The 144179-nt window shown below is 41.2% G+C and overlaps 2 protein-coding genes across 5 annotated transcripts in view; one reads left to right on the top strand and one right to left on the bottom strand.

Moving 5' to 3' along the window:
* The first annotated feature begins 1291 nt into the window (after positions 1–1291).
* On the top strand, positions 1292–63575 carry cnga3a (cyclic nucleotide gated channel subunit alpha 3a). 3 transcript variants are annotated; one of them, XM_073044098.1, is made up of 11 exons: positions 1292–1752; positions 2075–2471; positions 19054–19190; positions 24768–24884; positions 26427–26606; positions 32591–32635; positions 39635–39700; positions 44021–44083; positions 45335–45439; positions 50043–50149; positions 60549–63575. In XM_073044098.1, the coding sequence occupies exons 3-11, from the start codon at positions 19090–19092 to the stop codon at positions 61949–61951; spliced, it is 2187 nt and encodes a 728-aa protein (XP_072900199.1). In that variant the 5' UTR covers positions 1292–1752; positions 2075–2471; positions 19054–19089; the 3' UTR covers positions 61952–63575. The 3 variants fall into 3 exon arrangements, with proteins under 3 accessions (XP_072900199.1, XP_072900200.1, XP_072900201.1); XM_073044099.1 differs by lacking the exon at positions 1292–1752 and having other exon boundaries at positions 1797–2471; positions 60654–63575; XM_073044100.1 differs by lacking the exons at positions 1292–1752; positions 32591–32635; positions 39635–39700; positions 44021–44083 and having other exon boundaries at positions 1805–2471.
* Positions 63576–91800: 28225 nt separating this feature from the next.
* The window catches only part of ube3a (ubiquitin protein ligase E3A), a 56478-nt gene continuing 4099 nt past the window's right edge, over positions 91801–144179 (bottom strand). For both annotated transcript variants that reach the window (XM_073044101.1, XM_073044102.1), the window contains exons 2-11: positions 129200–129244; positions 113511–113824; positions 109290–110530; positions 104354–104498; positions 103020–103225; positions 102390–102554; positions 100811–100966; positions 100639–100712; positions 94598–94741; positions 91801–93109 (exon numbers count right to left, since the gene is read on the bottom strand). In XM_073044101.1, the coding sequence (XP_072900202.1) occupies positions 92989–93109; positions 94598–94741; positions 100639–100712; positions 100811–100966; positions 102390–102554; positions 103020–103225; positions 104354–104498; positions 109290–110530; positions 113511–113824; positions 129200–129244 (2611 nt within the window). In that variant the 3' untranslated portion in view covers positions 91801–92988. The remainder of the gene's footprint in view (positions 93110–94597; positions 94742–100638; positions 100713–100810; positions 100967–102389; positions 102555–103019; positions 103226–104353; positions 104499–109289; positions 110531–113510; positions 113825–129199; positions 129245–144179) is intronic.

Consider the following 144179-nt stretch of genomic DNA (forward strand, 5'->3'; position numbering starts at 1 on the left):
TACGCAAGAGGAAACTGAAGCATCCAGGGGAAACACAGACGGTCACAGGAAGAATGTACAAACTCCCTACAGACACTGATGGGGACTGAACCCCAATCTTACAGTTTGCATTGCAAAGCTGTTGTGCTGACTGCTGCCTGAGTGTAGAATTTGGCTCCATGCCATGAAACTCTTCAACCGTAGCTGCTGCAAAGGAAGTGAATGATACGGCAATGATCTGATGTTCAAAAATTAATCTTCGGGCTCGGGGAAACCCATGTTACAGGGAAAATGTGTAAGCTCCTTACAGATGGCACTGGAATCGAACTCCAAACTCCAGAATGCCCTGAGCTGTAATTGCATTGCGGTAACGACTATACTACTGCGGCATTCGCATAACAAAGTTCGTAGCCTGGGAATATCTGCCTATTTGTGGGTGATGTCAAGAATGAGATTTGAATTCAGGTCCCATAGTTTGAAGCTCAATATTAATTCACAACACACAATATGATCATTTGTATTAAGGTCACGGAAAGTAAACAATGGAAAGAGACTAAATTTGCAAGCATAATTCCATGAACATAAAAAATATATAATCTTGCCAAGATATGACTTCACCATGGAAATGAATTCCAAGGAAATGCACAGAAGCAAAGTGGGTGCTCAGCCTACGAGGAGAGGTCGTAGAAAACGATGACACAGGCTGACTTGCAAAGGAGGAGAGAAGATTTAGAGGCGCAAGCCTTTAGTCCATGGGGCTAATGGTAACCATAGGAACTGGGGTTGTAGATGATTTCAGGATGGGGAAGACTACAAAAATTGGGAGCCACCTAAGAATGAGAATTTGAAATCTGAAGGAGAACTGGCAGCAAGAAGTGCAAACAGAGTCGATGAGGGGGATAATGGGTCTCAGCCCGAAATGTCGGACCGTTCATTCACCTCCATTGATGCTGCCTCCTAACCTGCTGAGTTGCTCCAGCACTTTGTATGTGTTGATCCGGATTTCCAGCATCTGCAGAATCTCTTGTGTTTATCAGTTAAGCGGAGGCCAGTTTTCTTTATAGAATGGGCTGTAATTCTTTTTGCAGAACAGTTGTAGTACCAAGCTGCGGTGCATCCGCATGGAACGCTTTTGTTGTTTCGTGGATTGTAGTGTCCTGTGTTGATCTGCCGAGCGTGCTGTGTTGGCGCCAGAATGTGTCGTGACACTTGCACCCTCGGCTGTCTTGGCTGTTAACGCATTAAACTCTGTGCTTCAAAGAACACATTCAGCTTGATTTTTGAATGTTCTCTGCTGCGCGTCAATGGGGACTTGCTGCGTTACCTTCGGGACCGTGGAGAATGTTGTGAAAGGCAGTTTCCAAGTTCTGTCCTCCGGGGAAGATGTCAGTGCACATTAAAAACCCAAAGGATGAAGGAGCTGTTCGCAAGACCCAAGCAGAAACGCAACAAAGGGATACCCTTACAGACCGCAGCCTCCACAAAAACGTCATTCCATTCAGTCAGTCATTCCGTTCCAATTAGTGACTTTTAAGTTATAGAACCAAATTTTGCAACATTTTAAATGATAAACTCGTGCACTCGATCTTGATTTCACGAGCAATTCCACATTTTATCCAGTTTAAAGGGCCGATTATATTCCCCAATTGGAAATTCAGAAGGGCTAGAGGTAATCAGGGCTTGAGTTCCACAAAGCGTTTGAAACAAGACTCTGCAAGATTTGCGAGGAGTAACGTGAGCGTCGTTATTCTTAATTCTAAACGCTCCGGAAAGGTAACGTAAGGATTTCTGAAAATGTTGAAACATAAAGTTGATCATTAAACTAATTCGGTTTACCAATTCACCCGCAGAACTGGCGGAATCTGGGGGAAAATAAGTTTAGTACAAACTAATGGAGTGGGGGGTAGCGTGGATTTCACAGCATAAAGAAGGTCGGAATCTACCCCAGAATAAGCATCCAGTTGCGTTGTACGTCCCAGCCCAGGTTGAGTGCCCTCCTCTGATCTCATAGTACGATCGCTAATGCATACTAAACAGATCATCTACGTGACGCTCCAAAGTGCGGTGGTAATGATCAGCGTGTTGTGGTTTGCAGATGGGGAGGCGGATTATTCCTTCCCTCCCGCTACCTCTCTGACACCTGAACATGCCCTCGACTCGTCCAGCCGCTTCCCGACCCGGTGCCACTCTAAAAGCGACGACTGAGCAAAGCCTCACGCTGCCGGGCTACTGGTCGCTCCCGCGGAAGGTGTGATTTGAACTGAACCCCATCCCGGGGCGGAATGATGTGCCCTTCACCACAAACGGGGGAAATGGACCGCCACTGGGATAGAAAACGGTCGGAGAGAGGCAGGATTCGCCAGATCCTCACAGGATCCGTGTGAGACCCGACTCATAAACGGGACAGTTGGCGCCAGCAGACGGACTAAAGGAAGAGGAGAGCCGGGGTGTTATTAATTGGACCAGAGATCGCTGGAGCTGCCCAAGACAAGGTAAGGGTTGTAAATGTGAATGTTTGAGGCAATATAAAACAAAAGTTTCCAACTTTGATTATTTCCATCAAACGTCTATATTGCTACAATTGTATAGGAGAATCCTCGGGATCGAAGAAGCATCTTTAGAAAGACTTCGCATGGCTAGTAACCCAGTTCACTTCACCCTTACAGGTAGTCCCCAAACTCTTTATACCAACGAAGTTCAGCATTCAGGAGGGACCGCGGCATAACAAGATCCCATTAGTGATTAGCTATTGATCTAGGGAACAACAGTCTTGACTCTTTTGTATGGGAAGAGGGCTCCGACGCTTACCGTAAGGAGCAGCGAACCCTCCGACGGTGCCACTCCACAAAGCACGCACTGGGAAGCGAGACCCAAGAGACGGCAGATGCTGGCCACTGGAACAACACACAAAAATGCCGGAGGAATTCGGCGGGTCAGGCAGCATCTGTGAAAGGAAATGGACAACAGATCGAGACCCACAGCCTGGTTTGTACATTTCGTGCTGCCCGAGTCGCTCAGTTCCTCCAACCTCCCGTGTGTTTCTGCACGATGGCCGCTCTTATTCTGTGCGCAAGCCCCTGGAAGGAGCATTCAATAGACAATAGACAGTAGGTGCAGGAGTAGGCCATTTGGCCCTTCTAGCCAGCACCGCCATTCACTGTGATCATGGCTGATCATACACAATCAGTACCCCGTTCCTGCCCTCTCCCCATATCCCTTGACCCCGCTATCTATAAGAGCTCTATCTAACTCTCTCTTGAATGCATCCAGAGACTTGGCCTCCACTGCCTTCTGGGGCAGAGCATTCCACATATCCACCACCCTCTGGGTGAAAAAGTTTTTCTGCATCTCTGTTCTAAATGGCCTACCCCTTATTCTTAAACTGTGGCCTCTAGTTCTGGACTCATTAGCAGGAACATGCTTCCTGCCTCCAGTGTGTCCAATCCCTTAATAATCTTATATGTTTCAATCAGATCCCCTCTCATCCTTCTAAATTCCAGTGTATACAAGCCCAGTTGCTCCAATCTTTCAACATATGACAGTCCCGCCATTCCAGGAATTAACCTTGTGAACCTACGCTGCACTCCCTCAATAGCAAGAATGTCCTTCCTCAAATTTGGAGACCAAAACTGCATCCAATACTCCAGGTGGGGTCTCACCAGGGCCCTGTACAACTGCAGAAGGACCTCTTTACTCCTATACTCAATTCCTCTTGTTTTAAAAGCCAGCATGCCATTAGCTTTCTTCACTGCCTGCTGTACCTGCATGCTTGCTTTCATTGACTGATGTACAAGAACACCTAGATCTTGCTGTACTTCCCCTTTTCCTAACTTGACTCCATTTAGATAGTAATCTGCCTTCCTGTTCTTGCCACCAAAGTGGATAACCTCACATTTATCCACATTAAACTGCATCTGCCATACATTTGCCCACTCACCCTACCTGTCCAAGTCACCCTGCATTCTCATAACATCCTCCTGACATTTCACACTGCCACCCAGCTTTGTGTCATCAGCAAATTTGCTAATGTTACTTTTAATCCCTTCATCTAAATCATTAATGTATATTGTAAACAGCTGCGGTCCCAGCACCGAACCTTGCGGTACCCCACTGGTCACAGCCTGCCATTCCGAAAGGGACCCGTTAATCGCTACTCTTTGTTTCCTGTCAGCCAGCCAATTTTCAATCCATGTCAGTACTCTGCCCCCAATACCATGTGCCCTAATTTTGCCCACTAATCTCCTATGTGGGACTTTAACAAAAGCTTTCTGGAAGTCCAGGTACACTACATCCACTGGCTCTCCCTTGTCCATTTTCATAGTTACATCCTCAAAAAACTCCAGAAGATTAGTCAAGCATGATTTTCCCTTCATAAATCCATGCTGACTCGGACTGATCCTTCTACTGCTATCCAAATGTGTTGGAATTTCCTCTTTTATAATTGACTCCAGCATCTTTCCCACCACTGACATCAGGCTAACCGGTCTATAATTCCCTGTTTTCTCTCTCCCTCCTTTCTTGAAAAGTGGGACAACATTAGCCACCCTTCAATCAGCAGGAACTGTTCTTGAATCTATAGAACATTGGAAAATGATTACCAATGCGTCCACGATTTCTAGAGCCACCTCTTTAAGTACCCTGGGATGCAGACCATCAGGTCCCGGGGACTTGTCAGCCTTCAGACTCAACAGTCTATCCAACACTGTTTCTTGCCTAATATAAATTTCCTTTATTTCATCCTTTACCCTAGTTCCTTTGGCCACTATTACATCTGGGAGATTGTTTGTGTCTTCCCTAGTGAAGACAGATCCAAAGTACCTGTTCGTACTCTGCAAGCTGACTTGAAGGCGATGTCGCCATCAACCAGTCGAGCATGAAATGGTATGGGAACACCAATGCCCAGGAGCGGAAAAGCCTACAAAAAAGTGGTGGATACAGCCCAGTCTTTCACAGGGAAAGCCCTCCGCACCATGAGGCACATCTACAAGGAGCACTGCTAAAAGAAAGCAACATCCATCATCAAGGACCCCCACCATCCAGGCCAGGCTCTCTTCTCGCTGCTGCCATCGGGAAGGTGGTATAGGAACCTCAGGACCCTCGCAACAGGTTCAGGAACATCTATTACCCTTCAACGATCACACTTCAATAACCAGCGGGGACAACTTCACTCAACTCCGACACTGAACTGATTCCGCTACCCATGGACTCAGTTTCATTAACTCTACAACTCAGTGTTTATTTATTTATTATTATTATTTTCTGTATTTGCACAGATTGTCTTTTGCACATTGGTCAGTCTTTGTGTGTAGTTTTTTTTAATCGATTCTATTATATTACTTTATTCTACTGGAAATGCCTGCAAGAAAATGAATCTTTGTGCAGAATATGGCAACATGTACGTATAAGTGATAGTTAACTTTGAATCTTGAACCGTGCCACGGTTAGCAACAAAGAGCAAAAGATGTCAGAAATATATTAAAATACATCCGGGCATCAAATCAAGAGATAAAGTCGGATCACCCATCCCCCCACTGGCTGATACTAGGATCAAACCTCCATTTATAATGTGGCTTCAGAGATTCAATGTCATCCTCCCTTCTGATGGGATTACCGGATGGCAGTGGATTTAAAACGGCTTTCCCCGGGAGGGTTTTACACTAATCCCCAATACACGTGTAACTGCACAAACTTAATCCAGGGAGATGTTCCTAATCGGGTTTGTGATAAGGTATCCGGTGCTTTCTCTGTAACTATGGGTCAAGTTGGCCTTTTTTGCTTTGCTAAGAAGTTACAGGCTTTCAGAAGTGAAGAATTCCCTGGAGTTGAAGAGCAATACTGCACAGAAACACGCCCTTTCGGCCCGACTGTTCCGTGCTGACCAAGTTGTTTACCTGAGCTAGTCCCATTTGTCTGCTTTTGGCCATTGCCGCTTTAAACCCTTTTCCTATCCACCTTCGAGGGCCGGTGAGGCGATCAACAGTTGCGACACGTCAGCCAAATAATTTTTTTGTCTGATTTCTGTGTGATTTTAATCGTGGTCAATAGATTTCGTTGTAATGTATTCACAGGGAAGAAGACTAGAAATTGTAGCTTTCGTTTGTCTATTTGTATCGCCATGGTTACCCGTCCAGTAACCATGGCGAGGGAGCTCTGCTCTATGATATCTAGGCATTAGTAGAGGGCAGGTTTTACCTCAAACCTCGCATTTCCTGTCTGAGGCAGGTGTACCCCGGTCTTTTTACCTGTTTCAGCCCGCCACTTTACGAGGAGGGGAATTATAGTTAAATGTTTCTTTGAACCATATAGCCATCATGTTGCATCCCTTGAAACATTACTCTTCAGCTCCTGGCAAGTTCCTGGGGAATTTCGAAGAGTTTTTTCCAATGCTTCTGGAAGGATTTGATGCTGTTTTGGCGAACACCTTGTCTTTTATTGTATGCAGTTACAAAAAAAGCTAACGTTCCTGGGCGATCTTAGATTGATAGTATTAACTCTAAAACGATCAAAGATGTGTGCTACCGACCTTTCGCCAGTTTATTAGAACTCCACACTAGTGTAGTAGAGGAAACTACTTACAACACGTCGCACCTCACAATTTTTTAGAAAAACGCAAAGTCGACGCCTCCTTGAGCTGGGAGACGGGGAGGGGTGGTGGCGGTAGGCGGGGAAGAAAAAGAACTGTAATTCTAATCTCGCTTCTGCCACAAATGCACCCCTTCCCACCACCCCCCCCCCCCCCAGGAAATCGCAGGCCCTTCCCTCCATCACCCTCTCAGGCAGCGAGTTCCAGATCCCCAGGACACTTTGGGTGAAACAAAATCCGTCTAGAGTTCCTCTACTTCTTATTGTCTTAAATTTATTAGTGCCTTCTCTATGGGAATAAAAAATCCTATTTAGCCTATTGGTAAATGTTATTTTAATTTTCAAAATCCAATAATATACACTTCTACACAGTCATTTGCTACTAACGTGTTAAATAATTTTAAAAAATTGGTTCTTCACTTATAACCATATAACAATTACAGCACGGAAATAGGCCATCTCGGCCCTTCTAGTCCGTGCTGAACGCTTACTCTCACCTAGTCCCACCGACCTGTACTCAGCCCATAACCCTCCATTCCTTTCCTGTCCATATACCTATCCAATTTTACTTTAAATGACAATATCCAGCCTACCTCTACTACTTCTACTGGAAGCTCGTTCCACACAGCTAACACTCTCTGAGTAAAGAAGTTCCCCCTCGTGTTACCCTTAAACTTTTGCCCCCTAACTCTCAACTCATGTCCTCTTGTTTGAATCTCCCCTACTCTCATGTTTTCAATATGTTCTCTTATTTTTATAAGGTGCAAAATTTTAAATAATTTAGAGGAAAAAAAATCACACTGATTTTCAATTTCACACAAAGGTAAGGAGGCATGGGATGCAGAAAAACTTGGCTGTATAGATTCAGAATGAGCTTGCCCACAGAAGGTAGAGGGTGGTAGTGGATGGAGCATATTCTGCTTGGTGAGACTGGTGACCACTGGTGTTTCTCCAGGATCTGTTCTGGGACCCTGATTTTCATAAATGACTTAGATGAGGAAATGGAAAGGTGGATTAGAAAGTTTGCAGATGACGCAAAGGTTGCTGGTGTTGTGGATTGTGTCGAAGCTTGTCATAGTTACACTGGAACATTGGATAGGACGCAGAGCTGGACTGAGAGGTGGCAGATGGAGTTCAGTCTGGAAAAGTGTCAGGTATTACAGTTTAGAAGGTTGAACTTGAAGGCGGGATAACGGCAGGATTCTTAGCAATGTGAAGGAACAGGGGGATCTTGGGGTTCATGTCCATAGATCCCTTAAAGTCACAATGCAAGTTGATAGTGGTTAAGAAGGTGTATGGTGAGCTGGCTTTCATTAGTGACAGGATTGAGTTCAAGAGCCCTGAGATATACCTCAGCTCTATCAATAGCTGGTTAGACCACAGGTTGAATATTGTGTTCAATTCTGATCACCTCCTTATAGAAAGTATGTGGAAGCTTTAGAGTCGGTGCAGAGGAGCTATTCCAGGTGGTGACTGGATCAGAGAGCATGTTGAGCAAGCTAGCGTTTTTTCCATTGGAATGAAAGAGGTTGAGAGGTGACCTGAAAGAGATGTCTGAGATGTTAAGGAGCATAGAGTTGATTGCCAGAGACTTTTTCCCAGGACAGAAATGGCTAAAATGAGGGGGCATTATTTTAAGGAGATTGGCGGAAAGGGTGGGAATTAGAGGTAGGTTTTTTACAGAGTGTGGTAGTGTGTGGAACACATTGCCAAGGGTAGTGGTAGAGGCAAGTAAATTGGGGACATTTAAGAGCACATGGATGAAAGAAGAAGGGAGGGCTTTGTGTGAATGAAGTGCTAGATTAATCCTGGAGTAGTCTGAAACGTCGGCACAACATAGTGAGCTGAAGGGCCTGTAATATTCTAGGTTCCACATTTGCTTGCTACTTTTTCGAACATCATTGAACATTGTCTCCTAAATCAGTCATGAGCACTGCTGTGTGTACTTGTAGGATAAGTCATTCAATACTGGCCGTCCACCTTGTATCTCACATCAAAGTTCCATACCTTTTTTATGCCATAGATTTCTACCATGAACCTCTGACTCCCACCCTTTCCTCCAATCTCCTTAAAATGATGACCCCTCATTTTAGCCATTTCAGTCCTGGGAAAAAGTCTCTGGCAATCAACTCTAGATTGGGACCCCCTGCCTTACGTTAAACATGAGCTCACTGACAACAGTTATTGGGATTCTTTTTCTCTCGTTACAAAGTCTGCCCATCCCGGTCAAGAAGAGTGTTTTTCACCCATCCTTAAATATCTTTGTGGTAGTAAATTGTCTTCCAGAGCCAACACAATCCTTCTGGGAAAGGAACTCTCACTTCTGTGGCTATTTTACAGGGAACATTCTTTAAATCCAGTGTTTATGAAGGTGTATTTCCAAGATAGGATGGAGTGTGAGATAGAGAGGAAGTAATGTTTCCATGTACTTGCTGCCTATGTCATGGTTTGTAAGGTGCTGTTGGAGAAGTCTAGATGAGTAACTCTAAAAATGCTGATGGAACTCAGCAGGTCTGGCAGCATCTGTGGAGGAGAATACATCATTGACATTTCAGGCTGAGATCCTTCATTAGGACTAAATGGAAGTGGGAAGAAGCCAGAATAAGAAGGTGGGGGGGAGGAGAAATGAGTACAAACTGGCAGGTGATAGGTGAAGCCAGGTGAGGGGGAAAGGGGGATGAACTAAGAAACTGCAAGGGGATAGGTGGAAGAGTTAAAGGGCTGTAGAGAAAGGAATCTGATAGGTGAGGAGAGAGGACCATGGGAGAAAGGGAAAGAGGAGGGGCACCATGCGAAGGTGCTGGGCAGGTGAGGAGAAGGGGAGGGGTAAGAAAGGAGCCAGAATGGGGAATACAAAAAGAAAGAAGGAAGGTGTAGTAGGAAAGATGAGCGACTGCACTGTACTTAGCAAGATAAACATGTGGAGAAAGTGAATATTTGTTTTCTCTTGGGTGACATTGAGCTGCTTAGCTCTTGTTGTATTTGTCTAGGCATGTGTAGAGTGTTCCCTCATGTTCATGTCACGTGGCAGAAAGTGTTTGGGGTTGGGGTGTGGCGTGGGTCATTCTGCACAGGATAACCAGCCTCCCATTGGTTCTTGTAGTCACGTTATTTATATAGCTGGCCCAATTTAGTTTTAATCAGCGGTGACTCGGGACGTTGGTGGGGTCTCAGTGATGTTAATGCAACATCTATCACCCTCTGTGGTGGGGGGGTCTGACAGTTTCAAGTTGGAGGTGGTCAATGCCTGGTGCTTGTGCGGGTGCGGCATGAATGTTACTCGCTGTATTCAATCATGGTAGGTTCAGAATGTTGTCTGGGTCTTGCTGTATTGGGGTATAGGTCGCCTCATTTGCTGAGGAGTTCCAAATAGAATTGAACATGGTAAAGTCATCAGATCAGCGAATGTGCCCACTTCTGATCTTCTGCTGAAAGGTCATTGATTAAGTGACTAAAAGTGATTTTCCTTTTTGATCCACATTGATCAGTTGGCTAAAATGTGTCTTGATGTTAAATAGAACATAAGACCATAAAGGCAAAGGAACAGGATTAGGCAATTCAGCCCATTGAATATGCTGTGCCACTTCATCATAACTGATCTATTATCTCCCTCAACTCCATTCTCCTACCTTCCCCCATAACTTTTGATGCCTTGCTAATACTAATCAAGAATCTATCACCCTCTACTTTAAATTTACCCAGTGACTCGGAGATCACAGTCATATGTGGCAATTAAGTAGACAAATTCACTACCTTCTAGGTAAAGAAATGCCTCCTTGTCTCTATTCTAAAAGAACACCCTTGTATTCTGAGCTGTGGCCCCTGGTCCTAGACTCCCCCACCATGAGAAGTATCCTCTCCTTGTCCACCCTATCTAGGCTTTTCAATATTTGATAGTTTTCATTGAGATCCCCCCTCATTCTTCTAAAATACTGTTTGTCTAGCTTCATTTTTAGAATTGGGCTGTTTGGGCCAAGGCTGTGATAAGGTCTGGAGTGGAGTGGTCCTGATGCGGACCAATCTAGACTGTGAGCAGATTCTGCTTGAGTAAGTGCTGATGACATTACCGTCAAAGACTTCTTCCATTGATTTGCTGATGATCGAAAATGGTCTCATATGGCTGGATTGGATTTGTTCATGTTTGTTAGACAGGATGTACCTTAGCAATATTTAATTCAGGATGATTTTGTAACTGTATCCGTGCACCTTGTCTGGAGGAACATTTAGCCCTGGAATAAAAAATATTTAATACCATAGCCTAGATATTACCAGTGGTCTCAGACATGTCCTGATATTGTGGACTGGATTGGCTGAAGATTGACTTCTGTGATCATCAAAATCTCAGGAGGAAACTAAGTATGACTTTGACCTTCTGCAAGAACGCGGTTGTAAATTCTTCAGATTTTTAATCTGCATGCTGCCACTGTTAAGGATGAGTTTACTCTTGGTGCTTTATCCTCTTCCTATTGGATGTCTGATTGTTCCCACTGTCTGTGGGTAGATGTGGCATGGCTGCAGAGGTTCCGGTCTGATCTGTTGACTGAGGAAGAAGATGACCATGTTTCGTATGACTAATTAAAAAAAAATTGAAGCATACACATTAAAAGATGAAAATGAACAGGGGAACAAACACAAAATTCCAGAAGGACTCAATAGGTCAGGGAGCATCTATGGAGAAGATTGAACAGTCAATAGGCTGAGACACTTAAAAGGCCGGACAATATCTTTTGAGAAAATATTAACCTAACAGACCTTTAACATTATGAAAAGAATTTTATGGAATCAATGCAGGGAGAGGAGCTTAAATGGAAGTTATCAGTACCAGTGAGTCACCAATAAAGCTTCTTTACCCAGTGAGCCATGAGCATAGTGAGCACAGGGAGTGGTTGAAGTGAACAGTGTTGATGTATTTAAGAGGAGGCTTGGTGCTAATTTTAAGGAAAAGAGAATAAAGAATGTAGATGAGAAACAGGCTCTGGTGGAGCTTAAACATTGGCATGGACCAGTTGGTATAAATGGCTTGCTTTGCCATTATATACACAACTTAAATCAATCAATCAATCAGACTTGGCTACAACAAGTACCAATTCACAATCATCCATAATTTGCCCACAAGAGAGCTGTTTATCCTGTGGTCTTGGCTCAGTTAACTGGGAGCTTAGATGAAGTGTTATAGTGTTTAATCAGTGTCCATTAGTAAAATGGCACGAACAAAGCCTATATTCATATTGTCATTGGATTGTTGATTTCTTTTGACTGTTTAGTCAGATTTTTTTCTTGTGTTCTTGACTTTATAGAAAGCATTGCTGCAGCAAGGGAAACGATGTCATAGCAAGTATTAACTGCTTCACTTCCTGTGATAATAGCAAAACTTTTGTTTCACCTCAGTATCAAAACACTAGTTAATTGAAATTGGACTCGTACAAATATTCTTTTATCTATTCAAATGTGCAAAGTCAAACAAAAAATGAGTTATTCTGAACTACTTACAACTGTGGAATTTACAGAACCTTATTTTACTTTAGCTAATTTTAATTATTCCTCAATGCTTTGATGTATATAATCTAAATGTTTTGTCATTTTGGTTTGAATTGCAGCAACTTCAGTGCTTAAATACTCTGAATATTGAACACATTTAAAATGGGTACAAATCCCAGAAAAATTAAAGGACAGCATTTCTGTTTGAGGAAAAGATTGCACTATTTGTGGTGTGGTCACATTCTGGCTTTGTTACTGCAGTGGTAATACAAAAGATTCTAGTAAAGATCTCAAGACATGAGTTGAATTGCCATCTGAGGAATTTAAATTCAGATAAACACTAATGACAAAACTGCTATGAGTGATGGTGCACTGAATGTAATAAACATCCCTAATACTTAAAAATGCTAATATTTTCTTAAGGGGTAACACTCTCATTTGGTCTGGTCCTGCTGAAGCGTCTCAGCCTGAAATGTCAACTGTACTCTCTTCCGTACATGCTGCCTGGCCTGCTGAGTTCCTTCAGCTGTTTGTGTGTGTTGCTCGGATTTCCAGCATCTGCAGAATTTATCTTGTTTTTATCTTTTTTTTCCTTTTTTTTTAAAAAAATGTTTGGTGTTTTGTTTGGTTCTAGCAATTCCAATCTAAACTTCTCAAGACATTGAACACGTTTAAAATGGATACACAATCTAGGTGACTTAAGGGGGAACACCCTCATTTGGTCTGGTCTTCTTACTCATAGTAATGTGATAGATTCCTCTGTTTTCTTAAATTTAGAGATACACATGGTATAGGCCTTCTGGTCCAGCAATACAACTATTTAACCCCAGCCTAATCACAGGACAATTTACAATGACCAATTAAGCTACTAACTGTTATGTCTATGGACTGTGGGAGGAAACCGGAGCACCTGGAGGAAACTTACACGTTCGGGGAGAACGTACAAACTCTTAATTCCAAAATAACCATGAAAGTCACTTAAACTGAAGGTAGTTAGATAAAGTTGATACGAGCTGGTATTCTGAGTGAAAAAATATAGATGAAACTTCCAAACTCACCAGAGAGAATGGTATACATTAATTCCTCAGTTGTACATCTTATTAAAAAATGGGATTGTGCAAATGCTTCCATTGTGACATCCTGACTGTCTTCTGAACTCAGTCTTTACAAGATCAGTGAATTTATAAAAGTAACAAAAATTAATATGAACTAATATTCCTTATTTCCTAAAGCACTGTTAACAATGATGATCTAACTTTCGATGAATTTTTCGGAGTAAAAGAAATAAGGTGGGTGATTTTGTTGCACTATTACAGATTGCCAGGTATGATGTTGTGGCCATCACTGAATTATGGCTGAAGGATGGTTGTAGTTGGGAGCTGAATGTCCAAGGTTACACGTTGATTCAGAGGGATAGGAAGGTAGGCAGAGGGAGAGGTGTGGTTTTACTGGTAAAAAATGGCATCAAATCAGTAGAAAGATTTGGAAGATGTTGAATCCTTGTGGGTTGATTTAAGAAACTCTATGGGTAAAAAGACCTTGATGGCAGTTATATACAACAGTGGCTGGGAGGTGGACCACAGATTATAACAGGAAATAGAAAAGGTGTGTCAAAAGGGCAATGTTATGATAGTCATGGGAGATTTTGACATGCAGCTTGATTGGGCTAATCAGGTTGGTAATGAATCTCAAGAGAGTGAGTTTGCTGAATGCCTAAGAGATGGCTTTTTAGAGCAGTTTGTTGTTGAGCCTACAACAAATGAACAACTGAACCGGAGGCAATTAGGGAGCTTAAGGTAAAAGAACCCTTAGGAACCAGTGATCACAATATGATTGCGTTCAACTTGAAATTTGATAGGAAGAAAGTAAAGCCTGACGTAACAGTATTTCATTGGATTAAGGGAAATTACAGTGGTATGAGAGAGGAGTTGGCCAAAGTAAATTAGAAGGAGCTGCTGACAGGGATGTCAGCAGAGCAGCAATGGCATGCATTTCTGGGAAAAATGAGGAAGGTGCAGGATGGGGGGGGGGGGGGGGGCATCTCATTGAAACCATTCAAATCTGGAAAGGCCTGGACAGAGTAGATGGGGATAGGATGTTTTCCATGGCGGGAGAGTTTTTGACAAAAGGGCACAGCCTCAGGATAGTGGGGCGTCCATTCAAAACAGAGACATAGAGAAATTTCTTTAGCCAGAGGGTGGTGAATTTGTGGAATTTGTTGCTATGTGCAGCTGTGGAGGCCAGGTTGTTGGGTGTATTTAAGGCAGAGATTGATAGGTTCTTGAATGGACATGGCACCAAGGGTTAGACAATAGACAAGACAATAGGTGTAGGAGCAGGCCATTCGGCCCCTTGAGCCAGCACCACCATTCACTGTGGTCATGGCTGATCATCCACAGTCAGTACCCCGTTCCTGCCTTCCCCCCCATTTCCCTTGACTCCGCTATCTTTAAGAGCTGTATTTAACTCTTTCTTGAAAGCATCCAGAGAATTGGCCTCCACTGCCTTCTGAGGCAGAGCATTCCACAGATCCACAACTCTCTTGGTGAAAAAGCTTTTCCTCAACTCTAGCTGACACATGTGCAAACAAAGACCGCGAATATTCTGTAGTGAGGATATCCTGAGCAGCCAGATGTATTGTTCCTGTCATTCCCTGCATATTTCTTACTCTAAACAAGGGAATCACACTCTCAGTTTACAAGATATCATCACAGTATAACAATGGGAATAGGAGATACCAGGTTAGAGTAGGTTACGGGGAGAAGGCAGGGTAATGGGGATGAGGAGGAGATAGGAAAAAAGGATCAGCCATGATCGAATGGTGAAGCAGACTGGATGGGCCAAATGGCCTAATTCTGCTCCTGTGTCTTATAGTCTTATGATCTAACAACACATACCAAACTGAGGTTTTAAATTACAAGTGCAAGTGTGGAAGTTATATCTAATCATCAACAAGAAATAGTTGACAATTTTTAAGCCCTGGGTAAACATACCAGCTAGTATTCCAGTTCTTTATCAGAGAGTTTCACTTCAATCACAATTCATAGCAGTTCCAATATACTGCAAGTGCTCGGCAACTTACCAAGAGACCCTAGCGGATTTCTACAGATGTACCATAGAGAGCATTCTAACTGGTTGCATCCGTCTGGTATGGAGGGGCCACTGCATAAGGCCAGAAAAATAAGTTGCGGCGGGTTGTGAACTTAGCCAGCTCCAATACAGGTGCTAGCCTCCCCACCAAAGGTGGCATTCGTCAAGAAGGACCCCCACCAACCAGCTACCATCAAGGAGGAGATACAGGAGCCTGACAACACACACTCAAAGTTTCAGGTATAGCTTATTCCCCTCCGTCATCAGATTTCTGGATGGACAATGGATCCATGAACAATACCTCACTCTTTTGCTCTCTTGTTGCACTATATTTATTTTTACAGGTATAAAAAATGTAATAAGACATTTATATTTATGTATTGTGCTGTACTGTTGCTGCAAAACTATGGCATATGTCAGTGATAATAGACCTGACTCCAAAAATATATTCATTTCTGATGACGGACAATAAGGATTTCTGCAACTCTACCTTTTCTGATAACTGGTCAGCCTAGTTGACTGACACCCATCAAGCACCCTAAGCATTAATCCTATCCCCATAATATCTGTAGATTATACCATCTACAAAGCACACTGCAGTCACTTACCCTAGGTTACTCCAACACTGCTTCCCAAACTTACATCTTCTACCATCACAGAAAGGACAAGGGCATCAGATTCCTCTTTAAGTGTCATGCCATCGTGGCCTGGAAGTATGTTGCTGGTCCTTCTCTGTTGTCAGGTCTAACACCTGGAACTCCTTCCTTCATGATACTGGGAGTACCTTCGCTAGAGAGACCGGAGCAGTTTATGAAGGCAGCTCAGTGTCATCTTTCTAAAGGATAGTTGGGAAATGGGCATTTATTTATTTTGAGATACAGAGCAGAATAGAACTTTCTGGCCCAATGAGCCATATAGTGCAGCGACCCACCTACTTAAAACACTAGCCTTAACACAGGATAATTTACAATGAACAACTAACCTATGAACCAGTACATCTTTGGACTGTGGGAGGAAGCCAGAGCACCCAAAAGAAACCCACGCAGTCACACGGGGAGAACATACAAGCTCCTTACAGATGGCACCAGAATTGAATTCCAAACTCCCAAATGCTCTGAGCTGTAATAACGTCGCACTAACAGCTGCTCTACATTGACACCCATTCTGATCTGGTCAGCAGTTCTGTAAATGAATAAAAGAAAAGGTATATGAACAGGAACAGCCCTTTGTGGCATCTCTGACATTGATAAGAATAAGGCCAATCTGCCCATTGGCCTCAGATCTACATTTCTGCTTGATCGCTATGATCTTTGGTTCCTCTATAATCCAAAAAATCCAGCTCAACATTGGTTATATTTAAACACTCAGTGACATAGCTCTCTTTCTAAGATCATTTCAGAGATTTGCAACCCTGTTTGAGGAGAAAGCCCTTACAATCTCAATGTTAAATGAGTAATCACTTATCGTGACACCTGTGCTCACCAGTTTTAGATTCCCCATCATAGGAATTCTCCCAACATCTACCCCGCTTCATCCCATCAGGATCTTGCATGTTTTGGTAAGATCATCTCTCATTCTTCTAAACTGCTAATAGTATGGGTCATCATCTGGAAGTGTATTGTTTGGTATTTCTCCAGGCATGTGGCTGTTCCAAAGATTAACAAGCAATACCTCAACACACACAAAATGCTGGAGTATTTTCAGCAGGTCAGGCAGCATCTGTGGCGGGAGATAAGCAGTCGATGTTTCAGGGTGAGAGCCTTCATCAGGAATGGACCAGGGCAGAAGGGAGAAGGAGGAGCACAAGCTGATAGGTGAAACTAGGTGATCTGTAAGGTGGGTGGGTGATGAAAGGGAATGATATGAAAGTCTGGGAGGTGATAGGTGGAAGATGTAAATGGATAAGGAAGAAGGAATCTGATAGGAGAGGATAGTAGACCATGGAGTAGAGGGAAGGAGGTAGAGAACCAGGGTGTATGTAATGGGCAGGTTTTGAAGATGGGGAAGGGAGTGAAGGACTGCAGGAACAAGGGAAATGGGGGGAGGGGGTGATTAAAAATACTAAAACCGAGAGGAGTGGATACCTGAAGTTGGAGAAATGGATGTTGATGACTGGATGAACGGTGCAGAACTCTGGTCCTGTAACTTCACAGCTACATTGCATCGTTACCAGCTCCTATATTGCATGGTCCTAAGAGTAGGCTGTGTTGCACTTACGCAGATCGGCTCCCTGCTGCTCTGAAACTGAGACTGGTGCCATCCCCTGATTGTGGCCCCAGGGAAGCTCCAGGCTGAAATTGGCTACATATATTTATTAAATAGTTAATAATAGTAGTGCAAAAACAGAAATAATAAAAAAAGTGAGGTAGTGTTCATGGGTTCAATAGCCATTTAGAAATTGGATGGATAAAGCTCGTTGATGTTTAGAGGAATGAGTGGGGGGGGATTCTCATTGAAACCCTTCGAATATTGAAAGGCGAATGTGGAGAGGATGTTTCTTATGGTGGGGATGGGGGGGGAGGTCTAGGACCAGAGGGCACAGCCTCAGAATAGAGAGCCATCCATTTAGAACAGAGATGAGGAAAAATTTCTTTCGCCAGAGGAAGGTGAATCTGTGGGATTCATTGCAGCAGGTGGCTGTGTGGGCCAAGTCATTGGGTATATTTAAGGCAGAGGTTGAAAAGTTCGTGATTAATCAGAGTATCAAAGGTTATGGGGTGAAGGCAGAAGAGTGGGGTTGAGAGGGATAATAAATCAGCCATGATGAAAGGGCAGAGCAGGCTTGATGGGCAAAATGATCTAAATCTGCTCCCATGTCTAATGGCTTAGGCCAAGATATTCCATTATTGAGCTTTGGAAATCAGACAGCAAGGAGCTGTAATAAATTGGTAAATTGGTTGATTATTGTCACATGTACTGAGGTACAGTGAAAACCTTTGTTTTGCTGCCCATCCGTGTTTAATCATTTTATTACATCAGTACATCGAGGTAGTACTAGGGATGAGCACTAACCGAGTGCAGAAAATTGTGCTACAGTTACAGAAAATGTGTAGTGCAGGCAGACAAAAGAACATTGTGAGTCTTAGAATTTAGATTTAAAGGAGTAGAACGTTTATAATAAAAGTAGTGAATAGATCTGCAGAACATTGCTTGCAGTGAGTCATCGCGCAGTATCCGGCACCATCGGATCTCAGCCTGCAATAGTAGATAAGACGGGCAGGATTTCAAATGCGCCTGCAGCTATACCCAATCTGCAGTTGTGCTGAGTGCCTGGATCATTGTCAGAGGAGGCTGCCTCCACGTAAGAACAGCAGGGTTGCACTGGGGCATTGCATTGGAAACCCTTGTAGATTAACACGTGGCTAGTCGAAAGATAAGACAAATGGAACCGTGTCAGATTGTTTATCTTCAAATAGGAAAAGCTCACTGGAGTAGCTGCTGGTAGACAATTGGAAGATCTGCTCCCACATCATTTTAACCTTTTTGTTGGACTATTGCTAATGAGTTACATAAATAAGTCTGTCATTTGGAACCTGCATTGGTTAAAGGTCAGATTTTGTGTCTTCAAGCTCTGGATATCCTGTTGCGAGTGTTCACCAATAGGGCCATTTTATTGAAATGTTACTTTATTAAGCTTTTATGTTCTTTAATTATTATTTTGCCAGATTTATGAAGTCATTAGGACACTGAAGGAGGCCATTAGGTTTATTGAAAACATTTGCATTCCTGCTGGGAATACAGTTGGTCCCATACTCCTGCTTTTGACCACAACCCCTCGAAGGCCTACCCCATTACTTCCTGAAATCATTGCTGGTCTCTGGTTCCACAGCTGCCTTAGGCAGAGGATCCACTTAATATTTTTTAAAAAAACCTGAAATTGTCTTCTTTGCTTTGTTTTTTTAAAAACATTAATCTCTTTACCAGGTACTGATTAAACTTGTGCAACAGGATCTGTCAGACATGGCTACAGTCAGCACACAGCGGTCGTATCCAGCCCTTCACAGACTCTCGGTCAGAAACAACGATGAAGATCTGGAAAGGATAGAAAATGGCAGCAGCAGGTATAGAAATCCTTTTGGATCACTGTCGTTCAGTTTATTCATGCTACACATGGAAGGGAAATTTCCTGCTAACAGCTTATACAGCCTGTACTCAGTGTATCCCACCGATATGATCTCCTTCTTTAGACAGTCAGAAATGTAACTTCTCAGCGCCGTGCTCAGGGTTAATTATGCAATAATATTTCTGCGAAATTCCTTTGGCCAAAGCAGTATGAATTCCTACCGCATTACTAAATGAATGAACACTTGGAAACTATGAGACTGCAGCAAGATGTTTGTAATTGCTTTAGGAGAAATATGGTAGCTATTTTCAGCTCTTCTAGGAAAGACACGCAATGATTTCTTCAATCATATGACTGTAAGTGCAACTCTGTGCTTTAGTAATGTGACTGTTACTAAATTAACCAGCCATTATTGTGTTGGTTTCAGATTGCATTTCAACCAGGGAGGTTGGAAGTAGGAAGCCTTTTAGAAACATGCAGGCAACCACAAGCCTTAGTCTCCTATTCTGTGCAGTTGTGATTGGTGTTCAGTGGTTGAATTTAATGTCAGAGAATGTATACAGTATACAACCAGAAATCCTTGCTCTTCCCAGACATCCACAAAACAGAGAAAAAGAAACCCAAAGAATGAATGACAAAAAAAGCCTCCCCTCCACCCTCCCATGCACAAGCAGCAAAAAATCATCCCTCCCCCTCCCCCTCTCTTGTTCAAACAAGCCTCCCCCCACCACCCTCCATGCAAGCAAAAGCAAGCCCCCAAAGATCATGATCTATAGACCATCAAAATCTACTGCCCATCCTTACACTTCAAGATCTCAACAGCCCTCTCTGTCACTAACGAGGGGGAGAGAGATATCGCTTCTGCCACAGCCGGAGGAGAGGCCAACAGCTCACCATTTCAATGTTACAGCCTGCAGCGTCGCTTATTTCAAGTTCCCCTGACTCGAGAGTCAAACCCTCTCTCACCATTGAGAGAGAGGGAGCGAGAAAGAGCAATCGCTCGAGTGCAGAGGCCTCTTACAGCCACACCCGCTGTCTCGATGTTTTGATCTCCCATGATGCTTCAGTCAGCGACATTGGCAAGAAATCATTTTGTTCACAGGGCCACACAAGGCCGCACCCCGAAGGTGCACATCTTCTAAGCCACTCTAGAGATCCCAAAACACCAGTTGCTTGGTGAGTTCTGAAGAGCAAAACCCACCGTTCGTGAAGAACCTAGTTTGAGCGCAGCTGTTGATCATGGACTCCAACTGGACCCCAGCCACCTTGACAATGTAAAAACAGATTTACACTTACAGGAGATTTAAGCTGTTTCACGGAGGAACTTGAAAAAGTCACCCAGATCTGCAAAAACCTCTGGCACCATCTTTAGCTTCTCCTATTCCACTTTGATGCAAGTCTTGTTGAACATCTGTGGAGGAAGAGTTTCTGGTACCTGGATTTATTGCCACCAAACATGGTGATCATTCCTACAGTTCTGATTAAAAAGATCCAGAACGTAGGCCTATGTACCTCCCTCTGCAACTAGATCCTCAATTTCCTAACCATCAGAGCTAAATCTGTGCAGATTTGAAATAACTATCAGACCACAAGACCATAAGATATAGGAGCAGAATTAGGCCATTTGGCCCATTGAGTTTGCTCAGCCATTTCATCATGGCTGATCCAATTTTCCTTTATGCCCCAATCTCCTGCCTTCTCCCCGTATCGCTCCTGCCCTGACCAATCAAGAATCTATCAACCTCTGCCTTAAATATACATAAAGACGGCCTTCACAGCTGCCTGTGGCAAAGAATTCCACAGATTCACCACTCTCTGGCTAAGGAAATACCTCCTCATCTCCATTCTAAAAGGATGCCCTCAACTCTAAGGCTGTGTCCTCTGGTCTTAGACTGTCCCACCATAGGGGGCATCCTCTCCACATCAACCCTATCAAGGCCTTTCACCACTCAATAGTTTTCAATAAGGTCACCCCTCATAACATCTCTACCTCACTGATAATCAACACTGGCGCACCTCAGGGATATTCGCTTAGCCCACTGTTCTACTCTGTACACCCATGACTGTGTGGCTAAGCACAGCTCAAATGTAATTTATAAATTTTCTGATGACACAACTATTGTTGGCAAAATTTCAGATGGTGATGAGAAGGCATACAGGTGTGAGATAAACCAACTAGCTGAGTGGCGTCGTAGTAACAACCTTGCACCCAATGTCAGTAAAGGACTGATTGTGGTCTTCAGAAAGGGTAAGATAAGGGAGTATACACCAGTCCTCAAAAGGAACAGAAGTGGAAAATATGAGCAATTTCAAGTTCCTGGGTGTCAACATCTCTGAAGATCTGTTCTGGACCCAACATGCAGCTACATGCATGTAGCCATGCATACATGGATGCAGCTACAAAGAAGGCACAACAGTTGCTATATTTCATTTGGCGTTTGAGGAGATTTGGTATCTCACCAAAGACACTCACAAGTTTCTACAGATGTACCGTGGAGAGCATTCTAACTGGCTGCCACAACATCTGGTGTGGGGGCAGGGGGGTGCTGCTGCACGGGATTGAAATAAACTGCAGAGAGTTGTAAACTTAGTCAGCTCCATCACGGGCATTAGCCTCCGTAGTATCCAGGACATCTTCAAGGAGCGATGCCTCACAAAGACAGCAGCCAGCACCCAGGTCGTGGCCTGTTCTCATTGCTACCATCAGGAAGAAGGTACAGAAGCCTGAAGACACACACTTAATGATTCAAGAACAGCTTCTTCCCCTCTACGTCCCTCAATGTCCATCCAATTTCTGAATGGACAGTGAACCCATGAACACTACCTCACTACTTTTTATTTCTATGTTTGCACTACTTATTTAACTATGTAATATATATACTTACTGCAACTCACATTTTTTAATTATAATGTATTGCATTGCACTGTTGCCGTAAAGACAACAAATTTCACGATATATGCTGGTGATATCAAACCTGATTCTGATCAAAATAACTAACACCACTTTTTGGAATCTCTACGATTACTCGATTTTTCTCCTCCTCCAAATGAACTCTTAACATGTTTTCACAACCCTTAATCAAGGTTACTTGATTTTACAAGACTGATCCCCACAGGCTTGTCCATCAACCTATTTAATCCAGAAGTTCAAATGACTATCAGACCCATACTCTTAAATGAGAGTGCTTTACTCCTACTAGTAGGATTGACAGTTGTAGCATTGCTGTTATTCAATTAACCCAAAGAAAATTGTTCAAGTCAAAGTGCAGTCCAAATTCTAATTTGTTTATTGGTTGCCAAAAGCAACAGAAGTATTTGGAATATTTTATTCGATTTTTTTTTTGTCTTTTAGTTTTCATATAATTAAGAGTTTTTCATTCTAATAAAGGGGTAGCAAACCCAATGTCTGGTGTCACCCACTAGTTAGTGTAGCTCTCCTCTCCCCACAAATGCACCTTCCTGTGATCACTTGACTCCATTTGTGCCATCTTTTTCAATTGCTTACTTAAGCTCACTGCCCCTGCTGTGGGATAGGCCGCTGACGGCAGCTTGCCAGGATTCTCTGTCTTGGGCCAGTCCTTCAAGTTATCCACAGGTGCAGCCCGTCTTCAAAGATCATTCCTCTCCCAGGAATATGGTGTTTGGAGCTTTGTGTTTCTGTAGATCAGGCTTTTTATGTGATGGGGTTGCTAGCCCCATGCCCAACCCTCCTCCTTTCACAGCCAGGCTTGAGACTGCTTGTGGTAGAGTTATCATTTCCAACGTATAACTATTATTCCGTTCACTTATTAATATGTGGGTGTTAAAGACCTGCTTGGCTTCCTGTGGTTTTAATTGATGTTCTTTACTTTCTGAGCTCTGACACAATGAACAGTTTAACTAGATCTATGTCTTCTTCAGTTTACAAGGGCTGTAATGATGGTGCCAAGAGCAGTCTCTTCACCTATCTAGTTCCTCCTTTCATGGAACTGAACATGGCCATTATGCATTCTGCCATTAAGACTTTCCTTTGTAAGTCTTTTCCAAACCCTTGCACATTCCGTGTAAATTAAATTGCTGGATGTTAAATACATTATTTCAATGCTTGTATAAGCAACGCTTCCTTTTCAGTGTGTATGGCCCAAATTCCCATGATCAATTGCTTCGCGCTGTTTCTTTGAGTGTCTAAAGTGTGTGAGATTACATTGAGCTATTTTCACTTCATTGACTATTTTCATCTCAGTCCAGTGTCTGTTGCTACACTTTGCATTTTTTTTAAAGAAACTTACCTGAACTGTGGTGATGTGGCCTTTAGTAAAATCCAACAATTATACAAAGCCACACACACAGAGCACAGGAGGAACTCAGCAAGTCAGGCAGCAACTAAGGAAAAGAGTAAACAGTTGACGTTTTGGGTCAAGACCCTTTTTCAGGGCTGAGAAGGAAAGGGTAAGATGCCAGAATAAAAAGGTAGGGGGAGGGAAAAGAGGCCAGCCGGAAGGTGATGGGTGAAGCCAGATGAGTGGGAAAGGTCAAGGGCTGGAGATGTTGGAATCTGATAGGAGAGGAGAGCAGACAATAGGAGAAAGGGAAGGAGGAGGGGACCCAGGCAGAAGTAAAAGGCAGCTGAGAAGAAGTGAAAGGTCAGAGTGAGGAATAAAGGAAGGTGGGGGGGGGGGGGTGGGATTTGTTCTCCGGAAGAGGAAATCAGTGTTCAAGCCATCAGGTTAGAGGGTACCCAGGTAGAATATAAGGTGTTGCTCCTCCACCCTCAGAGTGGGCTCACCTTGGCACAAGAGGAGGCCATGGATTGACACATCGCCATCAGAATGGGAATCAGAACTAAAATATTTGGCCACTGAGAAGTCCTGCTTGTGGCAGATGGTGTGGAGGTGCTCAACAAAGCGGTCCCTGGATTTACAACAGGTCTCACCAACGGCCGTGTTGGGAGCACCAGACACAATAAATTCAGCAGATTTGCTGGTGAAGTGTTGCCTCACCTGGAAGGACTATTTGGGGCCCTGAATGGAGGTGAGGGACAAGGAGTATGGGCAGGTGTAGCACTTGGGCCACTTGCAGGGATAAGGGCCAAGAGGGAGATTAGTGGGACGAGAGGAATGGAAAAGGGAATCAGGAGGGATCAGGAGAGGGAGTTACATATTTGTTTAGTGGTAGGGACCCTTTGGAGATGTGGAAGTTGTGAAGGATAATATAGGGGATGTGGAGGCTGATGGGGTGGTAGGTAAGGACAAGAGGGACTCTATCACTATTGCACCAGTGAGACGATGGGAAATGTAGGAGATGCGGGTGAGGGCAGCGTCAATGGTACATGGACCAATGGTCAATCTCATGTCCTGGAATGGAACGCTGTGACAGAGGTGAAGAAACTGAGAAAAGGGAGTAGCGTTTTTACAGGAGGTAAGGTGGGAAGAGTTATAGTCAAGATAACCACAGGAATCAGTAGGTTTATAAAAGAAGTTGGTTGACAGTTTGACTCCAGGGAGACAAAGAAATCGAGAAAGGGGAGGGAGGTATCATCAGTTTTGTGGGTGAGTTCCTAAACCATGATCTTTACTTTTCATTGTATTTTGCTAAGGACCCACTCGTTGTGTGAAGACTCGTCTTCTGAGCTTCAGGCGGTGACGTCTGCAGAACCTAAAGACCAGCATGAATCCCGGCGGAGTTCTTTCACAGGCAATGGTGCTTTTGCCAGGTATCATTGACATTTCCACAAATTGCTCTTCCCAGCTAAATTTCTCAGCCTGGAATTGTTTGGTACTTTGAGTGCAGTAGAAAGATTTTGCTGTGGATAATTGGACAAAGCATCAGAATATCTACCTAATATCTAACATTCTCTATGATTGGCATTTGATCTCCTGTAATCCTTAAAGTAATCAGTGAATGCGAAGGGTCTTGATTGAACTGTGAGATTCTGAAGGGGTTTTGATGAGGGAGAAGTGGAGAAGATGTTTGCTTTTGTGGGAGAGTTGAGAATTAGGGTCACTGCTTTTAAAAAAGAGAGAATTCCAAAGCAATGGATGATCTCCAGTACATTTTATGTCTCTCAGAGAATTCAAAGTACAAAGTAAATGTTACTGTCAAAGTACATGTATGTCACCATATATAACCCTACGATTTATTTCCCTGTGGGCATACTCAGGGAATCTATAGCATAGATTTATCTATAGTACTATAGTAATATAGTACTCTAGTTGAAAGATGAACTAGAGTGCAGAAGACAACAAACTGTGCAAATACAAATATAAATAGATAGCAATAAATAATGAGAACATGAAATAACAAAATAAAGAGTCCTTAAAGTGAGATCATTGATTGTGAGGACATCTCAATGGATAGACAAGTTAGTGTAGCTAACCCCTTTGGTCAAGAGCCTGATGGTTGTGGGGTAATAACTTTTCTTGAACCTGATGGTGAGAGTCTTGAGGCTCTTGTGCCTTTTAACTGATGGTAGCAGCAGGAAAAGAGCAAGACCTGGACGGTGAGGATCTCTGATGATGAATGCTGCTTTCCTACACCAGCGTTTCATGTAGATGTGCTCAGTGGTTGGGAAATGATAATGCAGAACTGAGTGGCCACTGGGAATACATTTGTAACTTTGCAAGTTCTTAAAAAGTCACAGAGTACTATAGCACAGAAGCAGGCCCTTTATCCCATCTATTCATGCCGAATTGTTACTCTGCCTAGTCCCATCGGCTGGCAGCTGGACCATCGCTCTCTATGCCACTCCCATTCGTCTACCTATCTAAATTTCTCTAAGTGTTGAAATTGAACCTGCATTCACCACTTCTGCTGGCAGCTCGTTCCACACTCTCACCACCCTCTGAGTGACGAAGTTCTCCCTCAGGTGCTCCTTAAATATTTCAGCTTTCAAATTTAAAAGCATATTTATTATCTAAGTGTGTACACACTGTACAACTTTGAGATTCATCTCCTAAAAGGCAGCCATAAAACAAAGAAACCCAAAAGAACCCATTAAAAAAAGACCATCAAACACCCAATATACAAAGCATGCAAACAATAAGCACAAGCAAATAGCATTTTGAACTGAAGTCCACAAAGACCGTCCGTTCACAGACCAAGTAAACGTCTCGGAGCAGTGAGCTGAACTGGCCCTAACCTTTCACCCTTAACCTATGGCCTCTAGTTCAAGTCTCACCCAACCTCAGTGGAAAAAGCCTGCTTGCGTTTACCCTATCTACACACCTCATGATTTTGTATCATTCTCTTATTCCAGGCTAACTAATTTCATCATTGTGCTGAGGAACTGGGCCACCCAGCAAATCCACGATGAAGACCAGAGACCAGATTCATTCTTGGAGCGCTTCCGGGGACCAGAGATAAAGGAGGTATCAAGCCGGGAGAGTAACACGCAGTCAGCTGCAGGTGATCCTGAGCACCAAGGCAGGAGTAAGAAGTAAGTTCTACTGTTCTGCACAAGAGCTGGCTAAGATGACTCCAGTGTCTCTCCAGAACATAGTCTGGCTTTCAAACCAAGACTCAAACTAAATAAAGCAATTGAAAGTCCACATATTTCCTAGCCCTGACCTTAATGGCACACTAGCTCAAACAGAAATCAGTCTCCAGAGAGAGACAATTGATGTAATTTAGATTGGTATTAGTATCCCAGTTTCATGCCTTCTTGTTGTAGCAGTGTGGAATGCACTTAACAGTGTGGATGTAACCCACTTCATATTCTTGTTTATAGATGGTTCCTATTCCACCTCTAGAGTCATTGGAACATTTTCTGCTTGTATCTTATTCTGGTAGAGTTTTGCATTTCTCGTTTGATGATGTTTATTACATCAATGTATCACTTGCTGCCAGACCTTATTAATAATAAATAAAAAATAAATTTAAATTTATCGACATGAATGCAGGAACAGAAGATTTTTATAGTCGGGTTAGTTGACTGAAAGCAAAAAGTTCAAATGGGAAATGAGGTCTCCTCTGCCACTTATAGCTCCAGGCAGAAAGATCAAATCTGGTATTAAAAGGGCAAAGGTATGATGCATTTATATGCTGCTGACTGTAATCTCTATGTTTTGCTCACATTGCAATACAAAGCAAGGCAACACAAATACTAAAAGCCCGAGGTGCTATTGTAACAGTTCATCTCCTTCATCAAACTCTGATGGAAGTAAAGTCTTTGCCAAATGAAGGCGAGCTGGCTGCCAACAACATGATTGGCACTTGAGTTTTATAGTTAAACATTTGGGCAAGCGATTATAAAGTATAAGACCATTAGTCATAGGAGCATAATTAGGCCATTCAGTCCATTGAGTCTGCTCCACCATTCCATCATGGTTCATTTAATATCCCTCGCAACTCCATTTTCCTGCCTTCTCCCCATAACAATTGGCACCCTTACTAATTAAGAACATATCAACTTCCACTTTAAATATGCCCATTGACTTAGCCTCCACAGCAGTCTGTGGCAGTGAATTAGACCCCCTCTGGCTAGAGAAATTCCTCATCTCTGTTCTAAAGGGATGTCTTTGTATTCTGAGCTGTCCCTCCTAGTCTTAGATTCCAGCACTATTGGAAACATCCTCTACACATTTACCCTTTCTGCACCTTGAAATATTAGATAGGTTTCAATAAGATCCCCCCTCATTCTTCTAAATTCCAGTGAGTACCGGCTCAGAGCCATCAAAAGCTCCTTATGTGTTAACCCTTTCATTTCTAGAATCATTCTTGTGAACCTCCTCTGGACCCTCTCCAAAGCCAGCACATCCTTTCTCAGATAAGAGACCCAGAGCTGTTCACAAAACTCCAAATGCAGCCTGACCATTGCCTTAGAAGGCCTCAACATTGTAAACACATAGTACACTGCAGATGCCGTGGTCAAATCAACACGTACAAACAGGCTGGAGGAATTTGACTGCTCGTTCCCTCAACATTGCATGCTTGCATATATATTCTAGCCCTCTCTAAATGAATGCTAACATTGTATTTGTCCCCCTTAATACTGACTTAACCTGAAAGTTAAGATTTATGGAATCCTGCACAAGGATTCCCAAGTCCCTTTGCATCTCTGATTTCTGAATTCACTCCCCATTTAGAAAATAATCTACCCCTTTATTCCTTTTGCAAGGGACACTCAAAGAATATATAGTCTGAGAGCTGTAACTTAATAACTGAACATGTGTCTATTTTAATGCGAGGAGTATTATGAACAAAGCAGATGAGCTTAAAGCATGGATCAGCACTCAGAGCTATGTTGTTGTGGCCATTACAGAGACTTGGATGACTCAGGGGCAGGAATGGCTACTAAGTGCCAGGCTTTAGATGTTTCAGAAAGGATAGGGAGAAAGGCAAAAGAGGTGGGGGTGTGGCACTGTTGATCAGAGATAGTGTCATGGCTGCAGAAAAGGAGGAAGTCATGGAGGGATTGTCTACGGAGTCTCTGTGGTGGAAGTTAGGAATAGAAAGGGGTCAATAACCCTACTGGGTATTTTTTATAGACGACCCAATAACAACAGGGACATTGAGGAATAGATAGAGAGACACATTCTGCAAAGGTGTAATAATAACAGGGTTGTTGTGGTGGGTGATTTTAATTTCCCAAATATCATTTGGCATCTCCCTAAAGTGAGAGGTTTAGATGGGGTGAAGTTTGTTAGGTGTGTTCAGGAAGGTTTCTTGACACAGTATGTAGATAAGCCTACAAGAGGAGAGGCTGTACTTGATCTGGTATTGGGAAATGAACCTGGTCAGGTGTCAGATCTCTCAGTGAGAAAGCATTTTGGAGATAGTGATCACAATTCAGATTCAGATTCAGTTTATTGTCATTTAGAAACCACAAATGCAATGCAGTTAAAAAATGAGACAACGTTCCTCCAGAATGATATCACAAAAGCATATGACAAAACAGACTACACCAGAAAATCCACATAACGTTTGGCAATCCCCAATCCAGAGTCTGGAGAGGCTGCTGTGTATTAATATCGCGCTACCATCTTAGCGCGTTCCCCGGAAAGACAAACAACTTCCCCACCAGACAAACAAGACCAAAAACTAAAGCTACAAGACCTGCACAAAACCACATAGTTACAACAGTGCAAACAATAGCATAATTGATTTTTAAAAAAACAGACCATGGGCACAGTAAAAATAGTCCAAAGATGTTAAAAGACTAAGTTCGAAAGAAACCACCACACAGTTTCCACAAGTCCTCAGGGTCCCAATTGACTCGTAATCCCACGCCGGCGGCAGAAGGGAATACCCCTGCTATGGACTTCCACGGTGCAGCCCGACTCAGCCTCGCAGACACAGCACACACTGAAAGTGACCTGACCGCAGCGGACTCCGAGTCCGTCGAACCTCTGAGCCTCCGACCATCCCCTCCGGCACAGCTTCTCTGAGCACCATCCTCTGCCGAGCGTATTAAGACGCTCCAACTAACGGCCATCGGCAATGAGACCTCGAGGACTGGGGGTCTTCCCAGCAGAGACCCGGACCTTACAGCAGCAGCAGCAACGAAGAAGGTCTTCCTGGAAATTTCCAGATGTTCCTCCATGCTCCCACGTCCATTTTTCATCTAATTATGATTGCGCATGACACCCGCTTCACAAATAACAGATAATCAGCTCCGGAGTGGCTGCTGCAAGCTGCATCGTGTCGCCAGCTTCTGGATGATTCTATCCCCTTTACCATAGCATTGGAGAGGGATAGGAACAGACAAATTAAGGAAATGTTTAATTGGGGTAAGGGGAAATATGAGGCTATCAGGCAGGAATTTGGAAGCATAAACTGGAAACAGATGTTCTCAGGGAAATGTACGGAAGAAATGTGGCAAACGTTCAGGGGTTATTTGCGGGGGGGTGGGTTCTGCAAAATTATGTTCCAATGAGACAGGGAAAGGATGGTAGGGTACAGGAACTGTGGTGTACAAAGGCTGTTGTAAATCTAGTCAAGAAGAAAAGAAGAGCTTACGAAAAGTTCAAAACACTAGGTAATGATAGAGATCTAGATGATTATAAGGCTAGCAGGAAGGAGCTTATGAATCAGGAGAGCCAGAAGGGACCATGAGAAGGCCTTGACAAGCAGGAATAAGGAAAACCCCAAGGCACCCTATAAGAATGTGAAGAGCAAGAGGATAAGACGTGAGAGAATAGGACCAATCAAGTATGACAGTGGAAAAGTGTGTATGGAACTGGAGGAGATAGCAGAGGTGCTTAATGAATACTTTGCTTCAGTATTCACTACGGAAAAGGATCTTGGCGATTGTAGGGATGACTTGCAGTGGACTGAAAAGCTTGAGAATGTAGGTATTAAGGAAGAGGATGTGCTGGAGCTTTTGTAAAGCATCAAGTTGGATAAATCACTGGGACCTGACAGGATGTACCCCAGGCTACTGTGAGAAGCAAGGGAGGAGATTGCTGAGCCTCTGGCAATGACCTTTGCATCATCAATGAGGAAGGGAGAGGTTCTGAAGGATTGGAGGGTTGCGGATGTTGTTTCCTTATTCAAGATAGGGAGTATAGATAGCCCAGGAAATTATAGACCAGTGAGTCTTCAGTGGTTGGTAAATTGATGGAGAAGATCCTGAGAGGCAGGATTTATAAACATTTGGAGAGGCATAATATGATTAGGAATAGTCAGCATGGCTCTGTCAAAGGCAGGTTGTGCCTTACAAGCCTGATTGAATTTTTTGAGGATGTGCCTAAACACATTGATGAAGGTAGAGCCGTAGATGTAGTGTATATGGATTTTAGGAAGGCCTTTGATAAGGTACCCCATGCAAGGCTTATTGAGAAAGTAAGGAGGCATGGGGTCCAAGGGCACATTGCTTTGTGGATCCAGAACTGACTTGCCCACAGAAGGCAAAGAATCTTTATAGATGGGTCATATCCTGCATGGAAGTCGGTGACCAGTGGTGTGCCTCAGGGATCTGTTAGTAAATTTGCTGATGACGCAAAGGTTGGGGGTGTTGTGGATAGGATGATAGGATGCAAAACTGGGCTGAGAAGTGGCAGATGGAGTTCAACCCAGATAAGTGTGAGATGGTTCATTTTGGTAGGTCAAATATGATGGCAGAATATAGCATTAATGGTAAGACTCTTGGCAGTATGGAGGATCAGAGGGATCTTGGGGTCCGAGTCCATAGGATACTCAAAGCTGCTATGCAGGTTGACTCTGCGGTTAAGAAGGCATACGGTGCATTGGCCTTCAGCAACTCTCGGATTGAGTTTAAGAGCCGAGAGGTAATGTTGCAGCTATATAGGACCCTGGTGAGACCCCACTTGGGAGTACTGTGCTCATTTCTGGTCACCTCACTACAGGAAGGACGTGGAAATCATAGAAAGGGTACAGAGGAGATTTACAAGGATGTGGCCTGGATTAGGGAGCATGCCTTATGAGAATAGATTGAGTAACTTGGCCTTTTCTCCTTGGAGTGACAGAGGATGAGAAGTGACCTGACAGAGGTGTACAAAGTAATGAGAGGCATTGATTGTGTGGATAGTCACAGGCTGTTTCTCAGGGATGAAATGGCTGGCACAAGAGGGCATATTTTTAAGGTGCTCAGAAGTAGATACAGAGGAGATGTCAGGGGTAAATTTTTTGACACAGAGAGTGGTGAGTGTGTGGAATGGGCTGCCGGCGGCGATGGTGGAGGTGGAAACAATAGGGTCTTTTAAGAGATTCCTAGATAGGTACATGGAGATTAGAAAAATAGAGGGCTATGGGTAAGCCTAGGTAGTTCTAAGATAAGGACATGTTTGGCACAGCTTTGTGGGCTGAAGTGCCTGTATTGTGCTGTAAGTTTTCTATGTTTCTATGTTTCTATATTTATTAATTGGTCCAACCACAAATCAATAAAACAAATACACCACTCTAGCTTCAAGACAAATTAATGGTATTTTTTTCCAAAATTATGCTGCTATTAAGAAGATGGGTCTACCAAGAAACCATAAGTATGCTCTCCACAATTTTACAACCTTTAATGAACTGGCAAAGGGTTAAAAGCTGGAAAACATAAAGTTTGAATTTTATCGGGGATTAAGTTAGAATTATTGTACACTAAAGAAAGCAGAGTCAACAGGGAAGACGAATGAAGTCGATGGTGTACAGTACATCAGGATCAAAAGTAAACTAGTTATGTCTCTGGAGAGAAAGAATTGTTAGATATCTGCAGGTAGATTTGAAAAGGGTGTATAATTGTCGATTCCAAAGATTTCCTAAGTTTTACCATGTTCCTCAATGAACATTGACAATTCTGTTTATATCCATAATTTATATTAAAGCAGAGATTATCTTTTCCTTATTGTCTGCCTCTGTACAGTAAGTACTAAGCCTACAGCTCCCTATCCTAAACTCCTGACAGTCTCTGTGTAACCTGCAGTTTTCACTGTTTGCATTTTACTTATCCTAATATTCTAAATGCTGCGGTTCTAGGATTCTGGCAAAGTTCAATGTCAACAAATGCAACAACGAAGAAAAGTGAGTAACATCTTGATTTGCCACATCAGCCCTCCTCATTCCCAAAATCCCTTGCAGTCCCAGTAGAGTAGTTAATCTCGTTCTTTATTAGTGTGGTTCAATCCTTATCCCTAAAAATACATTTGCTAAATCGGCAATTTACACTGCTTTTGGGATTACTTCTGCATCAGGGGCTCTATTTATCAGATGTGAATGAAAAGTATTTAAGTTGCGTTCTTGTGCTCTGATTAGAATTACACTCAGTGGCCACTTTATTAGGTACACTTGTAGACTTGCTCGTATCTCATTGGCCAATTATCTGGCAGCAACCCAACGCATAAAACCATGCAGGCATGGTCAAGAGGGTCTGTTGCTGTTCAGACCAAGCACCAGTGTGGGGAAGATGTGTGATCTAAGTGACTCTGACTGTGGAGTGATTGTTGGTGCCAGATGGGATGGTTTGAATATCTCAGAAACTGCTGATCTCCTGGGACTGTCACACACAAGTCTCCAGAGTTTACAGAGAATGGTGATTAAAAACAAAACACTTCCTTTGAGTGGCAGTTCTGTGAGCAAAAATGCCTTATTAATGAAAGAAGTCAGAGCAGAATGACCAGACTGGTTCAAGCTGACAGGAAGGTGAAGTAACTCACATAAGCACGATTTAAAACAGTGATGTGCAGGAGAGCATCTCTGAATGCACAACATGTCAAACCTTGAAGTGAATGGGCTACAGCAGCAGCAGACAAAGAACATACACTCAGTGGCCGCCTCGTTGGGTACAGGTGGAAATAATAAAGTGGCCACTGAGTGTATATTTGGATCAGGTGTGCATATATTGAGGCTCATACGTGAGGCGCTGGATGTCAAACTCTACGTGCTTTCTTGGTGTCTGACTTTATAAAAAGATGAATAGGCTGCTTTATGCTAAGTGGAAACTGGGATTCTCTCCAACATAAAGAAAGAGAAATAAATAGTAAGAGATTGAGGGAAAGTGGCTGAGATCCTTTTCAGGAAAGAACACTACTAATGTTGCCTTCATCTCAAAGGCCTTGAGCATCCCCTGCTGATGAGCCTGCGATGTGCTGGAGCAGAACACGTTTCAGATAAAGACTGCCTGAGAAACGGAGTGAAGCCGCTGTTAATGTGTATAACGAGTGGGGGAGATTACATAATGAAGGCAGCAGTGCCAAGTTTAGAGAGAAAAATAAGTTGTTCAATGCCCAAATAAAACCAGATCATTTCAGCAGATTAAAAACACTGCTTATTTTACAGTGGGATATAAAATGGATAAATATTTTATTCCTAAGAATTAATATTGTGTAAAAAAAAGTGAAGTGCGCAGAAATATGGAACCCGATAGGGTTAGCCTCTTACTTTGAACAAATTTTCTTCTCCCTCCCTACTAAAAAGGGAAAGGGATTTGGTGACTAGGACATGTGGTCTACTAGGGTGAAATCATGCCCCATCTTAGCCCCATGATGGGGCTAAACAACAGTATTTTGGAAGAGGCGATGAAGATGATTGATGGGTGTAGGCCAGTAGATGTTGCATACATGGTCTTTAGTAAAGATTTTGACAGGGCCACCCATGATAGGCTGATCCAGCAGGTTAAGGGTCATGTTAATAATCCATGGAATAATGCACGTCATGGGGTCAAAATTAAGAGGAAGGTATACAGTAAATGGCAGGACCTTTAGGAGAATTGATCTATAGATGGATCTTGGGATGCAAGTCCATTGCTCCATGGATAGGGTGGTAAAGAAGTGTGGATAACTTCACTCTCCTCAGCACTAAACTTATTCCACAACCTATAGATTCACTTTCAAGGACTCTACAAATCACGTTCTCAATATTACTTATTTATTCATTATTATTATATTTTTAATTGCACAGTCTGTCTTTTACATATTGGTTGGTTGTGTGTGTAGTTTTTCATTGATTCTATTGTGTTTCTTTGTATTTACTGTGAGAATGATTTATTCATAACGAATTCATAGTAAATTATTCACGGTAGTATATGGTGACATATACGTACTTTGATAAATTTACTTTGAACTTTAAGAGGGCATGCTTCCTGCCCTTCTTAAACAGAGGAACAACACTGGTTATTCTCCAATCATCCCTCTGACACTGTGCGTTTAATGGCCTAGTCAATTTTGAATCCAGAAATAATACTAGATCCTCTAAACCTGCTGAGAGCTAATTAAAGATCAGCTATTCTGTTGAAGTACCCACAAGGAGGGTATTTTGACATTAAATCTTACACCAAAAGGAATATTACATCAGAAACTCTAAGGTGCAATGTATGTTAATTGACTGTTGTTGCCTAATGAATTGCTTTCCTTCCCTACAGTGGAAGTAGAATCATGAATATGGTTTAAATAGGATGCTAAATTCAATTAAATTGTTAATTACATAAACCCATTTACATTTTCTGCACTTTATTTCAATGTATTTACAATTAAATATGTCTGTCTAGAAACTGGACCTGTTTGAGTATATTTTATGAACCATGGGTACAGCACTACTTCCACAACAATTAGTGGCTATTGAGAATTTGACCTGGGCACTCTCACAACTTTTAGGTATTTAAATAAGCATGAATCAAGCCTTAGTAATTTCTCATGCAGATACTAATCAATACAATTAATACAGATGGTTTCTTAAAATCAGTTTGAGCATATTGGTCTGAGGAGACTGTTTCTGTGCTGTACGACTTGGCCTTTATGACACCTGCCCAAATTAGCACCATATTTTTCCTACATCATATTTAAATGGCAGTCCAAATACCTCTTACACATAGTGATTGTATCTAATTCTACAACCTCCTCTGTCACTGGCTCCCAGATGTCAGCCACTTTTTTTAAAGAACTAACCCCTCAAAACCCTCAGCCTTGGTCGGACTAATTTTCCTTTGACCACCGTGGCCTCGAGCCTCACAACAATACAAAATCCTGTGTTCACTGGCCCTTCGAGTCCATCACTCCTGGTGGTTTTAGCACAGGAATGGATCAAGATATTCCATCATGAGGGGATTTCCCCAGTCACAAAACAGTGCCATACAATGCTCTCCCCAACCATCTTCCTCACCTCCATGATAACCTTTCATGCAACTGTCCTGTGACTGCCCTGGAGAGGATTCTTCTGGAGTTGGCTCATTTCCTCAGAGATGTCATGGCAATGATGGTGCATCTGTGAACTCTGAGGGGAGGTGACTTGAGAAGCTGTGTGGAGCTTTTTTTCTTGTGATTCAAGGTGCAAACTACCTTAGCAATTTGATTTGTGGGTGACTGTGTTGGGTTTTAGCACACTTTTTTAGCACACCGAGCATTAATAAGCAAACTTCGTCCTCCATTTTCCTCTGCTTCTTGGATCTCATTGTTCATTCTGGAACTGGTTCCCATTTCGGAGAACGATTGTTCACGAGGTTGCAAATAGGTTCCACATGATGTCGTTTCATTCCTAGTTGCTAGTCACTCATTCTATTTTTATTCATTTATGAGAAACAGCAGGGAAGCATTTTATGGGCATATTTTGAGGTATTAATGTCCTGGCTAATAGCTTGCCTGATTCAGAAGGTGGCGGGTGAGTTGCTGCTTTGAGTTACTGGTGGAAGTACTCCCATTGTGGGGTTGGTCAGGGGCTGCAGGAATTATAGTCAGAGTCATCGAATGAATCCTGAAGCACTTCCAGTGTGACATAGTCTGCAGACTGGGGGAGAGCTTGTACGTCATGGGGGTAAGTTACACTGTGCAATAATAGGCCAATCAAAAGATGTTTAATTTTAATCGTGGACTTGTGGCATTAGGAATCCATCGAAGAGCGACTTGCTGGGAATGTCGGTCTCGAAGAAGATGGATAGATGGTGTAGTGGAAAAGACAATTAGCACACCACACTAGTGTTCATCGGTCAGGGCATTGAGTGCACTGCTGAAGGGTCTCAGCTTGAAACGTTGACAGTACTCTTTTTCATAGCCTGGGAAGTTCCTCCAGCACTCTGTGTATGTTGCATTGAGTGGAGGAGTTGGGATATTATATATCAGTTCTGCAAGCCATTGGTGAGGCTGCACTTGGAGAACTGTGTACAACTGCAGCTGTGTGCATACATCTACTGATGCTTCTGGACACATCATCAGTGATGTTCCTAGAATCATCGGGTGTTTTGGGTCTTACAACATCATACACCCTTCTCCAGGTGACCCAGCCGGGGCTGATCAGACCACAGCTTGTGTCCAGATGGCTAGCTACACATGACTCCATGGCTCCCCTCTCTTGAGCCACAGCCATCTTGAGGCCCTCTCTGCCACATCCGTGAAACTGCAGATGGCTCTCCTCTTCCTTTCTCCCTCGATGCCCAAATTGCTGTAGGCCCTGGTTAAGGAACGGGCTGCGAATCCCCTACAACCAACTTCCACTGGGAGACACCTCGCTCTCCATCCAGCCTGCTGGCAGTTGCTGACCAGTCCTGCATACTTAGATAGCTTCCTTTCAAAAGCCTCTTCCAAGTGATCTTCCCATGGGACTGTCAGCTCCAGCATCACCACCTGCTTCGTAGACTCAGACACAAGGACAATGTCTGGTCGCAGGGTGGTGGCTGCGATATGGTCGGGGAACCTCAGTTGCCTTTCGAGGTCCACCAACAGCCATCCTGTCATTGGAAAGAATGTCGAAAATATTGTTGCCAGGACTAGATGCCCTGAGTTATAGGGAGAGGATGGCCAGGCTAGGTCTTTATTCAAAGTTTCAAAGTACATTTATTATCAAAGAATGTATAAATTATTCAACCTTGAGATTTGTTTGCTTGCAGGCACCCACAAAGCTAGAAACCCAAAAGAACCCAATTTTAAAAAAAATAAAGACCAACACCCAATGCACAGAGAAAGGGGGAAAAATATCACAAATCATGCAAATGATAGAAACGAGTAACAACATTCCGAACCAAAATGAGTTCTTGGAATGAAGGAGAAGGAGGGGCAACCTTACCATCAAACCTGTAGGCAAAGGGGGTGTAGTTCTAGTGTGGCAGACTGATCTCCACCTTGCTGAGGTCAGGCAGCAACTCATAGACAACTTCTCATACCTACCCTTTGAAAAGGACCCCACTCCGGACCATCAGAAAACTGTCTCCAACACCATCACTGACCTCACCAATTCTGGAGAACTCCCTCCACTGCCACCAAAGTCAGAGATCCCTTACCCTGCTCTGCTCTGATTTCGTTAAATGCAAACAATATCTCGCTTCTACCTCCTACCCAAGATCCACAAACCTGACTGTCCGAGTAGGCCCATTGTCTCTGCCTGCTCCTACCCCACTGAACTCATGTCCTTGTATCTTAACTGCATTCTCTCCCCCTTGGTTCAGTCCCTCCCCACCTACATCCATGCCATTTCTCATGCCCTTGAACTCCTCACCAACTTTCAATTCCCTGGCCCTGAGCACCTTATTTTCACCTCATTTTCCCTATACGCTTCTATCCCCCATCAAGAAGACCTTACAGCTCTCTGCTTCTTTCTCAGTAGAAGAATCTGCTGGGATTGTCCATTAAGTCTGGTGCTCCTGATGTAGCCTCCTCTACATTCGTGAGATCAGTCATAAATTGGGGAACTGCTTCGTCAAGCACCTCCACTCCAACCGCCAGATGTGGAACTTCCTGGTGGCCAACCATTTTAATTCCTGTTCCGACATGTTGGTCTATGGCCTATTCTTGTGCTATGCTGAGGCTCCTTCTGCTATCCTCCTTCCCCTTCCTCCACCTTTTTATTCAGGCATCTTCCCCCTTCCTTCTCAATCCTGAAGAAGTGTCTCAGCCTGAAATTTTGACTGTTTATTCATTTCCATAGATGCTGCCTGACCTACTGAGTTACTCCAGCATTTTGTGTGTGTGTGTTGCTTAGGACTTCCAGCATCTGCAGAATTTCTTGTGTGTATGATTTATGAAAGGTTGGAGATTACATACTGTATGTATCTTAATAGGTACATAATGTACTCTTTCATGCTAAACCAGTGTAGAAAACATAGGTTTATGCTCACATAGCTAATATTTTCAGTCTGGCTTTTGTGTGTTACAAAAGTGAGATATATAAGTGAGGTATATCCTGCCGAAGAATCTCGGCCTGAAAAGTTGACTGTTTACCCTTTTCCATAGATGCTGCCTGCCCTGCTGAGTTCCTCCAGCATTTTGTGTGTGTTGCTTGGATTTCAGGAAGTGTGTACTGTTACCATATAGAGGTTATTATAGGAAAAAATACTGCTTATGCTAACCTACTCAAAGGACAGCTGCTATCACTTTTAATATTCATTCTTTGGCTTTTGTGAAGGTTTTTGGATTAAATATCACTGTTGATGTAAGAGACTTTCTGTTCCTATGCACTTGCTTGTTTTCATTTCTGCTGATGCCTCCCCTGTTCACAACTCTATGAATATAATACAGAACTGTAGTTCTGCATTTGTCAATGTGGAGCAGAGAGTGAGCTTGTGCCTCTGGCAGGCGCAAATGATATTGGAATGGTGAGGGTAGAGTGCTGCGGGAGGGGTATGGGACAGGGGGCAGAGAAGGAGTGCTGGGGTAGGGGGCTGGCACGACTGCAGACACACCCAGCCCTGACACACCAGGCAAGGTCATTTGATTCGAAGCAATTGGTTTATTGATCATCGCAGAGTGTCTCTCTAGTGCTTCCTGCACCCTCCCCTCTCCCTTCCCCTTTTCCCAACTATGATTCCCCTCTCCCTGCCCCTTTCCCACTCACAGTCTACAACAGAGACCCATGTCATTGTCAGGTTTATCATTACTCACATATGTCAGGAAATTTGTTGTTTTTTTTTTTGCAGCATCAGTACAGGCCAAAGCAGAAATTTTCTACAGTACTCTGCAAAAGTCTCACACACCCCAGCTATATATAGTATGTATGTGTCTAAGACTTTTGCACAGTACTGTATCAGTTACAGTGTCAGTGGCATTTTATAGGTTCCAAGGTAATTCATGCTTTGTAACACAACTGTATTTTGCCATGTAACAGCTTTTGCCCCTTGGCACAGTTCAATGTAAACAACAACAACAACAACAACAACAACAAGGATGGAGGGTAAGCAGCCAAGCTCCCATTCATTCTCCTCCCACTAGGGGTTCTGAGCTCTCCCTGTAATATGCAGTAGTCTGTAGTAGTGTACTGACCTTGGCAAATGCACAGTTAGTATGCCAAAGGTCCTGCGTGTCTGAGCAATGCAGAGGAGGAATGAATTAAAAAGCTCTTGTGAAATGATTCATTTGGATTCCAAATGTACATTGGCAAAGCTGAATCTTGTCCTCCAGCATTTCAATTGCAAGCTATTAGAAGAATGGATTGTTTCATAACCTAGTTCATATTTAAGTGTTAGCCAAATATATTATTATTCTTTTCAGTGCGAATAGATTCAGATTTATTTATTACGTGTACATTGAAATATACGTTAGCAACCAACACACGTAAGGATGTGCTGGGGGCAGCCCGCAAGGGTGTCACCATGCATTCTGGCCCCAACACAGCATGGTCACAATGATCGGCAGAACAACACAGAATACAGCAAGCAACGAAACAACTCCAGCATTCTATGCTTGGTACCACAACTGCTCTGCAAAAGGAACTGTGGAGCTGTGAACACAGCCCAGTCCATCAGGAAAAATGGCCTCCCCTTTATTGACTCTGCACTTCTTACTCATTGGCTACCAGTCCTCCAAAGCTTCAACCTTTAAACTTTCATTCTCATGTGGCTATCTTCTTCTGAAGCCCTACTGGCAAATAGAAAGGCTATAAGAACACAATTCATAGGCCAGTCTTTCAAGTTATCCCAGCTGTAGCCCATCTTTGAAGATCCTCCCTTTGGCAAGAATGAGAACTTTGGCTCCAAAGTTCCACTGGCATTACTGTAGCTCTGTTTTCTTGCGGGATGGACTTGCTTGCCCCATGCCCCACTCTCCTCTCTCCGCAGCTAGGCTTGGGATTGTCCACGGTGGAGCTTTATGTTGTTATTTTTCTCCCAATTTTTGCAGCCTTCCCAAGCCTGTAAAGTCTGTGTGTTTCTCTGACTCTGCACTGGGGTCCAGTTCCCATGGTTACCATTAGCCCCATGAACTAACTCCATGACTAGAGGCTTGTGCCTCTAAATCTCTTTCTCCTCCTTTGTTGATCTTAAAATTAGCCTGTTTCATCAGGTTTTGTAGGACCTCTCCTCTTACACAACAAGCAACAAAACCACAATTATGAAACTCAAACACTAATATAAATCTCAGTACTATATCCTTTCAGGATGAAAACTAACACAGTGATTAAGTTTAGACATAAATGAACTATAAGTGAAGAAACAGAGATATTGACCAATTGGACAATGTAGGAAGTAAAAAGTAAGGCTGAGGTTCCTTTCAAACTCTACAGACTTGATTCTAATGCAAGGTCCTCTGATATTTCATGGTGTAGTGAACATATTTTGCCATTAGCTTTCGCTATACTATCATGTACTGAGAAAATGTCCTCCTGGTGGCATGAAAGCGGTTAAAGTAGCATGAAAATCTTGCAAGAGCAGCTTGCAAGATGCAAAGAGATTTACAAGAAAACACAAGGAAGTCCATAAAGCAAAACCATTCAGAATTAAACTAAACATTTGCATCTGATTTCTTGTTAGAAATTAAAAAGTTAAAGTGCATTATAAAGGAGAGTAAAGAGGAAGGCAGCCCTGCAAATATTTATGTGTTGTGTATTATCGTGTTGTTATAGACATAGTTCAGTGTGGCATTTTAAGCTTTACTGTTCACATGACTTTCAGAATGGTGTTTGTGGCAAATGTGCTGTAGAAATCAAGAGATAATCTTACAAGTGCAGTGTAATAAATTAAATCTGCATTTTGTAGTACAATATGATATATCCCAGAATCCCTGTTTCCGTTTATCTCCTTTCAGTCCTATCATTGATAAGGTCTGTGGTACTTAAACATGATTTGCCAGTTTCACAAATGCCCATACAAATAATTGCAATTTCAGTATTTCTTATTATCTCTAACATCAGCTGACTATAAAATATTCCACAATTTATAATAGACCATTGTAGGCCGTCTGACAGAAAGTATTATCTGAAAACTTTTTTTTTCTTAATGTGTCCTGATGCCAGTAGATAATATAAATTTAAAATGATTGCTGGGGTCAATTAGAAATATTTGAAGATAACTTTAACATTTTACTTACATTAGCTTGTTTTCCTATAACACATGGAGGAAGTTGGTTCATGCAATCACTATTCACCATGACTGACCAGGCTAAAATACCTTGTTTCTGTACAATGCTCCATTTAGCCACCCTAACATGCTTTGAGGAAGTGAAATGTCCTTGCAAGTGTAATGTGACTCTAATCAATGGTTGACTCTGGACATCACGTTGGGAGCCATTTTGTTTCTGGGACGCTTCCTAAACATCCTTTCGTGAGAATATTTCATTTCAGATATTAGACCCCTCTGCTGTGCATTCTTTGTCTTTCAAGTGTTCTAATTTAATAAAGTGGGTTGCTTCACAATTACAAGTGGAAGCATCACCTCATATCCAACCTTAGCAGGAACAGTGGACAAGATCGATGATAGCAGAATGATGAAATCCAGAGAATGTGAGTTTAGCTGGTACGCTGAATTCAATCTTGAAAGGCTAATATCAATGAGAGTGAAGATTCTTGTAAAGCAAATAGAAGGCTGTAAGAACCCAATTCATTCCATTAGTTCAGAGCAGACTCAATGGGCCGAAGGGCATGTTTCTGTGATGTAGTGCTCTGCTTTAGTGAAAGAAACCTATTGTCCCTCCGCCCAATCTCATGCTGTGGCTCCAGTGCTTCACTGCTATGATATACAGTGACACTGCTAGGCAGTTCAAAGGAGATTCACCAGGCTACATCTTGGGCTGAGAGAGTTCTCCAACCAAGACAGACTAAATAGTTTTGTTCCATATTCTGTGTATGCATGTATTTATTTATTTATTTAGAGATACAGCACAGTAATAGGCCTGCACTGCCCAATTACAACCATACGACCAATCAATCTACTAACCCATATGCCTTTGGCATGTAGTTGGAAACCAGGGCATTTGGAGGAAATCCCTGTGGTAAAAGGGGAAGCAAATAAACTCCTGACAGACAGTGGCAGGAATTGAACCTGAGTTGCTGGCACCATAATAGCATTCTGGCAGCTTGATTGTGTAGATATTGGGCTGTTTTCAATAGTGGGAGAATCACAAATAAGTGGGTACAACTACAAGAAAAGGGTGTTGCCTTCTCTTGAGTGTCTTGTACTTCTGTGAGACACTTATTCTGCTTTTGCAATAGCCCAGAGCTGAGCACATTCACTCCATTACTTCCATATTAGATCAGGACAGTTGACTTTTATTGGGTCAAGCTCATATGAAATTGAAATCCATATGACTTCAATGGAGCTGAATTTTGGAAATGGATTAGAATGAACATCTCCTACTATAAAGCACAGTTAGTGCAAGCAACTAAGGACACATTTCTTTGCCGTTAACTCATTGTCATAATGCATTATTATTGAAATGTAGTAAGGGAATTTAGACCATAAGAAAAAGAGCAGATATATTCAGCTAATTCAAGTCAGCTCCATCATTCAGTCATGGATGATCTATTATCCCACTCAACTCCATTCTCCTGCCTTCTCCCATTAACCTTTGACGCCCTGACTATCAAGAACCTATCAACATCTGCTATAAATATATCCAATCACTTGGCCTCCCCAGTCATCTGTGGCAATGAATTCCTCAGATTCGCCACACTCTGGCTAAAGAAATCCTCCTCATCTTTGTTCTATAGGGGCGTCCTTCTAGTCTGAGACTGTGCCCTCTGGTCCCAGACTCCCCGACCATAGGAATCACTATCTCCATGTTCACTTTGTCTAGGCTTTTCAGTATTCAATAGGTTTTAATGAGATCCGCCTCATTCTTCTGAACCCCAGCAAGTACAGGCCCAGAGCCATCAAATGTACCGCACATATTGACCCTTTCATTCGCGGGATCATTCTCGTGAACCTCCTCTGGATTCTGTTGAATGCCAGCACATCCTTTCTTAGATAAGAGGCCAAAAACTGCCTGGAATACGCTGACTGTCATCACAGTAATCACAAAATAATCATGAGCAAGCCATGTAAATTGACTAATTCTGCATTTTTATGGATACAAATAAGATGACTTTAACTTTAGTTGATCAATTAACTTCCATGTAAGAGAAAAGTGTAAACAGTAAGAAGGCATTCAATTTGCAACTGGTCTCCAACAATGGACCTTATCTGTGATGGACTATTTCAACAGTGTTGCCCTTTCTATCCTTTGTCCTCTGAGGCCTCTTTAATGAGAGGTAAGCTCTTAAATACTGCTGTTCATCATGCAGCGAGGTGGAAGAAAAGAAAGATGTGAAAAAGGAGGAAAAGAAAGATGAGAAAAAGAAGGAAGAGTAAGTAAACAATTTGAAAGTGAAGAACTCCTAATGAAAATCAGATCTATTGGATGCAGGTTCTCCTGTACTCCAATAGATCCAGGTTAGTGATTGTTGACACCAGTTGGTCATTTTACAGTTTTCAAAGATCCATATATTATAGTCTTTAAACCACAGTCAGTGTAATTAAACAAGATAAATATTACCCTTCTGTAACTGAGCATTAACCACCTCTTTTGTCTTTGATTTTGCCGCAGCTGTTCCTTTCTTTGCCTCGTGCCCCCGTCAGTCCAATTCCTTTCACCTTCACCCCAATGATTTTTTTTTAAATCCTGACTTGTTACCCTCCCTGAAACAAAAGATCTTAAACTCCACAACATTTTTGTTTGGGGGGAAAACTAGCATTGCAGGTCACCCTAAAAATTGATGTCAGACTTCAAATGCGAGATTCACACCATAGTGTTCATAATGAATAAATTGTTGGGAGGAACTGGGCTGGGAGTGGGTGAGCCAGATTCAATGGCAATCTCTGTAAGGGCACGAATGGTTAAACATAATATTTTGAAAAATATCAAATTTACTTAGTATTGATTAAAATTGTGAAAGTAATTTATATCTAATTTTCAAGTGGGTCTGGGCTGATTTGGTATATATATTTTCAGAAATGGTATCATACTTAAATATTTCCAATTTAGTCTAAGATTTGTTATTGTTGATTTATTATTTGTTTAGTACGATGATGTTTGTAGTAGATATGTTTAAATTTGCAGATGGTAAGTACAGATTGCCATACACCTGTTGGATTCAGTGATGTCCTTTGGCGCAAAACTAGTTCTTCCAGTTTTGAATGGGATATTGTACCTAAAGCTTATATTTGATGGATTATGATGAAAGAGCCGTACAACTGGCTGAAACTGTGAGAAATGGTAATGACTAATAATTTATATTCTCATAGACTACAGCCTGCTGAGTTTACATGAGGTAAACAGAGTATTGTTATTAACGGCAACTAGTTTATTATTAGTTTTTGCTTTAATTTCCATGCTAGAAATATTTTACTTACACTGAATATTTAGGTGAAGTATCTCAGTAGTGGTAGTCAAATCTCATAAGTATTTCTTGAAATTTTGGGAACTTAAAATATATACAGAGGAATTTGTGTAATTTGACTGAAATAATAGCTTATTTAATGTACAAAATTCTTATCAAGTGAACATAAATGAATCAGTGTAAATACGTTCTACTGACAAACTCTGTTTGCCTTCCCAGAAAGAAAGATATACACATTATTGATCCTGCAGACAATCTTTACTATCGATGGCTGTCCATTATCGCAATGCCTGTGATGTACAACTGGTGTATGCTTGTGTGCAGGTAAGGTTAAAAATTAACCCAGTAAGTGACAACAGTAGTTTTCTCTAATTAGTCAAAACCTAACACATAGTTTTCGGTAATGAGATTGACAAGGCTAACTGTATGAAACACCCTGGTACCCTCAGCTGCGTTAAGTCTAGGGAAATCAACTGCCGGCCCGACAAACTTGTGAGATTGAGGCGCGCACCGACCCCAAACACCCCGTTTGTGTGGATGCTGTGTAATTCACTACCCTGTTACAAATTAGTGCCACGAAATAACAGTCAGTACACAGCATACGATTAAAAGATTATCTTTATGATTCTTAATTTGACTAAAGGGTTGGTAAAGAAAAGAACAAAAAAAGAAAAAGGCCCATTTTAATGAAACAGGCTAATGTGCACAAGTTGGAGCTCACAGTTTCTCCAAGTCACTTATCCTCAATCGATCTCACCTTGGGCTTCGTCGAATCATGGTTCCACTTCGGGTCGAATCCTATGACCTCTTCTCTCTAGCGTCTTCCCTCTTCATCACCTCTCGAACCAAAAAATAAAAAAACCCTAAGCCCAACCTTAGTGTCCCTCACCAGAGAAACCTCCGCTAAATTCAACCATCCTAAATGGATGGCATACATTTCTCCTCATTTCTTATCCTCGGCAACAACCCAAACATAAGCTGAAAACTGAACAAGCTGAAAACAAGCAGCTCTCACAGAACTGCCAAAATGACATAGATACAGCATAACAGTAAAAATAAGAACCAGGGCATTACATATACATAGTGCATTAACAGAGGAAATATGACACAAATGTGTGGAATATGCAGGGGTCCAGTAAACACAAAAATCCATCACTGCTGTAAATGATCCTTCGGTTTACCACAAGGTTCTTTTCACTAACCTGTGCAACTGGAATTCAGTTTCAGATTTATATATCACATGCACCCACAGTGAAATGTGTCATTTGCGTTAACAACCAACACAACCTAAGGATGTGCTGGGCAATCTGCGGGTGCCACCACACATTCTGGTGCCACACAGTATGCCCACAATATTTGGCAGAACAACAAAAGTGAACAAACCAAGCAACAAAGGAACAACAGTGAAACAAGCCTCGTTCCTCCCTCCCATCCACCGCCTCCCCCCCACCCCCCCGCACATACACAGTCCTCTAACCCCAGGATAGGCCATCTTCTTTGGTCTCCAAACTCTAGTGGACTCGTCAATTAACAAACACTGAGCCCCGATTTCTCCAAAGGTCCTATGGAGATTCACAGACTATCAGACCTCGACTTCTGGGCTTCCTTTTGACCTTCTGGCTTCGATCTGGATGTCCAATTGACCTGCAACTTTGATCCAGACTTCTGATCAATCTTCAGTTACTGATTATCTGAATCTGTCGCTGATTATTGATAAATGTAATTATTGCATTTTATTTTTGAAACTCCCATTATAACTGTCGGCGAAGAAGAAGCTACTTGAGTTCTTAATGGCAGATCAAGTGATAATTACAACTGTCCCTGAAAAATCTCACTTGATGTGTGGAATTTATTTTCTTTAGGCCTAATTACCGGTACATCAAACTTCATATTATGCTTGCTTGCACAGTGTTATCCTTCACAGTATTCGTACATGTTAATTTCAATCTTTATCTCACCTTTTATAAAGATGGTGAAAAATTTGGTTAAAAATTAGAGCAGGACACACACAAAATGCTGGAGGAACTCAGTAAGTCAGGCAGTGTCTACAGTATAGATCAGAATCAGATTTAATATTATTGGCATTTATTGTGAAATTTATTGTTTTGTGACAGCAGTACCTTGCAATTTATAATAAAACATCTATAAATTACAATTGTGTGTGTGTGTGTGTGTGTGTTATATATAAATTAATTAAATAAGTAGTGCAAATAGGGAGCAAAAAAAATGGGATAGTGTTCATTGTCCATTTAAAAATCTAATGGTGAACGGGAAGAAGTTGTTGCTGAAATGTTGAGTGTGTCTCTGCAGGCTCCTTTACCTCCTTCTTGATGGTAGCGATGAGAAGAAGGCATGTCCTGGGTGTTGGGGGTCCTGAATGATAGATGACTCCTTTTTGATACATTGCATTTTGAAAGGCTGGTGCCCATGAGGGAGCTGACTGAACTTACAACTTCCTGCAGCTTTTTCCGATCTGGTGTGGTGGCCCCTCCATACCAGATGGTGATGCAACCAGTTAGAAAGCTCTCCTCGGTACATATGTAATAATTTGTGAGAGTCTTTGGTGACACACTGAATCTCCTCAAAGTCCTAATGACATTTAGCCACTGTCAAGCCTTCTTTGTAATTGTATCAATATGTTGGGCACAGGGTAGATCTCCAGAGATGTTGACACACAGGAACTTGCAACTGCTCATCCTTTCCACTGCTGATCCCTCAATGAGGACTGGTGTGTGTTCCCTCGACTTCCCCTTTCTTAAGTGCACAATCAATTCCTTGGAGTGACTGACATTGAGTGCAAGGTTGTTGTTGCAACACCACTCAACCAGCTGATCTACCTCACTCTTGTGCACCTCCTCATAACCATCTCAAATTCTGTCAACAGTAGTTGCATCATCAGCAAATTTATAGATAACATTTCCACAGATTCTGCCTGACACGCTGAGTTCCTCCAGCAATTTGTGTGTGTCATTCAATATTTCCAGCATCTGCAGAATCTCTTATGTTTTTGAAAGTTAAAGCCTTTGAAAGTTATTTCCACTGGAAGGTGAGACTAGAACTAGGGGAGATTGCTTCATGATTCAGGGGAGTAGGTTTAGGATGGAGATGAGAAGGAACTGCTTTTCCCAGAGAGTGGTGAATCTGTGGAATTCTCTCCCCAATGAAGCAGTGGAAGCTACCTCAGTAAATATATTTGACAAGGTTGGATAGATTTTTGCATAGTAATAGAATTAAGGGTGATGGGGAAAAGGCAGGTAGGTGGAGCTGAGTCCGTGGCCAGATCAGCCATGATCTTATTGAATAGCAGAACAGGCTTGATGGGCCAGATGGCCTCCTCCTGCTCCTATTTCCGATGCTCTTCCTGCTTTTCTGCCAGTGAGAGTTCTTCAATGTAATGGATAATCAGCTGGATTGATGAGGACTTTACCCTAGAGATTCCTTTTATCTGAAGCCAGAAATTTGGGTTTGAGAAAGGAGAAAATTGACCCCTGGAGATTGCAGGACCTAACCAGATAGCTTTCTTTCAGACCAATGACAAGCGGAGTCCACCTGTCACAGGCTGGATAATTCGGTTGAAGAGACTCTACTACCTGTAAAATATCATATGACATGAACTCAGATGGAAATTCATAGTTATGTAACTGAAGATAAAGAATATCAATCAGGAGCAAATGTACTGCCTTGTTCAAACCTCTATTAAAAGCAGCCCATGGGGATCTGATCACCTCAAAAGTTACTTGATTTTAAACCCTGACTATCATCCACCTGATGTCTAATGGTCACTCTTAGAAATGTTTCACTGCTTGTCTGCCTTGTGAAACTTGCTATCAAACAAATATAATTTAATTATGAAGATTCTCTGTTCTCATACTTAAAAACAACACATTCTCTTTCCTGCATTCAGATCCACAACCTGTGTATTGCCGGGTTCCCAAATCTTGTTCAGCACCCAAGACATTTTTGACCATTTCCTCCCGCATGTATTGATTCATGGTGTTGGCGCATGGCTAAGTGGTTAAGGCATTCGTCTAGTTATCTGAAGATTGCTAGTTCGAGCCTTGGCTGAGGCTGCATGTGTGTCCTTGAGCAAGGCACTTAACCACACATTGCTCTGCGACGACACCGGTGCCAAGCTGTATGGGTCCTAATGCCCTTCCCTTGGACAACATCGGTGGCGTGGAGAGGGGAGACTTGCAGCATGGGCAACTGCCGGTCTTCCATTAAAAAAAAAACCTTGCCCTGGCTTGCGCCCTGGAGACTTTCCAAGGTGCAAATCCATGGTCTATCGAGACTAACGGAGGACTACTACTATTGTTTCATGGGTTTTTAAGTCACAAGAAAGTGACAGCTTAGTAATTCAGTCCTTTGTATTCATGTCAGCTGTCAACTGCTGTGAGTAGCCAAAGATAGAGAGTGAAACACAGAGTTAATGTTTCAGGATTAGTTCTGATGATAACTCAGTCACCTAAAATAATAAATCTCACCCCTGTCATTGCCTGACCTGCCATGTATTTCCATTGCTTTCTCTTTTATTTTAAGATTTCAGGCATCTGCAGTATTTTGCTTCTGAATGTAACCAAGCTCTTTTTCATTTTGGGTGCTTAGACACAGTTGAAGGAAACTTCCTGATTACGCCATATGGTGAAAGTGGGTTAAGGCACTGGGATTAAATGTAATGGGCAACTAACTCCAATAAAGTTTGGATATATAGGTTAAAAGCACATGTAATGGATATGTTACTCTGGACTAATAACTTGTCACAGTGCAGTATTTTAACAGATGCTGAATTTTCTCCATGCTAACTTTGAATCCATGATGTAAAACATCCAAGTTTGGCTAATACCATACTATAGTGCATCACGGTAACTATCAGCGTATACTTACTGAGTTTTCCTCGCTGTCTTAAACTTTCCGCCTTGTATTCTAGAGCTTGTTTTGAAGAACTTCAAACAAAATACCTTGCTTTATGGTTGGTGTTGGATTATGTATCAGATACGATCTATATCGTGGATTCAATTGTAAGGTTTCGAACAGGTAAAGAAACATGTCTCTTTATTTTTAATAAATAGCTCTGTGTTTGTTCTGTTCTTGGAGAAGATGGTCTCCATCTTCTCCTGATGCAGTGCTTTTGTTGAAGGTGGAACTTTAGCTTTGTAGGTTTGAACGGTGTTTGCAGCTGGCTCATAGCTCCAGCCAGTCAGCTTCAATCTCGACCTCCAGTCATGTCTAAGTTCCCTCTATGGGTTTCTTTTTGCTTTTCCTCCTACATCCCTAGAATGTGCAGGTGGAGAGGGGAGTTACTTAGCACATAGGACAGGGCAGGAATATGCTCCTTAGCACCTGATATCTGTGACCACTTTGACTCTATTTTAAACAAATCCCATCTGCCTCTACGTGGTTTATATGGTCCATGGTCCATATTGTCCATACCCAATTTCCCTCGGGATCAATAAAGTATGTCTGTCTGTCTGTCTGACCTTGGCTGTTAATGTGTCTACCTAAACGCTTCTTATTTTTTGCCATCGTATCTGCTTCCATATCTCCTCTGGCAGTGCATATCACTCCCTGTATTCAAAAAAAAAACATGCCTTGCAAATCTCCTTTAAACTTTCCTCCTCTCACCATAAATCTAGTGTTTTATATTTCCAACTTGGAGAAAAGACTGACTATCTGCCCTACCTATGCCTTAGTCTCTGTGGGTGGTGGAATCGTCCTTGGTCTCTGTGGGTGGTGGAACCTGGGGGAGATGATGGGAATACAAGGAACTAAAGTGAGATTAGGATTATGTAAATGGTCTCTCGCTGGTCAGCTTGGCCTCTGTGGGCTGAAAGGCCTGTTTCAACACTGTATGACTTCATGGCTCATGTCCTCGGCCCATTCTACTCCGAGCCATCATCTGGTTATCCAGTTAAGTTGATTATTTCTCCCAGATGCTCCATGTCCCCATCTTCTCCACAGTAATTCAGTTTCATGTGTGTACAGAGACAGGAGGCTGCTGCCGTGAATGTCTATCTGCCCACTCAGAATTAGAATCCAGTTTAAAGGAGCGATTTCCAGTGATATCATCGTCGAGAATGGCAGCTTAAGTCACTAGCTCCTCCAGAAAAATGCGTATTAAGCCCCATTAACCTGTCAAATATAGTATTTTTCGAAAAATATTTGAACTGAAAAGAGGGGCAAGAATGGGGAAAAAGAACGGAAATAAAAAAAGCGACACTGCGGAGCCTGCGTCCGGGAGGAGTGCAGCGAGCGGCTCTCTGACCCGACCGCGTGCGAGCGAGGCGGCCGCCGGGCCTCATTCAGGTGAAGTGGCGAATATGTTCGAAATCCTGAAAGAAATAATGGAGGTCCAGAAAGATATAAAGCAGCAGCTCCGTGATATTAAGTCAGAGCTCGCCAGCATTAATCAAAAAATAGCGGTGGCAGAGACTCGAGTCGAGAAGGTGGAAGATCACGTTCAAAACGTGGAGCGGATACTGAGCGAGACAATAAAAATCATACATCACCAAGAAGGTAAACTGCTTGATCTGGAGGGAAGATCACAACGGAAAAATATCAGAATCTACAACGTTCCCGACAGAGCGGAGGGCCCGTCTATGACGGAGTTTGTCGGAAAGTTACTGCGGGACGCGCTGGTTCTTCCCCCGGCTATGAAGCTGGAAGTCAAAAGAGTGCACTGCGCGCTCATTCCAAAACCTACCGGGGATAGAAAGCCACGATCAATTATAATTAAATTCCTTAGGTACAGCACCAAGGCGGAGATTCTACAAAGGGCCTGGGGTAAGAAGAGAGTGTTTTTAGAGGATAAATTAATATATTTCGACCAAGATTACCCCCCCCCCCCGCGGTTGTCCAGAAACGCAAAGAATACTCCGAAGTAAAGCGAGTACTAAAGCAAAATAAGATTAGATTTCAAACTCCGTACCCTGCTAAACTTCGAGTGTTTTATGACAACTGTGTACCAGATAGTGGAAGAGGCGACTACAGACATGAAGGCCAGAGGGTTGCCCGTCAGCATGACCAAAACGAAAGAAAGCCTGGCTGAGGAATTGTCTCGCTCGGCTTGGGAAATAGTGCGAGAATCGAGAAGGCAAGAGACGGGAGGAAGCCAAGAGAAACATATCAAGAAGAGACCGGGAGTTTCCCAAAGACAGTCCTCACCCCTTTCAGAAAAGCCATAAGGTTTGGCTAACTTTAAAAATGCTGAGAAGCTGAACAGAAGCAAAAGTACATGGTGATATACCTATCTCGAGAAATACTTATTATAATGTGGATTTTATATTACTTAGTTGTTATTCTTTATTCACTCACTTATTCCTTTCTCCCCACCAAAATGAGAATATATATATATATGTATGTATATGTGTGCATATATGTGTATGTGTGTAATGTGTGTGTGTGTATATATGTATACATATATGTGTGTATATATGTGTATATGTGTGTGTATATGTGTATGCATGTATATATATTTGTGTGTGTGTATGTATATATATATATATATATATATATATAGGAGGAGTACACAGGGAAATTTTTCTGTGTAATGGATTTGTTCACTGACTTTTATGAATACTGCAATGGGGGCCCTCAACTCACAAATAGGAGGGGTTATCCCCCACAGCTAGACATTTCCTCTAGCTCAACGGAGGGTCATTTACTAGAGACCTCAGCCTTGGAATCACACGTTCGTTGCCATTTTTGTTATTATTTGAGTTTCTTGGTTCTTATTTGTTCAGGGAGTAGATCGATTAAGTTTTATTCTAATTTCAATGATACATTGACAGATAAAGTCAGATGGCTAAGGACAAGGTAAAATTCATTTCTTTTAATGTAAATGGGCTATTAAATCCAATCAAACGTAAGAGAATTTTATCCAAAATGAAAAAAGAACAAGCCCATATAGTATATTTACAGGAAATTCATTTAAGTGATAATGAGCATTAAAAAACTAAAGAGAATGGGCTTCACTAATCTGTTTTTCTCCTCATATAAATCAGGACATAGGAGAGGAGTTGCTATTTTTATCTCAAGTAAGCTAAATTTTGAAAAAATATTCGAAATGGGAGATAAAGGCGGCAGATATATTCTGATAAGGGGGAATATAGACGGCAATTCAATTACTCTATTGAATATATATGCACCCCCGGGAATTGATATTGGTTTCTTTCAGAAAATTACTGATATTATGGTAACGGAAACAGAAGGTGTCCTGATATGTGGGGGAGACTTAAATTTACAATTACAACCAAACTTAGACTCTTCCAATAGAAAAACCTATGAAACAAAATCTTTACATAAGAAAGTTAATACACTTTTTGAGGATGTTGGTTTAATTGATATATGGAGGGACCTTTTCCTTGACAGAAGGGATTACACTCATTATTCTGCTCCACATTCTGTATATACAAGAATAGACTATTTCATAACATTTGGAAAAGACAAAGACAAAATAAACACCTGTGGAATTGGGACAATAGATGTAAATGACCATGCACTTGTATATTTATCTGCTGATTTTGACCTACAACCAAAGAATACTATTTGGAAACTAAATTCAAGTCTACTCAATGATCCGTACTTTAAGGAACAAATTAAAAAAGAAATTGGTCTCTACTTAGAATTTAATAATAATGGAGAGGTTTCACCTCCCATTTTATGGGATACTCTGAAGGCGGTCTTAAGAGGGAAAATTATAGCGATATCATCATATAAGAAAAAAATAAGGAATAAAACATTACAAAATAGACTGAAGGAACTAGAGAAAAAACACAAATTGAATTTGGCACAGGATACATTAGGGGAAATTAAAAGAATTAGGAATGAAATAAATAATTTGGCTATGCAAGAAATCAGGAAAAACTTACTGTTTCTGAAACAGAGACATTATGAAAGTGGATCGAAATCTATGAAAATACTGGCGTGGAAACTGAAAAAGAAGATAGCAGAAAATACAGTTTATAGAATTAGGGACCCAAGAATGAAAATGATAAAAAGTAAGCTAAGTGAAATTCAAGAAGCTTTTGAAGTGTTTTATAAAACGCTATATTCCAAAGTTCCAGGGGGAAGCATATCCCAAATTGACACCTTCTTGAATTCTCTAGAGTTACCCACTTTAAGCGAAGAACAAAATAGAAGGATGACTGCTGACATAACTGAAGTTGAATTAAAAGCTGCAGTTAGTAGGCTTAAATTAAGCAAGTCACCAGGATCAGATGGGTATACGGCAGAGTGGTACAAAGAATTTAAAAATGAGTTAATTCCTGTTTTACTCCCCACACTGGACTGGGCTCTAAAAAAGGCACAAAGGCCACCCAGTTGGAAGGAAGCAATAATCTCAGCTATACCGGAAGAAGGCAAGGATAAAATGGAATGCGGGTCATTTAGACCAATATCCGTTCTTAATGTAGATTATAGGTTATTTACCTCCATTATGGCCAAACGATTAGAGGAGTTTCTACCCATACTGATACGTAATGATCAGACAGGTTTTATACGACAATGCCAGACTCAAGACAATATACGAAGGACACTTCTCATTATGGATCATATACAAAAAAATAAAATTGAAGCAATAGTGATAAGCGTAGACACTGAAAAAGCATTTGATTCGGTTAATTGGAATTTTCTTTACAGAGTTTTACATAGATTTGGTTTCCAAGACACAATTATTAAAACTATGCAGACACTATATGACAATCCTACTGCTAGGATTAAAATCAATGGATATTTATCAAATAGTCTTACCCTAGAAAGGGGCATGAGACAGGGTTGTGCATGGTCACCACTACTCTTTGCGCTATATCTGGAACCATTAGCTCAATACATCAGACAAAATGAAGATATCAGGGGAATTACTATTAAAGGGACAGAGCATAAATTGGCTTGTTATGCGGATGACATTTTGATCTATCTAGGGCAACCAACATACTCTTTACCTAATTTGATGCAATCCTTTGAACAATATGGTCAATTATCAGGATACAAGATCAACATAGATAAAACGCAATTACTTTCATATAACTATAGCCCACCAAGAGAAATTGAAAGTCGATACCCCTGGGCATGGCACACAGAGTCTTTCAAATATTTGGGCATCATTATGCCAAAGGATTTGCCAAAATTATCAGCCTCTATATAAAAAAATTAAGGAAGATGTGACAAGATGGAACCTGATTCCTTTTCCCAGTCTCAGTTCAAGGATTGAGTCTATTAAAATGAATATACCACCCAGATTGTTATATCTCTTTCAGACCCTACCAATAGAGATTAATCAAAATCAATTCAATGAATGGAATAAGATGCTATCAAGGTATATTTGGCAGAGTAAAAGGCCTAGAATTCATCTCAAAACTTTGCAATTAGCAAAGGAAAAGGGGGGGATGGGGCTTGCCTTCTCTTAGAGATTATTATTTTGCAGCACAGTTGAGAGCTGTGATATGTTGGTGCAACCCATCATATGACGCTCAATGCAAAAACATTGAGGAGTGGGTACTTCCTATCCCCATACAAGCAATTTTGGCTGATAACAACCTGCAAAGGTACATAAATACTATTGATAACCCATGGGTGAAATTGACTCTTAAAATATGGAAAACCACTATAAAAGAATATAATCTAGAGGGAGATATTGCAATTCTTAAATGGTGTGCATATGACTCTGATTTTACACCAAATAAATTGGATGCTAGATTTAAGGACTGGACAGTTAAAGGAATAACAGTTCTTTGCAACATAATGAAAGAAGGAACACTGTTCAGTTTTGAAATGCTTAAAGAGAAACACTTATTAGAAAACCAAGATTTTTATCGGTATTTACAGATGCGACAATATGTTAATAAGACGCTTAAAAATGTAACCAAGGCAAATACATGCTTGATAGAGCTCTTTAGAAAAGCATATAATTCAGATAATGGTAGTAGAATCATTTCAAGCATGTATAAGGGGTTGTCAAATCTTAAAACGCATTCGACTTCATACATTAAAACAAAATGGGAGAAGGAAGGAGGGATAATTATATCTGAGGAAGAATGGACAACAATATGGAGATGTCAATGGAAGTGTACCAATTCACAGAAATGGAGGGAGTTTGGATGGAAAAACTTGATAAGATATTTTATTACACCCTCTCAGAAATCCCATTATGATAGTAACCTCCCTGTTTGCTGGAGAAATTGTGGAAATCAAAATGCAAATCATTATCATATTTTTGGGACTGCCCTGTTATCAAAAACTATTGGAGGGGGATACACAATGCCCTATAAGACATCTTTAAATATGAAATACCCTTGGAGAGTAAGACCATATAGTTTGGATATATACCTCAAGAATGGTTGAAAAGAGATAAATATTTAATGAATATACTGTTAGTGGCTGGTAAAAAGACTCTTACTAGGAAATGGTTATCACAGGAGAGCCCAACTTTAAATACATGGATGGAAATTACAATGGACATTTACAAAATGGAGAAGGTAACAGCATCTGTTAATCATAAGCTGGAACAATTTGATTCATGCTGGGAAAAATGGTTTAACTACATAATGCCTCATAGGCCTGATTTTATTCTCACAAATCAATGAATCTATTGTAAAAAAAAAAGATCACTCCCTACTTGTACATAGTTCTTTCCTTTTGTTTGTTTTTTCTTTCCACTCTTTTCTATAAGCGTATACCTCAGATAAATACTTTGTGGAGATTTGTGATATATATGATTATATGATGTATATGTACAATGTCTGAAATACATCTTATGGAAATGTTTGTTTGATGAACTTAAATAAAAAATAAATTACAAAAAACAAAATCGGGTTTAATATCACCGGCATATGTCGTAAAATTTGTTAACTTAGCGGCAGCAGTACAATACAATGCATAATAACGTAGAAAGAGTCTGAATTACGCTATGTATATATATATATGTATATTAAAAGTTAAAATAATTAGAAAAACAGAAATAAATTTTTAAAAGTAACAAGGTAGCAATTGGATAATGACCAACATTTCTCTTATATTTCAAAATAACTTTATCCATAAAATATACACAAGAAATACAAAAATGTGACCTCCTTTACACTCATGATGCTGTTGAGTTTATCTATTCACAGTGTTATAGTGCATTTGTAGTTGTAGCACGTTCAGTGTACAAGCACCACTGGCACTCATAGAGCCATAGAACACTACAGCACAGACACAGGTCCTTCAGCCCATCTACTTTGTGCCAAACTATTATTCTGCCTAGTCCCCTTGACACGTACGCTAGAGTCAGGCCTTTTGGCTCATCTAGTCCATGCCAAACTATTATTCTGTCTTGTCCTATCGACCTGACCTGGACTGAATGTAACCCCTGTGTAGCACTGGTATTATCGTGTGTGACTAATCGTCACACTCTTTGAGTAAATCAAATTACACAAGGTGCTAATAGGCCATCAGAAGAATCCAGGTATCGGAAGGAGGCAGCAAATAGAAACCACACACTTCTGGAAATAAGGTTTTGTTTATAAGGGAAAAAAACAATATGTACAGAATATTTACATGAGCAAGAACAGTTCAAAATTCCAACATTCTGTTTAGGTTCCAAATCTTAGATATCCAGCCATAACAAATTCCTTTTTAATTAGAATCAGTGAGATTCCTTTATTACTCTAATCTAACTAATTAGATCTAGTGTTATTCCCTATTTAAAAGTTTACAGACTAAACTTTCCTTTTTAACTTATCCCTAGTTAGTTAGAAAACCAAATATAATTCCTGTTCTCAAGTATTATAGTTAACTTCAGTTTCCGTACAAGTTTAAATTCAAATTGTGTGTGTGTGTGTGTGAATATATAGCCAACAAGTTGAAGGCTAACCCCACTTAGTCCCAAGTTTGTTTGTCCACCCTCATCAAGGCCTTAAAGCTCTCCATTCCTTTCTTAATAAAAGAACTAACCAGTTCCCTCTACCACCAACCTCCTCCATCTGGCAGAAATGGTCCTCAACCTCAACAACTTCTCCTTCAGCTCCTCCCACTTTCCCCAGACTTGAGGGGTAACCATGGCAATTGCATGTGCTCCAGCTATGCCTGCCTCTTGATTAGCTATATAGAATAGTTCATGTTCCAAGTCTTCCCTGTTAATGCTCTCCAGCTCTTCCTCCACCTCAGTGATGACTGAATTGGTGCTGCTTCATGCACCCTCACTAAGCTCGTCAATGTCATCAACTAACATCCAACCTGCCCTTAAGTTCACTTGGTTCACTTCTGACACCTCTTTCCCCATTCTCGATCTCCCTCCATCTCTGGAGACAAACTGTTGACTGAAGTCCTTTAGAAACCGACTGACAAACACAATTATCTTGACTATACCTCTTCCCACCCTGTCTCCTGTAAAAAAAATGCTATTCACTTTTCTCTGTTCCTTTGTCTTTGCCACATTTGTTCCTAGGATGGGGCTTTCCTTTCCAGGACATTAGAGATGTCCTCCTTCTTCAATGAATGGGGTTTCCCTTCCTTCACCATAGATGCTGTTCTCACCAGCATTTCCTTCATTTCCCGAACATCCACGATCACCCCTTCTTCCTGCCACCTTAACAGTAATAGACTTCCTCGTCTTTATCTACCACCCCATGAGCCTCCACATTCAACACATTATTCTCCACAACTTCCACCACCTCTAATGGAACCCTACCACCATAACTTTACCTCTTCCCACCCCCCTTGGTTTTCCGCAGGGATTGCTCTTTCTGTGATTCCCTTGTCCATTCATCCCTCCCCACTAATCTTCCTGGCATTTAACCCTGCAAATGGCCAAAGTGCTACACCTGCCTATTCACCTTCTTCCTCACCTCGATTTAAGGCCCCAACAGTCCCTCCAGGTGAGGCAACACTTCACCTACGAATCTGTTGTACCTGGTGCTCCCGATGCAGCCTCCTCTACATTGTTGAGACCACTGTAAATTGGGGGATCGTTTCATTGAACAGCTCCACCAAAAGCAGAACTTCTCAGTGGCCCAGCATTTTAATTCTGATTCCCATTCTGACATGTCTTGTGCCATGATGAGGACACTCTCAGGGTGGTGGAGTAACACCTTATATTCCATCTGGGTAGCCTCCAACCTGATGGCATGAATATTGATTTCTCCTTCCAGTAACAAATATATTTCCCTCCCTTCCCCTCTTCTTCTATTCCCTACTCTGGCCTATCGCTGCCTCCTTCCATTTCTCCTATGGTCCACTCTCCTCTCCTATCAGACTCCTTCCTCTCCAGCCCTTAATCTTTCCTACCCACCTGGCTTCATGTAGCACCTTCTAGCCTGTCTTCTTCCCCTCCCCCCATCTTTTTATTCTGCTATCTTCCCCCTTCCTGTCCAGTCCCGAAGAAGGTTCTCAGCCCAAAACGTCAAATATTTATTCATTTCCAAAGATGCTGCCTGACCTGATGAATTCCACCAGCATTTTGTGTGTGTTACTCTGGATTTCCAGCATCTGCAGGCTTTCTTGTATTTTAATCTGTCCAGCCCATTTGGTCCTGTCAGGAGTGCACTAGGGTGAAGCAAGGTTGAAATAATTTCAAATTTGCCATGATTTAATAGCTCAAGCAGCTGTGTTCCAGATTCAGCAGCCTGCATTTTATGCAGGATTGAGGCTACACCACTGTTCCTGACTTAAATTAAAAATACTATTGAGAAAGCTGATATCCACAGATTTATTGAATTGTGTAGTAATGAAAGTAAAATGTTAAAGTTAGAAATGAAATGACTCTTTTAGCAGTAATTTGCTTTAGGTTTCATGGAAGTTCTCATATACAAGGTATGGTCACTAAATTACCCCTTTCCCTCAAACTCACACATCTGCTTCTCTACTATTGAGTCAGCTTCCAACCTGATGGAATGAACATTGATTTTTTTTTAAACTTACAGTAATTTCTCTCCTCTCCCCCTCCTTTTTTTCAATCCATTCTGGCTCCCCTCTTACCCCTTTGCTTCTCCTCACCTGCCCTTCACCTCTCTCTGGTGACCCCCCCCCCCCCCTTTCTCCCATGGTCCACTCTCCTATCAGACTCCTCCTTCTTCAGCCCTTTACCTTTGCCACCAATCACTTCACAGCATCTTATTTCATCAACCCCCCCCACCTTCCCCCTCATATGGTTTCACCTATCACCTGCCAGCTTGTGCTCCTTCCCCTTCCCCCACTTTCTTATTCTGCTTCTTCCTGCTCCCTTTCCAGTCCCGATGAAGGTACTAGGCCCAAAATGTCATCTGTTTATTCACCTCCATAGATGCTGCCTGACCTGCTGAGTTCTTCCAGCATTTTATGTGTTGTTCCAAAAAAGTAATCTGATATTCACAGATATTCTTGAACGTATCATATTCTTTTCTTTCAGAGTTATTACTTTGGGAAGCTGTAGTTTAATTTTTGGATAATGTCTCGCTCAGTAACATTACATTTCTTCACTTAGGTTTTCTTGAACAAGGATTGCTGGTCAAAGATGCAAAGAAATTAAGAGATAATTACATGAAGATGCCTCAGTTTAAGTTGGATACCCTCTCCCTTTTACCAACAGATTTAGCGTACCTTACAATGGGACTGAATTACCCTGAGGTGCGATTTAATCGTCTGTTCCGCTTCAGTCGAATGTTTGAATTCTTCGATCGTACAGAAACCAGAACAAACTACCCTAACGTATTTCGAATTGGAAATCTTGTTTTGTATATCCTCATCATTATCCACTGGAATGGCTGCATTTATTATGCAATCTCCAAATCAATTGGGTTTGGTGTCGATACTTGGGTCTATCCAAACATATCCCACCCTGAATATGGACGACTTAGCAGAAAATACATCTATTGCCTTTACTGGTCCACCTTGACCTTGACCACCATTGGAGAAACACCTCCTCCAGTAAAGGATGAGGAATTTCTGTTTGTGGTCATTGACTTCCTGGTGGGAGTGCTTATCTTTGCAACCATTGTTGGTAACGTGGGCTCCATGATCTCAAACATGAATGCCTCTCGGGCTGAGTTCCAATCCAAAATTGACGCCATCAAACAGTACATGCAGTTCCGTAAAGTGAGCAAAGACCTGGAGGTCAGGATCATTAAGTGGTTTGACTACTTGTGGATCAACAAGAAGAGTATAAATGAGAAAGAAGTCCTCAAGAACCTACCTGACAAACTAAAGGCTGAAATTGCCATCAATGTCCACTTGGAAACACTAAAGAAAGTCCGAATTTTTGCAGATTGCGAAGCTGGCCTCTTAATCGAGCTGGTGCTAAAGCTGCAACCTCAGGTGTACAGCCCCGGAGACTACATCTGCCGCAAGGGAGACATTGGCAGAGAAATGTATATCATCAAAGAGGGCAAACTGGCGGTGGTGGCTGATGACGGGGTAACACAATTCGTGGTCTTGAGTGACGGCAGCTACTTTGGGGAAATCAGCATCTTAAACATAAAGGGCAGTAAAGCTGGGAACAGGCGAACAGCCAACATTAGAAGTATCGGCTACTCTGATCTCTTCTGCCTCTCCAAGGTTGATCTGATGGAAGCCCTGACTGAATATCCGGATGCCAAGAAGATTCTGGAAGAAAAGGGACGTCAGATTTTGATGAAGGATAATCTAATAGACGAAGAAGCAGCAAAAGAGGGGGCAGACCCGAAGGACCTGGAAGAGAAAGTGGAAAGAATGGAGGCCTCCCTGGACACTTTGCAAACCAAGTTTGCCAGGCTCATGGCAGAGTACAAATCCACACAGCTCAAACTGAAGCAAAGGATCACCAAGGTGGAAAGTAAAGTAAAGAACTTTGGCAGTGGATACCTATCTGATGGCTTTGACAGTGCGACTGACACCGAAGGAGGAAAATGATGGTGACAGCCTAGAGGACATTCTTCGCTTTTCCTACCGTTTTGATACTAGGATTTACTGCTACGAAAATAAATTATTTTTTTACAGAACTATATAGGTATAGTGTACACCAAAAATATCAGCTAGTATTTAACACAGATCTGCAATTAAAGTATACACACTAAAATACGACACAGTTTTCACATTAGCACCAATTATAGTTAGATTTAAATACTTCTGTTACATCAGAGGGATTTAAAATGGAGAGAGGAAGGAGAGAAAGAGGAATTATATTATGTCGATCAACACTGTGAAGTAAAGACAGAAGCAAAGTACACCAAATTAATGTTTTGACATCTGTGCTGTTGAAGTTTTTGTATTGGAGTTGCCTTGTTATTGTGTGGAATTTAAATGTTAAACACTAAACTTATTTATTACCCATTATGCACTGCTGTTTAGGACAGCAATGAAGGTCCTCCATCTCTGGAGGTGTCCAGGGCTTCCCTCATCACGTCAGTAGCTCCCTCTCAGTTTTCACTACTGTCAGTCATGCAAGTCCTGGGTGGAGACTCAGGAATACCATTGCACTCAGATGTAGAAGGATTCTTTATTGCTGTTTCTGTAACAATACTGTTTTAACAGTCAGGGTTGTTAGCCCTGAGCTGAACCCCCAAATCTGGAGGACCGGTGAACCTTAGTCGGGCCTCTACCCTTTGACCTGTTTGGCATGGTTGACCCCACCTGGAGCCAAAACACAAGGCCCTTACTCCAGCCAACATGGCTCTCTGGGTCATTGAGGCACACAAGCCTCTAAACCCAACGTGAAGGCTGTGGTCCTTTCGGAGGTATACCACTAATTCTCAGCACAAAATAGGCCTGTTGAAAGAGTTTCCACCTTTTAAAAAGATGCAAATGCCTCCCTCCTGAACCTCAGCAAAAATTAGGCCTGTTGGAAGTGTGTCCGGCTTCTAAAAGGATATGAATGCCTCCCTTTAAATTTAAAGCGGGTATGACTAATGAATGACATGATAGCTTCTGCAGCTGAGTGTTAAACACTGCAAGGCACCACAAACAAACACAATTGCGTATCAATTATTGTCATTTAATTTCTCTGAGCATCACCCATCTTTATCATATAAAAGAGAACAATGCAACAAATCATGGCAATGTAAACCAGTTGCTTGATCTCTTATGTTTGCTGTATTATGCCTTTTAACAAATATCAAAGTAATAAATATGGCTAGAAAGAGCCAGTTAATCACAGCTCCAACTGTGGGATTGATCCTCCGGGAAAGAAGTTCAGTGCATTAAAGGTAGTCCAAGAAGCAGCTGAAAGATGAACTAGCTGGGTCAGTGCATCTCGTTGCTTTGTACTAAGTAAAAATGAAAATAAATTGCTATGATTTGGGATCAATATCTTGAGAAATGGTTCACCCAGGTATTATTTAAGAGCTTGGGCATTGTCAGATATGAAGATTTTCTCTCATTCTTTTTATGTATTGGTAAAATGAAATCATTTTAATGTATTTATTATCCAAAGAATATCAATAATTTTTGTGGTTAAGAAGTGATTTTAGATTTTCATTTTAAATTACACATTTGGTTTATGCCCGTTGTAAGTGCAACATTAAAATGAGTCTTACAACTTGTCGGTTTTTGTATGAATTGAAATATGTTGTCAGACATTCTTTTTTGTTACTGTTTAATACAGTTCATATCAAGATGTGCTGGCTTAATTCTTTTTTGCTCACTATCTTCCTTCCTAGCTTTTTTACTCAGACGGAAAGACTATTCAGTTTGTAAAGCTATTGCTGGAACCAGTATTTCAAAGAGGCTCCTGAGTTCAGTGGAAAATGTACAGAAATTGAAAACTTGGCTGTCATATATACTTTCATACTGATTGCTCTTTCATGTTAATTAATGAAAGAAAACAAAGATAGGTTGAAGTTTCCAGTGAGATGTATTACTGAAAATCTGTTTTTTGAACAACGCACCTAAATACCAAACCATGGTCTTTTCATGATCATGATTGCTCTTGGCAATATTTTCTTCGGAAGTGCTTTGCCATTGCCTTCTTCTGGGTAGTGTCTTTACAAGGTGGGTGATCCTTCCCATTATCAATACTCTTCAGAGTGTGTCTGCCTGGCGTTAGTGGTAGCATAACCAGGAGTACGATATGTACCAGCTGTTTGTACAACCAACTGCTCCCATAGCTGCACATTATCCTGATCGGGGGGTGGGGCATGCTAAGCAGATGCCACACTTTGTCCAAGGGTGACGTGCAGGCTTGAGGAGGGAAGGAGTGCCTTGCACCTCCTTCGGGAGAGGCATATTTCCACCCCACCACCCCAGCCATATTTGATTGAACTGCAGGAGAATGTGAAAATTTCCCTCAGTATCTCTTTGATTGCTGATTGTTAACTCTCAACAACACTAAAATAATTTGTGGTTGTATAGCTGGTGCAGAGTAAATAAAATACTGCATATTTAAATAAATTCCACACATAAAAAAAGGAGTAATACACTACAAAATAATTTGGCAAGAGTTGTGGACTTTGCAGGACATACATTGTTTGTAATGTAATCAGTTTGATGGAGGGATGTGGACATGGTGTAGGTAGGAGGTTGGGTATTTTTGATTTGCTTTTTAGCTGGTTTGACACAACTTTGTGGGCCAAGTGGCCTGTTAGCATGCTGTACTATGTTCTAATAGACTTAGTGGAGGATTGGTGATGAACCAATTAATGACGAAGTTCAGAGGTACAGACTGATTTATATAGCACCTGTCATGAGCATAGGAAGCACGCTATACCTAATCAGGTATACTTGAAGTGAACTTTCCCACTGCCTAGTGTAAGAAATGCAACAACCGTTTTGTGTTCAGAATGGTCACACACGCAGGAAACCGATAATGACCAGCACTTTGGTTTAAAGGCATCAGTATTGGGTATTGTTGTACCAATTTAGGAACAGTGGATTGTCGAGAGAGATGGTGATGACAGAGAGAAGACTCGCTTTTAGCTGGTGCTGTGTGCTTGAACTCAACCACCCAGCAGGTGGATGAGACATGGGAGTGAGGCAAAACGATTACTGGCGAAGGCTAGTAGTGTAAGTATCCTAAAAGCACACACCAAACGATTCAATAAAGTTTGTTATGTTTTCCTGTCTAACAATGGTTAGGATAAAATCAGAGTGACACACTCCATGCAACACCAGCAGAGTGATGAGATCAATTGTCTTATGTAGAGATACAGCACACTGACAGGCCCTTCCCATCTAACAAGCCCATGCCGTACAATTACATCCATGCGACCAATTAACCTACCAACCCATATATCTTTGGGAGGCAGGAGAAAACCGGAACATCCAGAGAAAATCCACGTGGTCATGAGGAGAAGGTACAAATGCCTTACAGACAGCAGCAGGAATTGAACCAGAATGCTGACCCCGATTAACCACTACGCTACTTTGACACCCAACTATATATGTGACAAATCCTCTGGGATCACCGGGAAGGCCAGAGTGGTTCTTCCTAATGCCAAAGATGAACCAAAATGTCCAATGGCTTGTATCAAATGGTTTTCAGACAGAGAGGTGCTTTTAAAGTGTTATCACAATTGCAACATAATAAACAAAAGAAATCAGAAACATTATAATGACCTCAAATATTTTTTTTGTAAGTGATGTTGATTGAAGTATAACTATTGTCCAGACATGGTAACCCTTCCTCCTTTTAAGGCAATGTATGCTGCCGTACAGCAACAGATTTCATGACATATCAGTGATAATCGGCCTGACTCTGATTATCCGAGAAGGGAGTTGGGCTCGTCTATTGGTGCTCTACTTCCTTCAACATTTTCATACCTATCCTTTAACACCTCCAGTGAAAGCAAATCCATTTTATTTAATTTGAGCCAGAAAGACCAATTGCCATTTATGAATGTTTAGGAAGAGAAGCTGATTATCTGGCGTTTGTCAGATGGCCAAATGAGGGAGTTTGCCATACACAATGAGACCATCACATGACCAGCAGTGCCTATGTTGCAAGAGCTGCACGGACAACAAAATATTTTGCAATGACCTTAGGCAACTGATTGTGCTACATAAATGCAAGTCTTTCTTCCTCATTAAAACCGTACTGATGTATTGTGCTCAGTTCTGGTCACCTCATCACAGGAAGGATGCGGAAGCTTTGGTGAGGGTCAGAGGAGATTTATGATAATAGATTGCGGGGGTAGCCCGAGACTTTTCCCCCCAGGGCGGAAATGGCTAATACAAAGAGGCATCATTTTAAGGTGATTGGGAGAATGCATGGCGGTGACGGGAGGGGGGCGTAGTGGGGGATATCAGTGGTAGCTTTTTACACAGAGTGGTAGGTGCGTGGAATGCGCTGCTGGGCTGGTGGTAAAGGCAGATATAGGTATTAGGGACTTTTAGATAGGAACACAGATGAATGAAAAATAGAGGGTTTTGTGGGAGGGAACGGATATATGGATCTTCCAGTGGATTATAGTGTCAGTACAACATCATGGGCTGAAGGGCCTGTTCTGCGCTACACTGTTCTACACTCTGTGTTAGTTTTCTGGGTAAATTAGTGCAATTGTGTAAGAACATATGTCAGGGAATTCAGTTTAAAAGATTTAATAGCCGGGGACGAGTCATTCTTGGATCCTGGTGTAGGTTTACGACATGAAATATTGACCTTCTGCCCCCCCCTCCCTTTAGATGGTGCCCAATCTGTGTTTCTCTAGTAGATTGTTCATTGGTCATACCTGAACGCTCCAACATCGGAAAAGCATGTGGAATTCACTGCGCAGAAACCCATTCGGTCCAAGTCCTCACGAGGATCTCCTCCCACTCGCCTCCAGCTAACCCTGTCCACACCTCCCGTTGCTCCTCTCTCCCGCCAGGGTTTGTGTCGAGCCATTGATATTGAAATAAAGACACAATGAACGGGATCGTGTTTCACAGGTCTGCCTAGTAACGATATTTCTCAGCTAAACTTCGGAAATCTTTGAAAGAGTCTCTAGAAGATGTCGGAAGCTCTCTCCCAATCCAGTGGCTCGCACGTTTTGTCGTGGTTTTCGTCCACCATTGGAAGGCTGCATACAATCAAGCACCCGCTGTGTGGGTTTCATGCATCTTAAGTGTTTATACTCTGACGAGAGAGATTCAGCCTCCCTAACAACGGGCGATAAAGCCTGCTCTTCCGCACGGTTGTTAACCTGCAGTCACTTTAAAGGCTTTGAATTAATTGGCTTGCTATCACTTGCCGGGAGAATCTACCCCCGAGGATCTCTCTCAGCTGGACTGAGAATATTGGAGTGGGGATCTGCTTGCTGAGGAATGGCCGAGAGACGAAAGCCGAGAGAGGTCGAAACATCCAGGTTGATTCAGTCCATCAATTGGAAGGAGGAACTGTTACTGCAAAAGCGCCTGGTCGCCTTAGACTCCATGAAGAAGCAAGTGGCGGATTCTTACACTCTGGATCAGAGTGTCCTGTTCAACAGATTCCGCAGTAAACTCCGGCACTCCGAGTTGGTCCACGCTCGCCTGATGGAGAGGCGGGATGTCGTGGAGCAGCTAAAGCACAAATCTTCCTGCGGCTTCAACAGCTTGGCGAGGGACGACAGCAAAGCCGCTGTGAGGGAGATCTTACGAAGGGCGTCGAGCAACGGGACCATAAGGCGGCAAAGCTCAAGAGCCGGCGAGTCAGCTTTCCAGAGGGGACCCAGAACCGGGACGGCCGTGTTAAAGAGGGCTGAGGAGGACGGAGAGAGCCAGGTTGCCCCGGTCAGCACCGCGCCGCCAATGCCCTCCGAGGGCTTATTGACCCAACGTCCATACACAGTGTCGGGGGCCACTCTGCCACCCGAGAACACCCAGTTCCCAACGCGGGAGAGGCGCCGAACTGCCGGGGTGAAGTTCGTCGCTTTCGGCGCGGACAGCGAGCGGAGAGACACGGGCGCAAGGGGAGAGTCACGGCGCCCAAAGAGCAGCTACCGACCGAGAAGCGGCCGTAGGGGCCGCGGCCACAAACGGGAATCGGCGCTGAGCGTTTTCCTCAAGGTGGGAGAGCGCGAAGAAATGCCGTCGCTGCTGGAGATCCACGCCCGCCTCGTCAGGGAAGCGAAGCTGGAGGAAACCGTGCGGAGGTTTCTAAATGAACTCCAGTCGGAGCAGCGGAGTGCCGCCGCGCAGCGCGATCACTACGCCGAGAGGCTGCTGCTGGCCACGGTGACTGCTCCGAGCAGCACCCCGGCACCCGACACCGATCTGGCGGGCTGGCACTTCGTGGGCAAGGAAATGCATTACCGGAGCATTACTTTGAAAAAACTGGACACGGATTATTTCTCGAACCCGAGTCTCGCTGGTGATTTGGTTCTGCACAACTTGCAATGAGGTGGCGCCGAGGAAAACGCACGGTCCTAATATAGGGTTTCGACCCGAGACGCCGACTATTTTTCTCCCTCACAGATGCTGCTCGACCCGCTGAGTTGCTGAGTTTGATTTTTTGATTTTATTTTGTTCACAAATTGAAGTCTGTGTGTGTGTGTTGGGGTGGGGGGGGGTGGAAGTCTCCGTTGGGGTGGGGGGTGGGGGTGGAAGTCTCCGTTGGGGAACGCAGTTTTATCCACAGCATTCTCATTACTGGCGGGATACGGAGAGGTGGGGTTGGGAACGGGTTTTGATTTGACCGGGCGGCACGGTAGCGTAACGCTAATACTGCGCCATCTATTTGAAGGTCCCGCCGTTGTCCGTGAAGAGTTTGTACATTCTCTCCGTTATCATGTGGGTTTCCTCTCTGTGCTTCCAGTTTCTTCTCAGAGTCCACAGAAGTACGAGTTATTGAGCCCTGGACGTGCTAATTTGGCGCGGGAAGCATGGTGACTCTTGCGGGCTGCCACCCACCCCGGTAGATCTTTGGGCAGTGTTGGGTGTTGACGCAAATGCTGGACATTTCTTTGCATGTTTGAATGTTTCGAAGTGGATTCAATAAATAAAGCTTATCTGTAATCTTTTACTTAAGATCTAGTTTGCAGTGAGTTTGACTTTATTAACATGCTTGCTCATCATTCCAGTGTGGCCCAAGATCTATGGTACTGCACTTGCTGGGGATCCCATATGCCTTGGTCCCAAAGAGGTTCATTGGGTGTAGGAGGGGTTTGTTAGCCTCAGTGAGAACTCCGAGTCTTCCATGGATGTAAGAGAAAGAAACTGACAGTGCAAACAACTGGGTAGTGTGTGAGGGGTCCATTCCGTCCAGCACTAAGGTAGGCCTCTGTGTGAGCTGGATGCAAGTGCTTGTTCTCAATACCACCCCAAATCCTCTGAAGTTTCAGCTACCATGGGCCGAAGATTCCCAGGAGTTAATGGGATTGTCCTGTTTCTTCAAAGAAGCCTTCAGAACTGGGTTGAATCTTTACCTCTGTCTGGTATTCACTTCCTACTACAGACCTTGAAGTAGAGTAACACACACACACACACAAAATGCTGGAGGTACTCAACAGGTCAGGCAGCATCTCCGGAGGGAAATACATAGATGATGTTTGTAGCTGAGACCTAATGAAGCAGCCTGGTCCAAAATGTTGACTGTCTATTTTCCTCCACAGGTGCGGCCTGACCTGTTGAATTTCCCAATCACTTTGCTCAAGGTTTCCAGCTTCTGCAGAATTTATTGTGCCTTGTAATAAAGCATTTCAAAGGAGCAAAAAAAGAGAGTTGCTGGGAGATCGCAGTGGGTCAGGCAGCATCTCTGGAGGGAAGTAGGCAATCAATGTTTTGAGTTGAGTTGAAAAGTCTCCCAACAAAATGCCCACCTGACCTGCTGAGTTCCTGCAGTGGCTGACTTTCTCCTCCAGTTTCCAGAATCCGTATGCTTTTGGGTCCCTGTCAGTTTCAGCAGATTGGTGCTAAGCAGAACAGATATAACCTCCCCAGCATAGTTAACTGGGTGTAACTGTGGCCTCCATATTGGACAAGCTGGTCTCAGAAGGTGCACTGGTAGTATTGCAGCTCCTTCCATTGAACATGGGGAATGTGGGTTGCGTTGGAAACACTGGACTGCACAGGGGTCCACTACTGTAGTTTTGAAGCATCTGGGAGATTTAGTTCCAACGTACTAACCAAGATAAGTTTTAAAATTCCTTTCTAGTCTTTTAATTGGGCCATTGGAATCAGAATCAGGTTTATTATCATTGACATGTCATGAAGTTTGCTGTTTTGTGTAATACATAAAATATAAATTACAATAAGATAAAAAGATATACAATATATGAATATATATTTATATACAATTTTACTTAGAGATACAGTGCAGAATAGACTCTGCTGGCCTTTCGAGCGACGCTGCCAGCAACACACCGAATTAACCCTAGACTAATCACATGACAATTTACAATGAGCATTTAACTTATTGACCTGTATACCTTTGGACTGTGGGAGGAAGCCGGAGCACCTGGGGAAACCCAGGCATTTATATAAATTATAAATAACTATATAAATATACATTAATATATATATCTATGGTGATTGTCCATTGTGTCCCGACGACAGGAAACCTGCGCCAAGAGCCTTTAAAGTGGAAAAGCTGTTGCACTGGGGCAGTTCCGCTCTCTCGATCTCAGAAGTCTGGGTCCAGTGGTACGAACAAGCAACACAAACGCGTCATTCTTGGTTGCAACAATATTATATGTATTTTTTTCAATAAGTAATGCAAAAATAGGGAAGTAGTGTTCATCGGTAAATTAATCATTCTGCTCTGAGAGGAATGATACAAAAAGGACTGCATTTGTTTCACACACTGTGTATGGTGCAGACAAGTGGAATGCATTTACAAGTGTGAAGGTGTTTGAAATGTGCAAAAGGATGTCTTCAGTTTGTTCCCAAAGCCCTGAATAGGCAATTGTGGTTTTTACAAGACAGTTGATGGAGGCAATTACCTTACAGATAATGTGACCCTCCATAAATTTGACTCTTTGTCTATGTTAGCCTTTTCCTCTCGTCACTAGTCACAGCAGTGACTAAATGTCAAACTATTTCATTGACCATAAAGCCTTTTGTGATGTCCTGAGGTTGCAAAAGACACTTTTGCAAATCTTTCTGACCTGGGACCTTTCAATGCCAGCTGGTTAATCCTCCTTGCAGTATAGACAAATAGTTTCACTTTATGGAACATGGCTGGTCTTATTACTTTTCTCCCCTGCTATTTATCACGAATTTGGTTGCTGGATTCAGAATCTGTCAGGGAATTGGGCTTTTACTGCCTGCATTAAAAAGTAGATTCTTTCAGTAATTAGTACATGGCGCTAAAGGGCTATCTGATCAATTTAGGGAAGAAGCTGTTTCTTCATTTGGGAACCTGGATTTGAATCCAGCTGAAGTTTCTTTCGTAAAGAAATGACCCCTTCCGCTTCTGGATAGTGTCAGAAAACATACATAAAACAGGAGCAGGAATATGTTATTCGTGCAGTCAAGTCTGTTGCACCATTCTACACCATCAAAGAGTCATAAGGTCATAGAGTTATGGAAAAAAAACTTTGGATCGCTTCACCCATGCTGACTAGATTGCCTACCTCCTGCTTCTGGTCCTGGTGAAGGCTCTTGGCCCGAAATGTCAACTGTTTATTCCTCTTCATAGATGCTGCCTGACCTGCTGAGTTCCTCCAGCATTTTATGTGTGTTACTCTGCTTCCACTTTCCTGGATTTTGTAACACCTCTGTAACCCTTCCAATCCAAACAGTCTAAATGTCTTATAATAAATATAATTGAGGCTAATCCTCTTTCTTGGTAGGCATAATTTCCCCATTCTCTGACACACCCACTGATGCCTTTTGCATTTATCTAGGCATTTATCTAATTTAAGTATACTCAGTGACATAGTCTTCTGTGGTAGTGAATAAGAAATTTATTCACAACTCAGCTTTAAATCTCTTGCCCTTTAACATGAGAATGTGACCTCCTATTCTGGACACTCCAGCCAAGGGGGACATTCAGTCTGCCTAACTTTAGTGTAAGGTAGATTCTTACAAGTGACCCTGACTGATCTTGTTAGGACATCAATTTATATAGTGAAATGATCTTGTTAGGACATCAAATATAGTGAAATGTTAGTTTCATTCAGAGATCAGCTACTGGCAATAGGATACAGCAAGCCATAAACACAAAAGATTCTGTAGATGCTGGGAAGTCACACAAAATGCTGAAGCAACTCGGCAGGTCAGGCACCATCTTTGGAGAGGAATAAACAGTTGACATTTTGGGCTGATGAAGTGATGCAGCAGAATGCTCCTCTGAGTCCTGCAAAAGGAACATAGAATAGTGAGAAATAGTTGTGTCCTTATGCTTCAATAGTCAGGTGATTAACAAACATATTTAACATTAATATAGAGGATGCAGTATATAGGGTTGATTTTTATTATTTTGTTCTTACTGCATGTTGAGAGTGGCTCCCTTGCAGTAACTCTTATGTTGGCACAATAGCCTAATGGTTAATGTAACACTATTACAGCGCAGACACCCGGGTTCAATTCCCCCATTGTAAAGAATTTGTACGTCCTCCCCATGACTACATGGGTTTCCTCCGCGTGATCCACAGTCCCACATTCCAATGACATATGGGTTAGTAGTCTAATCGGGTGCATGCGTGTAATTGGGTGGTGTGGACTCGGTGGGCCAGCAGGGCCTTTGTGATTCCTGCCCAGTGGGCCCAGCTTTGACTTTGCTTTAATAAATAGAATGAGTTCCTGGGTCAAACCCAATACCGCAAATTGCTTGCAGATAGAGCTAAGATTTTAGATACTGATGATTTGTTTAAAAGCAGAAAGCTGTTATTGATTTTGATAGAACATGAGGTCTTTTGGAAAAATTCCAGCCAGAATTCTACTGAATATTAGTCCCATAGGGCATAGATTACAATTTAATCCATACACTGAAACAACAGAAAATCACAAGCACAAGAGATTCTGCAGATGCCGGAAATCCAGAGCAACGCACATAACTCAGGGACTGGAGGAACTCAGTAGGCCAGACAGCATCTATGGAAACGTTTGGGCCGAGACCCTTCTTCAGGACAGACAGTGCAACTCTGAAAGAGCTGCGTGTACTGATCCAAAATGAACGATTTTAGCTAAACTCACTCCCAGCTCTGCTTGCAGCCTAAAGTTATAGAAGTACTCACCGTAGTACTTCTTAGAGATTTTCTACCTCAACTAACCTTTCAGACAGTGAGTTTGAAACCTCCATTCTTAAATTATTCTCTTTTCCTCTTAAAGCATAACTAAATTCGATCACTAATTGACGTTCCCAAATCAGATTCTATATTGGATGTACTGTATATAATTTAAACAATGCCTGGTTAAATCTCAACTTAGTTCGGTAATAAGTGAGTATCATAACACTGTGCTACAAAATTAATTTTGTCACTGAAATCATTATCATAAAATAGGTACTGCGCTTGACAGTCAAATGTGTGTTAAAATGCCTAAAGTTTAAAGTTTACTTGATTAGGCTCCTGTGTTTCTAAGCACAGGAGAGAGCTGTGTGCACTCGACTGCAAAAATGCTTGTAAACTTATATTGCAAAGTGGAAAATGGTGCTTGTAAAGGATTACTTGTTTTAAAGGGGGAAAACATGGCTGAAAATAATACAAATTCCAGTATTCATGACTTGGATCCCAACTTGACTACGTTGGAGGAAGTTCTGAGAACAATTTCAGGAATAATATTAAAACTCATGCATTTTAAGTTTAGAATCACTCAAATCAAGTACTCATTATATCCAATTGGTATAAAAGGAAAAACTTCTAGGATTAAAATACCAAGCGGGCAACTCTTAGCCAACAGGAATTCAATTAATATTAAGTCGAACTGAAAGTGAAATATTCTCCTTTGCTGAACACAGAATGTCTGCTGATACCTAAATCAAAAAATCTGCAGATGATGGATATCTATAAAAGAAACAGAAAATGCTGGAAATACTCAGCAGGTCAGACTGCATCTGTAAGATAGGCGGAGAGTTAGGCTATTTGGCCCATTGAGCCTGCCCTCTTCCCCCCCCCCCCCCCCCATTTCATCATGGCTGATTTATTACAAACAAGATAAAATCTACAGATGCTGGAAATCAAAGCAACACACACAAAATGCTGGAGGAACTCAGCAGGCCAGGCAGCATCTATGGAAAAGAGTACAGTCGACGTTTCAGGCCCAGACCCTTTGGCAGGATCCATTTTGTGGGTGTTGCATAGCTGATTTATTATCCCTCTTAATCCCATTCTTCTCCTTATTATGATGCCCTTACTAATCAAGAACCTATTGACCTCCACTTTAAATATACTTAGTGACTTGGCCTCCACAGCCACCTGTTGCAATGAATTTCTCCATCCTTTAGCTAAAGAAATTCCTTCTCTATTCTAAAGGGACACACTTGTATTCTGAGGCTCTGCCCTCTGTTCCCATCTACAGGAAACATTCTTCCCATGTTCAGTTAATCTAGGTAGTTCAATATTTCATAGGTTTCAATGAGATCAGTCTGACCTGCTGAGTGTTTCCAGAATGTTCTCCTTTTGCATCTGTGGCAATGTCAGACTAGGACAGGGGTTCCCGACCTGGAGTCCCTGGACCCCTTACTTAATGGTATTGGTCCATGGCATAAAAAAAGTTGGGAACCTCTGAACTGGAGGAGTAATTTGAAGAAGTAATTATATTTTGAAATGTAATCCTATAAAGCAGATTCAGTTCTAAATACATTGTGAACTGTAGGTTCTAGCATATTGTCGAGGGCTCACTGAGTGCGTTCTCTGAGAGCCATGGCCTTTGGAGAGCGAGTTTATGATTTATTTCAAATGTACACGTGTGTTTAATTGAGTTCACATTATAGTCTTCATTTCACCTTGCTGTCTCCATTTGCAAGAATAAGCAAGTAGAAATGTTACACTAGTTTTTAGTTTAACTAAGTACACAATCGGTAGAATTCTGCTGACTCAGACCACTTGGGACCTGGAAATATGTCTCTAGTTTCTGTTTAAGCACAGCATGTTCTTGCACAGTGTGCGGTGCCCAAAAGCTGCAAAGCCTATGACATATGGGCTTTGGTGAGGCAGTGTGTAGCTTTAAATTCACATAATTTGTTTTTATCTGGTTTCTGCTCGGCTCACTGATGACAGGAGAACACAGATACAAGGAACGCACACCATTTGCCATGCAGAAACTCCAGGGTGCATCCTGCGTTCTGGCAACCACAAGCGCAAGAAATGTCACCTGGAGGAACTTGGGCTCTGAACTTTGAGTAACAGCTAATGTCACTGGAATCCATTTCAGAGGCTGAGACCTTTGCAGAAAGCCTGCTTCAAGGTCAACCCACAGCCAGGAAAGTGCAGAGAGGGACTGGCTGAGAGCCAGGCAGACATAAAAAGAACAGGCTGTCAGTTCAGTCTGCCAAGTTTATCTTGTTCTTTAATTAATATTAGGGTTCGAGTACTGATGGGAAGAGGATTCCCTTGAATAGACAATAGACAATAGGTGCAGAAGTAGACCATTCAGCCCTTCGAGCCTGCACCGCCATTTTGAGATCATGGCTGATCATCTACTATCAATACCCAGTTCCTGCCTTGTCCCCATATCCCTTGATTCCCCTATCCATAAGATACCTATCTAGCTCCTTCTTGAAAGCATCCAGAGAATTGGCCTCCACTGCCTTCCGAGGCAGTGCATTCCAGACCCCCACAACTCTCTGGGAGAAGTTTTTCCTTAACTCTGTCCTAAATGACCTACCCCTTATTCTCAAACCATGCCCTCTGGTACTGGACTCTCCCAGCATCTGGAACATATTTCCTGCCTCTATCTTGTCCTATCCCTTAATAATCTTATATGTTTCAATCAGATCCCCTCTCAATCTCCTTAATTCCAGCGTGTACAAGCCCAGTCTCTCTAACCTCTCTGCGTAAGACAGTCTGGACATCCCAGGAATTAACCTTGTGAATCTACGCTGCACTTCCTCTACAGCCAGGATGTCCTTCCTTAACCCTGGAGACCAAAACTGTACACAATACTCCAGGTGTGGTCTCACCAGGGCTCTGTACAAATGCAAGAGGATTTCCTTGCTCTTGTACTCAATTCCCTTTGTAATAGAGGCCAACATTCCAATAGCCTTCTTCACTGCCTGCTGCACTTGCTCATTCACCTTCAGTGACTGATGAACAAGACTCCTAGATCTCTTTGTATTTCTCCCTTACCTAACTCTACACCATTCAGATAATAATCTGCCTTCCTGTTCTTACTCCCAAAGTGGATAACCTCACACTTATTCACATTAAACGTCATCTGCCAAGTATCTGCCCACTCACCCAGCCTATCCAAGCCACCCTGAATTCTCCTAACATCCTCATCACATGTCACACTGTCACCCAGCTTAGTATCATCAGCAAATTTGCTGATGTTATTCTCAATGCCTTCATCTAAATTGAAGAACTCACCTTTGCAATAGAGAGCTCTTTGTTACAGAGAGGGGTGAAGAAAGACCATGGAAGAATAGTTAAAATGGAATCTCTAATTAGGGAGGGAAACCGAAGGGCCCATGGTTTCTGATATGATTTCACACCAATACCAGGGTTAAGAATATCACTGATACAAAAGGAACTGCAGATGCTGGAAATCTAAAGCAACACACACAAAATGCTGGAGGAGCTCAGCAGGTCTGGCAGCATCTATGGATGGGAATAAACCGTCGACATTTCGGGTTGAGACCTTCCATAAGGATATCACAGACTGGTTGAAGCGCCAGTGTTAGATGCTGGAGACCCAACTTGGTACTGTCCCGTGCTTATATGAACCAGGAACATAGTACTTACAGTGGGTGTCATTTACTTGGATTTTCAGAAGGCACTTAATAAGGTGCCACACATGAGTCTGCTTAACAAGATCAAATCCTATGGTGTTAAGGGAAAGATGGATGGAGGAATGGCTGACAAGCAGGAGGCAGTGAGTGGGAATAAAGGGGCCTTATTAAATATCAATGTATCCCTGGCATAAGAATATTTAAATGTTTTCTTCATTAAAGGTCTGAGGGGATCTGTCTTAAATGGGCAACTTTTTATTTTTAAACAACGATCTTTTGCTGTAGGTTCTCCCACTGGAAGAAACACATCGCCAATCCATCCTCTCCAGATCCCTCCGGATTTTATAAGTTTCTATCAAGTCCTGCTCATACTTTTAAACTTCAGCAAATACAATCGTTCGAAGGGACCATACGCACTTTCATTTGGAAAGGCAGGTCAATCGGAGACAGAAGATTTGTCCAGTGACAGTTGTGACCTACTAACTTGATTGAACTTTTTGGGAAATAACAGAGGATCACCGAAGGCAATTAGATTGATGTAATCTAAACACGAGGAAATCTGCAGATGCTGGAGATTCAAACAACACACACAAAATGCTGGTGGAACACAGCAGGCCAGGCAGTATCTATAGGAAGAAGTACAGTCAACGTTTGTCAGGACTAATCCCATCCATAGTCCTGATGAAGGGTCACGGCCTGAAACGTCGACCACTTCTTCCTATAGATGCTGCCTGGCCTACTGCGTTCCACCAGCATTTTGTGTGTGTTGATGTAATCTATGTGGATTTTAGCAAGGCCCCATTTTGCATCCTGGTCAATAAAGGAAATGCCTACAAGATTCAGGCAGTGGTAAGCTGGATCCACTCTTGGCTCAGTGGAAGAAGCAATCAGTGTTTTTGCAAGTGTAGGCCAGGTGCCATTGGATGTCATAGTCAACCAGCTTTTGCAATGTGAGGGAAGAGACTGAAAAGCAGGACCTCCAAGGTAGTAATCTTAGGATTACTCCTAGTGCTACACACTAGTCAGAGCAGGAAAGGATGGTAGTACAGGTGAATGAGTGGCTGAGGAACTGGTACAGGGGGCAGGGTTTCAGGTTCTTGGATAATTAGAACATTTTCTGGGGGAGGGTGACCTTAAAAGTGGGACGGTTTGCGTCTAAGCTGGGGGAAAACAAATACCCTGGCTGGATGGTTCACTTGTGTTACTTGGGAGGGTTATAACGAGTTTGGCAGGGGGATGGGAACCAGAGCACCAGGGCAGAAAGTGAAGCAATGGATAGGAAGTTAGATGTCAGGGCCAGTAAAAAACAGTCCAGAGCAAAGTAATTGATATGATGGGATGGATAGTTTGAAGTGTATGTTTTTTAATGCTAGGAGCTTTATGGATACAGTTGATGAACAGAGCATGGATCAGTACATGGAACTATGCTGTTGTGGCCATTACAGAGTTTTGCTAGAGAGACAGACAGGAATGGGTGCTTAATATTCCAGGGCTTGAATGTTTTAGAAGAGATAAGAGAGGGAGGTAGATGAGATGCACTACAGGGACAACACCACAGCTGCATTCAGTAAGACATAATGGAGGGCTCGTCCACCATATGGGTAGAACTCAGAAAGGGTGCAATCACTCTGATGGGATTGTACTACTGACCCCCAGTAGTCATTGGGACGTTGAGGAAGAGATATGCAGAGAGACTAAGGAAAGGTGTAAACACAGTAGGATTATTGTCATGACGGACTTCAACATCCCTAATATAAACTGGGAGCTGCTTAGAGGTTTAGATAGGGCAGAGTTTGTTAGGTGCATCTAGGAGGGTTTCTCAAATCAGTATGCAGATAATCCAGCAAGAGGAGGGTCTGTACTGGGCCTGCTGCTGGATAATGAGCCTGGCCAGGAGACCAACCCTTTAGTGGGTGAACAGTTAGGGAATAGTGAACATGACTCCTTAAATTTCTAAATAGCTATTGAGAAGAATAAGAATGGGCCTTGTGGAAGAGCATTAAATTGGAGCAGGGAAAATTGTGAGAGCACCAGGCAGGAACTAGGGAGAGTTAATTGGAAATAGCCGTTTTTGGGCAAGTCATCACTTGGCGTGGAGTTTGTTTAAAAACAAACTGCACAGAATACAGGACAGGTATGTTCCAGTGAGAATAAAGGACAAGGATGGCAATGTAAGAGAACCTTAGACGTCGAGAGAGGTGATGAATTTAGTCAAAAAGAAAAAGGAAAGGTATGTAAAGATTAGAAATCTAGAAACAAACAGAGCTCTCGAGGATTGTAAAGAATTCAGAAAGGAACTCAAAAAGGAAATGGAAAAAGCCATGACAAGTCATTGGCACATGTGATTAATGAGAATCCCAAGGCTTTCCATACGTACATCAGGAGTGAGAGAATAACTAGGGAGAAGGTGGGAGCACTCAAGGATAACGGGGGGGAGGGGCGACTTGCTTGGATGTGAAGGATGTGGGTGAGTTCCTTCATCAGTAGTTTACAAGGAGAAGGATGTGGAGGTAGGGAGATCAGTGCTGAGCGTATTGATATGCTGGGGCATTTTGAGCTAAAGAAGGAGATAATGTTGGGTTTCTTAAAGGCCATTAAGGTGGATAAGTCCCAGGGATGGATGGGATATACTCCAGGTTACTGAAAGAGGCAAGATAAGAGATGGCTGGGGTCTTGAACAATATCTTCATGTCCTCTCTACTCACATGTGAGGTCCTAGATGACTGGCAGTAGTTAATGCTGTTCCATTATTCAAGAAGGGAACAAGGGTCAATCCTGGAAACTATAGAGTGGTGAGTGTCACATCAGTGGTAAGGAAGTTACTGGAGAGAATTCCGGGCAGTAAAATTTTTGAGCATTTGGAAAACCATGATCTAGTTAGCGTGAGCCTGCATGGCTTTGTGTGGGGAAAGTCGTGTCATCCTAACTTTATTGAGTTTTGTGACAGGGTGACAAAGGTGATTGAGGAAGGTTGAGCTGTGGATGTTATTTACTTGGAAATTAGTAAGGTGTTAACAAGGCCCTTCATGGGAGGCTCATTCAACAGATTAAGATGCATGGGATCCATGGTGAATTGGCCTTTTGGATTCAAAATTGGCTTGCCCATAGCAGACAGAGGATAGTGGTTGGAGTGACTTGCTCTAGTTGCAGGTTTGAGATGAGTGGTGTTCGGTAGGGATCTGTACTGGGACCTCAGCTGTTTGTGATGCATATAGGTGACCTGGATGAAAATGTAGATGGGTGGGTTAGTAAGTTTACAGTTGATACCAAGATTGGGGGTGTTGTGGATAGTGTAGAAGACTGGCAAAGAATACAGTGGAATCTAGTTCAATTGCAGATATGGGCAGAGATATTGAATGTGGAGTTTAACTCAGCTAACCGTGAAGTGTTGCACCTTGGTAGGTCAAATGCAAAGGGACAGTATACTTTTAAGGATAGGATCCTTAACAGTGTTAATGAGCAGAGGGATCTTAGGATCCAAGTTCATAGCTCCCTGCAAGTGGCTACACAGTTTGATAGGGTAGTTAAGAAAGCTTAGGGCATGCTTGTCTTTATTAGTCGAGGCACTGAGATCAAAAGTTGGAAAGTTATGTTGCGGCTTTATAAGTTAGGCTGCATCTGGAGTATTGCATACAGTTCTGGGCGCCTGATTATAGGAAGGATGACGAGGATTATCAGGACATTACCTGAGATGTGAGGCGAAAGATTTTTTTTACACTGAGAGTGGTGGGTGCCTGGGGTGCTGGTAGAGGCAGAAACATTAGAAACTTTTAGAAACAATTGGTTCACCACAATATTATGGTCTGAAGAGCCTGTTCCTGCTCTGTACTGTTCTATGTCCTATATTAATTTTAAAATAAAGGTGCAATTGGTATAAATGTTGTCATTTAGTGCAAGGAGGAAAGCTTTGAGCTGAAGGAATTTAGGCAAGAAATAGGAATCAAAGTGCCTTTTTCTGTAGAATCACAAATATGAGAAAATCTTCAGATGCTGGAAATCCAACACAACACACACAAAACGCTGAAGGAACTCAGCAAGCCAGGCAGCATTGATGGAAAGGAATAAACAGTCGATGTTTTGGGTTTGGACCCTTCCTCAGGACTTATTTCTACGTTGTGTGATTCTGACTGTATACTGTAAAATGCAAATAAATATTTTTATTTTCTGTCTAAATGAAAGGAACCACTTGTGCGAAACAGCAAGCAGAGGTCGTAGCCTGCCTAAGCAGCAATGTTACCATTCTTACTTCTGCTCTTCTCAAACCTGACCCAAATTGCAGAGGAGAGTCCTTGGGATTAATACCCTTATAAGAACCAGTACCGTAATGCGATCATTGATTCAGTCCAAGCTCATGTCAAAATCATGTGAGTGTCAGCTTGCACTTGGCAGGCTGTACTCTGACTGATGCTCTCTATGCAGCTGTGGGCACTCATGCACTACTACCAGATGGAATTTAGATTCTGTCAGGCTAATAATAGGTAGAGGAGTGAAGAGGAAAGAAAGAAATTGAATTCCTTCTCGTGATATGATCAGACGTGTGGTTTGTCAGAACTTAATGCTGAATAAGGGTGAGCCTGCAACTCTCAACCAAGCATTAAGGAATGATAAAATTCAGGGCAGGCAGTCTTGCATTGGTACGTACCAGATGGTAACAGAATAGTGCTGGTAGGATCTGTTGATTAAATCTCTGCAATAATGGGTATAAATGACTGTCAGATAGTTAAAACAGAAATAATTCATTGATCAATATTGTCACCTTCAAGTATTCCATCCCATACTCAAAAATAACAAGGCCTTGGGAGTGGATGATATCCGAACTAAAATCACAAAACTTGGCAATGAGGGGTTACAAGTCCATAGCCTTTTCCCAAATATGGACAAGGCTCTTCCCTGGGACCTACAGAGATGCTGTGATTGTGGTAACCTTTAAGAAAGGAGTCAAGATCAGCTGTGGTGGTTAGTTGGCCACAGGGAAAGTCAACACAAGGATACCCCCAACAGTTTTCCACCTCATGGGCAAACAGCTACTTTCCCTATCGCTGTGTAGAATTTGTTCATTTACAGAAACGGTGGACATGTTGTCATTAATCTTCAGTTTCAAGAAAAATGCAGAAGGCAGCATTATGCACCATACATGGCCTTTCTCTAACCTCAAAGTACTGCCTTCAGTCAGGAGAGACTGTAGTACATTAACTTCCCCTGGAACTGAATCTTTAGAACTAATGGGGAACTCTTCAATCCTTCCTTGCAGCCTAACATGCTTTTGTACCCACCCTAGTTCTGACAAAAGTTTAACTACTTCTCTTCCTAACAATGTGACTTGGCCTGCTGAATATTTCCAGAATGTTTTTATTTTAGGATAGAAATAAAGATTTTCTTAAATCCAAAAAATCTCAAATTCCATTCTGATATGAACTGAATACAGTGATCTGGTGATAATTCACAATCATCGAGTGACAGAATGAGCAATGTTTTAAATAATAAAAACAAAAATTAAAGGGTAACTGGATATTTTATTCAGAGCACAGCCTCTAAATCCTAGAGAAATAACTTGGTTACCTTGTATAACTTTCACAGCTTTATAACAACAGCATCATTCCATGATTTGGCTAAGTACAAGAGTTGCTTAACATGACTACTAATGAGATCAGACCCTTACTCAGCCCAAGACTACATGAACGCCTGGTAGCTCACATCAGATGGTTTAAAGGCATTCTTCTAATAGTTTCCAGAATGCCAATAGATAAGCAACCTCTTTTGGACCTCTTTTTATCAATCTCCCCACATCAACATTTCAAAACACATCTCTCCCTCTCATCCGCTGCTCCCAGAGGAAGGCCCTTGCTCTCTCTTTTTCCCACGGTGCTGATGAAGGATGGTGCCAAAGCAAGGTTTAATCAACACAGTTTATGGATTGTGGACTCTAATTCACTTCTATGATGTGTTTTTTTTTCTGGTTTGGACAATTCTGGATCAAGGAGGTCTGCAGATAATGAACACTGATCTGAACTGAAAAATGCCTTTTGATACGTGTTTTCACTCATTTATTTTTGTTGCCGTTTGTGTGATTTGTCTTTTTAGTGTGTGTGTGGGGGGAGGGGGATGATTTTTTTTCTCTTTGAACAGATTCCATGGTTTTTCTTTGTTTTGTGACTATCTGTGGGGAAGACGAATCTCAGAGTTGTAAACTGCACACATATTTTGATAATAAATGTGCTTTGAATCCTGAATCATTTGAATCCTTCAAACTCCCATATACAAAGATTTCCTTATTATTGTTATTGAAAAATAACAGGAAATTATTTTAGCCTATCAAGTCCACCTAAGCTGGCTCTCAGAGCAAGCCCATCACAACTTTCCCTGTGAAGTCGGTGTGCACATTGCCAATTCTCAGAGAAAAAAACTCCATTGACCTCTGATAGATAGATAGATAGATAGATAGATAGATAGATACTTTATTCATCCCCATGGGGAAATTCAACTTTTTTCCAATGTCCCATACACTTGTTGTAGCAAAACTAATTACATACAATACTTAACTCAGTAAAAAATATGATATGCATCTAAATCACTATCTCAAAAAGCATTAATAATAGCTTTTAAAAAGTTCTTAAGTCCTGGCGGTAGAATTGTAAAGCCTAATGGCATTGGGGAGTATTGACCTCTTCATCCTGTCTGAGGAGCATTGCATCGATAGTAAACTGTCGCTGAAACTGCTTCTCTGTCTCTGGATGGTGCTATGTAGAGGATGTTCAGAGTTATCCATAATTGACCATAGCCTACTCAGCGCCCTTCGCTCAGCTACCGATGTTAAACTCTCCAGTACTTTGCCCACGACAGAGCCCACCTTCCTTACCAGCTTATTAAGACGTGAGGCGTCCCTCTTCTTAATGCTTCCTCCCCAACACGCCACCACAAAGAAGAGGGCGCTCTCCACAACTGACCTATAGAACATCTTCAGCATCTCACTACAGACATTGAATGACGCCAACCTTCTAAGGAAGTACAGTCGACTCTGTGCCTTCCTGCACAAGGCATCTGTGTTGGCAGTCCAGTCTAGCTTCTCATCTAACTGTACTCCCAGATACTTGTAGGTCTTAACCTGCTCCACACATTCTCCATTAATGATCACTGGCTCCATAGGAGGCCTAGATCCTCAAATCTTTGCTTGATCTCATGGTAGACTGTAAATTCTCTCCCCAATTACAATCAATACAAACCTTGATCTGAAATATCAACAATTCCTCCACCCTATCCCTCACAGATGCTGCTTGACCTGCTGAGTTTCTCCAGCAGTTTTCTTCTGTGTCTGATTTCAGCATTTGCGATCTCCTGCATCTCCAACGTAACTGATGCTTTGAAAGAACCACAGTTTCCTTCAACTAGCTCAGTTTAGAAACTCTGAAATATCTTTATAGAAGTTGATTTTAGGGTCACACATATGTGCTCTCTGCATGATTGTTGAAAACTTCGGTTTAACATACTTTGGTTTACTTGTGGGTCATTTATGTACTTGACATCCAAAAGGTGGTGAGTTCCTTTGGAACCAAGCTACTTCATAAAGGGGCGGGGCTGAGTTTTACTGAGATTTTAGCGGAATCCCCCAAAGCACCAGGATGGAACAGCAAAAGCACTCTTTATTCCACCCAACCAATCCCTTGAAAATAGTAGACCACCTAGCGTATCAATCCCGCCTCACCATTTAATATGATCATGGCTGATGTATTCTGGCCTTATCTCCTGAGGTGGTCAAAATCTCCATATTATTTAAACCTTGTGTCTAAAATCTTCTTCAGCCTCCCTCTTTGGCTACTGCAAGAGAAATGATTATTGGATATGGGATTTGCTTTCTTCCACAACAGTCCTAATATACAGCTGTTTTTTAAAAAAAGTAACTTTTAGTCTACTTCTTATCCACATATTATGTATCCATATTATATTCATATTGCAGAACTGATTACCGCTATTTAAGTAAAATAAGTTACCCAATTCCATCTAATATTAAACTGAAGGAAACCAGTTGCCATAGTGGTTCAGGTTTCGGTGAATATTTTAACTGAGTCTGTTTGAATTATTTCATCCTTTACACCCAACAAAAGAACTAGAAGCACTGTGGTGCTGATTCAAATCAAAGATCTTGGTTACCCCAGGTTATTGAAGGAGGCAAGAGACAAGATTCTGAGGCCTTGACCAGTATCTTTGTGTCTTTTCTAGGGACAGGCAAGGTTCTGGAGGACTGTGAATGGTTAATGTTGTACCTCTATTGAAGATGGGAACAAGGGAAAATCCTGGGAATTATAGACCAATGAGTCTCATGTCAGTTGTAAGGAAATTGCTGGAGAAGATTCTTAGTGATAGAATATATGAGCATTTGGAAACCCATGGCCTTATTAAGGAGAGCCACCATGGCTTAAATCTGTGGCAGATCATGTCTTACCAACTGGATTGCGTTTTTTGACAAGGTGACGAGAGAGATTGATGAAGGTAGAGTAGAAGATGTTGTCTACATGGATTTTAGGAAGGCGTTTGACAAAGTCCCTCATGGGAGGCTAATCCAGAAGGTTAAGCTGCATGGGGTCCATGGCAAATTGGCTGTTTGGATTTTGAATTGGTTAGCACATAATAGACAGAGGATAGTGGTTGAAGGGACTTATTCAAGCTGGAGGTCTGTAGTAAGTGATGTTCCACAGGGATCTGTGCCAGGACCTCTGTTATTTGTGAAGTATATAGATGTTCTGGATAAAAATGTAGATGGGTGTGTTCGTAAGTTTGCGAATGGTACCAAGATTGGTGGAGTTGTGGATGGTGTAAAAGACTGGCAAAGAATACAGCCTGATATAGATCAGTTACAGAGATGGGCAGAGAAATGGCAGCTGGAGTTAAACTCAAGATAAATGTGAGGTGTTGCACCTTGGTAGGGCAAATGCAAGGAGACAGTACACCATTAAGGGCAAGATCCTTAAAGGTGTTGCTGAGTGGGATCCAAGCTCATTGCTTCCTGAAAGCGGCTACATAGGTCAATAGGATGGCTAAGAAGGCTTACTGAATGCTTGCTTTTACTAGTTGAGGCACTGAGTTTAAAAGTCAAGTGGTTATATTGCAACTTCATAAAAATGTGGTTAGGCCAGATCTGGGGTATTGCATACAGTTCTGGTCGTCTCACTATAGGAAGGATGTTAACATTTTGGAGGGGTGCAAAAGGAGTTTACCAGGATGCTGCCTGGTTTAGAGGGCATCTGCTATCATGAAAGATTGGACAGATTTGGGTTGTTTCTCTTTGGAGTTGTAAAGACTTGGGGGATGTCTGATAGAGGTTTTTAAGATTAAGCATAGATGGAATAGACACGAGAGCACGTTTCCCAGGGTTGAAATGTCTAATACCAGAGGGCATGTATTGAAGGTCTGAGGAGTTAGGCTCAAAGGGGATGTGAGGGTTAAGTTTTTTACTCAGACAGTGGTGGATGCCTGGAATGCACTGGCTGATAAGGTGATAGAGGCAAGTACATCAGAGGTTTATAAGACATATTTAGATAGGCACATAAATGTGTGGAGGATGGAAGGATTATGGACTTTGTGTAGGTAGGAGGGATTAATTTTTGGGTGTTTTTGATTTACTTTTTGGCTGGTTTGGCACAACATTACGGGCCAAAGGGTCTGTTCCTGTGTTTTACTTTTTTATGTTCTATCTTTCTGGTTCATATTTAGATTAGCTCATGTTCTGCTGCAACCACAACTTGGAGCTGAATGCCCCTAAGACTGTGGAGATGTTACTCGACTTCAGGAGAAATGCATCTCCTCTTCACCAATTCATCAACAACTTTACAATTAGCACCGTTTCAACATTTGGATTCCCGGACATCATTATTTCACAGAGTATCATGTGGGAGAACCATATCATCTTCTTTGACAAAAAGCCGCAACAGAGGATGTACTACTTGCAGCAGTTGGTAAAATTCCATCTTGCTCAGAACATAGTGATGCAATTCTATACTGCCATCATTCAGAGCGCCCTCTCACAGCGAACTATCAGATCAGCAGAAAAGGCCATTGACAAAGAAATGGCATGAAAATCATTACAAATATTACCCATCATGCAAATTGCCTATTCCAAAAACTCCCTTCTGGAAAGCATTGGAAGTCTATTTGAACAAATCTTCATGCCACATTGAAAGCTTTTTTGTTGAAGGTCACGCCCAGACCAACACACCACAGAAAATTCCTAATACATGTAAATATATATGGTGAATAAAATTTATCCTTAAGATAGCCGGCTAAATAAAGAACGGCTGTTTGAAACCATCCCCAAAGTATTCTTCAGTAGTGGTATTTTAAACTACACCAAAATATCCTTACACTCCATTTTAAGAGAAAATCATATAAAGTGGATATCCCTATCATGAAAATATTTAAAGCATTTTCCTTTTCATATGCTTACCTATTTGCTAAACTGGGGAGAAAATTCAAAAATTAGTGGTGCCAAGGGATTTGGTGGTCCTTGTGCATGATTCACTAGAAGTGAACTTCCAGGTTGAGTTGGCAGTAGGAAGGCAAATGAAATGTTAGCATTCATTTCGAGAGAACTAGAATATCAAGAGCAAGAGGCGATGCTAAGCCTTTATAAAGCATTGGTCAGATTGCACTAGCAGCATTGTGAGCAGTTTTGAGCCCCTTATCTAAAAGATGTGCTGGCATTGGAGAGGGTCTAGATGAGGTTTCCAACAATTAGTTCAGAAATTAAAGAATTAATACATGAAGAATGTTTGATGGCTCTAGACCCGCACTCACTGGAGTTTAGAAGAATAAGGGGGATCTCACCGAAACTTATCAAATATTGAAAGGCCTAAACAGAGTGGATGTTTTCTATAGTGGGTGAGTTAAAGACAGCACAGGCTCAGAGTAGAGACACGTCCATTTAGAACAGAGATGAGATAGTATTAGCCAGAGAATGGTAAGTATGTGAAATTCATTGCCACATTTACCTGTATAGGCAGAGTCATTGAGTATATTTAAAGTAGAGGTTGATTGGTTCTTGGTAGATCAGAGCGTCAAAGGTGCTCTGGGAGAAGGCCAGAGAATGAGGTTGAGGGATAATAGATCAGTTGTGATGGAATAGCAGAGCAGACATGATGGGCTAAGTGGCCTAATTTTGCTTTTGTGTCTAATGGTATTGAGCTCATCAGGAAGGGATGTGATACTGTCTGACTTTATTTTGTGCCCCGCTACAGCATGCAGGTCCAGCCAAATCAATACCCAGCGTGGGACTCCTGCCTTGGTCTGGTCTTGTCTCTTGGCACCTCTGGTGCTTTGTGAAGGTTGTGCCTCAATTTCCTACGCAGGTCAAGGTCACCTGATTTGACTCCACAGAGCTGATCTTCATTATGTGAATCTCTGTTTTTGGATTATTTCCAATTGGGCAACACTTGGATTGCCTTCTTTGGCACACAGAATTCCAACCTTTTCTATGACAGACTAATAGCATTAGCAAAAGGTCTGTCGACTCTAGGTTGGGAACCCCTAATAGTTTAAACATTTACTTAGGAAGTCTTACACCAGGAGCATATTTTTGAATTTACAGCAGCCACTGCACTTCAAAGAGGATTTCAGCCACAATTGTATAATATACTTTAAAATTAACAATATAGAATATGGGAGAAGGATCGATTATATGGTGCCTTAAACTAGTTCCATCATTAAATAAAATCAAGACCGGTTTGATCATGGGCTGAGTTTTATTTTTCTGGTTGTTTCCAATAACCTCAATTCGTAGAGAGAGCAAAAATCTTGGCCACTATATTAAATGATGCAGTTCCCAGCACTTAGAGGAATACTATTCCAGATTCACAAACCTGAAAAAAAATCATTTTAAACAAACAACCCCTTCTTGTTTCTGGACTTCCCCCATGGGAGAACATCCCCCTACATTTTCCTCTATTAAGTTCCTTTGGAATACTGTATAATTTCAATAAATTCACCTTTCATTCTTCTGAACTCCACTAATGTGGGGCTGAACCATTTCACTTTCCTCACCCAGAAGTCAACTAAGTACTAAATGAACTCCCTCCAATGCAAGCACATCCTTCCTTAAATAATAACCAGGAAAATCCGACTTTCATGTGAAGCCAAATTTTTTTTTAAATAGCAGCAGCGACTACCATTTTTCATGCTGCTTGGAACAGCTTCAGCTGGAGAGCACCAGTTTCAGAAGAGCATTATGAGATACAACAACTCAGTAGCCACTTTATTAGGTACAGAAGTGGAATCCAGTGTGGTATTCTGCTGCTATATCTCTTCCACTTCAAGGTCGATGTGATGTGCATTCAGAGATGCTTTTGTGCACATGACTGTTGTAATGCTTGGTTATTTGAATTACTGTCACCTTCCTGTCAACTTGAACCAATCTGGCCATTCTCTTCTGACCTCTCATTAACAAGGCATTTTCACAAACAGAACTGCTGGTCACGGATTGCTTTTATTTCCTCGCACCATTCTCTGTAAGCTCTAGAGACTTGTGTGAAAATCAGCAATTTCTGGGATATTCAAACCACCTTGTCTGGAACCAACAATCATTCCACGGTCTGTAAGACACTGGAGCAGAATTAGGCCATTCAGTCTAGAGGCCACTCTACCATTTCATCATGGCTGATCCCAGATCTCATTCAACCCCATACATCTGTCCTTTCACAATGTCCCTTGTTAACACAACCCATCAGGAAACTAAGTGCTTGATAGTTAAACCATGTAATTTACTGTTTAGAAACACAGAACATGTACAGCACAATACAGGCCCTTCAGTTCACAAAGCTGTGCCAAACATGTCCTTACCTTAGAACTACCTAGGCTTTCCCATAACCCTCTATTTTTCTAAGCTCCATGTACCTATCCAGGTGTCTCTTAAAAGACCCTATTGTATCCGCCTCCACCACCTGTCCACTCTCTCCGTAAAAAACCTACCCGACATCTCCTGGTTTCCACATTCTTCCTGTAGTGAGCGGATCAAAATTGAGCACAGCACTCCAAGTGGGGTCTGACCAAGGTCCTACATAGCTGCAACATTAGCTTTTGGCTCTTAAACTCAATCCCATGATTGATGAAGGCCAATCACCACGTGCTTTCTTAACCAGAGTCAACCTGCATAGCAGCTTTGAGAATCCTATGCACTCATATCCCAAGATCCCTTTGACCCACCGCACTGCCAAGAGTCTTACCATTAATGCTGTATTCTGCCATCATATTCGACAAATAACCCCTTCACTTAACTGGGTTGGACTCCATCTGCCACTTCTCAGCCCAGTTTTGCATCCGATCAATGTCCCGCTGTAACCTCTGACAGCCCTCCACACTATCCACACCATCAACCTTTGTATCATCAGCAAATTTAATACCTGATCCCTCCAATTCCTCATCCAGATCATTTATAAAAACCATGAAGAGTAGGGGTCCCAGAAGAGATCTCTGAGGCACACCACTGGTGATCAACATCCATGCAGAATATTACCCATCTACAACCACCCTTTGCCTTCTGTGGGCAAGCCAGTTCTGGATCCACAAAGCAATGTCCTCTTGGATCCCATGCCTCATTACTTTCTCAATAAGCCTTGCATGGGGTACCTTATCAAGCGCTTTGCTGACTACATCTACATCTCTACCTTCATTAATGTGTTTCGTCACATCCTCAAAAAATTCAATCAGGCTCGTAAAGCACAACCTGCCTTTGACAAAGCCATGCTGACTTTACTAATCATATTATGCCTTTCCAAACGTTCATAAATCCTGCTTCTCGGGATTTTCTCCATCAGCTTACCAGCCACCAAAGAAAGAATTGTTTCAATGTACGTGCAACTAGTTAAGCTAATCTTTAATGAATGAAGATTTAAAAGAATGCTACCATGACCAAAGGTTTCAGTCAATTCAGCACTTTTTTTTACCCCATTCTGACATTTGGTCTGAACCTCTTGGCCACATCTACATGCTTTAATGCACTGAGTTGCTGCCACGTGAATGGCTGACTGCATATTTGCATTAACAAGCAGATGTACAAAAGTACTTAAAAAGTTACTACTGAGTGGAACTCGCCACTTCCAAGAGCCACTTATGCTGGCTGGGGTACTCAAAACAATTACAACTGTTAATGGCTGATGAGGATTGCTCAAGATAGCCACCTTCATTTGTGTAGAGCCCAGAATGATTTTAGCTTAGATGTTGAATTTCAGAGGATCATTGCTTATAACTGAACATATCTTTTCAGGGCATTTTTCAGAATGCTCCCCGACTCAAATAACGGCACAAAAATTTATGTTAATTCTAACTTAAATTAAATACAAGTAACAGAAATGAAGTCAGTCAGACTAAAAGAACTTTCACTTAGCTGAATTAAACTACAACATAAATAATTTGAAAGGAAAATTAACAGACATTCACTTACACATAATTTTTTATATTTAAATACCCAGCTGAATTACATAATGACTGAAACAATAAAAACAAAGGTAGTTTCCATTGATCTTGTAACCTTTCCTTCCTTTCAAACCTGATTTTTGCAATTGTCTTGACTTAACATTTTTATAAGCTCTCAACAAAAACTTCTAACATACTTTTCTTTAATATATGAATTGTATTGGCATACCAGCTCAGGGGCCAAAAGCCAAATAGACTAGATGTTTTAGCAGCTAAAAATACCAGAAGCTTCAAACAGAATGTTTGTACAAACCGTAAGATTGCATTATTTGTTCAAGTTTTGATAAAATATATTCTAAAGAATCATTAACCTTTAATTCTGGGAAATTTCTTAATGCCCACTGCTACTTAATATTACATTATAACATTTGGTAAAGACAGTTTAACAGCAGATTGAAGCTATCTGTCCAAATTGGCAGAAAACTGGTAAAGCTGCATAAATTAAAGCTACAAGGTAGTGATGCTTTAAAAAAGAGATTAAGTCAAGCTATATGTAGACTCATGTTTTATCTAGTCAATCTCACAATAAAACATTCTGAGCACCATTCAGTTTGAGTACCTATCATGCCAGTAAACAAAGAAATTGTTGTATTCCATTTTATTTAGTATCATTCATGTTAACATCCTTTTGTCCATTTGTCAATGAGTAAAAAGTGTTTGAATAGTGCTGATACCTTCTTATCACCACCTTCTGCATATCACATTACTTTATATGCAATTAGCCTTTTCCCCATTAGAAATGATGAAAGACCTATAGGATTAAGCACAATGTTGTTCTTGCTGAATATATTGCTTAGGTACAGCAGATAAAATGAAGGAACAGTAAGATTTTTATTTGAAATAAAGAAAGCACAGTATATTTTGAATTTGTTGGAAAAACAAAAGAGGAAACTTTGGCTCCAATTCTTGCAAGGGCACTTTTGCACACTTATCCATTTCTATCCACCCCCCCACCCCCAATAAACTCAATACTGTTATGCCATTGTATGGGAGTTTCCAAAAACGTCAAACAATGGAATTAAAAAGTCAGTAAATCCAGTGAACCAGCATTCCAACATTCAGCAAGAGTTGAAAAGTTAAACAGAAATTTATTTCCAGACTTGCAAGAATGAGCAGTGAAGATTTATTTGTTTCTTTTCTAAAATCTTCCATGAATTTTTATGCTGTAATTAAAGCAGGGTCTTAAGAATGCAGTTAACATTCCAGGTTTTTTTTCCATCTTTATTAGATGTAAAGCTAAGTAAAAATTTTCTCTGGGACTAGAACAGCAGCACTTGCACCAAACCACTCCAAATCTTAAGGATCAAAGCAACAGTGGGGTTAGGGGAAGAGAATGCTCCTAGAACTGAATGCCTCAGAAGTAAAAATATAGTTTAAAAAATTAGACTGATAATAATCCAAGGAACGTTATTTGAGATAATTTGCTTGCTTGTTTAAATTCATAATGGCCAATTCAGTAATGGAACAAACATGATTAATTTCCCCCATTCCTCCCCACAGGAATTTAAAAATAAATATTCAGAAAAAGTTTACTATACATACAAGCAAATGATATGGAAAGTCACACTAACAAAAAGTTTGTAGAAGTAGCTGAAATCTGCTGTTCCATCCCAGTGTCCCGAGTGAAATGTGTTGTTCGAGCCCTGCATCCCCAGGAGGGGAAGCAGTCACTGGTGACTATTGTTACTATTTTATGGCCTTTTTTAAAAAAAAACACAGGAACACTGACACCCATAATTTTACTTTTTATCACACGCTTTACATTCATCTTTTACAGCATGCCAAACCCTTTGGCATAGGTAATGGCCTTTAGTAGTCTCTCACTGAGCTTTTCCTTGTTGCAATACTCAGGAAGTAGGAGGACATTAAAACACGTGTGAGATGTTGGTAATCTGGAAAAAAAAGTGATCAAGTTCAGTAAAAAGAAAAACTAATTTTCACAATAATCTTGTATTTGAGCATTTTATTGTTTTGCAGTTTATTTGAGGAATAAAACAAATTTGAGGTAGTTATCAGCAAATTCAATCTACTAGCTGATTCTGCCATATATTCAGCACCAATATGGTGAAGTATTAATATGCAGAGACACTACTTTATGGTTCCATTTTATGCTTCCAACCTGCAGTAGACAATTGTGAACACAAGTCACCAATTTGCACAACCTTAAATTACATCCTTCAGTATAGCAACACTATGATCATTTTGTATGACAATGAACTTGTGTTTTTAAAATTGTGTTTTTGTTAAAATTGTGTATGTAATGCTCTGGTTAAATTTTTTACTGTATGCTGTAGGTATTTCATTTTAGCAGTTTTGTAAGAGCAGTCTGTTCTGCTTTCAGCATGTTTGGGCTTAGCTAAAGATAAGGGGTTGTGATGTTTATGCTTAGGAATGTAATGTCATCCAATCAAGATGGTGGAAAAGAGGTTTCATGTATCACTTAGTTTTCCTTGAGAATGTTGTGTATCTGATGCAATGTGTCCCTGATAGAGGGGCAAGTAATCCATTCACAAGTGCATACTTGAAATTGTGTAAATGTCAATAAACCACTGACTTTATGATCAACATGCTATGAAAATTAAGTACAAGCTCGCTGTGGAAGTCAAAATTTACTAGTGAAAGGACATCTATATTTAACATATAATTGTAAATTGTGAATCGGAACATTCTGCAAACACTTGTTCATTCTCACCCCAAATACAAATCACACAGCAGTTAGAAAATTGAGTTCATTGTTGGGTGTTCTAACACAGATGATGAGACAAAGTACATGTAGGAGATTATCTCTGCCACAGCAGTGGACAGAGCTGGAGATACCTACATAGGCCAGTACTGAGACAAGTGTACATTAACTGGATAGATTAAGATGCAGGTCTATGAGATATGGAGTTCTCAACCAATCAAGGCTGAATAAAACTGACTGAGAGATTGAAGGAAACAAAGTAAAATTCTGAAGAATCTACAGAAAACTAGATCTTAGCCACTAAAGAATTGTCAGATCATTGAAGTTTCTGCAAGAAACAGAAATAGAACCAAATCAATGGCTTTTAAACAAGTTTTAATAAAAGGGATAGGAATAATGGTGTTTTGATAGCTTCACAGCTGAGATGAGCAGAGCAGATTTCAAAATTTTACAATTACAAGCATCAAAACTTTTTACCACCATTTAGTCAAGCTTTGTCTCCATTTTAGGTAGCAAGTATGCCGAGTGATTTGAAGGCAGTGCTGTAGAAATGTTTTGTTACAATAACCGATGAATGAAAAGTATTGATACATTAACTGTCAATACAACAGTGATTCATAGCTGTCTCATGCTAGAATATTTGCTTTTAAATACATACATACATTACACTTAACTAATGTTAAAAGAGACTTATTACCTCTCAGAATCTGGTCCGTTCTTAGCTATGATCATCTTAAGTTTTCCAAGGCCACCAACTGGTGCTCGATCCGTGCCTGTTGTAAACTGCAGGAAGAGTCGTTTTTGCTCATCTGAAAATGCATGGACTATTTCCCAAAATTCCCTGCAAAGGAATTAAAATATTCCCTAATTAGTACTGAATTTAATATACTACTTGGAAACAAACAATGCTTTATTTCATTCGCAAACACGAGGAAATCTGCAGATGCTGGAAATTCAAACACACACAAAATGCCGGTGGAATACAGCAGGCCAGGCAGCATCTGTAGGAAGAAGCACTGTCGACGTTTCGGGCCGAGACCCTTCATCAGGACTAACTGAAAGGAAAGATACTGTTACGTTCCCCAGTAACCGGGTGACTTATCAGCAAAGATAGATGGGTCCGCTGAGCCTGGTGCTACTATTTTCAAACGTTTTATTTATAAAGGGGCACAAACGTATGGTTAATACAAAACATTCAGATCATATACATCGTCAAAACTCAATCTAAAGCATAGGTGTAGTAATAATCAATCAAAAATGAGCTCTATCGTTGTCTAGGGGTTGAACGATTTGTCCAATTGAAATATAAAAGTCTCGCCAGTTCATGGATGCTTTCTGCCGCTTGAGGGACCGCTGCGTGTTCACGGGTTGGAGAGAGAAAATAAACTTGCCAGCCTTCTGGACTCAAAGTGTGAGATCGAGAACGGGAGTTCCTCGTTGTCAGTCCGAAATCCTTTTCGGGGTTATCAGCCACTCAATTCCCTAGCTAGGGGAACCAGAACACACGTGGCTCCCGAACAGCTTCCCGTCCTTACGGGAGCGATGAGCGATGGTGTCTCCGTCTGGTGTGTCGCTGGAGTACCGCCTCCAGCAGTCTCCTTTTTATCATGGCTGGCAGATTTGTAAATGTCAATCAAGGTAGGGTGAGGCCATCCCCACACCACATTGCCCGAGGGTGTCCATGTCCCTGATATCTGGCACGTACTATAGAGTTGCAATTCACACAGGTGCCTCTAAGAACAATGGTCAACTCCGTGGCATTGTCTCTCATTTCCTGGGTCCAAGACCCGAATTAATAGCGATCTTGCGATTCTCTTGAAGGAGGGGGCTGAGGTCATGACAATACTAAGAGATTTGAAAGTAGTGGGGGGAGGGGGAAATGCGAAATGATAGAAGACCGGAGGGTGTGGGATGAAGCTAAAAGCTGGAAAGGTGATTGACGAAAGTGATACAGAGCTGGAGAGGGGAAAGGATCATGGGACGGGAGGCCTCGGGAGAAAGAAAGGGGGAGGGTGGAGCACCAGAGGGAGATGGAGAACAGGCAGAGTGATGGACAGAGAGAGAGGAAAAAAAACCAACTAAATATGTCAGGGATGGAGTAAGAAGGGGAGGAGGGGCATTAACAGAAGTTAGAGAAGTCAATGTTCATGCCATCAGGATGGAGGCTATCCAGCCGGTATATAAGGTGTTGTTCCTCCAACCTGAGTGTGGCTTCATCTTGACAGTAGGAGAGGCCATGGATAGACATATCAGAATGGGACGTGGAATTAAAATGTGTGGCCACTGGGAGATCCTGCTTTCTCTGGCGGACCGAGCGTAGGTGCTCAGCGAAACGGTCTCCCAATCTGCGTCAGGTCTCACCAATATATAAAAGGCCACACCGGGAGCACTGAACGCAGTATACCACACCAGCCGACTCACAGGTGAAGTGTCACCTGGTGAGGGAGGAAGTGTAAGGGCAGGTGTAGCACTTGTTCCGCTTACAAGGATAAGTGCCAGGAGGGAGATCGGTGGGAAGGGATGGGGGGATGAGTGGACAAGGGAGTCGCGTAGGGAGCGATCCCTGCGGAAAGCAGAAGGGGGGGGGGAGGGGAAAATGTGCTTGGTAGTGGGATCCCGTTGGAGGTGGCGGAAGTTACGGAGAATTATACTTTGGACCTGGAGGCTGGTGGGGTGGTGGGTGAGGACAAGGGGAACCCTATCCCGAGTGGGGTGGCGGGTGGATGGGGTGAGGGCAGCTGTGCAGGAAATGGGAGAGATGTGTTTTTGAGAGCAGAGTTGTCTCAGCTTGCTCCTGCCCCACCAAACTCATTTCTGCATACCTTGACAGTTTTATCCCCCCCTTGTTCAATCTCTTCCCACCTATGCTCGTGATACTTCTCACGCTTTGAATTTTTTCGATGATTTTAAGTTCCCTGGCCCCCACTGCCTTATTTTCACCATGGACGTCCAGTCCCTATATACCTCCACCCCCCACCGGGACGGTCTCAAAGCTCTTTGCTTCTTTTTGGATTCCAGACCTAACCAATCCCCCTCTACCACCACTCTCCTCCATCTAGCGGAATTAGTTTTTACTCTCAATAATTTCTCCCTTGGCTCCTCCCACTTCCTCCAAACTAAGGGTGTAGCCATGGGCACCCGCATGGGTCCCAGTTACGCCTGCCTTTTTGTTGGCTTCGTTGAAAAGTCCATGTTCCAAGTCTATACGGGTATCCGTCCCCCTCTTTTCCTTCGCTACATCGACGACTGCATTGGCACTGCCTCCTGCACGCATGCTGAGCTCGTTGACTTCATTAACTTTGCCTCCAACTTTCACCCTGCCCTCAAATTTACCTGGTCCATTTCCGACACCTCCTTCCCCTTTCTTGATCTTTCTGTCTCCATCTCTGGAGACGGCTTATCTACTGATATCTACTATAAGCCTACAGACTCTCAAAGCTACCTGGACTATTCCTCTTCCCACCCTGTCTCTTGCAAAAATGCTATCCCCTTCTCTCAATTCCTCCGTCTCTGCCGCAACTGCTCTCAGGATGAGGCTTTTCATTCCAGGACGAAGGAGATGTCTTCCTTTTTTAAACAAAGAGGCTTCCCTTCTTCCACCATCAACTCTGCTCTCAAATGCATCTCTCCCAATTCCCGCACAGCTGCCCTCACCCCATCTGCCTGCCACCCCACTTGGGATAGGGTCCCCCTTGTCCTCACCTACCACCCCACCAGCCTCCAGGTCCAAAGTATAAATCTCCGTAACTTCCACCACCTCCAACGGGATCCCACTACCAAGCACATCGTTCCCTCCCCCCCTTTCTGCTTTCCGCAGGGATCGCTCCCTACGCGACTCCCTTGTCCACTCGTCCTCACCGATCTCCCTCCTGGCACTTATCCTTGTAAGCAGAACAAGTGCTACACCTGCCCTTACACTTCCTCCCTCACCACCATTCAGGGCCCCAGACAGTCCTTCCAGGTGAGGCGACACTTCACCTGTGAGTCGGCTGGTGTGATATACTGTGTCCGGTGCTCCTGGTGTGGCCTTTTATATATTGGTGAGACCTGACGCAGACTGGGAGACCGTTTCACTGAACACCTACGCTCTGTCTGCCAGAGAAAGCAGGATCTCTCAGTGGCCACACATTTTAATTCCACGTCCCATTCCCATTCTGATATGTCTATCCATGGCCTCCCTCTACTGTCAAGATGAAGCCACACTCAGGCTGGAGGAACAACACCGTATATACCGGCTGGGTAGCCTCCAACCTGATGGCATGAACATTGACTTCTCTAACTTCCGTTAATGCCCCTCCTCCCCTTCTTACCCCATCCCTGACAATATTTAGTTGTTTGTTTTTTTCTCCCCTCTCTCTCTGCCCATCACTCTGCCTGTTCTCCATCTCCCTCTGGTGCTCGCCCCTCCCCCTTTCTTTCTCCTGAGGCCTCCCGTCCCATGATCCTTTCCCTTCTCCAGTTCCGTATCACTTTTGCCAATCACCTTTCCAGCTCTTAGCTTCATCCCACCCCCTCTGGTCTTCTATCATTTTGCATTTCCCCCTCCCCCCTCTACTTTCAAATCTCTTGGTATCTTTCCTTTCAGTTAGTCCTGACGAAGGGTCTCGGCCTGAAACGTCGACAGTGCTTCTCCTTATAGATGCTGCCTGGCCTGCTGTGTTCCATCAGCATTTTGTGTGTGTTGTCTTTATTTCATTTCTTTAATGCCTTTTAAATAATGGATCTTGACATTTACCATTGTATTAACAAACATCCAAACACTATATTACTGGAACTATTTGGCACCAACCCTTTCCTCACATATAACATGTAAGTTAATGATATTCAAGTGACAAACTGATATTTAAGACACAGTAAATAAAAGTCTTATCAAATACACCATTTTATGAGAACTACTCCAACTTGGAAATAAGTACTCCATCTGGAAACTATAATAAGGAAGTTGGAGAGGGCAATGTAGTAGCTCAGACCTAAAATCAATGAGAGATGAATGGAAAAAATGGACTGAGTGGTTATCAAATACCTAGTTTCTCTTCTTGCTACTAAAAAGGGACAGCCATTATAATGATCTGCAACTCTTACCTACGACAACATGGAAACAAATTTTTTTTCTTGTATATCATATTAATAATGTAGCACAGATTGCTATTCACTTATCAAATATACACTTTGAAGAGCAACTCCATTTGTTTCTTTCCCACACGACTCACATCCTTGCAATTTTCCCCTCACCCCATCCTCCTTCCAGTATTGATTAATTTACTTTTAAAGTGAAAAAAATACAGAATCTTTACCCACTACTGAGTTAATTATAAATTCCAATACGTTAAGGGCTTTCCTTCTATTGTTTCTGGTTATTATGACAAGCATCTAAAATGTTATTCCTGTCAAGAGCACCACTATAAACAAACTACCATATTGAAATTTCTCCAGTTCCTTAACATTTTGATAATTCTGTGAAAAAACCTGTTTTATGCACAACAGTTCAAGTTAATTTTTTTATGCCCAACTTAAAAATATAAATATAAAATATAAAAATTGTTATAATCATTTTCTCAGCATCATGAAGCTCCAGATCAAGATGACGAACCAAATAACGTCAATGCACTACTGCCATATTATAGAAGATTCAGTGATCAGTTGCCTTTTTAACAAAGCAGTAAACAGTTAATTATGGTCAGAATTATTCATGTTGAATACAAACTTAAATGTGGATTCCAAGACCCTAGAGCATATTAAGATCAGATTTACTCCACTGTTTATTTTCTGTATCTATCAGCTTATTGCCATATTTCTGTTAGAATGTAGAAATCAAAATACTGCTTTCCTTTGAGAACATAATCACAAGTCAGATTCTGATGAATCAAGATCTCTTTTGTTTGACTTACAATTAAATTATTTCAAGTCATTTTGAGGATATGGACTATAGTGTAAAGGTCAATATTTATTCTCTATTCCTCACAGCCCTTGATGGTATTTGTGGTAACCACACAGTAAAGGTGCACTTGGATTGTTATTAGGAAGGGAGTTGAAGGATTATGATCAGGATTACAATTCACTTCCAGATGCAGATAACTTTGCAAGGAATCTTGGAGATGGCAGTGCTTTTGTCACTTGTCTCTTAAGCAACAAATGTTGAATATTTAGGTAGTGCCACCAAAGAGCCTTTGTAAGTTGCTGGAGCACCTCTTGTAGTTGGTAGACAATGACAGTACAGTAGGGCTGTGTGGAATTACATTCCACGGGGTGTTTCATTATCAAAGGAGCTGTGATTGGAATAATTAGCAATTACTCCACTTCTAATATCAGGGAGGAAAGACCACTGGGAGAATAAAATGAGATGAACTACAATTTTTGTCTTATATAAAGGAAGTCAATGGAAAACGTGTTACTTGCTATAATACTACTTAGCACAAAAGTGATTATATCTGGGAAAAGTTACTAATTACAAACCCTGGATATTTCAGCAGGGCCCTTTAGATGAGACAAACTGCTCCTCCTTAACCAATTAAAAGACAAACAAGGTTGAATTGGGAGTGAATAAGTCAAAAGAGGTGTTGACATTTCATAAATGACTCACTATATAGCAAGCATGTATACTGACATCAATGACAATATAAACTAAGTGAAAAAATTGGGAGAACTATTTTTGAAGGTATATGATAAAATAAACCACCTACAATATTGACACTAGACAATAATACAAACTTAGAAATGGAAGTAAACTTAAAATTATACCTTATAATACGGGACTCCTTGGAATAGCCACCATCATACTCTGTAGTATCTTCAAGTGCTTGAAAATCTAGGTTCTAAATTTGAAAGATCTCTCTTTATCAACTTTAATAATATAAAACTTCATGGTCTTTAATCAGAAAGTTTAGTATATAAGTTTTAATTACTGATTTACCGGACTTCCACAGACTAGTAGCTCAATCTCCTCTGGTCGGAATAAATACTTGAGTGGTGACTCATTGGTTACCATATGGAAACCCCTTCGAAAGGCTTTAAACTGCTTTTCTACTGACTTGTTGAGAATGTATTCTGTATAAAGCTCAACAAATTCCTGTTTGGTACAAAATAACACATTAGAGCTCAGTACAATATCAACTGTGGGAAACACTATGTAGTAATCTATCAAAGGAAATTAGATAATACTAATTCTTGGTTTATTCTATAAATGTCTGGCACTGACTAGCTCTTTGAGCTCAAGTGATTCTCTGCATTCTCCCTCAATTTTTATACTACTCACAAGTGCCTTCCCTTACCTTTTAACGCACACTTACCAAGTGCATTCCCAACTACCAGTACTGCTCTGTTTCTATATATATTTTTGTAATAAAGTTCCCAAACCAAGTGACAGATTTCCTGCAATGTAGACCACCAATCTAAATTGGCCCACTGGATTTTGAGTGGATCAAATGTATTAGGATCTGAAGAGACATACATCATTTCAACAGATGACTCATACTGAAAATGCTGAAAAGTTGTGCTATGCAAGTCTATGGCACCAAGCAAAAAAAAACCTTTTACACTTCGATCTTTTGTGACATCGTCCAAGTATGGAGATAAATAATTTCCTTCAAACATCCATTTCTTCTTCTCTAGTTCTTTGCTCCACCCCTTTACTACTCATCTTGCACAAGCTTTTTGTTTTCCATGTCCCCATTTCCTCTACTACCTCCATTGATGTAGATTTTCCATTCTCAGGAGACAGCACGAGTTCAAGGATTCCCATCTTACACTGATGTTCCTTTAATTACCGTAATTCTAATTTTAAAAAATGCACTTAAGGCCTAAACCAGGGGTTTCTAACCTTTTTTATGCCATAGGCCCCTATCATTAACTGAGGGGTCTGTGGACCCCAGGTTGGGAAGACCTGGCCTAAAGAAACGAAAAGATGGAGAGCATTACTCATCAGAGAAAAAGGCCACTTCAGAGTTACAACGACAGGAGTAAAAATCTTTTAAGAGAGGATACATTATTTTATACTGGAATGATACTTAACATGTGCTACGCTTAATCACAGACAGCCCTTCTTCAAAGAAGTCTGTGCCAGTAGACTTCAGCCTGTATTGCAGCACACATTTCATATATTTTTAAATTTATTCACATACAGCTTGGAGTAGGTCCTCCAGCCCTTTGACCCACGCTGCCCAACAATTCCACCCAATCCAATCCTAGCCTAATCATGGAACAATTTAAAATGAGTAATTAACCTACCAACCAGTACGTCTTGGTATGGTATGTGGGAGGAAACTGGAGGAAATCCACATGGTCACGGGGAGAACATACAAACACCTTACAGTCAGTGGCAGGAATTGAACACAGGTCACTGGTACTGTAAAGCATTGTGCTAACCACAATGCTACTCTGCTGCCCCAACAGAAAATTATGTTGCCATCTTTAGGTCAATGGAAAAACCATATCAATATCACACCAGTCTAGATTTTTTAAAATATGAACTGGAATACATTATCTGGTCTTACCTTTCTGTTTTCATTTGTCACTGGAATTTGATTCCCATTCTCCTTTAAGTCACACATCAGAGGAGTTCCAAACAAGTCAGTTTGTGATATTTGGAAAGTGATCATCATGTCATCTTCAACATTGCCATCATAGTCAAGAAGTTCTCTTAAGCTCTGATACAAGACCTGGGTGAGATGATAGGGGAAGAGAATATGAATTTCAGAGTTTACTTTGAGTAAATGTTAAGATTTTATTACAGTTAAAACAAACTTGGGTCAATATCAGAATTGTGTAAAAGAATTCTGTATGTCAAAACTAAGCATAGAAATTCGTTTTCACTTTATTCAAATAATATTCTAATTTGTACTGTCTGGTTTAAATGAGTAGAAAACTTAATTGAGTAAATATTGGGTTGCTAATGCTTCCCTTTCAAGTTAATACCTTCTTCACCATCTCCCCTTATTTTTCCTGACTTTACACCTTCAACTTCGTTGTTTATCCACTACTTTTATCTCTTTAGATTAAAGGATTCCAATATCATTTATCAGAAATTTGCTCATGCAGCTTAGAGAATTCTTGGAAAACCTCCATGCTATCATGGAGATGTCAATTAAATTAGCTAAAAAAAACTGATAAAGCTTATATATTACCGGGTGAGAGTCTTCCAAGTCACGCAGCGTTCCCTTTTTGCCCAGCAGTTTTCTGTAAACGACCATAGGAAAATGCACATCCAATATACAGTTGTTGTAAATGGCTAGGCCAAGAACTATGCCAATTAGAGTAAACTGTCCCTCAGTCTCAAATGAAGAAGTGTTGAACCAGAACAATTTTGTAGATTCATCATACGTGAACATTCCTGTGGAGAGGGGTGAAACACAAAAAAGTACCATCTTTTAGATCCAAAACATCTATATGAACTTTGGAATGTTTATCCTCTCAGTTCCAATAGATAAGCAGATATGGAGAAATGTCCCTTGCTGCACAGAAGTAGCCTAACTGGATAACTACTCATCTGTAAATAGTATTAGACCCAATTTAGTTAGTCCTGATGAAGGGTCTCGGCCCGAAACATCGACAGTGCTTCTCCTTATAGATGCTGCCTGGCCTGCTGTGTTCCACCAGCATTTTGTGTGTATTGTTTGAATTTCCAGCATCTGCAGATTTCCTCGTGTTAGACCCAATTTGGTCAGATTGAAGTTTTTAGATTGAGCTGATAAGCATGAAAACAGGCTCTTCTGTGCATCAAGTCCAAATTGACCACCAAGTACCCACTACAGCAGGGAGCTCCCAACCTGGGTCCACAGATACCTTACTTAATGGTGTTGGACAATAGCATAAAAAGGTTGGGAACCCCTGCGCTACAGAACTTAAGAGGAAACCTACATGGGCACAGGAAGAACATGCAAGCTTCAGAAAAGAAACTAATTTATTTAAGTGGCTCAGCAACAGAACACATCTTTCAGCCCTACAGAAGCTCAAAAGTGGTTATTTTCCAGTAAAAGTTAACTTTACCCTTACAAGATTTGTCGTCTGTGCTTATAAAACTTGGTAAGGAAGATTTCAGAAGACTCTTAGCATCTACACCTTAAGTATAGTAACTGCACTTAAGCATATTAAACAATCCTATAAAAAAATACAGAGCCACAAATATTAGAAACTCTTTACATGCGTTCATTTTACACAGAATTATTCACCTTTGAAAACTATTGCAGTTAAGCCTCATTACTCCTTACCTATCATTCAAAATACAGGTACTTCCCGCAGCAGTCATTAAATAAAGGTATCAAGGATCATAAATGATTTCCCTCTGGATAGCAGCCAGTCCTTTTCCTGCTATTACTACTAACTCAAGGCTGATATACCGGTGAAATTAAACTTTCTAGTCTTTGTGGTTTTGTGCTACACCTCTTTAAGCTAATGGAAATAGCTAGGTAAATCCTTGCAGTCATAGCTAACATGCCATAATTGGAGCTTAAATCCATACCAATGTCAGGGTTGAAGATTTCTTCCACAACAAGTTGAAAAAACTCTTTGGAAACGCCTCCTTCATCCACACCCTGTTCACCTTCAAATTCTACATAGAGTTGTTTCTTCAGGTCTGCAGGGTTTTCCATGGCAATCATCTCCAGCTATTATAAACAGTTTAAATATTGATGGATTATTTATTCAGATTGTACACAGTACTCACTTCAAAAATAAGTACGACCTCTCCACATTTTGGAAGTGTCAATCTGAGCTTCCCTTAGCTATAGAACGTACTTTCATTTCTCATTTTCACCTGTTTCTTCAAAGAATCAGGCTTCATTTTTGTTGGTTAGGTGCATGTTACAGCATTGTTAGGCCAAATAGCCACATCCATGCCCTGTTCACAATTAAAAGGTTTCCAAATTCAGTGGCAATATTACAAAATTAACTCTTTATTAGAATCAAACAGATGGTAGCACATTTGAAGTTAGTGCTGATGCAAACCACCTTTATTGCATTTCCAGTAAAATGTGATTGTGCTCTATTAATTTTAATTTTGGCAAAATTCATCTTGGCTATAGTGCCTGCTACTATTTTGGTTGGTGTTTAAAAGGGGAAAATAAAAAGTTCTGATGGGGTTTAGGAAATAGAGAAATCTGAAAGTCTGCTCATGATGAAGTGAGATCAAAATAGGCAGTATGCTTGCTTGAATATAGTAATGTTTTCAGTTAATGTCTAAATTTCAGGCGCGTACCACTGTCTTGAAATTTTTAACCAAATTCTACCACTGATTGAAGACAATTATGTCAAGTGTCACCACAGCTAATTCACTGATTTCACTCCGCCAGTGCTCATCATTATTCTAATACGTTATAAATTTTATATTTGGTAATCAGTTCATATTTTAGCAGACAACTTGTTAAGTTCCTATAGTGAAATTCACACTTCAGCATTACGAAGAAGTGTTAAAAAAAATCACATGACCCATTCTTTAAAAACAATCCTTCCTGGAATGCAGACAACACTGGTTGGTTAGGATGACTGCCTTGTTACAATGACAAACAAGTCATTCTGCATAGGAGGAGTAAGTTCCCTTTCCTGAAGTATAATAATGATTGAACTGAAATTCTGAGGCAGTTAGCTTCACAATAAATTCTACACCATCACTGTTTAAGTCAGTTTCATTTACAAGAATGGAATTTGAATCTATGACTTTTGACTTCCACTTCAGGAGACTTACCCATGAGTCAACCGCATTTAATAAGAAAATGTAATATGAAACCATGCCATTTCATAAAACAAAATTCAATAATTCAGATTCCGATTCATTTATCACATGTAATTCCAAACATACAGTGAAATGTGTCATTTTCGTTAACAACGAACACAACCCAAGGTTGTGTCCAGAGCAGCCCACAAGTGCTGCCACACATTTTAGCACCAACAAAGCACAACCACAATGTTCAACAAGTAGCAACATTGGCAAATCAATCCCCGATCTTCCCTACCACCAACACACACAGTCCTCCAAGCTCAGTGTGGACTCTTGGACATGCAGACCCAGGGCTTCTGTCACTGAGCTTTGACTTCTGATCAATCTTCAGGCTTCGATTTTCATATCAATTCTGATGACAACGAACGAGGACCCTGAACTCTGACGAGTGGGACCACAAACTTTGGGGGGGGGGGGGGGGGGTCTGATGCACCATCAATAACTCACTCTGAGACATAAGAAGCGAGATATCGGCTTTTATTGACTGGAAGAATGAACAACACTACATCCTGGGGAATGAGGCCGGGCTCAGGCCTCAATCGCCTTTATACAGGGGTCTGTGGGAGGAGCTACAGGAGCAGTCCAGACAGGTATATGTAGTTCACCACAGGGTTACTGGTTCTCATGCCTACGCAGAACTCATATGATAACAAATGTACTTTGATCTTTGAATTTTTGATGATTCACTGACCTGGGAGGCCACCAGCCCTCATCCTTTGCTGGTTTGCTAGTCTTTCATCACATGTCCGCCCCACTGGTTTTGAATGTGGAGTGGTAATATCTTCACCTTATCCCTGTCCCTTAACCCTAACCTGATCCCCAACTTCTCCCTCAGTTCCAAAGACACCCTATCAACCCAAAACATAATTAAGTCTGCACTATGGGCCTGACAGAGACAATAGCTCGGCGTCAGCTTGACCAGACAAATAAACTACACATTTGGAAAACTTGAAAGAAGAATAAGTGCTGGAAAAGCTCATGCCAGACAGTACCTGTGCAGTAATAAACTCTCACGTTCAATGCCTGACAGCATAAATGGCAAAAGTGCAGATAAAGTTCAGTTACTCTGAAGCATTAATTCTTTGGTTCTCCACAGTTATTACCAAACATATACAACATTTCCAAAATTACTTCACTTCTATTTTCATCTGTTCATACCCTGCTGTACAGCTGCCAAAGGCCAAACTTTTAACGAACTCAATAGCCCTAAAAACAGCATGAAACTTTACTCAGATGTGATTTTAGGTAGCTGATGCACACTGGGTCCAAGCAGTTACAGGACTGAAGAACTGACACTATTGCTTCAGGGAACAGAGTGCAGAGCTCTATAAATGCAACATACCTCTCCTCTGATAGATAAAAAGGCTTAACAAAGGGAATCAAAAGATCTACTGTTGAATGTTTATTCTATCATTCGAAAGTTAACTCATTTCCTCTCATTGTCTGTTCCGACCGCCTCTTTAATATATTAACTGCTGCTTTCCACAGATGCTGCTCCAACATATATTTTTCACCCATGTCCAGCATCTTCATTCAATTTTGCCTTTCTCCTTCATTTAGAAGGTACATGTTTTTATTTAGCACCCACTCCACCATCTATCTAGCCACTTCATCTAATTCATTAATTTTCACATTTCTTAAGCATAGTCTGAAATCTGACTTAAAAGAGAAGCAATGAAAACAACAGAGACAAAAAGAGCAAACTCTGGAAAGAAATAATTAAATTGTACTTATATAATGCCTCTAACATTACAAGATATCCCAAGATACTCTGCAGGAACTATTATTCAACAAGGCACACAGAAAGGCAACAGAGAAGATGTCAAAGCAGGAATTCAATGTTTTAAAAAGATAATTAACATCGAGACAAAGATTATGGAACAAATTCCAGAACTCAAGAGCAAGTTAAAAATAGGCATCATTTTGGTGCAACTAAATCTTTACAGTAGTATCATATAAATGTTATTTCCATGTATGCAAAATATTAAAAATATTAGACTAACCATAAGGTTTCAAATTCGGCACCAGATTCAACCAAATGTACATCGATCCCAGGAATAATGTCAGTAGATAAAACAACATTGATCTAAATATTAGACAGCATAAAGTTGGTTTCAGGAAGAAACTGGCATGAATGGACACCAAATTCCTGTAGTGCATATTAACTTTTAAATCAGAACTAGCAAGATTCACCTATCTTAAGCACACAAAACAGAAGTTAATGTAATTTTTAATTTTGGGTGATTAATATCTAGGATACTCAAACATTGAGTAGTAATTGTGAAATTTGTAATATTAATTTTCATGAGAATGTATCATATACTGTTATGTAAAAGCCAGGCTGTGGTATAATTTCATGATGTGACACTTCCGCTGATAGGTTAGATAAGCTGAGATAGTGAATGACACAGGACATTAAACCTATTCAGGATAATTAAACCAAAATAGAAGTCCAGAAAGGGAACAAGGTGCAGCACTAAACAATATCTTCAAAAGTGCTCACAGCATGTTTGGTCCATTTAGTCAGAAGTGAAGCACCAAATTTCACAGTATCTAAACCTCGCTGGGTTTTGCGGCAAGTCATTATAAATGTGTCTTTGCACTTGCAAAACCAAACACATGACAAATTAAAGGTAGCAATAAAAGATAGCTTTTTTTTTTAAAAAAGGTGGGCATTGGAGGACATTAAAATTAACATTTCAGCTTCCAGTCTCCTGAATCTGCCTTACATATCGAGGTAGTGTTTATTCCTCTGGTTAATGTTGTTGATTTAGCTACTGTGTCAAAGTTGTGAGTACCAACAGGCTAATCAGTTGCAAAATCTAGAAATCATCCATCTGTGCCCTTTCTACCAACTGACAGGTGGGTCCCTCAATAGATACATAATGAGAGGCTTGCAAGCTCATGTGGAACTGAAACAGAAGCAAACTAGTTCAGAACCAAAGTTGCATCCTTCTGCTCCTTTTTGCCAACATTTACTTGTATTTGAATATATCAGAGTTGGACTTCTTGGTTCCTTTCATATTTGGATAGGGAATCAATGGCCATGCCAGCAACAGGGAAAATACAAACTGCACTGGCACATTCCATTTCCCATGCACAAACCCAAATTTAGTTTTAGGTATGTACCTAAGAAGGCTATTTGACTACAACTACTGGAATAGATTACACAGTTAACATCTCCTAAAGGCATGACCTCTGCCACTAAAAGCCAGCAGGTGCATGGAACACCACTACTTCAGAGACTTTCACAAGTTGTACAATATCCTGATTTGGAAATGCATCACTGCTTCCTCACAGCCGAATGTAAATTCTAGGCAACAATCTTAGGAGTACCATCATCACAACTGCAGGGGCTCAAAAGTGGAAGCTATCCACCACCTTCAAGAGATATTAGTGAATTGCCCATGTTGTGAAATACATTCAGACAGAAAGTGAATAAAAACATCAAGATTTCATACTGTTCAATCACACTGAAGCCTTAAATTAGAATTTACATAGAATGGCCAAAGCAAAACCACAAACAATCTTTCACTCTGAATACATGAAGGAGCTCACAAACAAAATGTTTCTTGTTTTAAGTTAGCAAAGTTACTTGTTAGGTTACAGCAAAACATATCATTTGCTAGAGTTTGAAGACATACACTTACTGATTTCCACAATACGTTAAAAACAAACTTACCCGAACAAGGGCATCATCTATGATGTGGTCACGTCGGACTTTTAGTCGAAGATAAGGGTTCAGTTGTTGCCCCTGGACAAGGCTGTAAAGGACAGTGATTCGTCGCTCACTGTACATGCGTATCCTATTGTCATAGTAAAGTCCCAAATTCTTGGTTACAGCATTCAAAATGAAAGGGCAGGTCATAAATGAGAATTTGTTCTCTGTTTCTACTTTGAAGAAAGTATAGTCTTTATCCATTTCCAGTACATCGTTTAGTGGTTCATTAATAAAGTCCTCAAAAGGAACAAGTGGCTTTCGGCAATCAATTGTTTTCACACCCAACTCAGTTTCAAGGGGGTCCACTCGGGGCCCTTTTTTATTTCTCCGCTCTTCACCTAGCAGCTCTTGCAAGGTAACTTCACTAGATTCAGCAACTGCCTCATCTTCCTCTTCCTCATTGTGCCCTGTATCCACATCTCCTGCAATAATATTTGCATAGTGCACTATTTTTAAGCATTTTGTAGCAGCAACAACTGCATCATCATCATTCACTAGGTTTCGATTATTGAATTCATTACTTATGACCCGATATGTAATGAGCTGCTGAAATGTTTCCACCATTCGACGAATTTGGGCTGCAGTGTATTTTGACCATAAACGAATTAATTTGGCTTGAGCTGGGAGGGGTAGCTTGCTCATGGCTTTGCAAAAAAGTGGAAGGGCCATTTCCAGATATTCAGGACTATGAAGGTTGCTGTTCTCCATGACTATAACAAACAAGTTCAGATAATTAGGATCTCTTGAATACACATTATGGTAAGTCAAATCACATTCCACATTTGGCGACAAGTACACCAATGCATTAAGAAATGCTGTTTCTATCTTTTCATTGGAAAGCAGTTTATTATAAACCCGTCTGACTGCGTCAACATCGATAGAAATTTCATCAGGTCCTAATCTATGAACATTGTTTTCCCTTGCACCTCCGATGGAACTTCTTGATGAAGAGGCCTCTGAATCATCCATGGATCCTGCAGTAGCAGCTTTTTCTTCCTCATCCTCATCTTTATCCTCATCCTTTCCTTGTAGTGATTTTAACTCTTCCTTTGTATGATGCTTGGCCTTTCGGAAGCTCTGCACCAAGGCATCCGCACTAGAGAAAACTCTACCAATGACGCGTATCAATGGTGAATAATCTTCTCGCTCTCCACATAACTCCAAAATTTCGTATACCTTTTCCTCTGTCAGGTAATTCACATCTACATTAGAAATATAATGGGAAAACATTTATTCCTTAAAAAAAACTAACATTAGTTAGTAAACTAATTTATAGTGGCAGGGTGTAAACTGGATATCCAATAAAAACAATACAAGAAATGAAACAAGTTCAATTTTGATCATTTACTACAGCTGCAACAGCATGACAAAATGAGGGGGAAATGCATCATTTGTAAATACATACATCAGAGAACATAAAGTTGATTTATAGTAAACCGGCTTCTTCAGGAGGTTGTTGGGGGAAAATTGCCAATTACATTGTACTAAAATACTAGCAATTTTAAAATATGCTCATCTGCAAATAAATGGCTTGTATTTATACAGAGGCTTCTTACTACTTTTAGGATATCACAATATAAATACTTCAAAAATGTACCTTAACAGCTGTTGGATGTTTGTGACAACTAGGCTGCTGTTTTTATATGTTACTGTTTGCACAGGAATGAGCAAAACATTACCAAAGAAATACAAGCAGTCTAACTGTTTTTTCATTTTTATATGAGGACTGTCTACAGAAATGAGCATTTATTCTACCCTCTGCAACTAAGAATGCAACTAAGAAATACAGCAAGTTACTAAATGCCAAAAGAGCAAGAATAAGCTGTGAAGTTCCTACCACCCAAGTACTCAAAGCTCAGATCAGAATTTCAGTATTTTGTATTTGAGGAACACTAAAGGAGTGTGCCAAGTACATGAGTATTTCACACATATAGGAACACTTTCAAATACAAAGTGTAATCAAAAACTGAAAAACAGATGAAAAATTTTAACTTGCATATTAGCACTACAACATAACATCCAAGATGTTATGTGTCAACAATTTTGTACAAAGCCAATGCTTGCATTGTAAGACGCAAGTCTGAGCTAAGTTTAATACAATATCAGAATTCATCAGTGAACTTTCTTCCTCCACAAGACCTGTTTATCCATAATCTACTGAGGTCAAGAGTCAGTGTCTAAAGTAACAGGAACATTAGCCAATCAGAAAACAAGTTTGATAATGTCTAACTGAATACCAATGTTTAGTAACAAAGTCCATTATTAAACCTGCTACACAGTGAAGTTGTTCAGCGGAGAAACCGGTTTACAAAATTCACCATTCTTGTGATTTAAATAAGATTATAGGATAGAATTGAAACCTTTTTTTCTGAACGCGCAAGGTACATGTCAAGATGGGAAAACTAACTGGCATTTATGCACAAACTTCAGTGCAAGATATTCTGGAGCTTCAGGACGTGGAAGTAGTGGTTCTGGACCATAGGTCTAGTGAAACATTCAAATCCCATTATGGCAGCTGAATACCATAAATACAAACAATAAAAAAATCTGGAATTACGAAAACTAATTAAAGTAATATGAACGCAAAATGAATCAGTTACAAAAGCCACAGAGCTCACTAAGCAAATCCGTAATCCACACCAGATTTGATCTACGTGTAACATGATCAAAGTAATTGACTCAAAGTAAGAGTCACTCTTCAAAGTTCAAAGTAAATTTACTAAATTATCAAAGTACATTATAGGTCACCAAATACAACTTTGCGATGCATTTTCTTGCAGACATACTCACACACATAATAGAATAACCATGAACGACCGCATCAACTTGGGTGTTCAATCAGTGTAAACAAGACAACAAACCTTGCAAACACAAGAATAATAATATTGAGAACATGAGATGAAATGACTTCAAAGTAACTCTTACTGTTAATCTGAAGAGTGCAAGTGATGTTCATATTCTAAGCACCTAGTCATGTGGATTGGTAACCACTGCAATTTGCCCTAGTGTCTAGGCAGGTGGTAGAATCTGGGAGGAGTTAATGAGAATGTGGGGAGAATTTTTAAAAATGGGATGAATATACAATTATTGCAAAGAGTGTTTGATAGCCTGTGTACAGTCAGTTGACCACAGGGCCTGCTTCCATGCTGTACCATTTAGAATGAATACAAAAAATGTTATGAAATATTACCAGATGGCTTTAACAACAATTTAAAAAGAGACAGAGAGGTTGGGCGGGGGGGATGGAAATCTAGGACAGAACAGAGTGAGCAAGTGAGAGAGTGTGTGTACGTACGCACGCACGCACACACACCCCCACCCCTACCTTTATATGCACTAAATTGGTCTGAACCCTGACCATATGAATACAATTTCTGCTTTAGTAGTGTTCTGGTTTGAGTTGGATTGGAGTTGTCTGACAAGATGAAGCATTAGGGTCCCATACACCAAAACTTATAGGGCTTACCCTCAACACTGACAGAATGCAGCAAGAGCTTTAACTTATTAAACTGGATTCCTTTTGCTTAAATTTCTGTAGCTTAAATTCCTTCCAAAAATCAAATTAAGGTAGTTCTCAGAATCTTACGAGAAGAATATTGGCTCCAAACATAACAACAGCAGTATTTGCATCAGTTATAGCAGCTGTTGTCATGTTTAGCTTCTATACTTCATTTATTGTTGCCATTTGTGACTAAAAATTTAAAATTCTTATCTGAATCACTCAATGATAAGTCAGAACTCAATACCCTGCAAACAAATCAGATTTATTTTCTCTTGCCATTCTACTTGCATCTCATCACTAAGTACAAATGTAAGTATGTGCTTGGCAATTTGAAACGCCATAATTTTTTATCATCTGGGGAATGGAAGTATATGGTATCACAGATATTTAAACAAAAAAAAAATAGACTACTAATCCACCCTTCTCCATCAGATCTTTCTGATTTCCTCTTTCCTTAAGTACATCGTTTCTTCTTAAAAAACATTCCTGGAGGTCTAATTGGAAATGTTTTCACTATAGAGTTAAAACAGTCCTTTTTGAATTTAACTTCGTGGTGGTTTTCTTAGATTGATAGGCTCTAGTTTTATCCTTTCCCACAAGTGAAAGCATTTCCAATTTTACTAAAACCTTATAGATTATCATACAGAACTGTAAATGTAATCCACTACACTGACACTCACCTTTAAAGTCTTCTCGTTGAGCCTGCATATCTTGCTTATTCACTTTTGTTTCTGAACAACAGATGATGTTATGAGTGCTCTTGGTGCTGTTTTCCACATAGGCAGTGCTTGTTCCTTTCTTGGAAGGATGAGGATCACATAGTTTTGCATTAATCTTAAAAAGCTCAAGGGCCTTTAATGCTGCAGCATTGTTATCCATACGATGAAAACTTGGACAGGAAGCACAAAACTCATTCGTGCAGGCTTCATTTCCACAGCCCTCAGTTAACTGGTGGTAGTAGCGTTCTATTAGATGCTTTGCAGCGGCTCGCTTCCTGTGGCAAACATTCAAAATGGTAGGCAAAGGGATTAGTACAGCCTCCAAAAAAAAAATGAAGCATGGTTCAGCATTAGCAGAGCAGTGTTTCATTTAAATAATTGGATAGTAAAATTGATTTTTTAACTATGCTTCTTCTTCGCACATCAACTTGCAGAATTTTTTTCTAATAGCAAAGAGTGTTTTAATAGAAATGATAATCTCTAGACACCTTGTGAAACAGGTGCTTCTAGCCCAATGAGCTAGATGAACTAGCCCAGCAACCCACCTATTTAATGCTAGCCTAATCACAGGAGAATTTACAATGACCAATTAACCTACTAACCGGTAAGCCTTTGGAATGTGGGAGGAAGCTGGAGCACTCAGAGGAACCAGACATGCTCATAAGGAGGACATACAAACTCCTTTCAGACAGTGTCGGAATTTAACTCCAAACACCCTAAGCTATAATAATGTCACGCTAACCACTATGCTACTGTGGTGGCCAAATCTCAAGGAAACTTAGAACAGAATGAACATTACTATATCCAAAAATTGTTTTAGCATTGTTTTGAAGTATGATTGCAGTTAGACACTCTCCAATGTCATTGTATCCAAATCACTTATACAATCATAGCATGTGCTCAAAATTAGCTGCACATTGCACCACTTTGAGACAAATTTATTGATTAATTCGGACTTATCCTGGATCTCATTTTCCTCATGATGTCAGCATGATTTATTTTTAAATGAAACACTGCAGAGGTACACACAGGTTCCTGCCAGGTTGTGTGTTTAGTGGTTATTTTTTTTTAAATGGCAAATAAATTCCTAAAACATGCACCAATGCTTCTAAACATATTGGGAAACATTCCTTAAGGCACCTCAAGGTTAGAACAGATACAAAAATTCCTAGAAATAAAAGGTGGCATCATTTTGTTCTTGGATCAGAATTCCACAAGTAATTCTGTAAAGTACACCAAGCAAATATCACAACCATGCATCTTTTAAACCTGCAATTTATCAGAATCCAAAATGCTTTGTAGTTGAAACAAAATAGAAATTTGTAAATAAAAATGTTATTAACGCTTCTGAAGTGCTCAGTCTGGAAAAAGGCAATATTAAAAGCGTAACTTCTTTTTTTCAGATCTGCTCCCCAAATATAAGAGTGCTTGAATAATCTTCTCCACTATTTACAGACATTAGTTAAAAAAACTTAAGAGCCTGGCCAGTTTACTGCAGCCAAGTATGCTTCAAATGAATTTAAAATTTGCAGTTTGCCCAGAGTAGAATATTGATTGAATTTGTAATGCCAATAGGTTATGCCAATGGGAAAGGTTGACTTTATCCCCTGGAGCGTAGGAGAATGAGGGGTGATTTGATAGAGGTGTATAAAATTGAGATGGGTATAGATAGAGTGAATGCAAGCAGGCTTTTTCCACTGAGGCTAGGGGAGAAAAAAACCAGAGGTCATGGGTTAAGGGTGAAGGGGGAAAAATTTAAAGGGAACATTGGGGGGGGCTTCTTCATGCAGAGAGTGGTGGGAGTGTGGAATGAGCTGCCAGATGAAGTGGTGAACGCGGGCTCACTTCTGACATTTAAGAAAAACTTGGACAGGTACATGGATGAGAGGGGTTTGGAGGGAAATAGCCCAGGTGCAGGTCAGTGGGACTAGGCAGAAAAATGGTTCAGCACAGCCAAGAAAGGCCAAAAGGCCTGTTTCTGTGCTGTAATGTTCTATGGGGCCTGAGCTAATGCTTTGATAACTGCCCCACTGATGAGATGAAATCTACTGAATCCTTTGTAAGTGATCAGTCTTCCTTTTTTAAAAAAAACAAGAGTGATTCCTTTCAAAACTGCTCTTTATCTAGTGTTTTTTTAAGAAGGCCTGTTATAATCCTTACTTAACATGCTTTCTTCAAAAGATGTTGCGACCACTTTCTTCAAAATTGGTCACAACACATATGACAAAGTCAATAATTTTAAATATAACTTGTTTTTTTTACCAACACTGGTCTTTCAACAATTTAAATCAATAATTTCTAACAATACCACACACTACTTCTATACATTTTTGTGCCTCTAACTGGCATTTATAAAAGTCAAATCCATTGCAATAGACTTTACAAAGAACTATGAGCTTATAGCATTTCTAACAATGGGTTACCTATCTGAAATTACATTTGAAAGCCTAGAATGAATGTACAAGCCATAAAATGCAGCCAATTCATCTGTTCAATTTTAAACATTTGCAAGTTTCAAATTTGCCCATTTGAACCTGTTATTTAACATAGTTCCCCGGAAATTATTTTCTACAACCCAAGTCAACTTTGAGTGTGACCTCAGTTAAGTACCAAATGGTCTGAACAGTTAACGGTGGGTAACTAAGCTTACAAACTGCAGCTGTAGATCAGCATTGATCATACTGAATTACATGGCAGAATTGAGGAAGCAGGTGGTCTACACCTGCTACTTTCATGCGCTCTAGTTGCCTTCTAGATGGTGTTGAACTAAGTTTCTGAAAACTAATTCAAAGCTGCAATGACAGACTAAAATTACATGGCATCATCAACAATCTGAACTGCAAAAAATAATACTCTAATTAATTGTCTCCGATACAATAAAATCTCCAAAGACAATCGAACATTTTTTTAAAAAATAGTTGTGGAACAAACTGCTATTAGTTTGGTGACAACATTTACCCTGTTTATTGTTCAGTTTAGTTTGCTGCCTGTCAGTTGCTGTTGCACTCACCCTCACTGACGTCTTTTGACCAATTACTGCTTTCAGCTTCTTAGTGTAATACCTTTATTCTCTTTTAGCTCATATGTATTCTCCCTCCTATGGACCGGTGATTCCTTCAGCTCATTCCGCAACAGCTCACCCTTTTATTCTTGGTATTATCTCTACTTCCTTTCATTAACATCTCTTCAATGTGGCATTCCTTCTCATTTTCTTCTGTAAATTCTGTCACCAAACCATGTGGCATTTCCTTCTCATTTTTCCGTGTATTTTCCAGACACCATAGCTACTTTTGTATTCACTGATTCCCTCACAGACCGACTCTGAATAGCCACCACTTAACTCTCTTTCCTTGTTCTCTCCTAAAACTAATTTCATTCTGACACAGGAGACCACTTTTGCATAGCCAATTCCATGACAGCTCACAGAGCCACCTTAGAAACATAGAAAACCTACAGCACAATACAGGCCCTTTGGCCCATAAAGCTGTGCCGAACATGTCCCTAGGCTACCTGTGAAATTACCTAGGGTTACCCATAGTCATCTATTTTTCTGAGCTCCATATACCTGTCCAGGAGTCTCTTAAAAGATCCTATTGTAACCGCCTCCACCACTGTCGCCGGCAGCACATTCCACGCACTCACAACTCTCTGCATAAAAAAAATTACCCCGATATCTCCTCTGTACCTACTTCCAAGCACGTTAAAACTGTGCCCTCGCGTGCCAGCCATTTCAGCCCTGGGAAAATGCCTGAATATCCACACGATCAATGCCTCTTATCATCTTATACACCTCTACTCCTCCATTGTTCCAAGGAAAAAAGGCCGAGTTCACTCAATCTATTTGCAAAAGGCATGCTCCCCAATCCAGGCAACATCCCTGTAAATCTCCTCTTCAGCCTTTCTATGGTTTCCACATCCTTCCTGTAGTGAGGTGACTAGAACTGAGCACACTACTCCAAATGGGATCTGACCGGGGTCCTATATAGCTGCAACATTACCTCTCGGCTCCTAAATTCAATTCCACGATTGATGAAGGCCAATACACCATAAACCAGTTCTGGATCCACAAAGCAATGTCCCCTTAGATCCCATGCCTCCTTACTTTCTGAATGAGCCTTATCAAATGCCTTGCTAAAATCCATATACACACTACATCTATGGCTCTTCCTTCATCAATGTGTTTAGTCACATTCTCAAAAAATTCAATCAGGCTCGTAAGGCACGACCTGCCTTTATCAAAGCCATGCTGACTATTCCTAATCATAATATGCCTCTCCAAATGTTCATAAATGCTGCCTCTCAGGATCTTCTCCATCAACTTACCAACCACTGAAGTAAGGCTCACTGGGCTACAATTTCCTGGGCTTTCCCTACTCCCTTTCTTAAGGGAACAACATCCGCAACCCTCCAATCCTCCGGAACCTCTCCCATCCACATTGATGATGCAAAGATCATTGCCAGAGGCTCAGGGATCTCCTCCCTCGCTTCCCACAATAGCCTGAGGTACTTCCCATCCGGTCCCGGTGACTTATCCAATTTGATGCTTTCCAAAAGCTCCAACATATCCTCTTCCTTAATATCAACATTCTCAAGCTTTTCAGTCCACTGCAAGTTATCCCTACAATCGCAAAGATTATTTTCCACAGTGAATACTGAAGCAAAGCATTCATAAAGTACCTCCACTATCTCCTCCGGTTTTATACACACTTTTCCACTGTCACACTTGATTGGTCCTATTCTCTCACATCTTATCCTCTTGCTCTTCATACTTGTAGAATGCCTTGGGGTTTTCCTTAATCCTGTCTGCCAATGCCTTCTCATGGACCCTTCTGGCTCTCCTAATTCCTATCATTAGCTAGTTTTTTTGAACTTCTTGTAAACTCTTCTTTTCTTCTTGACTAGATTTACAACAGCCTTTGTACACCACAGATCTTGAACCCTACCATCCTTTCCATGTCTCATTGGAACATACATACACAGAACCTCACACAAATATCCCCTGAACATTTGCCACGTTTCTTCCATATGTTTCCCTGAGAACATCTGCGTCCAATTTAAGCCTCCAATTTCCTGCCTGATAGCCTCTTATTTCCCCTTACTCCAATTAAACATTTCTTTAACTTGTCTGTTCCTATCCCTCTCCAATGCTATGATAAAGGAGAGAGAATTGTGTTCACTATCTCCAAAATGCTCTCCCACTGAGAGACCTGACACCTGACCACGTTCATTTCCCAATACCAGATCAAGTATAGCCTCTCCTTTTGTGGGCTTATCTATATATTGTGTCAAGAAACCTTCCTGAACACACCTAACAAACTCCACATCTAAACCCCTCACTTTAGGGAGATGCCAACCAATATTTGGGAAATTAAAATCTCCCACCACAACAACCCTGTTATTATTACTCTTTTCCAGAATCTGTCTCCCTATCTGCTCCTCAATGTCCCTGTTACTATTGGGTGGTCTATAAAACACCCAGTGGAGTTACTGACCCCTTCCTATTCCTAACTGCCACCCACAGAGACTCCATAGACAACCCCTCTATGACTTCCTCCTTTTCTGCAGCTGTGACACTATCTCTGATCAACAGTGCCATGCCCACACCTCTTTTGCCTCCCTGCCTATCATTTCTGAAACATCTAAAGCCTGGCACTCCTGCCCCTGCACCATCCCCAAGTCTCTAATGGCCACAACATCACAGATCCAAGTGCTGATCCACGTTCTAAGCTCATCCTGCCTTATTCATGATACTCCTTGCATTAAAATAGACGTATCTCAAACCATCGGACTGAGCACGTCCCTTCTTTATCACCTGCCTATCCTCCCTTTCGCACTGTCTCCAAGGTTTTCTATTTATGAGCCAACCTCCCTTTCCTCCGTTACTTCAGTTCGGTTCCCACCCCCCAGCAATTCTAGTTTAAACTCTCCCCAGTAGCCTTAGCAAATCTTCCCGCCAGGATACTGGTCCCCCTCGGATTCAAGTGCAAACCATCCTTCCATCTGCCCCAAAAGAGATCCCAATGATCCAGAAATCTGAATCCCTGCCCCCTGCTCCAATCCCTCAGCCACACATTTATCCTCCACCTCATTCTATTCCTATACTCACTGTCACGTGGCACAGGCAGCAATCCTGAGATTACTATCCTTGAGGTCCTGCTTCTCAACTTCTTTCCTAACTCCCTGTAGTCTTTTTTTAGGATCTCCTCCCTTTTCCTACCTATGTCGTTAGTACCAATATGTACCATGACCTCTGGCTGTTCTCCTTCCCACTTCAAGATATCATGGACGTGATCAGAAACATTCCGCACCCTGGCACCTGGGAGACAAACTACCAAACGCGTTTCTTTCCTGCATTCACAGAATCGCCTATCTGACCCCCTAAGTATAGAATCCCCCATCACTGCTGCCATCCTCTTCCTTTCCCTACCCTTCTGAGCCACAGGGCCAGAGGCTCGACCACTGCTGCTTCCCTCAGGTAGGCCCCCCCACCCCCCCAACAGTACTCAAGCAGGAACACTTATCGTTAAGGGGGTCAGCCACTGGGGTACTCTCTAGTACCTGCTTCTTACCCTTTTCTCTCCTGACTGTTACCCACTTCTGTTTCCTGTGGTCCGGGGGTGACTACCTGCCTACAGCTCATCTCTATCAGCTCCTCACGCTCCCTGACCAGATGAAGGTCATCGAGCTGCAGCTCCAGTTCCCTAACGTGGTCTCTAAAGAGCTGCAGCTCGTCGCACCTGGTGCGGACGTGGTTGTCTGGGAGTCTCCAGGGCCTCCCACATCTGACACCAAGCACAGAAAACTGGCCTCACACACATACTTTCTGGAGAACATGCAAACTCCACAAAGAGAGCAGAGGCTAGGATTGAACCCATGTAACTGAAGCTGTGACATGGCGGCTGTATTAATTCCACAACCGTGGTTCCTAACAGTTTCAGTTTTGTAACTATAGTAATTTTCTTTTCTTCCCTCCTTAGCGCCTTAAATCCACTAGCACAGTTCTTCTTTAGTGATATTCCTCAGGGTTATTGTTCTTTTGTTCGACCTTTTCTCTTTTGCCTTCCTCATTAAAGGAGGGAATTATTTATCCTCTTATTGACATGTCATCGTAATGACACATAGGATACAGTTCCCTGCTTTCACTCAGGGAGGTGAGAGTTGATATCAGACCACTCACTGGAAAATGATGCTGGTGAGGTAGTAATGGGGGACAAAGAAATGTCAGATGAACTTAATGGGTTCTTTGCACCTGTCTTCACGGTGGAAGACACTAGCAGTGTGCCAAAAGTCCGTGAGTGTCATTGCTATTACAAAGAAAAAAGCGTTAAGCAAACTGAAAGGTCTTAAGGTGGATTAGTCACCTGGATCAGATGAACTACATTCCACAGTCCTGAAAGAGATTGCTTAAGACATAACTGATACATTGGTCATGATCGCTCAAGAATCACTTTATTCAGGCACGATCCCAGAGGATTCCTAGGATGTCTGGACTGTCCTACGCAGAGAGGTTAGAGAGACTGGGCTTGTACACGCTGGAATTAAGGAGATTGAGAGGAGATCTGATTGCAACATACAAGACTATTAAGGGATTGGACAAGATAGAGGCAGGAAATGTGTTCCAGATGCTGGGAGAGTCCAGTACCAGAGAGCATGGTTTGAGAATAAGGGGTAGGTCATTTAGGACAGAGTTAAGGAAAAACTTCTTCTCCCAGAGAGTTGTGGGGGTCTGGAATGCACTGCCTCGGAAGGTAGTGGAGGCCAATTCTCTGGATGCTTTCAAGAAGGAGCTAGATAGGTATCTTATGGATAGGGGAATCAAGTGATATGGGGACAAGGCAGGAACTGGGTATTGATAGGAATTGATCAGCCATGATCTCAAAATGGTGGTGCAGGCTCGAAGGGCCAAATGGTCTACTTCTGCACCTATTGTCTATTGACTGGAAGATTGCAAATGTCACTCCACTCTTTAAGGGAGGAAGGCTAAAGAAAGGAAGTTATTGGCCAGTTAGCCTAACCTCAGTGGTTGAGGAAAGTGTTCGAGTCTATTATTAAGGATGAGGTTTTGGGGTACTTGGAGACTAATGATAAAATAAGTCAAAGTCAGTATGGGGGAAATCTTGCCTGAAAAATCTGTTAAGAGTTCTTTGAGGAAATAACAAGCAGGGTGGACAAAGGAGAGACAGTGGATGTCATTTACTTGATAGGATGCCACACTTAAGACTGCTTTACAAGATAAAATCCTATGATGTTATATGAAAGATATAAAAGATAGTGGCATGGATAGAGAAATGGCTGATAGGCAGGAGGCAGGGAGTGGGGCAAAAAGGGGGCCTTTTCTGGTTGGATGCCAGTGATTAGTGGTGTTCCTCAGCGGTCATTATTGGAGGTGCTACTTTTCACATTGTTTGTCAATGATTTGCTTAATGCAATTAAAAGTTTGCAGATGATACAAAGATAGGTGGAAGGGTAGGTAGTGCTGAGGAAAAATGCGATTACAGCAGGACTTAAGACAAATTGGAAGAATGGGCAAAAATGTGGCAGACGGAATAGTGTTGGGAAATATATGATAAATACATTTTGGTAAAAGGAATAATAGTGCGGTCTAGAATCTAAATGGGGAGAAGGTTCAAAAATCAGAGGTGCAGAGGGACTTAGGAGTCCTTGTGCAAAACTCCCAGAAGGTTAATTTACAGAGGGACTTAGGAGTCCTTGTGCAAAACTCCCAGAAGGTTAATTTACAGGTTGAGTCTGTGGTAAAGGAGGCAAATGCAATGTTGGCATTTTTTTCAAGGGGAATAGAATATAAAAACAAGGAGATAATGCTGAGGTTTAAAAAGACACTAGACAGACCACACTTGGAGTACTGCCAACAGTTTTGGGCCCTATATCTCAGAAAGGATTTGCTGTCATTGGAGAGAGTCTAGAGGAGGTTCACGAGGATGATTCCGGGAATGAACAGGTTAACATGAGTGTGTTTGGCAGCTTTGGGCCTGTACTCACTGGAATTTAGAAGAATGCAGGGAGGGATCTCATTGAAACCTACCGAATTTTGAAAGGACTATACACGGTGGATGTAGATGATATTTCCAATGGTGGGAGTATCCAGAACTAAAGGGCACAGCCTCAAAATTGAGGGGCAACCTTTTAGAACAGAGGTAAGGAGGAATTTTTTTTAAGCCAGAGAGTAGTGAGTCTGTGGATGCTTTGCCACAGACTGCAGTGGAGGCCAAGTCTCTGGGTATATTTAAGGCAGAAGTTGATCATTTCCTGATTAGCCAGGGCATCAAAGGATATGCCAAGATGACAGGTGTATGGGGTTGGGTGAGTTCTGGAATCAGTCATGATGGAGCAGACTCGATGGGCTGAAAGGCCTAATTCTGGTCCTATGTCTTACGGTTTTTTTTTTACACATGAAAGCTAAACCAGTGGGGCTATACACCATTGGCAATGCACAAATTTGGAATGACATTTTAAAAACAGAACATTTTGCCTTGGATTTATAAATCACAAAATGATTTTGCTGTATCACAATTTATGTGCTTATTTAAGTTCAGTCATTTCATTTAATTTTAATTATCTGATGTTTTTCTATTTAAATATAGGACCCGATTGTGGAATGCCATATGCAGCGTAGTTGAAGAGGTCTATGAAGCAAAGAAAATAGAAATTAAAGATTAAAGAATAAAAGAAGGGCTCTATGGGTCTTGGAGTACATAAGAACATAAGAGATAGGAGCAGGAGTAGGCCAATCGGCCCCTCAAGCCTGCTCCGCCATTCAACAAGATCATGGCTGATCCAATCTTAACTCTAGTTTTCACCGAATCCCACAAGGCAACAGTGCCAACCAACAGGGCACCATACCGCCCATTTTATTTTATTATTCATCCCGCCCAAACCCATGTGATCACCCAGGGAAAAAAAACCCAGTTGCCAATTGAGGAGAAAAAATCTGGAAAATTCCTCTCCGACCCATCCAGGCTATCGAAAACTGGTCCAGGAGATCACATGGCTGATCTAAACCTAGCCTCATGTCCACTTACCTGCTCGCTCACCGTATCCCCTAATGCCATTTTTATCCAGGAAAATGTCTATCTCCGTTTTGAATTTATTGAGTGTAGTAGCTTCCACAGCTCTCTGGGGCAGTAAATTCCACAGCCCCACTACCCTCTGAGTGAAGAAATTTCTTCGCATCTCAGTCCTGGAACGGCATCCCCTTATTTTAAGATTATGCCCCCTAGTCCTAGTTTCACCAATCATTGGGAACATTCTCCCCGCATCCACCCGATCAAGCCCCTTCACAATCTTATATGTTTCAATAAAATCGCCTCTCATTCTTCGGAACTCCAATGAGTGGAGTCCCAATCTACTCAACCTCTCATCATACATCAACCCACCCATCCCCGGAATTAACCTAGTGAACCTTCTCTGCACTGCCTCGAGAGCCAGTATGTCCTTTCTTAAATATGGACACGAGAACTGCACGCAGTACTCCAGGTGTGGTCTCACCAATACCCACTACAACTGCAGTAAGACCTCCCTGTTCTTATACTCTATCCCCCTAGCAATAAAAGCCAGCATTCCATTGGCCTTCTTGACCACCTGCTGCACTTGCATACTAACGTTTTGTGTTTCCTGCACCAGGACCCCCAGATCCTTTTGCACAGAAGCACTTTCCAGTTTCTCTCCATTTAGATAATAACTTGCTCTATTATTTTTCCTGCCAAAGTGCAAGACCTCACACTTGTCAGTATTATATTTCGTCTGCCCAATCACTCAGCCTATCTATGTCCCCCTGCAGGGTTTCAATGTCCTCCGCACTCATTACACTCCCTCCCATCTTTGTGTCATCAGCAAACTTCGATACGTTGCACTTAGTCCCTTTCTCCAAATCATTAATATAGATTGTAAAGAGTTGGGGTCCCAACACCGACCCCTGCGGAACACCACTAGTCACCAACTGCCAGTCTGAGAATAAACCATTTATCCCAACTCTCTGTCTTCTGTTAGAAAGTCAATCCTCCACCCATGCCAGAATATTATCCCCAATCCCATGATTTTTTACTTTAAGTAATAATCTTTGGTGTGGCACCTTGTCAAATGCCTTTTGGAAGTCCAAATACACCACATCCACTGGTTCCCCTTTATCTACCCTATATGTTATGTCCTCAAAGAACTCCAACAAATTTGTCAAACATGACTTCCCTTTTGTAAAGCCATGCTGACTTTGTCCTATTAAGCTATGTTTATCCAAATGCCCTGTTACTGTTTCCTTAATTATCGATTCCAACATTTTGCCAACCTCAGATGTTAGGCTAACTGGCCTATAATTCCCAGCCTTCTGTCTATTGCCCTTTTTAAATAAAGGAGTTACATTAGCATTTTTCCAATCTGCCGGGACCATTGCCGAGTCCAGCGAGTTTTGAGAAATTATCACTAATGCATCCACAATCCCGACCGCCACTTCCCTTAAGACCCTAGGATGCAAGCCATCCGGTCCAGGGGATTTATCCACCTTCAGTCCCATTAATTTATCAAGTACCATTTCCTTGGTGATTTGAATCGTAGTTAGCTTCTCTCCCCCTAGAGCCCCCTGTTTATCCAGTGTTGGGATATTTTGAGTGTCCTCTACTGTAAAAACTGATACAAAATATTGTTCAGCGTTTCCGCCATCTCCATGTCCCCTACCATTAATTTCCCGGTCTCACCTTCTAGGGGTCCAACATTTACTTTAGCCACCCTTTTTCTTTTTATGTAACTATAAAAACTCTTACTATCTGCTTTTATGTTTTTCGCCAATTTACTTTCATAATCTATCTTCCCCTTCTTAATCAATCTTTTTGTTATTTGCTGCTGATCTTTAAAAGCTTCTCGATCTTTAATCTTCCCACTAGATTTAGCTACCTTATATAACTTTCTTTTTAGTCGTATACTTTGCTTTATTTCTTTACTTAGCCACGGATAGCTATTTTTTCTTTTACACACTTTTTTCTTCAGTGGAATATATTTTTCTTGATAGTTGTAAAATAACTCCTTAAATATACACCACTGATCAAGTACCGATCTACCCTTTAATCTATTTTCCCAATCCATCTTAAGCAATTCCACTCTCATACCATCATAGTCTCCTTTATTTAAGCTCAGTACGCTTGTTTGAGATCCAACCCTCTCATCCTCTAATTGAATATGGAATTCGACCATGTTATGGTCACTCATTCCAAGGGGATCCTTTACTAGGACATTTTTTATTAGTCCTGTCTCATTACACAGGACCAGATCTAAGACTGTTTGCCCCCTTGTCGGCTCAGTAACGTATTGTTCAAGGAACCCATCTCGAATACACTCAATAAACTCTTCTTCAAGGCTGCCGTGTCCGACTTGATTAGTCCAGTCAATATGAAAGTTAAAATCCCCCATAATTATAGCTGTTCCCTTATTACAAGCCCCAACTATTTCCTGATTTATGCTCCGACCAACTGAGTTACAGCTGTTTGGAGGCCTATAGACTACTCCCACCACTGCTTTTTTCCCTTTACTATTTCTTATTTCTACCCAAATTGTTTCGTTATCCCGATCCTTTGAGCCAATATCATTTTGCTTTATTGCAGTGATTTCTTGCTTTATTAACATAGCCACCCCACCTCCTTTTCCTTCTTGCCTGTCTCTCCTAATTGTCGAATACCCTTGTATGTTTAATTCCCAGTCCTGGTCACCCTGCAGCCATGTTTCCGTAATTGCCAATAAAAAGAGTAGGTTAAAAAGACATGGGCCAAAGGGCCTTTAGTATGCTGTACTATGTAGTAGCAATCTGCTCTGAAATAGTTTGTTATTTTAATCTTTGGGTAGCAACCAGAAAGAAAATCTATTTATACACAAATTCATCGTAAGCTGAAATGTTAAGTCCTGCTGCACTGCCATTTCTAAAATTCTTTGCAAATCATAGTGGTGTTTGTTAAAACTGAACTATGTCATCCACCCAACAAAAATGTTTCCTATTACATTCAGCAGCCTCACTGAAACCCCTTTTGGTATGAAATCCAGTCATATCAAAATTAAGCAAAATACCAGAAGTGACAGTTTACATCTAGTCTAAGATGTTGTCAGCAGGCTGGCTCTGTATAATTAAAAAAATAAACGTGACAAGGGCAGTAAGCCAAGTGAACTGCCAAGGGAAGCTTAGAGGCAGTATGTTAAAATTTCATTGGTTATTTTCATAAACCCAGAATGGTACTTTGGACTCAAGCAGCTTTAAGTCCAGCTTATTCTTTTCTTATACTGAGTCTATTTGGTTCATGGGTGTTTAAAACAAGGACTGTAATCTTAAGCTTTGAGCTAGGCCAGGCCACCCAAAAGTGATAATACGACATAATCCATAGAAAAGCTTGGTTGAAATTTCTTCAAAAATCTACTTAGGCTACAAGTAAAATAGTTTATTGCAAAGAAATTTGGCAAATTTTAAATGAGATGATAAAAATAGATCTTTCATGATCTAACTGAATGACACTGGACTGGAGGTGTGATATGACTGATCCAAAACTTTTGAAAGTGCTTCACAACCACATTAGCAAGATGCTATTACAGTTCGGAGCATCAAAGATGCTTCTTCCCACAGTCAAAAGATGTACTGGTTGTTATGCTGATTGGCCATTGTAAATTGTCTTGTGATTAGGCTAGAGTTAAGTCAGAGGTTGCTAGGTAGTGTGGCTTGAAGGGCCTATGCCACGCTATTGCGATAAATACATACAGTCGGCTCTCCTTATCCGCAAGGGATTGGTTCAGGGACCCCTCACGGATACCAAAAAACGCGGATGCTCAAGTCCTTTATTTAGCCCGTCAGTGCGGTGCACTTCAGGACCCAGCGGAACCCTGGGCCTTATTTATCCGTTCTCAGAGTGGTGGTCTTTAGGACCTGGTGGAGCTCTGAATCCACAGTGTTTCTGTTCACGAAAATAATCACGATTGAAAATAAAGTGGAAATAATAAAGCGATCGGGAAGAGGTAAAACTCAATTGGTCATTGGAAAAGCGTTAGGCTGCAGTCGGTCACCGATAGGAACAATTTTAAAGGATAAAGTGAGAAAGGCCCTGCCCCGATGAAAGCTACAATTATTACTAAGCAACGCAGTGGTTTAATTATTGAAATACATACGTTTCTTAAGTGTTTTATATGCATAGAAAGATAAAATATATACTATTTTCTAAGACAAACGTTTGACTAACTGACGCTAAATAATACTGGATGTAGCTGTTCCGACTTACTTAGTAAGAGAACTTACGATTTTTTTCGATCCCGATCCATGATAACCTACGCATATCCTCCCATATAATTTAAATCATCTCTACATTACTTATAATACCTAATACAATACTGCATTATTTAGGGAATAATGACAAGAAATAAAGTCTGTACATGCTTGAAGAACGAGTACTGGAAGAGCACTTCCAGGTTTCCTCGATTTGCAGTTGGTTGAATTTGCGCATGCGGAACTCGCGGATAAGGACTGTATATAACCAAACAAATTCGTTTATCATATTGAATTATCCCCAAGTTTCCCATGGTGGCACAAACATTTATAACAACCAAGGTCAACATATTCTTAGGCTCTCATATCCTAATTGTTCAAAACATTACAGGTACTAACTTTTGCAAAATAAAAACATGTAGAGGAATGATGATTCTGGCCAGTAGAATACTTGCATCGTAAATCAAAGTGTACAAACTCATTAACCTTATGATCTCGTTGTATGATGAAGCTATTATGTTCATGAAATAAAGGTGCTAACTTCAAACAAGTTGCAGCTTCTAGAAACACTTAATATGCTCTAAGCAAACATTGCTGCCTATTATCTAAATATAACAAGATATAAAATCATAGTATGATCAGTGATGTATAAAGGAAAATCATTCTGATAGATCAGTTTTTTTGCAAATATACATGCGCAATGCATGTTTACATGGTTATGACATTTAAAAGGAGTCAGGTTAGTACACAAAGGAGTCCTGAAATTAGAACACATACAAGTTCTCTCTTAATGCAAAGCTAAATGAAAAGTAGTTATGAGAGCATTGCAAAAATCTTGCAAAGGATTTAACAAAAACATGATTTATGTATGTACTGTCCTTAATCAATGAAGAATCAGTGTGACTTAAAGGCAATGCAATCAAGGTTTACTGGGTTGATTCCTGACAGACTGAAGGGAGGGTATGCTTATACTCAGGAATTTAGAATTGTTACTTCATACTCAGAGGGTTTAGCAGATTAGAAGAAACTGGTTCCGTTGGCTAAAGAATCTTAAACAAGTCTCAAAATAATGAGCCCACTAATTAAAATACTAAACAGAAGATACTTCTGTGGATTGTGAACTTTTGAAGCTCTCTACCTGAAATGCTTGTATGTTCAAGGAAGAGATATTTTTGGACTCGCAGATCAGTTATAACATTAAATAGTAGAGCAAACACAAGGGGCCTTATGGACTACTTCAGTTCGCTTATCTCATTGTATTTTTTTAATTACAAAAATAGACAGCATTTTAAAAAAAATTAACAAAAAAAACCTTAGCTCAGGCCTGGACTGAAAAGAGCAAAACAATATCATGTGCCCCATAAAAATATCTTGAAGCTTAAAAAACAGTATGCAAATTTGCAATACTCACATTCGGCTTGCTGTGTGGTTTTCAGCCAAAGGTTCTCTTTGTTTACTGTAATTGAAAGAATCAATGTTACAACAGGGTATTTGCGTTTATTTAAAACAACTAACACACAACTTGTTACAGAGAAAAAAAATCAAGGCTATATTTTACTATATTCCCACATAGAAGATTGGTGGGTAAAATCAAAGCACAGGGCATCGGGGGGGAAGGCATTGACATGGATAGAAAACTGGTTGGCAGATAGAAAGCAAAGGGTAGTGGTGAATGGGTGTTTCTCGGAATGGCAGGTGGTGACTAGTGGGGTGCCACAGGGCTCGGTATTGGGACCACAGCTGTTTACAATTTACATTAACGATTTGGATGAAGGCATAGAAAATAACATCAGCAAATTTGCTGATGATACTAAGCTGGGTGGCAGTGTGACATGTGATGAGGATGTTAGGAGAATTCAGGGTGGCTTGGATAGGCTGGGTGAGTGGGCAGATACTTGGCAGATGGCATTTAATGTGAATAAGTGTGAGGTTATCCACTTTGGGAGTAAGAACAGGAAGGCAGATTATTATATGAATGGTATACAGCTGGGTAAGGGAGTAATACAAAGAGATCTCGGAGTCCTTGTTCATCAGTCACTGAAGGTGAATGAGCAAGTGCAGCAGGCAGTGAAGAAGGCTAATGGAATGTTGGCCTTTATTACAAAGGGAATTGAGTACAAGAGCAAGCAAATCCTCTTGCATTTGTACAGAGCCCTGGTGAGACCACACCTGGAGTATTGTGTACAGTTTTGGTCTCCAGGGTTAAGGAAGGACATCCTGGCTGTAGAGGAAGTGCAGCGTAGATTCACGAGGTTAATTCCTGGGATGTCTGGACTGTCTTACGCAGAGAGGTTAGAGAGACTGGGCTTGTACACTCTGGAATTAAGGAGATTGAGAGGGGATCTGATTGAAACATATAAGATTATTAAGGGATTGGACAAGATAGAGGCAGGAAATATGTTCCAGATGCTGGGAGAGTCCAGTGCCAGAGGGCATGGTTTGAGAATAAGGGGTAAGTCATTTAGGACAGAGTTAAGGAAAAACTTCTTCTCCCAGAGAGTTGTGGGGGTCTGGAATGCACTGCCTCGGAAGGTAGTGGAGGCCAATTCTCTGGATGCTTTCAAGAAGGAGCTAGATAGGTATCTTATGGATAGGGGAATCAAGTGATATGGGGACAAGGCAGGAACCGGGTATTGATAGGAATTGATCAGCCATGATCTCAAAATGGCGGTGCAGGCTCAAAGGGCTGAATGGTCTACTTCTGCACCTATTGTCTATTTGTGAGAACCATTTCAGAATAAATGGACTTTTTGGAAGGAATCTATTAGCTGCCTCCTTAAACCTTAGGATGCTTAAATGTCATATTCTTACATTTGTTATCTTACATTCTAATGCAAAGCCTATACAAACTGCTCAAATTTGAGAGTATTTAGTACCATAATTCCCACAATCTTTAACGCAAAGCTGTAGAACTTGGGCCTTTGTACCTCCCTCTGCAACTGGATCCTCGACCTCCTAACCAGAAGATAACAGTCCGTGCAGATTGGTGATAACATATCCTCCTGTGGCTAGGCATAGCTCAAATACTATCTACAAATTTGCTGACGTTACAACCATTGTTGGTAGAATCTCAGGTGGTGACAAGAGGGTGTACAAAAGTGGATATGCCAACTAGTGGAATGGTGCCGCAGTAAACCGGCACTCAACATCAGTAACATGAAAGAGTCGATTGTGGACTTCAGGAAGGGTAAGACAAAGGAACACATACCAATCCTCATAGAGGGATCAGAAGTAGAGAGAGTAAGCAGCTTCAAGGTCTTGGGTGTCAAGATCTCTGATGATCTAACCAGGTCCCAACTTATTGATGTAGTTATAAAGAAGCCAAGACAGTGGCTATACTTTATTAGGAGTTTGAAAAGATTTGGAATGTCAACAAATACACTCAAAAACTTCTATAATTGTACCGTGGAGAGCATTCTGACAGGCTGCATCACTGTCTGGTATGGAGGGGCTACTGCACAGGACCGAAAGAAACTGCAGAAGATTGTAAATCTAGTCAGCTCCATCCTGGGCACTAGCCTACAAAGTACCCAGGACATCTTCAGGGAGCGGTGTCTCAGAAAGGCAGCGTCTGTTATTAAGGACCTCCAGCACCAAGGGCATTGCCCTTTTCTCACTGTTACCATCAGGTAGGAGATACAGAAGCCTGAAGGCACACACTCATTGATTCAGGAACAGCTTCTTCCCCTCTGCCATCCAATTCCTAAATGAACAGTCAAGCTTTGGACACTACCTTACTTTTTTAAATAGACAGTATTTCTGTTTTTGAACATACTTTAAAAATCTATTCAATATACGTAATTGATTTACTTGTTTATTATATTTATTATTTTTTTCCTCTCTCTCTCTGCTAGATTATGTATTGCATCAAACTGCTGCTGCTAAGTTAACAAATTTCACGTCACATGCCAGTGATAATAAACCTAATTCTGATTAACAGTTGCTGGAAAGGTGAAATAGCTCTAGACATTTAAATATGCCATTTTAGACTCCATATGGATCAAATTAGAAAATGTTCAAGAAGGAAAACTTGCAAAAATCAAACCATTAGAAAATCCGGACTTCTGTACTATTATTTTAAGTATATGGTCTTTAGAATGATAAATCTCCCAGAGGCCTAAGAACTAAAGTTATACTTGGTCACAGAAACATCGAAAACCTGTGGCACAATACAGGCCCTTCGGCCCACGATGCTGTGTCAAACATGTCCTTACCTGAGAAATTACCTAGGGTTACCCACTGGCCTCTATTTTTCAAAGCTCCATGTACCCATCTAGGAGTCTCTTAAAAGACCCTATTGTATCCGCCTCCACCACTGTCGCTAGCAGCCCATTCCACGCACTCACCACTCTCTGCATTAAAAAACTTGCCCCTGACATCTCCTCTGTACCTACTTCCAAACACTTTAAAACTGTGCCCTCTCAGCCATTTCAGCCCTGGGAAAAAAGCCTCTGACTATCTGCAGAATCAATGCCTCTCATCATCTTATACACCTCTATCAGGTCACCTCTCATCCTCCGTTGCTCCAAGAAGACCCAGTTCACTCAACCTATTCTCATAAGGCATGCTCCCCAATCCAGGCAACATCCTTGTAAATCTCTGCACCATTTTCTATAGTTTCCACATACTTCCTGTAGTGAGGTGACCAGAAATGAGCACAGTATTCCAAGTAGGGTCTGACCAGGGTCCTATATAGTTGTAACATTACCTCTTGGCTCTTGAGTTCAATCCCATAGTTGATGGAGGCCAATGCACCATATGCCTTCTTAACCACAGAGTCGACCTGCACAGCAGCTTTGAGTGGCTTATGGACTCGGACTGCAAGATCCCTCTGATCCTCCACACTGCCAAAAGTCTTATCATTAATGCTATACTCTGCCATCACATTTGACCTACCAAAATGAACCACCTCACACTTATCTGGGTTGAAATCTGCCACTTCTCAGCCCAGTTTTGCATCCTATTGATGACCCCCTGTAACCTCTGACAACCCTCCACACTATCCACAACACCCCCAACCTTTGTATCATCAGCAAATGTAGTAACCCATCCCTCCACTTCCTCATTCAGGTCACTTATAAACATCATGAAGAGAAGGGGTCCTAGAACAGATTCCTGCAGCACAGCACTGGCCACCGAACTCCATGCAGAATATGACCTGTCCATAACCGTTCTCTGCCTTCTGTGGGCAAGCAAATTCTGGATCCACAAAGCAAGGACCCCTTCCTTGGATCCCATGCCTCCTTACTTTCTCAATAAGCCTTGCATGGGGTACCTCATCAAATGCCTTGCTGAAATCCATATACACTACATCTACTGCTCTACTTTCATCAACCTGTTTAGTCACATCCTCAAAAAATTCAATCAGGCTCGTAAAACACAATCTGCTTTTGACAAAGCCATGCTGACTATTCCCAATCATATTATGCCTCTGCAAACGTTCATAAATCCCACCTCTCAGGTTCTTCTCCATCAACTTACCAACCACTGAAATAAGACTCACTGGTTTATAATTTCCTGGGCTAGCTCTACTCCCTTTCTTGAATAAGGGAACAATAGCTGTAACCCTCCAGAACTTCTCCCATCCCCATTGATGGTATAAAGATCATTGCCAGAGGCTCAGCAATCTCTTCCCTCGCCTCCTATATTAGCCTTGGGTATAGCTCGTCCCAGTGACTTATCCAACTTGATGCTTTCCAAAAGCTCCAGCACATCCTCTTCCTTAATATCTATGTGCTCAAGCTTTTCAGTCTGCTGTAAGTCATCCCTAAAATCGCCAAGGTCCTTTTCTGTAGTGAATACTGAAGCAAAGTATTCATTAAGTACCTCTGCTACTTTCTCCAATTCCATACACACTTTTCCACTGTCACACCTGATTGGTTTTATTCTCTCATGTCTTATTCTATTGCTCTTCACATACTTGTAGAATGCCTTGGGGTTTTCCTTAATCCTGTCTGCCAAGGCCTTCTCTTGGCCCCTTCTGGCTTTCCTAATTTCATTATTAAACTCCTTCCTGCTAGCCTTACAATTTTCTAGATCTCTGTCATTACCCAGTTTTTTGAACCTCTCATAAGCTTTCCTTCTTGACTAGATTTTCTACAGCCTTTATACACCCTGGTTCCTGCACCCTACCATCCTTTCCGTCCCATTAGAATGTACCTATGCAGAGCGCCTTGCAAATATCCCCTGAACATTTGTCACATTTCTGCCATGCATTTCCCTGAGAACATCTACTTCCAACTTCCTTCCTGATAGTTTTTATTTCCTCTTACTCTAATTGAAGGTTTTCCTGACTCGTCTGCTCCTATCCCTCTCCAATGCTATGGGAAAGGAGATAGAATTGTGATCAGCATCTCCAAAATGCTCTCCCACCTGCAGACCTGACACCTGACCAGGTTCATTTCCCAATTCCAGATCAAGTACAGCCTCTGCTCTTGTAGGCTTATTTGCATATTGTGTCAGGAAACCTTCCTGAACACACCTAACAAACTCCACCCCATCTAAACCCCTCACTCTAGGGAGATGCCAATCAATATTGGGGAAATTAATATCTCCCACCACGCCAACCCTTTTATTATTGTACCGTTCCAGAATCTATCTCCCTATCTGCTCCTCGATGTCCCTGTTACTATTGGGTGGTCTACAAGAAACACCCAGTAGAGTTATTGACCTCTATCTGTTTCAAACTTTCACCCAGAGACTCAGTAGACAATCCCTCCATTACTTCCTCCTTTACTGCAGTCGTGACACTATCTCTGATCAACAGTGCCACGCCCCATCTCTTTTGCCTCTTGCCCTGTCCTTTCTGAAACATCTAAAGCCTGGCACTCTTAAGTAGCCATTCCTGCCCCTGAGGCATCCAGGCCTCTGTAATGGCCACAACATCATAGCTTCAAATATTGATCCACTTAACTCATCCGTTTTGTTCATGATACTTCTTGCATTAAAACAGACACATCTCAGTCCATCAGTCTGAGTGCATCCCTTCTCTATCACCTGCCCATCCTCCCTTTCACACTGCCTACAAGCTTTCTCTATTTGTTAGCCAACCGCCCTTTCCTCCGTCACTTCAGTTCCATTCCCACCCCCCAGCAATTTTAGTTTAAACTCTCCCCAATAGCCTTAGCAAACCTCCCTGCCAGGATATTGGTCTCCCTGGGATTCAACCCATCCTTATTGCACAGGTCACGCCTGCCCCAAAAGAGGTCCCAATGATCCAGAAATCTGAATCCCTGCCCGTCCTTCAGCCACACATTTACCCTCCACCCCACTCTATACCTATACTCACTGTCACGAGGCACGGGCAGTAATCCCGAGATTACTGCCTTTGTGGTCCTGCTTCTCAGCTTCTTTCCTAACTCCCTGTTGTCTGTTTTCAGGACCTCCTCCCTTTTCCAACCTATGTTGTTGGTACCAATAGGAATCATGACCTCTGGCTGTTCACCTTCCCAATTCAGGATATTGTTGACACCATCAGAAACATCCCAGACCCTGGCACCTGGGAGGCAAACTACCATTCATAGTTCTTTACTGTGTCTGCAGAATCGCCTGTCTGACCCCCTAACTATAGAGTCCCCTATCACTGCTGCCATCCTCTTTCTTTCCTTACCCTTCTGAGCCACAGGGCCAGACTCTGTGCCAGAGGCGTCGCCACTGTTGTTTCCCCCGGGTAGGTTGTTCCACCCCCACCCCCAACAGTACTCAAACTGGAGTACTTATTGCTAAGGGGGAGAGCCACGGGGTACCCTCTAGTATCTGACTCCTGCCCTTCCCTCTCCTGTTACCCACTTATCTGTCTCCCAAGGCCCTGGTGTGACTACTTGCCTGTAGCTTGTATCCATCACCTTTTCAGTTTCCCATACAAAAGGACAAACTATCATTTGGCACTTCAATAGCAATTAACTATTATAATCTACAGTTTTAAAAAGGACAATACCTGTAATGTGAAAGAAATTCTTAAAGGAGTAAACATGATAGAAACTGAATATTCAAAATTGCCTTAATTATCCAGATCAAAACTACAAGTGGGAAATAGAAGCTAACAGGAAAATGAACTCAGTTAAACTGGGACCAACTAGTCATTTTTGTATAGCAACTTTAGTGAATTGCAATGAGAAGCAATACCTTAATCATTCCAAATTCTGAGATATAATTTTTGAAATATCTAATTGGTAAAATACTCGAGTAATGAATGGGCTACCCTATGAATATTATTGTTTAGAAAAGGGATACGAAGGAAGAGGTCAGCATTGTTCCATGAATTCAGAATACATAATTACAGTTTCTACATAACTGCCAAAAATCTTAATCCTCAGCTAAGAATTTCTTTGTTGTCTTTAGTTGAACTCATCTTCACTACACTATAGATACACTCCTTTCAGTTATTCTTTTACAGCAGATGAGTTTAAAATCAAATCTACTCCCAATAGTTATGCCACTTGTCTATCATGATTTCTGTTAAATCTTATGAATCCAACCCAAGAATTAATTCTCTGCCATGTTGTATATTTTAGAATGAGAGTCTGTTCAAGTTGCATGTTTTACTACCAGTTCTTATATTTGTCCCACAGCCAGGCATCTTTTTGGCTCAATTTTTTAGTCTCTTGGCTCATCAGAATACTGTCTTTTGAAACGTTATCTCAATTTCTAATCTCTCATCTTTCATAATTGGTGGCTGCTTCTGCTAAATGACATCAAGGACAAATTTGTTCAGATCATTACAGAACCAAAAATAGTGTGATATGGTAACATACTGGTTAGTGTAGCACTATTACAGAGATCAGAGATCCCACCACTGTCTGTAAGGAATTTGTATGCTCTTCCAATGACCGTGTGGGTTTCCTCTAAGAGGTGCTCCAGTTTCCTCCCACATTCCTAACATATAAAGTTAGTGAACTGAGGGTATGTGATGTCGTTGCTGGAAACGTGGCAATACTTGCAATGCTTGCTGATTTGATACAAATGGAACATTTCACTGTATGGTCTGATGTATATGTGACAAAGAAATCTAATCTTATCAGTTTTTAAACACTGTGAAAAGTGATGGTCCATTTCAAAGGATGCAAACAAAACAGAGCTGCAAAGTGATGCAGCTAGCAGTGCTGTTATCTCAGAGCTCCAAATGACCTGGGTTCAATCCTGACATCCAGACCGTATGAGCCTGCACATTCTTTGTAACTGTTTATCAGATACAGTTGGCCCTCCTTATCCATGAGGAATTGGTTCCGAGACAACCTCGCGGATACCAAAATCCACAGATGCTCAAGTCCCTTATTCAACCTCAATGCGGTGGATCTTAGGACCCTGCGGAACCCCAGACCTTATTTAACCTGTCTCAGTGTGGTGGACATTACGACCTGGCGGCAGAACTCTGAATCCACAGTGTTTATGTTCACGAAAATAATCACAATCACGATTGAAAATAAAGTGGAAATAATAAAACGATCAGAAAGAGGTGAAATGCCATCGGTCATTGGAAAAGCGTTAGGCTACGTCGGTTAACAATCGGAACAATTTTAAAGGATAAAGTGAGAAAGGCTGTGCCCCGATGAATGCTACAATTATTACTAAGCAATGCAGTGGTTAATTATTGGGTTTTGGGGTTTTGAGTTTTTGATTCTCCATATCAACCCAGCACGGTGCAGTGCATTCGGGAGCAATCTGTCAGTCGATCGAACACGGGAACTTCTGTTCCCAGCCCAGCGCTGAAACATACGTACTTAAGTGTTTTATATGCATAGAATGATAAAATATATACTATATGCTAAGACAAACGTTTAACTAACTGATGCTAAATAATACCGGATGGATCTGTTCTGACTTACTTAGTAAGAGAATTTCTGATTTTTTCCAATCCCGATCCACGATAACCCACGCACATCCTCCCGTATACTTTAAATCACCTCTAGATTACTTATAATACCTAACACAATGTAAATGCTATGCAAAATAGTTGTTATACTGCATTGTTTAGGGAATAATGACAAGAAAAAAAGTCTGTACATGCTCAAACAACAAGTGCTGGAAGAGCACTTCCAGGTTTTTGCGATTCGTGGTTGGTTGCGGAATCGCAGATAAGGAGGGCCGACTGTATTCTGGTTTCCTCTCAGATCCCAAGTATAAGGGATTGGTTGGCCACTGTAAACTTCCTCTAGTAAGTGGATGGTAGAACCTTGGAAATAGGTGAGTTGATGAAAACTTGGAAGAATGTAATAAAAATGAAATTGTAAAATTGCAGGATGTTTAATGGTCCACGTGGACTCTGTGGGTCAAACAGTCTGTTACAGTGCAATAAGGCTCTTGATTTATAAGTTTAGATAGAATATAGTACTGAAGTTAAAAAATTTTAACCAGTGCAAGAAACAAGTTTAATCATTGTTCAAAAAGGTTTGCTTTTATACATCTTTAACTCCTAAAGAACCTGCTGAGAAGTGGGATTTGAAGGCTTAAAGCAGGATGTTTAAAGAAAGTTAAGCATAGAAAGACAAGTTCAAAGACCAAATTGTGTGCCACAGCCAAGGCAAATGAAGGAAACAGTAGGCAGAATAAGCCAATTAGAAGAATCAGAAGATCGAGTTTTTTCTTATTCAGTGATACAGCAATGAGCACCATTGAGCACATCTACAAGGAGTCCATCATCCAGGCCATGTTCCCTTTTTGCTGCTGCCATCAGAAAGGAGGTACAAGACCCTTAGGTTCAAACCACTAGGTTCCAACAATTATTACGGTACAACCATCAGGCTCCTGAACCAGTGTGAATAACTTTACTCACCTCAACACTGAACTGATTCTACAACCTATGGACTCACTTTCCAGGATCCAACTCATTTTCAAGCTATTATTTATTTACTATTATTTGCAAAGCTTGTCTTCTTGCAAATTGGTTGTTTATTTGTCTTGGTGTGTGGTTTTTCATTGAATTCTATTGTATTCTCTGTCTTCCTGTGAAAGTCAGCAAAAAATCTCATGACAGTATATGCTGACCCATACATACTTTGATAATAAATTTACTTAGAACTGTGAACAGCATGATAACAAGTCCTTCTGGCCCAATGACTCCTTGCTGCTCAATTATATGACCAATTAACCTACTAACCCCTATGTCTTTGGTATGTAGGAGGAAACCCACGTGGTCATAACAAGAACATAGAAGCTCCTTACACACAGAATTGAGCCCAGGTCACTGGTGCTGTGAAAGCATTACGCTAACTGCTATGCTACTGTACATTTAGGATAGGTCATAACATTCAAGCAGGCTACTGAAGGTAGTGCTCATGGTATATATGACAAGAAAGTGCCCGAGATCAGGGAACCATTTGTTGCTCCAGAAAAAATGAAACTCAAAAAGGAAACTTCATAACATGTTTTGCCACAATTTAGCACTTTTACTTCACAATTCACTGGGAGTTTGTCGAGCCTTGGTATTTCTACAAATGTATGGAAGAGAGCTCACAGCCTGGTATGGAGGCTGCAGAGTGGTTTACTCAGCCAGCTTTTTCACTAGCACAATCCTCCCCACCACTGAGGACTTCTGCAAGATGCAGTGCCTCAAGTTGGCAGCATATATCACTAAAGACCCTCACCATCTAAGACATGCCCTCTTCTCAATACAAGGGAGGTGGTACAGAAGCCTGAAAACTCACACTTAACAAATTAGGATCAGCTTCTTCCTTTCTGCCATCAGATATCTGAACAGTCCATGAATCCAATCATCTGACTAGATATCCAATGGATCACCCTTCATGATTTCAGCCAATTTTAACAAGATGTCAGTACCAATTACACATGATGTTACTACAAATTGCACTCATTTCTCCCACCATTTCCTAAGCAACTCCCTGGATCAGTTTTCCTACCACCAACAACACTTACAACCCTGCCACCCCCCCTAAAACAAGAGATACAATACCTGTCCTTATACCTTCCCACCAATCAGGGACCAAAATAAAAATCATCTTCCAGTTGAAGCAGTAAATCTCTTGCCTTTCAATTTAGTATAATGCATTCAGTGCTCATGCAGTGGTTTCCTCTAGATTGAAAAATATAAATGCAGATTTGATGACAAATCTGCAGAAAACTTCTGTTCAGTTCATCAAGCAAGGGCGATCCTTGCATCACTGGCATTTCTGGTTGCCTGCCAATATAATTCTCCATTTCACTCACACTCTGGCCTATATTTTTGGCCTCACCTTTTCCTCCAGAGCCCAGTGTAAATGAGGAATGACATTCCATCTATTCACTGGACATGTTGCAGTCCTCGGACTTCAACATTGATAATTAACTTTTCCAGTTTGTGTCAGAACAGCCAAGATGCAACATTACCAACCTAGAACTTCTGACAAAAGGGTCTCTGTCCTGAAATGTTGGTCGTTTTCCTTTCTACAGTTGAGGCCTGACTTTGAATATTTTCAACATTTTCTGCTTTTATTTTAGATTTCTCGCACAAGCAGATCTTTTGATTTTTACTTTTTGCTCCATCGATGTGGCATGAAGCATTGTGTATTTTCAGCACTCATTTCATACTTCCAGCAATTACAGTATCCCATCGCTTTCAAATTCACGACTTATGCTCATTCATCACGCATAAACCTCATGCCTCTTTTAAACAGTATACCAACAACAATGGGAAATCCACCACTAACTCCAAGAATGCTAGAAGGTGAAAAACTGTTATCATAGTTAAACTCCAGCCACCAACCATTCACTTTGACTTCCATCACATAACACCCAGCTCCCCTCCCACACACACACACAATCATTAGTAGCAATAGCTTCAGGTCAGGCAGCATCTGTAGAAGAAATAGACTGGTTGACCTGTTGTCAGAATCTTGACATGCTTCTTTCTTCCCTCTCATTCAATTCTGATGAAAGGCATCAAAACAAAGTATGAACTCTACACTGTTTGAGGGCTTCTAGCTTCCCCCCCACCCCCCAATCATTTTAAATTTCCTGTGTTTGCAGTGTTTTGTTTCTGTGGTTTATTCACAAACCAGGAATTTTCTTAGATCACTGCCAAAATACTGCAGGCCAAATTTTGCAAGCAAAACGAAAAATCAAGTTTTCATGTACGGGTTGTATTTCCAGAATTTTCTTAAATTTTTTAAACTTTTTGTGCATTTCTTTTAAGCCTCTGCCAAAAGCTTTATTGATTCAGGCTTAACAAATTGATAATTTAACTCTCTTTACCAAGGCTACCATGTTATGCTCCATCACCAGCAAGAATCAGATTAAAAGTTGAAATGCTCCAAAATATGCATGGTTTTTAACAAAAACCATGCTTAATCTGCATAAATGAGTTGATGCGCCAATCTTCAGTTCTTAACCATTAAGTTGTAAAGCATGCCACAGCTCCTGGATTTCTTCTGGTCCAGGTGATTGTTGGTTTTCACATTCATATTCTACTAAGAATGGCAATTTAAACCCAAACATCTTAGTATTGGCAAAACTACCATTAAAACACATAGAAATTAACATCAGGCAGATTTTTATTTCTTACTAAGAGGTTTCAATAACTATAGTTTGATTAAAAAAGCCTTTCAAAATTTAATTTTAATAATTTATTTTTGATAATCACCAAATCATTAAGGCAAGAATCTACTTGGCAAAGCTGTTAATTACTTCCTGCTTCCTTCATTGCTACATCAGTACTTTCAGAAGTGTTTTAAAAAGGGCAAAAAGGTTAAGTACATTTTTTAAATATTAGAATTGCACAAGCAAGTTGGATAACTACACAGGAATAAAAACCTGATAGGGAAGATATAGATCCAACAATGTTGGTTATATTGAGTACTGGGTCGAAAACAATTTGAACTTTTTTCATCCTGACCATTTTCAAACAGTTACTGAAAGGAAACATTTTGATTTCCTGCTAAGATTAATTCAATTCCCAGTCAGAAGGGTTTTATGAGACTTTTTGGGCATCTCAGATTCCAGTCAATTTCGGTGAAAGTGATATAAACAGGACTTGTCAAATTTCCTTCAACATGTAGCTTTTTGGTGTCAACACAACAATCTAAATGAAGCATACGAGCAAGAAAACAACCCTGTTTGTAAATAAAAACCTCCACACTCAACATATGTAGAACAGTTGATGGCAGGATGCAATTTAACCATCCTTTTAACTTCTCCCATTTTCATTCCTGAAGACATCAGCTGGTTGCTAAGGATCTTAGAACACTTTAGCCAAGTGGTTATAATCAGTACAAATGCTATTTGACCTTACAGACTGGCAGCTGATCTAATTCTATCTTCTTGACAGTCTCGTTAGGCAGGATTTGCTGAATAATATTCAGAAAGAGCAATATTTTTTGTTTTCCTAACCCTAGGCGAGAAATGCACTGTAAAATTACCGCTTCTACCCAGTAGAGACATCAAACTCAGTAAACAGCAGTGCTTAAATAAAGACTCTTAATGGGCTATGTATCCAAGTGATATGTTGGATAACTACTTTCAAAGTTCCAATCTAGAAGCTTTGATAAAGTGCATATTGTTCAAATACATGAAGTCCCTGCAACAATGTTGATTGTGAAAAGAGGTACACGAGGGGACATTAAATGCAATCTAAAACTCAGGTTCCAAGTGTCTTTGAAATAGTACTAGTTATACTGCATATAAAATTTCAATTACTAGATTACAAAAATAAACTTGCACAAATTTTGAAAGTTGGACAGCATAACCAGTTCTTTGCTTATTAAAGCATTCCTTGAAGTGTTTAAAAGTAGTAATTTTGCAGTTTTATTCAAAGATGAAAATGGAGGAAACATTACAAAGAAAATTATATTCAGATAGGGTTTGCAATATCTTACAAATAACTAGATTTATAACAAAATCAAAATGAAATGTAAATTTAATAAAAAAATTACCTTGATCAACTTTTGTAAAATCTGATTGAGATGCTTATGAATATGCTAAAAACATTTGGACCAACCTTTCTGATACCCATTTCCCCCCCAATAAACAAAAGGCATTAGGGCGAACCCCCTAGAAGCACTGCAATCAGCAAAGTGTCTCATTTTCATCCTGGGATATTAAGGTGGACAGTTGTGAGAGATCAGAGAATCCTGACAGTTACTTGTATGAACAAGGACTGAGATGCCATGGATTTTGAATCTCCATTAAAGATAGAAAAATTCTACATTATATAATTTTAGATACAACTCATATTCCAAGATTTCTGAATCAATTGATTATTCCAGGGTTTATGAACAAAACTAGAAGCTTAAGCCTTAAACTCTTAACTCAGCTCAGAAATGACACACTCTACACTTAAGACTGAAGCAATCAATTCAGCACCCACAGTACCATTTGTCTAAGAATTGCTGGTATATTTAACATGCTTAGAATGTGATACTGATGAGACTGTAGCCAGTTGCACATTAGAGTTGTTCTATATTACCTGTGCATTAATATGCAATTACTCTAACAGTGTTTAAATTTCAGCTTCCAAAAACTGGTAGAACTTGCACTGTGCTCTTTTAAAAAGAGTAAGTCCCATGATTACAGATCTTCAGCTGAACTTTTAACCTACTCTAAGAGCAATCTAAACTTTCCCTCCTACATTGCCCTCCATCTCTTCTATCATCATATGCCTAAGATTTTCTTAAACGTAGCCGCCTCTACCATTACTCCAGACAGTGCAACCACAACTTAAAAAAAATGTAGCTCTGAAATCCCATGTACGTGTTCTTCAAATCAACTTAAAATTATGCCCCCTTGCATTAGCCATTTGAGCCCTGAGAAAATATCCCTGGCAGACTATTCAATCTATGCCTCTCATTTTTTTTTTAACAGCATAGTAACCAGCCCTTCCAGCCCAATAAGCCCAAGCTGTCCAATTAAACCCATTTGACCAATTAACCTACTAACCTCTATGTCTTTGACTCAGCAGCACCCATACTATCTTAGGAGTTTAAAGACAGCAAATCTGCCCCAAAAGCTGTTGGTAAACTTATATTGATGTGTAATTGAGAGCATACTAACCACTGGATGACAGTACAGTACACTAGCTGCAACAAAGTTGACCAAAAGTCACTTCAACAAGTGATCAGGACTGCACAGTTAATCATCGGGACAAAACGATGAGATATGAAAATATCTTCAACTCACAAAATTGCAATGGACACATTCACCCCAGTAATCACCTGTTCAATCTCCTACCATCAGGCAGGAGATACAGAAATATCTCTGCATGGACATCAAGATGGAAAATGCTTCCCCATGCCCAGGGCTGTCATACAACTTCCCCACCCCAACCCCACAGTCACTATGAGCGATCTCTATATGCAATACATAGGCAGGTGCACATTTGAATGGAGATGCTACTTTATTTTAATTTTAGAGTTATTTGTTTTTAATTCAGTTGTAACTTCAATGTCATTCCAAATAAGTCAGAC

Source organism: Hemitrygon akajei, chromosome 4, assembly GCF_048418815.1.
Source record: "Hemitrygon akajei chromosome 4, sHemAka1.3, whole genome shotgun sequence".
Taxonomy (NCBI): Eukaryota; Metazoa; Chordata; class Chondrichthyes; order Myliobatiformes; family Dasyatidae; genus Hemitrygon; species Hemitrygon akajei.

Excerpts from the sequence above, each read along its gene's own strand:
- cnga3a (XM_073044098.1), top strand. The coding sequence starts at position 19,090 with ATGGCTACAGTCAGCACACAGCGGTCGTATCCAGCCCTTCACAGACTC. Across the intron at positions 32,636-39,634 it reads AAATGCAACAACGAAGAAAA|CTTTTGCCCCTTGGCACAGT; the intron begins GTGAGTAACATC and ends GCCATGTAACAG. Across the intron at positions 44,084-45,334 it reads GATGAGAAAAAGAAGGAAGA|AAAGAAAGATATACACATTA; the intron begins GTAAGTAAACAA and ends TTGCCTTCCCAG.